A 116,926-nucleotide genomic window follows, 5' to 3' on the forward strand; every position below is an offset into this window, starting at 1 on the left:
CAAACGGAATGAAAACAGGCAAAGAACCAAATGACGCGTGACATTTAAAAGACAGCCACAGGGAACACAAGCAAGCTGGATATATTAAAATTATGGAAAAGAAGACATACACACTGTGCCGTGTACATACAGTCTGAAAAGGGAACATTTGAATGATGTGGATCTATCTACAGCATTCTGACCGAAACACATATATGAGACTTCCCGAGATGTGACTGTTTTTTCAAATGTTTGATTTGTGTCCGTCTTGACAAACAGCATCTTGGTATTTGTTTCCGCATGTGCTCGTCTCTCTCAAAGGACTGAATTAAGTCAAGGCAGAGAGAAAAAAACACATCCATGTTACATCAAAGTAAAATGATTGATTTGGTGTGCACTAACAAAATCAGCAGACAGTGAATAAAGCTTTAGCTCAGCTGATTTAATGTGTGTGCTTTGAATAGGTGTGCATGCAGGTACAATTTGGTAAAAGTTGTAAATAATAATTTTATTGTTTTAGAAGAAGGATCAAAAGGATTGTACAGACCTTTAATTATAATAATAAATATGTCTTTACCCTAGACATTCTGTATCCATTGTATTTTATATTACAATAAATAATAAGAATTGATTAAACAAATATATCTACAAAGCACAAAGGAGGCAACTTTTTACAAATGACAAGAATTGTACCAATTCCAATCATATGATTGTGAAGGTCAGTGGCATATACGTAGGTCCCTACAAGCACTCCACGTTCACACTGAGGATTTGGGATCAGTACGGTGCAAAGTGTCCAATGCGTCTTTTCCTCTGTGTGTGTGTGTGTGCGTGTGCGCGCATGCGTATGTGCGTGTGGATTGTAGAGATATGTGTAGGTACCAAAAAGGTGTTTTTCCAATAAGAAAAATCTACAACTTGTATCACTGTTTGGTTTATACAGGCTTAGCTTTACTTTTCTGACAAATCAAATCATATAGTCATACTAAACATTAGGCCCCCAAGTGACAGTAAGAGCTTGAAATGACTTAAAAGTTGGATTTACTGTCTGTGAGTGGAAGCTTCCTGACAGTAAGTATACACTGTTCTCTAGATAAACCCCTCTCTGGTGCTCGGATCTGCTCATGGATAAAACAAATGCTATTAAGTTGCAAATGAGGCAGCACCTCGAGGGCTGCTGCAGAGAAGACGTCCTTCTCTCCGTCCTGGCCTGACTGATACCAGGGAAGTGGGCGGAGCTGTGTGTATCTGAGGACTTCAGATTGGTTGCCAGTCATAGTGATTGGAGTAAACATGGACTCTGACACCAATATAGGGGCATATGAAGCCTGTGCGCTTTATTTATTCATTCAGTCAGTGTCTGTGTGCAGTCTGCAACCCCACACTCAGGTTATAAACAACAAGCAAGCAATATCGGAATCGGAATGTTTGTGTGTTTCCATCATAGACCATTTGTCTTGGGCCCTGATTTGATAGAGTAAATAACAAAATTCATCACAAGAGCATGTCAGATTTGGCTAGAGTGAAAACGTAATGGCTGCAAGAGAATTGAAAGGCTATCTGCAAAACGATGAAGAAATTCCTCTCACAAGAGAAGAGTTGTTTGTACATCTTTTCAATCTTCAGTAGATTTTCTGTTATTTTTCTACTTTCACACTATTGGTAGGGCTCGATGGATGGCAATTTCAGTCTTTCAGTTGGTTGTTTCACCCCCTTGTCCAGACTGAAAAATGTCAACTATTTGGTGGATAGCAATGCAATTTAGTACAGACCGCCATGGTACCAAGTAAATGAATGCTGACTTACTTTTTCCTCTAGAAACAGCGATAAATTTTGTTGGGGGCTTTTGAGTGGAAAGTCTCAACAGTCATCATTAGATGGATAGCCTTGAAATTTGGAACAAACATTCATGTCTCCCTTAATATGAATTGTGATACATTTTTGTGATCCCATAACATTCTGTTGCAGTGCACTATCATCAGATTTAAGGCCAAATACATGTACTTAAAGCATTCCCATCAGTCTCATCTGTACTTTGTGTTCAGTTCTAAACCTAATGTTAGCATACTAACAGTAAATTAAGACGGGGAAATTGTAAACATATTTTCTTTCTTTGTTTGATTATACTGAACTGTTGGCCTATTGTGTGTTTTGTCAAATAATTTAAATAATTAAAATCAGTTTCCGTTTTGTCTGTTTGTTACATGAAATTATATTTCTGTTATTCATCTTTTTCATGAAAAGCTTTCGGTCCTTTTTTATTTCTTTATTTTTCAGACAGAGAAAATGTTTAGTCAGTTCACTTTGTAAAATTTTGTTTTGTCAGTTTATTCAGTAAAATGTGTTCTGCGCTTCAGCTTCACCCTGTTTACTCGCCTCTAACCTACTGTGGAAGATGCTGAGTAACACCATGACTGGGGCACCTTGGGGCTGCCAGCACCTCACACTATCTGATGCCAACCCAGATGCAGTAATGTGATAGGAAGAACAAAATACCCTTGAGAAGATTAGACACACACACACACACATACATACACACACACACACACACACACACACACACACACACACACACACACACACACACACAGAGAGAGACTCCTACACACATGTAGGCCTATGCCTCTTCCGATTTATAACAGGGCTATGATTATTAGATACATCTTTCAACTATGAGACATTCAACTCCTTGACCCTTTGTATGTGTGTCAGTCCATGCTGCCATTATATTCTCCAGTGCTTGTGAGTGGGAACAATTCAGTGGTGTGTGGTGTACATTACCTTCTGTTGTTAAACTCTGAATCCAGCTCACAATTATGCCCATGCATATTTAATAGACGCTCGATGACAAGAGTGCACGTATCTGTTACTGACCCGGACGCTACAGCTTCACCTGTTCTGACCAGAAGGAGAAAGATTAAGTTGGAGAGTCGACTGGAAGGAGAAGGAGGAAGGTGCTGAAGGGGGGGGGGACACAAAGAAAGGATTATGTGGCATCAGGAGAGGACGTGACAAACAGCAAAAACCAACCTGTGCAGGCTGAAGATGATGGATTCACATGGACGGAGCACATAACTTTGGATTGAAGAGGAAACCAGAGCAAGCAAACATCCCCACAGTCCTGTCCTGTCCACTGATGGTGCAGCACTGATGAGTTTCTCTTCCCCCACTGTGGTGAAAGCTGGTTTAATAGGTGGAGGACACACTCGGATAAATAACCCCACGCATACAAATTAAGTCGACACATGTATATCTGTACGACTGACATTCAGGTGAGAGTGCTTGAGAAAATGCTTAGGTAAATTGGTGATATGAGCCGCTCACAGAGGGCATACGTATATTGGTCAATGACTTGGGTTTAATCACAGATTATATTTCTGGCACAGTTATTTGTAATCAATAGATATTAAGACTTAAACGTGCAGTCAGAGATTCTGGAGAGTTAGTGAAGATCTCTTCATGATCCGCTGGCAGTCTGTATACTGTGTGTGCTGAGTAATACACAGCCTATAGGCTCTGTAAACTGGTATGTAAAAAAAGGGTATGTTAACAAAAGGGGGCCCACCGTCGCTAGCATCATGCCCACATTTATGACAGACATTCTCCAGAATCGCTGACTCCACCTTTAAGTAATATACTGTAACTCTTACTTCTTTCAATTTCTTCAAATGTATTATTCCTTTTGCATAAGGGTATTCTTGTATTTGGATGTTATCCAAGTCCAATTTCTTTTGTGAAAATCAGTTTAATTTAATTTCATAATTTAATCATGCTTATTTACCAGAATCCAATCTGACATTTGTCTTAAACAAAACAATTCACAAAACTCTCGTATAAACAAAATACACTTTAAAAGGCCATAGAAGATGTGTTCTACTACTTGAGAATATCGGCACTCATATCAGTGTTCATCAAAGCTAATGTTTTATTGTTGATGCTGTTTCTTTTGCAGGACTCCGCCGATGATGTGTGTTTTACCGTGTCACTCCTCTCAGCATTTGTGAAATCCAGAAGATCTGATCCAGAACTACATCAATTCTGCAAATCAGAGCGCACTAGCTATAGACTATTACCCCGAAACAACACAAATCCTTTCCTTAACCAAACTTTGCATTTCATGACAGCTCCTACTAGCAACTTTCCAGGTATGGATTTTCAGGTCCAAACAGGTAGCACCAGTACTTCTGATGCACAGCAGCCAGTGGTTGCGTCGATCTATCCGTCGATTGAGCACTGGACATCTACATGTTTTACATGTCCAAACAGTCATGAAGTATTGAGCATATCGTCTATGGTCCCTTCTACAGTCCTCACCCTCTTGCCTCATGGTGAACTTGCAAATAGCAGAAACGTATATCCAGAGCGTCCATCTTTTTCTGAAGTAACAGCAGAGCCAGAACTTCCAGGAACTTCCCCCTTTTATTTCTTGGAGGCCCAAGATCAAAAAAGCCAAGTTGGATTGGGATTGGAAAAACCCCCGACTCCACCACTTCCTACTAATGACAATCTCCAGGTTGAGCAGAGGAAGCCCTCAGATGGAGCCCCGCTGGAGGAGGGATCTGTTGGTCTCATTGTACCCAAAGATCTCCCTAATGAAGAGACAGGTATGGTAATAATTAAGGTTATTGATGCTCAAAAAGTCAAGCCTGACGTAGACAAACCTTTTGACACATTCTTACACACATTTGGTTTAGTTCGAATTAAGGGGAATAATAAAGGAATACTGCAACACGTTTGGAAATTATCCTATTTGTATAGTTAGATGAGAGGATCAGTTCAGTTTTACTGAGATGAGCTTATTGTATTAACATCTAAAGGTTTGTGGAAAGCCATGATAGATATATGATAATCATCACGATAATGTTAAGCTAAGCTAACCACTTGCGAAATGTGAAATTATTATTTATTTTCTCATCTAACTATTGGAACAAGTGTGTTTGCAAACATGTAAAACTGTTCCTTTAAGATTTCCCTAAAGTTATAGGCTGATCCAGATCCAAAATCAAGGCAACATTTAAAGTAAACAGAAAATGGTCTACATACTTTTGGCAATATATAGCATGCTCTAACAGTCAAAATCCCTGCGTCTTTGAGCTTATACAATAAAAACATCAAAAAGTGAAGGATGTGAGTTGAGTATGTCACTGATGTAATGAGCAATCAACACACTTCCAGGTTCTTTGTCTGCCCAGACAGGCCTGTGCGTTCTGCTCAACAAGGTTTTAATAATGTTCAGTCACATCAATAAACCACCCTACAATAAAGTGATTTCCCGCCTTGCCAGGTCACTCTTCTATTAAGATCCTATTGATATAGGGCCACATATACAAGCTTTATGTTGCACAATAGGTGTGTTGGCAGCTTTTATTCTTGTACATAAATCCTTACTACGGCCCCTTTAGGATTGTTTTCTTTGCACAGCCTTTTTTCCAGCCCCTCCCTCGAAAGCAGCCATCCATATGTTCCTGGCACTAACTCCCTCTTCCACCCAAACAGTGTTTTCTTATTTGTATCTGCTATTCGACAAGATAGATACAATAACAGTTGTCAGTTTCTCCAAGCCTCACTGACAACACTATGAGGTTGGATAGTTCTGGTGTGCGATCTAATTTACTGCTGTTGGACCTCAAAGTGGCCTTTGATGCTTTACTGGTCATGATGTATTTTACAGCCCTCATGCTGACAGCGCCACACTAGATTGCATTCCATCACATTCAACCAATAGAAAAATAAAGAAATTATCTATTGGTAAATATATCATATATCATCATTCCCTAGAAGTCTATATTGAACCAATGATGTTTAGCATTGCCCTCAGGTGCATCATTACACATTTTAACAATCTGTCAACTTTTCTGTTATGATAACTAATGATGAAGTCAGATTAGCTTTTGGCAAGGTTGTGGACATATGGCACACTATTTTTCCAGCTAATTTACTAACAATCTCTTAATGATTTGGAAGTAATTATAGTAAATGAAATGCTTTCATTTCATTGTCTTTTATTTGTTTCAGCCAATCCTGTGTCTAAGCTTTAGGCACACAGTGGAGGATAAGGCCAGCTTATCGGCTTATCTTCACTTTACATTTACTGGATAGTATTTTTTCACACCGGATAAGTCACATTAACATTTACCACAACGTGTGCCCCCATGCTAGGGCTTAATGCTGCCGTAGGGCTTTTATCAAAAACAAGTGAGAGGTTCTACGTTACACAAGGCATTGCCCGCGGCTCACGCTGTACCTCGTATTATCAAAGTGCTCTGTCCTCACTCCAGTCTGAACAGGGCCTTTTCAATGATCTAGCTTTTAACAGTGACAGCCAGCGTGCCTCTTAACGTCAGAAGGACTGGTTCAGTCTCTGAAAAAAAATTACATACAACACACCTTTAATGTCATATCCCACAATCTCTTTCTCTGTGTGAATACATTGTGTGGTGTGTATTTACATAGTTGACGTCGCTTGACAGTTTAACTGTGTTGCGCTACACAAATTGTGTTTACTGTCTTTGATTAGAAAAAAAAATATATATTTTCATAGTCTCTTGATTAGCATTCCAAATTGTAAATATTTTAAATTGCTGAATCTGTAGCAGCCGTCCTCTTTGGGCCTTTACAAGTTAAGAATGATGTTGAAGTCAGGCCTTCTACTGCATATGGTTAACATATCTATTTTTTTGTATTTGTAGATTCGGACCCTCAACCCTGTTCATCTCATGAGGTGAAACTGATTGTGAGCCTCACTATCATCATCATCACACTGGCCATCACCTCGGCTCTCTTAGGTAACCCTTTTTACTTGTATATGTCGACCCAGCAACTCTCCTCTCAACACACACACACACACACACACACACACACACACACACACACACACACACACACACACACACACACACACACACACAAACTGCTATAGGGGTAACAATAGCCCTAACTATTTCAGCATGCTTTTCAATAGAAAGAACACAATTACGCAAGCCACCATGGGCGTACCTCTCTCACATGTGAAGCAATTTGAGCTGAGTTTTCTATAGGAAAAGTGCTGTACAAACCAAGATTAAATATATCATAGTCTAATGATGGCTGTGCTAGAGGGAGAAAGTGCTCACACAAAGAAATGCATACTAATTGGATACTGATTTCGCACAAGACTGAAGGAAGGAACAGCAGGGGTCCAAGCTATTCTTACTACATCTACTATATCTATATTATATATATGAGACTGTTTCCACTTACAAATACATTGGTATTATCCCTGATGACAATTGGTCTTTTAAACCCCATATAGAGAAACTAAAAGTGAGACTGGGCTTTTATTTCAGACATAGGCCTACTGTAAATCCTGTTTTTCTTTTGTTTTAAAAAAAGGCTTATTGCGGCTATCTATCTATCTATCTATCTATCTATCTATCTATCTATCTATCTATCTATCTATCTATCTATCTATCTATCTATCTATCTATCTATCTATCTATCTATCTATCTATCTATCTATCTATCTATCTATCTATCTATCTATCTATCTATCTATCTATCTATCTATCTATCTATCTATCTATCTATCTATCTATCTATCTAGTATATGCGCAGCAGTTTCACAAAATAGTTTTTATTTTACAGCTTTTTCAAAGGGTTAAATAATAATGAATGATTTGGCCGCTCCTCCATTAAATGAGTTTGTGTCACTACGCTCAGACAATGGAAGGAGTACTAGAACGTCTAACAGAGGGGACTGTGTAGTACAGCACAGATCCACTGAGTTTGGCACATCCGTTTTTTCAGTTAGAGCCACCAAGTCTTGGAACTTAGTACCAAGCGAGATAAGAGAGTGGAACACCTTTGCTGGTTTTAAATGTAAGATGAAGTCATGGCTGAAATCAACCCAAGCATGTACCCATCATGCATAGATTGTTTTCTTAATGTTGTGATGTCCTGTTTTCTTGGTGTCTTACTGTTGTGATGTTGTTGTTGTTGTGGTGTCCTAAATGTTGTGATTTTAGTGTTCGTATTGCGTTGTTGTGTTTTACTGTTGTGAAATTGTGTGTTATTGTTTTTATACTTCAGTTTCCCATCTTGACAGAGATGTAATACTCTGTTTCCTGCCCAGGGACTACAGATGAAAATTAGCTTATAGCTAAATCTGGTACTGCTTATGTGCTGTACATTGTCCCTGTTCAATAAACAAATAAATAAATAATAATTAAACATTTAAAAAATGTAAATAATAATAATAATAATAATAATAATAATAATAATAATAATAATAATAATAATAATAATAATAATAATAATAATAATAATAATAATAATAATAATAATAATAATAATAATAATTTGGACAGGGAATCTGTTCTCGGGAGTTTATTTGAATACTGTGATGATTCTGTGATTTTAATCCTTTACCGTTCTGGGGCCTCATTTATAAAGGTGTGCGTAGAAACCTGTAACTGGCACACAAACACACACGGGCGCGCTGATCATGTTTGCCACAGTCATTACAGTCTTTGTTAAGCTGTTTTGCCCAACTTTGTACTGTATGAAATATCACGTATTAGCGAACCTGTAGGACTATATGTAGGCCTATATAAAATGTGTTGTGAGAAGTGAAATAATGCATTAGCCTATAGTCTATTCCAAAGCATTGTTTCCCTTCGGTGAGATCCACACATTTCCAACAACGTCAGATTATAGTTTAAACTTCCAGGGTAAGTTGTTATGGGAAAGAGATGCATATAATAATTTGCTAAATTCATAACATGATTTTATCTAACGAAATACGTATATAGTTTTAATTGATATTTTTAGCCTTAACTTTGTACAAAACTACTTTTTACACACAGCCTAAAATATAGACTATTCGCTCTCCCGCATCATAGACAACAGCCTATATTCGCAACAATAGGTACACACATATAATTGATTAAATATATTGGGTGCCATGCATTTCACAAGGATATGTGTGTTTTTCCGATGACAGAGCTTTATTTCGTGGTGTTGCCATTGAGTGTCGCTGATTCCCTGAGTCAGGAAAACCTTGCGGAAGCTCTACGCATGGTCAAAAGTTGGCGTGGGAATACGCACACTTCTCCGCAAAGAATTATTTTATAAATACCACCGTTTTGCCACTGCACATTTGACCTCACATTTCTGCCTGTCTACGTAAGGTTTTTGTGCGCAGCAAGCTTTATAAATGAGGCCCAAGGTCTGTTAACTTTTCTCCTGATTTAAGTCAAGTTCCTGGCATTCCCCTCCGAGTCAGTGGAATCACCTCCTCTTCACTGTGGTGTGAAGGGGAACTGCAGTGTCCCAACCCAGCCACCTTTTCTGCCAAAGAATCCAATGAACCAGTCAGGCGACATCATTGCAGGTTCTAATTCTGTACTTCTATCTTGTACTATTTACTTATCCATCTGCTGTCTGGCTTTCATGGCCATACGTTTAATAGCCTTATACCGTAATGTTACCTAACTTGTTAATGTCATGTTAATCATTTGTCTTTGGCTCTTTTCACTCAGCATACATCCCTTCTTATTCATCTTGTCACACCCAGACTGCCCAGTTCTGGCCAGCGATGGCCGGCGTATTGTTGGGGGGACTTTGGCTGCGAAGGACAAGTGGGGCTGGCAGGTCAGCATGCAATGGAGAGGGACGCACGTCTGTGGAGGTGCCATCATCTCCCCTCACTGGGTCATCACCGCGGCTCACTGCTTTGTTGAGTAAGAGGTGGACATGAGCAATGAAAGCAAGACAGATCAGTTAAAAGAGAACCAAATGTTACATTGAATACGTTGGGGTTCAGCTTCCTTTCTGAATATTAACACTGTTCTCAGTAGCAAGAGCTCCTATCAAGACCAAATTAGTCAAGTGTGTGTTAATTAGATGTTCCGATCTAATCAGGTCAAGAGCAGATTGAATAGAAGACAATTAAGGATATACTGTTGTGGCCCCATCACTGCATTTTGCAGCCAGAGCAGCAGAGCTTCCTGAAAATTGCGGTAATACAGCAATCAACACGCAGACATTTTGAGCAGCACTGCAAACCCTAGCAGCTCTATAAATAGTTTGTAGTTTGTACAGCAATGTTGTAGAAGGCTATACACTAAAGGATTACATTTATAAATATTACTGTTTAAACACTCAGTTTTTGATACTTTGTATCCTATCTAAAGCAGCCAATTAATGCTCAAAATAATGTACCTGAATACAACTTTAAACAAGGCGAAGCATAACAGTGTGTGCCAGACTTGATCAATTGTGCATTTGTTTGGGCTTAACACCTGGAAAAAAAAGATGTGGGTGTGTTTTGTAGACTAATTTAATAGTGTATATTTCCAGTAATTTATGCCAATAACACACAGTAAACAACAACAAGAGTTGATTGTAGGGGCCCACTGCAATTTTCATCCAGCAATCAGCATAATACATGTCAAGGCCAGACATCATTAGTAGACAAACAGCATCAGCACAGTTGCCAATAATCTCTAGTAACAGTTAGATAAAGACATTGATACGTGCAAACTGCGACTATGCGCTCAGACCCCAAGCGCCTGTGTCACACTGCTCTCTGCCTGCAGGAACAACATGCTTGAAGCGGCGGACTGGCTGGTGGTGGTCGACACGGTCAGCATCGCAGACAACATCCAGGGGAAACGCTACCGAGCCCTGCAGGTCCTGTACCACCCGCGCTTCAACAGAATCAACAACGACTATGACGTGGGCCTGCTGCGCACCGTCACTGATATGGACATGACAGGTAAGAGCAGGTGGCTCCATCTATCGACAGAGATGTGCAAAAAACACATTGGTTTCCTTGTTCTTTAATACTGAAGGCTAATAGCCCTTTACATATATTGAAACAGATTCCCTATTAGGCCTTGCTGGTAAGACATGTTTCAGTTTAAATGTATTGGATTGAAAATGTGCTATTTCTTCATTCTTACGTAATGGTGTGATGCCGACTTCCTAAAATGAACTATAGTTACTTGTCAATCTGTCGAGTGTGTTTAATATTCATCCCAGCAAAGTTAATATGAAAACTTTATGGTAAGATTATCTTGTAAAAACTGATTACACATGGCACTCAATGGTAATGTGTAAACCAAATAGGGCTTGACCTACAGTAAAAGTAATTAAAAAAATTCAGTTTTGTCACTGTTTTCACCAACCACTGGGTTTTCCACATTTGTTTCCTCCATGAACTGGAAGAGGCCTTCTTAACCATCATACATGTGATAACCTTTATTAATGGCTTTTCTTATCATTTAAGATTATGTTTCATTCTGATGTTCTGTTTGCAGGAGGGGTGCGACCGGTCTGTTTACCAAGTCCAAGTGAGTCCTTTCCATCTGGAGCAGCCTGTTGGATCACAGGCTGGGGATATATCCGAGAAGGAGGTACAAACCCTCTGATTAAGCTTGGTATACATTAATCACTGAATTCCATCTCCATAGGGCCCCCTTAAGTCCAGTGATCTAAATTATGATAATTAAGTCATATCATCAGATGAATGGCATACAAGTAAGTTTTCAACTGATCATACATCCTTTGGTCCTCACAGATTCACCCAAACCCAGTGAGCAGCCTCCCTGACTATTTCAATTTGAATTATAATCAGCTAAAATTTAGATTATGAATGTGAGAAGTTCTGAAGCAAAACTAAAAAGATGCAACAATTCTTAATCCTTGGGGAGGTAGCTGCTTAGTTTGTAAGAACTATATCAGGCTTGTGGGCTGCCGTCAGTCTGACTGATTTATAATATATATATATAGGCCTACTGTATATATATTTTTTCGTTGTTCCGCTTGAAAAGACACTTCCATCCCTGTTACTGTTAAGTGTTCATAAATCACATATCTTTCTGTTCTTTTTCAGGCGTTGTGTCTAATGAGCTGAGGCAGGCTCAGGTCAAAGTAATAGCTCAATCCGTCTGCTCCCACTTGAGCGTCTATGGCAATCACCTAACTCCTCGAATGGTTTGTGCTGGCATCATGAACGGAGGAGTGGACTCCTGTCAGGTACATGCACACAGTACTATAACATCTCCATTAAAACGTCTCTGATACAGGTGTACAAAGACTAATTCTTAACTTTACGATAGTTATAACCCTGGTTAAAACTTGCATCCGTCTCAATTCACATCACTGTTAAGATCTTGTTTTTTACAATATCTCCACCATGCTAAAAATGTGTTCCTATTTTAAGGGAGACAGTGGTGGACCTTTGGTGTGTGAGACAGCTAGAGGGGACTGGAGGCTGGCAGGGGTGGTGAGCTGGGGACAGGGCTGTGCACGGCGCAATAAGCCAGGCGTCTACAGCAGAGTAACCCAACTGGTCCGCTGGGTTGAACAACATGTAGAGGTCTTGTACAAAGCTAAATGTTAATACATTTTCTCCATGGATATGGATATATGTATGTGTGTATATAAGTGTATGTTATGTTGATCCTTACATTTTCACTTTCTATTTTTGCCACAGGACAAACCAAAGGAATTGGAGGATTCTACAACGGCCATGACTGACACCTCACTAAATCCTGTCACTTAATAATCAAACAATAAGCAGACACCTGTATTTGCTTGTGTGTTATAAAATTAACCAAAACTCATGATAATATAAAATGTTGTATGCTTATAAAAGTTTACCCTTAAATACATATTTATCACAACTTCTTAAATTTAAATGGTATGTGAGGCCTGCATACAAACCAATTGTTCTATCTCAGTGTTGATCAATCCCAGCAAAATCTGAGCATAATTTCCAGTTAGGTCCCATTTTGTAATGAGACTGTACAGAGTTTAGATTCAAGATTCAAGATTCAAGATTTTTATTAGTGTCCCAAGAGGGCAAATTGGTTTACAGCGAGGAGAGGCGACAACACATAACAGTACAAACAGTGACGGACGCAAACATCACAACATGTACGCAGGCCTGGGCACTAAAGTGCAAAGTGCAAGAATCAGGGAAAAACCAACACAACAAAGTCAGTTCCTTTCCCTCCACAACTTAAGACGGGCCACGCTGGGGATAGAGTCTTGCTGTACGGCAAAACTCGCCCAAGATATGACCAGAGGATTCGGGCTCTTAGTAAAGAGTGTTCCCGCTCTGAGAATTCAAGATTCAATCATTTGTTCGCACCAGGAGAAGTGGTTAAACCCACATGACAGAACACAATAGATGGATGTGTTATTCATTAGGTAAAATGCTTAAGTGAACTTTTCACATTCTAGGTGTTGGTCCTTGACCCCTATGAAGTCAGAATGGTTAAAATGACATGGTTTTGTTTGAATACAACCTAAAAGAAGGCACTCAGAGTAAGTAGTAGCCTATGTGTAGTGTTATCATTTCCCATTTTGTTAACTTTATGATGCCAAACACTGATTAAATTTACTTTTATAGTTTATAGACAATTAGCCTACACGTTTTAGGTAGGCCTAATGCATTTATTTTTTTAACCTAGCCTATGTCAGGTGACCGTGACGGTACATTTTATGTGGCTTTGTTTAGTTTGGGTGGTGTGTGAGACTTCCTGATAAAGTATAGTCAGATGTGATGTGAATAGTCACGTAGGCCACAGCAGACTCGTGCCTGTGCATGCTACACGAACGCGCACAGGTGGCGCTCGTGGTCTGACTCATGACTGTGGAGGATGACCCTAAGGACTTATAGCCCAGTGGACAAACCCACATTTTGTTACTAAATAACAAACACCGATAGCCTATTGGCACCATTTGCAGATAGGATAGGCTACAAGTGAATAATTATGTAACATACCCGCATATATCTCCGGGTTCCTCTTCTTCCCAGGTGAGACTAACCGTGAGTTTTACTTTAAGGACATTTGACATTATCTGCTCTAAGCTCGAGGTTAACGCTGCTATATCGTTTTATGCTCACATCTGCAACCGTTCAAATAAGTAGGCTAAGAACAGTTTATTCTTTAGATTATTATCGGAGCAGTCAGGAGATTATCCACGAACAACAATGTGCTCAGTAATGAGGAAGATTAAACCAGTTCAACGGGCTCTCGCGGTTTTCCTTAGAACAAATACCGAGGGTTCTAGTTACGCTGCAGCCGAGAACAGGCGCTCCTGTCCCGGGGTAACTACCGGCATTCACCCACTACGAGCTGCTAGCAGATCATACTCCTCCAGGATGGCGCTGACCGAAGGACTGCTCTTCAGACAAGTAGGTCCATAATGCATGGTTTTGGGCTCCAGTTTATGTAGCTTAGAGTAGCAATTTGTTTGTTGCAATTTGTTAATGTGTGCTGATAGCTAACGTTAGCGATAGTAGCCTATGAAGTGAGCTAGGCAAAGATAGCCATAGCTTAAATGTCCTGTAAGATAAACCCGATAATTTAGTTAGGATCATTCATCATTTGACTTTGAATGCAATTCAAACGTGGATTTTGGTAGAAAGTTCTGCAGCCAAACACACCCTTTATATTGCCTAAGCAATGTTTTTGCAGTACCGCTGCAAACCGGTAGACTAACCTATAGCCTAGGGCCTACAATGTTATGGAAATGTGATGGCTGAAAGTTATGGCATTGCAATTGACATCAAATGATCAGGCTTATGTAGCCTTACAACAGCCTTAGCCATATTTGAGTTGGCAAAACAGTGTCAAATCAAGGTCCACTTACTTCAAAGTTAATTTTATTTGTCAATTTGACAGCATAGGGTGGCACAATCTCACATGTATTCAAAACAAAGTGTTACACGTAGGCTTAACTAGACGCAAACAACAAGTGGGTGTGCTGTGCATCATGACCAACTGTTGTTACCATCTTTGCTTTATTGCTGAGTCACTCCCTAAACTTGTTTTTTCTCTCTGCTCAGCTGTTTGAGTTGGAGAGCAGCACCTACACCTACCTGCTGGCAGACACAGACACCAGAGAAGCGATCCTCATTGATCCTGTGCTGGAGACCATTGACAGGGACCTGAAGCTCATACATGAACTGGGGCTCAATCTAAACGTGGCAGGTATCTTGACTTCCTGTGGCTGGGTTATTCCATTCAGACTGAACATTTCAATAACAGTGTGTCCAATAGTTCTTATCTAACAACACAGACCCCTCTTTACATGGGATACATGTCCACTGCACATTTACTTCTCAGATTCTGTTGAAAAAAGTACAAGGTAACTTTGCCTTGGAGATATATTATGGCTAAGGGCAGAGGGTGTCATACTGTATGGAATATGAAGCCCACTGAGGCAAATGTCTCTTTATGATATTGGGCTATACAAATAAACTGATTTGTTTTCGCCCTTTGTAATAGTCACATCTATATTCTGAGTTATCTTATTAAACCTTAGTTTAGCCAGTTTGGCCAGTCCCTTAGACAATTGTATATAGTTGATTGGACAATGTGGCTAAAATCAGCATCACAGTATTTTGTCAATATATATATGCAGAAGTACATGTAAAATAATCGAATAGGTGTTTAACACAATGACCAATGGACTGTTATCCTTTACAACAGATACAACTCTAAACACACATAAAACAAGACACCTTTACTATTTGTTGCTATTAGAATTAGCTTTGAATTACTGCATTTAATTATTTGTGAACCTAATGTAGAACCAAAAACTGTTCTTATTCTGATAGTAAACACCCACTGCCACGCTGACCATATCACCAGCACTGGGCTGATGAAGAAAAGACTGGTTGGGCTGAAGAGTGCCATCTCCAAACACAGCGGCGCCTCTGCAGATATCTTCCTGTCAGAGGGAGACAAGATCCCCTTCGGAAAACATGTAAGAAGTTCGTTGAGCATAATTTCAATCCATACATCTGTGTTTTTGTGTTTAGTGTGTCAAAATGTATAGATGTAACTGAATAAATAACTCCTACTAAGTTGCTTGATAACATATGTGTTTACATGCTTTGAGTTCACCTTTACGTCTTCTTCCCATTTAGTATCTGACAGTGAGAGAAACACCGGGACACACAGATGGGTGTGTGTCGCTGGTGTCTGCGGATCAGAGCATGGCTTTTACTGGGGACTGTCTGCTCATCAGAGGCTGCGGCAGGACAGACTTCCAGCAGGGTACATATACACTCTAACGTCGTCTTAATAATAATCTTCATTTTTCTGGAACTATCATTGATTTCCATCAGTCTTTATTTCTGTAAAGCTGCTAGGAAAACACAAGAGGGCAGTATTGCATCTGTTTTTCTTTTGGAATAATTCATATAATTTTTTTCTAATTTAGGCTGTGCTAAGAGGCTCTACCAGTCAGTCCATGAGAAGATCTTTTCCCTGCCTGACCAGTGCCTCGTCTTCCCAGCACATGACTACCACGGTTGGCTGAAAACCCACACATCTGAACGTTCATATCATATCTCATGTCTCTGGTGTAAAAATTGGCTACGCACATAGACAGATATTAGGCATCACAATATAGTATAACATTATAAAGCTCTTTTCAGTATTTTCCCACCTGCAGCATACAATACTGATGTGATGTCCATATTGTTACAACACAAAAAATACAAGCGCCATACATGCCTCATTATAGTCATTCATATTTATTCAATTTATTGTTTGCTAATTTGAAACTTTAGTGATAAAAGATCAGAAAAAACTGACAGTCAAGAGAGTCAACAATTATATTTGATACATAGTTATGTCACTAATTACTTACAATGTATCACTTGTCTGCCAGCACCACGTGATTTCTCTGCACTTGTGAAATACTCTATTTCTTTTGAATGATCAGAGAGGTTGGAAAATCTGGAAAACGTTAAGACCGCAGTTTTCATAGGTGACATATCGGACTGTGTCTGTGTGTTTTTCAGGTCAGACCATGTCTACGGTCGGTGAGGAGCGCAAGTTTAACCCACGCTTGACCAAGAGCCGGGACGAGTTTGTGAACATTATGAACAACCTGAATCTCCCAAAGCCCAAGAAAATAGGTACCAAAATACACCCTTGCTGTTAGTAGTTAGTAAACATAACACACATAACATCTACTTCCTAATCTAACACTTAGTTTATTAAAATATCCGGCTCCCATATTTCTATATCTGAAAGAAGTCTGTTTCTCTTTTCTCTTTCTCTCTTGCAGATATTTCAGTGCCTGCTAATCTGGTTTGTGGAGTTCACCAAGTATGAATGTACCGCAAAAGAATGGATTTCGGAAAAAATGGCTATATAAGTGCAGTCCATTTACCATTTTAATACAATCAGTGACATTCAATCAGCTACATCATAGCAAGTGATCAACATTTACATTTTTTCATCTCAGCTTGATTAACCAGTAAAACTGCATACATTAAAACTGAAAGTGCTTTATAATGTGTATTTCTACATCAATGCAAAGATGTATATTTGAATAGCTGTAATTTGCAGCTAGATATGTTACATTGTGATCATGCTTACTAATCAAATGCAATCAGTTTTAACTGTTACAAATGCGTGTTAAAGATAATGTACATTAGGAAAAACCACTAATATAATTTTTGTATTTTAAATAAACTTAAATGTGAGCATGTTTTTAATATTCTGCTTTGTTTTTATGAAATTGGGAGGACATATAGAAGGGGAAAAGTTCAGAAGGCAATGTTCCATTTTAAGTTTGGTTTAGTATTCATGAATGCTTAACTGGGATTGAGTTCTTCCACATGGCCTTTCCACCGATTCCGGACTCCTTTGGCCAAGGCCTCAGAGACACACACACACACACTCACACACAGCCAGCAATGGTCTTTTTGCATAGCAGGAAAATTAAACTATGCTATTTTGCATTCGGAACCTCTGAAGGCCGAGTTTCCATGGACAACATGTCATTGAGGTAGTGATGCTCTCAACTCTCATCTGTTCCCCTTAATGTCTAAGAGACGAGGGTGTCAGCTGATGTCTGCTTATCTTTGTCAGATAAGACGTACAGCATCCTGCACAGTGAAGTCTGCCTCTGGATTTGCAGATATTCAGTACATGCTGCTCTCAGTCTGCATGGAAGAGCTCATCGGCCAGTAAGACGGGTTTGTCTGGGAGTGTCGGCCTCTGACTCAACCTCATGCCTCTGCCTTGGAAACATGTTGCAGAACGCTGTGTGATGATCACAAGCTTTCAAGGGCCAGTTTTCAAAAATGCTTCTTTTGAGCTCTTGGGTATATCTAATGATTCCTCCTCAGATTTGTACTCTTGCCTAAAGGAGCGATCAGGGCAATGATTGTAGAAACTTGAGGGTACTCGCTTTTGGAGAATACCACTTACCATATAAAAGCAATTCTAAAGTCCTCATGACTAAATGAAGATAATCGCAGTAAGCTGGAGGCTACGACTTTGTAACAGAAAGTGCGATTTACAAGCTGGGCGTGTGGAGTTTGCAGGGTGTGGGTGTTCACTAGCTGTGGACACAAGGTTTGAGTTTTTTTTTTCTTTCGTCCAGTTTCGGGTCAGTCTCCACCTTTTTGGAAGTGGAAGATTTTTATTCCTTTAGCATTTAAACAATTACAGAAAACTGAAATGCTCCAAAGCAGTCCATTAAACCATTTGAATGGATTAAGAGTGACTTTGTCTACAATAAAAAACAATGAGAACATTTATTTTGGAAAAATAAAAATTGCATTGTTTAAATTTTTTTGTAGTAACGATTAGCAAAGATCGACCACATGGCGATGAACTTGAATTGTTTAATTATAAACAGCTATGCAGTGATCTGATACGCTAGAATGCACCGATACTGACCTTATGAAGCAGTTCTGGTATTTCCAATGATGTTATTGTTCCATATTAAATAGATACTTTGTCGGTGTCATTATATAAATTCAATGTTTCCTCTATCGGTTACATTAATTCAATCACGGCTGTTGGAGCAGCAAACACCTATCCCCATGTTATCTTACCTAAAATGATTGTATACACATTTTAAATTTAAGAAAACCAGAGCATAGCATATGGTATCTGCAGAAACCCTGAGTTGATGTTTTGGTAAAGGCCCATATTGTCCTGATACACAGCATATGGGTCTTCTGTATTAAAGCTGATCCAATTCCTTTCAGCTGCACTTGTTGTTATTTGGGTGGGTCATTTCATGAATAGCTTTGATACAGCTTTGAAATTTTGGTTGTGAAATGCCTGCAAGGGTTCTAACTCCTCAAAAGAAAAGATGCACAACAGACTCACTCTCTGTGGGTGTTGGCTGGTCACATGCAAGGTAATAATGTTACCACACACACACACACACACACACACACACGTAAACGTACATCAACCAGCTGTCTCTGTCAGCACTTGTGACAAACAGCATAATTAGACAGCCTCTGCCTAGCGTCCTCACAGAGAGACACCTGCATTGTTTTTTTTTAATTCAGAGCAGGAAGTTAGTGTGTTTGTGTTTGTCACAATCGTCCGGAGTCAAGCTTAAACTATGTTGCTTTAGAGTCACAACATATTTGAAGTAATCAGACCCTTTTCTCTGGGTCCCGCTTTGCTGCGAAGGTGCCAGCTGTCCTTTCACCCAGTCTGTGTCACCCATCTGCCAGTCCTCTTTCAGTGTCTCCCTCTCAGTCCACTTAAAACTGTGCCACCGTGAACCTGCCGCCCATTCTCACTCACACCGGCCGCATGTCACTGGAAAGAATCTATTACACTATCAGCCCTTTCAGAAGGAGCTGTAAAGAGGCCAGCCAGGGTGATAAAGCCCTCGGAATGAAGGGCGGGTTTTGCCCAACAGACCCTAAAGAAAATACTCCTACTATATGTTTTGCTTGCTGAAGAAAATACTCCTATGGACCTGAAGTGTATATGTGGTACAAAGCACTGACTTCAGATAGGTCTTACAGTTGTAGAAAAAGTGTTTAATCTCATGTATTGTCAAAAATACATCTAAGAGTGTTTGGCATCACTACCATTTACAATAGGGAATGATCATGGCTGTGGCACTCAATGGTGCGTTTACAGTGACCATCTAATGCTTTATGGTATTTTAATCTCTACTGGGATCAATGTAAGACTGTGTTGTAGGGACTTACACCGTGTTTGTGTTACTCAATAGACAGTGTTGTTGGAGCAGTTTGTTCATGTACATACTCTCAGTCATGGGATTTCTAATAGCGGTAAGTCACGCTGCCTTTGTGGTCATGGAATATCGAGTAGATGAGGTAACGGGTCTCCAATGGCTGCCCTCCAAATGCTGCAGGTATGCTGTAGAAAAAAGGAGACTGTCAAACAACAGCAGGTAGTGGGATGAGATGCTGTGGTGCACTTAATTCTAATAATGTTCACAATTGTTAAAGTGTTGGCAAAGATCGTGCACATTTTCCATTAATATTGAGCCACTAAAAGCCATGTGAAATATGTGTGTATTAGTCTATATTGTTTGTAATGCTGTTGCTACACATGGTAGAACCCCTGATAATTTTTGATTTATGAGTTATTTTGGATCATAAGCAGCACACCAAAATGAACCAAAACTCTTCCTTGGGTCCAAACATTAAAGTACTTCACACAACAGACACGCCTTTGACATTTGATAGGAGGTCATTAGGTCAAACAAACTGGACAGGATAATAAGAAAAACAACAACATTATAATAACATAAAATTACAAAGAAAAAAAGAAAAAGAACACAACAATAGATTAAAAAAAGAATATAGTGTTCAATAAATTCAGTTTCCAGCGATTTATGAGTCAGTCTCATTATGCGTAATCTATAAAATGTGGTGCATCCGATGGGGTTTGCTGGCAGAAATGTATTATGTTCCGATATGCTGTAGCTCCACCGACCTACAACATGAACAAATATCTTATCAGCCTGATCAACCAAAAACAGCTGTGGGGGCGGCTGTGTGTAGAATTTGAAAAGGTCCAACTTTGGTGCCCTCCTTGGGTAGTTTCTAAAACCACAGTGCCACGATCCAAATTCATAAACACGTTAAACAGGTTGTGTTGACTTACCCAAACGGTTATACAAACACAATTTGGCAGAAAGTCTGAGAGAAGCAGGTCCAAAGACACACCATACTGTACAGTGGTGCATAATAGTAACAGTAAAGGCTACTGTTAAGGCCTCATTTGACAGCCAACTTTGATCTTGTCAAAATAGCATAGGCCTATATGCAGGTGTACATGTGTACATTTGTAAGGTTTGACACTTTTTGCCACAATTGATCACCATGCCATGTTATAGTCAACTTGTGAAGTGTTACATTGCAACATACAATTTATAAATAACATTGACTTTACAGTGTATTTGCATGGAGGGAATACTTAAAGGTGCACAATGCAGTTTCAGGGGAGAGGGATTTGTTTACATTTGCAAGGCCTGCAGTTACAAAACATATTTCCTCTTTCTTAGTATTGAATAATTCTACCGTAAATCAAAACAAAGTTATCTCGAGGCACCTGGAACTATATGTAAGACTATACCAAACTGTGGGCCCTGCCGCTGTAAACAACAAGAGTGAAACAGTAACTTTTCAGGTAGCTTTCTAACAGCAGTGTTCCAGGGATCCTACTTTCTTGTGAGTATTTTTTTTTATTCAGTTATGAGAATAAACCTAAGAAAATGTTAATTTCTCTGACACACCCAAAGTTACATAATGCACCTTTAAGTTTGTCATCTGCCGAGGGGTCCAAGATAAAAGTGGGGGCCCAAAGCCAGAAGTAAAATATTAAAAATATTGCAACTGACCCCGACTTCCCTTGCTCTATTTTGACCTTTTTAAGTGCAGTCTCCTCGTGTATCACTATGATATTGAAATATTGTCATGGGAAGTTGTCATGAAAAGTATTTAGCGGGCCTTTAACTCCGCTGCACTGGCAATATGCCTGGATGACTCTTTAGTTGAGCGGCTGCACAATGAGAAAGCCCCGTCAGTTCCCAGAATAGAAATCCCATTTTGGTGCTGGACTTGACGGGACTCTCACGGTTTGTCTGTATGGGCTACAGCACAGAAACACGGCAGTGGAGTGCGCTCTGACTAAAGGGAGAGGCTACGTTTTTTTTTCTTCTAAGTTAAGCCTTGAACACAAAATACTTTCATTTAGTCGGACTCGGCACCCGCCTCCGTTGTCGCCCTCCTACGCACGCTCTCAGATCAACCTCACCTGTTGACGCCGACAGCAGAGCTCGCAGCGTTCTGTCATTGTTTTTTTTCCCCTGGGACTGACTGACAGAATCAATCAAACCAGGTGAAGATAAAAGGAAAGAACAGGAAAGTGGGACATTACGTGTATGTCAACCCCACAGCAAACAGTGTGCGAGCTCGAAAGGACTTTACTCGACCCCTGGCTTATTGGGTGTCAGAAAGTGAACGCGCTACTGAAGTTGGCTGGAGTGACGTTTCGCTACAGTATTTTCGCGTTTCCACTCCACTTTCATTTCACCATAATATGAATGGGAAGAAGGACTAACAGCTCTCGTCTTCTAGGTTGCAGCACGTATTCCAGGTAAGAGCTTGCTTTAATTCACATTTTTTGTGTTTTTTTTGTTGTTGTTGCACCAAGTCAACAGAAAGGGTTTTATAATGTAAAATCTTCCCACGCCAGACAAAAGTGTCAGGGTTATGCTCAAGGGGCAGTCCTGACCTACATTAATAGGTTATGTGTGTGTAACTGGAGTTCTTGTTTTAAACTATATGATATCTACATTTGAATTTATCTGCACACAGCTAAGACGAGTAATGAATTAATTATGCCACCTGATGTTATGATATTTACAAAGTGCCTTCTTGCTTTAAGCTAAGTAATTTATCTGTCCATAATTTTAAAATAGTCCTAGTTGATAGATCATAGGCTACTTCTTAATGTTTTGTACCGCCCTTTGGCCTGAATACAGACCTACATGTTTAAAGATGATTTTTTTCCCTTTAAAAACACACAGTCACTTTCTCTGAGATAAACTGCTGAGTCTCAGTCAAACCTTGTCCTGTGACAACATCCTGAGTTTACATAAATTCCCTCTTTGTTTACAATGACCCTGGGATATCTCGCCTTCTATCCCTCTATCAACACACACGCATACACACACACACACACACACACACACACACACACACACACACACACACACACAGGGTAAACAGATTTGGTGGGTGGGAGAGTGCATTTTGAGGGAGGGTCCCGACAAGAGATTTGCAGTGAGCTGGGAGGGTTTGTTGTCTGGGGAGTTCTGCCTGTCTCTCACTCACTCACTCACTCACACACACGCCTTGTTTTGGACAGATCTGTGTCTGAGCCCTGTCATTAATGGATCACTTTTCTCTTGCATCACATTTCCAAGAGGCAATGGCTCAGGCCAAAGGAATCTCTCTGTCAGTGCAGCGGAACCTTTGCTGATACCAACCAGGGTCTGATGCTGCACACAGTAGCAAGAACTGATGCGTGAGAGCGATTACATTAGATGGAGCCTACTTCCTCTTATTCATTAGGTGAGATTATCTGATACCTAGGTCCAGTTAGAGTCAAGGTAGCTTTCCCTAGACCTTTTCTTAGACTTACATTATTTATTTTACTTAATTTAAAAACATATGTTTTATCCAAAGCTCGTAATTTAATTTTTATTTATTTTGTTATTGGTAATATACTTTGGCTATTAGGGCACTTGTTTGAACTTTTCCACAAATGGCCCTGGCCTTGCTACTGGTTGTGCTGAAATAGGTATATCAGCTTCCTCTGAACTAGATTTAAAAGCATCAATATGGTGAACAGTCTGATGTTGGTTTCTGTGGGACTGGCGCCAGGACCTGACATGCACAACTGATGAGTGAAATTGCTGAACAAGTTTTGTAAGCATAAAGATGGCATTGTAGTCACTAGCCCACTACACAACATTTCAAACTGACATCAGCTCGTCTGCAGGACAGGAATGTAGAAAAATACTCCACAAAACAGCGGAGTCCAGAAATACATTGGCCGAAAATCCACTTGCTTCGTTTAGGATAATTGAAATCTTGTTTCTTTAAGTCAGCTACTTTTTTCAGTTAGTCAATTGCTTAATCCAGAATGAGTCGGCCTACTATGTTGTCTGTAATTGCTTAACTTGTTGCATCAGTGGTTTTTGTCAAATGCGTTGCCAACCAGGTGTCAGTCAGGATTTGTCACATTTTCTCACATTTGAGAGCCCAAACTCCCTCCGCTCACCTGCTTTTCCTGCTCGCACACAAGCACTGTGATGATGAGAGCTTCCTGGGTAGTCCACAGCATTTCATCTATCAAATGACAGCGTGCTCTGTGTCTGTACTGAATGACGAGTCCATTCAAATGTCAGTTAAAAGAAGATGAGTGCAGAGAACATATTAAATGCATATGTAGGTTACACATCCACTCATACATTAAGGGTATAGCCATTGAAACTATTGTCACCCCTTTCATAAATTCTTTCAGAAAGCAACTACCGGTAGTGTACTGTGACACAAAGCGCAAGGTTTTCTAACCAAACTTTATTCTTCTAAAACAATGAAAGACTGTAACCACGTTTTCTTTGGTTAGAGACAAAGCCTAAACAGGGCCAGAGCAAAGTAGTGGCAAAAAAAGGACTTAGCTGTCTCCATTTTGACAATAGAAATGGGAAAAATGACTTGTTCTCCCTGGAAACATTGTGTGCTTAAGATACTAATGTGATGACGTCAGGTCTGCTTTAGAACCCAGTTTTACAGACTGGAGATTTGGTCTGTTTGATTGAAGCCACAGCCCAGCCTGCAACTGTGTCCAATAAAAAGATTGGTCTAATAATTTGGAAGGCTGGTTTTAGCTGGTTTTGGTCTTACAGTAACCAAAGAAGCATTTTGTCATCTGTATTGTAGATGCCCCTATGGTCCGTGTGTCATGCCACTGTGTTTAAAATAATTAGGCATGGGCCACTGTCAACAATCATGGCCAAAATAGTTGCAATTTACAATATTATTATTCTTATATCATCAAAACATAGAAGGTTCTTGCATAATATCATAGCCAGTTGTGTGGGATCAGAAGTTGTGCAAAAGTGCAAATAAATCCTGCACAATTTTTGATCACTTATATTACTTTATTTACAAACTTTCTGCACTTAGACTTGCATTTGCCCATCCACATGTAACAGTGTGAAACATCAATAAGGTGACTGACAATGTGCAGGATTTCATTGGATAGAAAATAGAGCTTGTGGTGAGATCACAGAGCTGACACACGTCACATGTCTACTATTTACATTGCAGTACACAGTAACCCAGAGATTAGTCCCTTTCAAAGCTGGGTCACTTCACTTTCTACTCAAAAAGTTTTCCCTTGCCCACGATCTCAAATAGACCATTTAGAAATGTTAGTGTTGATATGTTTTTCGCATATGACTTTGCTTACGTGAATTTTTGTTATTGTGATTGAACACAATCACAAACAACAATAATTCATTTTTATCTCTACAAAAAGCCCCATCAATATGTAATATTTTACCCTTTATATGGCAGTTTTGCTCACATGCTCAATGTGTGACATGTTTTTCCCTATAGTGGCCTTGCATTGAGTGCGCAGTTGACAGGTTGTAATCAGCATTCACACCCACACAGTGCATGCCACCATCACAGCTCTTTTGTCCAGTGTGTTGCCTGTGGAATATAGCTTTTGTCAGTGTTGAATTTATGGTTTTGTGTACACAATGCTTAGCCCCACTTTTTCTTTTAGCGACCGACAAATGAGGGGTCCTGACAGGGACAAGGTCATTTCAGACTGCTACTGTGTTTTATTGTCATCGTTTTGAAGTATATACTGTGTTCACTTTAGTTCAACTTGAAGTTATTTAGGCCCAGGTATTAGTGACAGAGGGGCACAAACACACTGACAGCAGTGTATAGAACGACACTAGAAAACACTCCAGGGGCAGTCCACCAGTTTAACACAGTTCAGTTTAGTCATCGCAATGATACTCTGGAAATCTGTTGAATAACTTTTTATGTAAGTCTTGTAGAGGCAACTGCTACCATCATAATATCACAACCGAATCTCTGTCAAAACTATCAGCAGTAGGGGGGCGCCCTTTAGCTCAGTTGGTAGTGCGTGCGTGCGTGCGTGCGTGCGTGCGTGCGTGCGTGCGTGTGACGGTGGATAAGCTGTTGCTGCTGATCTGTGGTTGTGGTTGATGATTCGCATCGCAGCCTGAAGTCCTGAAGTCTTCTAGGATCAGTTTGGATGTTGTTTGTTACATAACTCACAGTCACACATAAACACATGCATACTTGATGTTGAACTGTGATTCTGTTCACTCCCACTCTGCTATCATATCCTCCAGAGGCGCTCCCCTCCCCACAATCAAGCCCAATTATTTTGAGCACAGAACTGTTTTGAACTTGCTCTCAGGCCCTCTTTCTTTCTTTTTCTTATTCTACTTATTTTCTTATCATCCGTTGCTGCTCTTTTTACTGTCTCCTACTGCCTCACTCTCTCTTGTTTGGTCAGTGCATTCATTGTGTTTGTTTGTTGCATTTGACAAACCGCTACAGTAACATGAAAGCCCGGACTTCACTCCTGAGTGCCTCTTCTCTCTCTGCCGGCTGTGCAGCATTGATAGTGTATCTGAATGGACTTTAGCTGGATGCCAGACAGCAAACCCTTGAACTCTGGTTTGTTTGGATAATAATGTAGCTCTCTCTGCATTATTTACCCTAGAAGTTGTTAGTTTTTATTGGACTGCAGACAGTAGAAGTTATTAGAAGTGGGACAGCAATTAGTAGTATGTTTCTCTATACTTATCCAGACGAAACAATGAATACACACACACACACACACTGAAATCCTGCATTCTGCCAGTTTAACGTTTTACACATGTTGCTAAGTGTCTGCAACTTTTATTACATATAATAACATATTTATCAAATTTTTTTTTATTTAATTTCTTTTGGCATTTTCAAGCTTTATTAGATACAGAGTTGAAATGGGGAGACACAGAAAGAGAGAGGGGGGATGACCTGCAGTAAAGGTCCAAGGGTCGGATTTGAACCTGCGACCACTGCATCGAAGGCCAGAGCTGATATGGTACGCGCTCTGTCCACTACGCCACCGGAGCACTCCGATATCTCAGTGTTTTTATAACATTTATTGTAAAAATTAGCTTTTTGTTCTGGGGTTTTGTCTTCACTTTTTCTCAATGGAAGTGTTTTCTGGCCTGTGAAATTGCCTGGTGTAAGCTGCAGCAACGTTTGCGGGGGAGACCATGTCAAATGTGTGACTTTTATTCAGTCCACACTTCACTTCTCTTTTATAACCACCTGGGTATTTTTCAGTAATGTGAATATCTGTGAAACTGAAATTGATGAGTCAGCATGGGTTACTTTATGTTCCACACAAGTGACTGTCATCAAGCAGGCCTGAAAGTGACGGTGCCATTTCAATTGAAGTGTTTTCTTGAACACTTGTTATTTTGTTTCCATTGTTTGGTGCGTAAATAATCTTTATGATAGCCTTATTAGGATCAGAAAAGACCAGATATTATATATCAATATCATATCCTTTTAAAGTTAATTTGCGTTTTCTTCACCACATGACTGCATTGTGGTGGAATTGGAATCAGCCATAAGAATATCATGATGGGAAATGTCAATAATTGATTTTCTGTGAACATGAATTTTTATATCAAACAACTATCTACATCAGTATAGAGCTGCATGTTTCACATTCCCTGCAACACTAAAAACAAAAACACTGGCTTTTGACATGTTATACTTCCTGCCATCTTCCTTCTGTCTGTCCATGTCTCCTCTTCTCTCCCCCTCTTCAATCTCTTTCTGGATGTCAGTGGTTATTTGGAAGCCCTCACTCATATCTCAGCTGTATATTTATCTCTGTGCCTGCACTCCCTACAGCCTAATAAGGTCTGGGTACAAGGAGTGAGGGCGGTCACAGAAGGCCAGGGAACATGGTGGGAAAAGGTTAAACAATAGGATTTTCAAAAAGTATTTTCCCACAAATTGGTTTTGGCCCGTGCACGCAAGAGAGACCACACAGTAGAGGACCAAAGGGCAGAATAGAATAAAGACATGGGATGATGATATAGGCCGTTTAGGTGGACATACATTGTATTCCCAAACGTTGGGAAGCTCTTTGATGTAGAACAGTGCAAACAAAGACATTTACTAAGTTAAATGCACATGAAAGTGACAGACGGAACACAAAAGTGCTTCAAAGTCTGTTCTGATGTGCTCCAACTTTTTTCATGGGAAATCTCGTCCTCTTAGTATTTCATTTATTGTTCTAGTTCCATTCATATACCGTCATGCACATCAAAAGCCTCAGAAGGCTGGACAGAAAAGACTATCATTAATCACACTTGTGTCCACACACACCAGAGACCTTCACTATGGAGGTAAACCCTGAAACACAACCACAAACCATCGGCCACATCCTACATTCTCCGCTCTCTTTTGCTATTGCTTCCTCTTTACTGCAAGGTGTTTTTCCCCTCCATCATGGACCTGTTTTCGGAAGCTGTTGGGGAATTCTGTGCTTATGAAGTATTACTCAGCAGTGTTATCCCTTAAGTGAACTGTCACCTGATCCCTCATACGCCTTCAAACCGTTCAGCAGATTAGATTACCACAATAAAGTAAGCCAGCCAGAACCCCCCTTCGTCCCCTCTGCTTTGTCACTCTCATTAACTTTGCCTCCCCTGTCTGTGCCTTTTTAGAAATGCCCCAACATAACATGGAGATGGAACGCTCCAGGGGCCAGTGGCAGCAGGACCTGCGGCCGCCGTGGATCGCCAGGTTGACTGGAGGTGGAAGCCCCGCCTCTTCGGGGGCGGAGTCAGACACAGAGAGCAGCAGCACGGAGAGCGAGAAGGTAAGTGAGAGTGAGATGAAGCTGTTGATGGCGATTGGTGCTTTCATGTCAATGGATTTGAAATCTTGCTGATGCAGTTTAGCCATTGAGTCATCCCACATTTCAGGACTAAACTCTTTGACTGTTTTAAAGCTGGCATGTGGGGGTGATTTTGTCTTTTTCTTTCTGTTAGACCTGCGTTAAGAAGCTGGAGGTGAGCTCACTGAGAGTGCTGCCGTCGCCCTCAGCGCTCCAGCAGCGGATCACAGAGATCGACCAACTCAAGGAGGAACTGAAGATTGAGGTGAGCAAGTCAGTCAATTGGAAAATGGTGTCGGTTGAGAGAAAGTTAATTGGGTCATCATTATCAAAATCCATTTGATCGTCATTTTTTAACGTCGGGCATTTGCAGGTTCCAAAATGACAAACGATAAAATGGAAAACATTTGCAGGTTCCAGATTTATTGACTATCTTTTATATTATAATTTTTTTAATGAAAGAAGGGATTGGAAGAGCTTTTCCTGGACTCATAAATTATTGGATAAATTATAGAAAGTATTGTTTCACTATTTTTAGATATTTTACTTTACTTTATGATTTTAGGATTGATCGGTTAAATTGAGAAATCTTCATAGATCATAATTGTTAGATCTAAATTGAATGAAAGAGATTTCATTCTCACCTTCTGTTGAATAACAGGTGATCGAGGTTTCTCGAAGGGTTCTTTTGAAGGTGATATGACTGCTGCAAATAATTAACAACAAGAACCCTGTGTTCATGGAAACACTCAAACGATTTTCATTTTAGTCTCAGTTGAACTCTGCACATTTCAGTCTCACAGCCCCACCGACACAGTCACGGTAAAGGAATGCATATCTGTGACTTGCTCAACCTCTGGTCAATACGTTTCACCTCAGCGGCCTGTCTCCATGTCCTTTTTAGCTGCAGCTGGAGATTGCCTTGCTGCAGGGCGAGCTGGAGACAGAGAGGAACAGAGTAAACAGACACACGCTGAAACTGCAGGCGCTACAACAGGAGGCAAGAGAGAGACGCAGGGAGAAGCCCAGACACACCAACAGACAAAAGGTATCATAGAATGAAATGATAACCAGGCTTTTGTTTGTCCTTGGCTATTTGTTTTATGTCTGAATTTCTTCTTTGTTGGTGATTATGAAGACAGTTCAATGTATCAGAAAAAGTTGGCTTCAGGAATTTTATACATGCAGAGTTTTAAAAACTAACATTAACACACTATTAGTCAATGTCAATTAAATTCCCATGGTTGTTGTTGACATCCCGAAAAAGACAAAAGGTATTAAGAATAAAATGCTTTTTATCAAAATCAAGATTTTGTTTTTACTTTGCTACATGTTTTATACATGTTTTTGTCATGATTCTTGACCAACTGAATTTTTTCTTTATTGGAGACAATGAAGATGGTTAACATTACAGAAAATGTTTGCTTCAGGAATTTCACATGTAGAGATGTGTGGGCTCAGTTATTATGATCTAGGCCTACTAACATCCACACAATATCAGTCAACGATAAGTGAATTCCCATGCAACGGTTGTTGGAGTAGAGCTGGTTTGAAGTCAGACATGGTGTAAAACTGACTATAACACTGTTTTTGTGTCATATATTTTTTTCTCTTTTGAAATTGTTTTGGTTTTGGTTTTAAATGTCAGGTGATGACTGTGCTCTTGCTTCAATCCCTTCTTGACATGTTTGTCACTGCAGGAGCGAGAGAGTCTGGAGGAGGAAAGACATAGGTTGAAGGAACTGAAGAGGAGCTGCGAGGAGAAGGAGAAACTGATCTCCAGTCAGACCGAGGGCCAGAGAGAACAGCTAACACTGCAGCTACAGCAGGTGAGTGGCTGAGCTTCACACAGCCCACTTCACAATGAAACATTGTAGAAAGAAACATGTTTATTTTTCAAAACGTTCAGCTCTTTCTTGTCTGAGACTGAGCCGACACTTGTCCCTGTCAGACTTGGAGGCCTTTATGTTAATATGCATAGAGAATGACAGAGAACTGGTCGTTTTCTTCTTCCTTCTAAGATCACTGTACACACATAAATCAAAAGATGTTTTGACAGACAGAAACACTCTGAAAGCAAGTTGATTGGGAGATCATTTTAAATGTCAAATGATTCCTTAATATTAGCTTCCAAAACATTAGCAGCTATGCAGCTTAGTGTCATGTCTGAATACATCTATTACATAAAATACTTCTAAAGTTTATCTGAAAAACAAAAAGCCACCTGAACATCAGTTGAACAGATGGATGAGGCCAGCAATGTTATTTATTCGACTCTCTGACGTACAGTACAACTGTAGTCTGACAGAACAGAAATCGAGGTAATCAAACTAGCAAGGTGATGCTATCTAAGTACAGGATCTATTACATTAGAGGTGAATCGATTACCTGTCAGAACCAGCACAATCATGTCCTGTGTGCAGTTAATTAATTTTAAGGTGGTTAAGACTGTGAATTGTATATTTACAAACGCAACAAACTTTCCAGAATAGATTTTTGAAATTAAAATCTCAATACATTTTTGAGAAATATTCAGCATTTGAGTAATAACAGTCTCAATGCCATGAGGAGTCTCTTATCTTTCTGAACTTGTTTCTTAAGGATGATACTGAAAATCAAATATATGACGTTGTTGGCATCTGTCCAATGTAAGACTGAAACGGATGCCTGTTTATACTGTTGGCATCGGTGCTGACGCTGCTCTACAGAGTTTTGCTCATAGGTTTCACAATGTGTGATCGTTCATTACCTGTTCAGCCGGATGTGTCAATGTTTCCAACGTTTACACACGCACACACACACACACACACACACACACACACACACACACACACACACACACACACACACACACACACACACACGCACACACACACACACAGCACATAGGGACGTATTGTTTCCCCGTGAATGTGACAGAACAAGACGAGAGCTGTGAGTTGTTTTTAAAAGCAGTGTTAAATGACAGGTTTGGTGAAGATGTCAAGATTTATATGGAAAGATGTTAAAGAAACTGGTTTGTCACAAGTTGCACCACTGAAAACACACACGCATACAAACAGGGACTTAAGCACACACTGCACAAGAACAATAGAGAAGGTATTTTGTGAGGCGAAAGTGAGGCTGTTTGAGTTTGTTTTGTGTCTGTATGTCTTAACCCTCTTGTCAGGCTCATTTTGGCATTGTAGCATTAAACCCATTGCTTATGCTGACAAAGTCCCAAGAAATAAACGTTTCTTTAAAAAGTAATTTTCTGAATTATAATACTCAAGTCAAATTGTATGTGTTTTGAATCCTATGATTCTGACGTAAGATGGCTGCACACACTATAAACTCATTCAACATGGATTTATGGATTTTATTATTATTATTATGATTATTATTATTAAATTATTTAGTTGTAGCCGATTACAATTGACTCCATTTCCATACGGTAATTGAAGTCTGTCTTTGTGGAAAAAAATCTCTTCACAGATTAGCTTTGAGAAAGGTTGCCCTTAAATAACATGTAACCTGTCAGGTGTTACTTATTTCACTTTTTGAATTCAGTTTATCACATTAGAGTTATGGATCAATACATACTTTATTCATCCCTTGGGGTCACAGCAGCAGTATATGAATGAACCACTCAGAAAAAAATAATAGCGCATAAACAATGTCAAACACAAGTAATAAAAGTAAAAGTATTCTCTTTTAACGCACTTGCACACATACATACACATACAAATGGTTTAATTTAAAAGGTTGCATGCGGTGTGGAAAAACTTTTACAAGGCATGTTAAAAAAACGTCTTTTATTAACGTAATCTTTTTTCTCTTCAACGCAGGAGAAAGAGGCGATGGACGCGGCTGTTCGGGCCTTTGAGGACTGGGAGTTTCGTGTCCTGGAGCAAGAGAGCGGCATTGAGGAGGAGGACGAGAGCTCTGTGGCCAAAGAGAAGGAGGGAGAGAGTGAGGGGGAGATGCAGAAAGACATCTCCTGTCAGCAACATGCCGTCAACACAGCACAGGTAAACAACATGTCTCACACGGAATCTTTTCTGAGAATCTCACAGCTGCTTCTGTCGTGCAGTAGGAGTTTACAGCGTGTCTGCATGTCATGTGCTTCACTTCAGCTTTTACCCACGTGGGGTTAACCTCCACCCGAATTTCCCTGCAATACATATTCGTAATGTCAGTCATGAACATATAACAGGTGGACAAAATAACAGGGACCCAAGTGTAAATCTTAACCTCATCTAAAAAATCTCATGAAAATTGTCTGGGTTTACCTACATCAGCCTCTACTCCTACAATTATGATTGAATTTCTTGCACAGTCGCCCACCTCCTCCCAATCTCTTTGCTATTTTTCTTTCATTTGTGACAGGATAAAAAGCTATTTTTCCTCCTGAACTGTTTTTCACCATCCTCCAGTTTTGAGCTTCAGAAGTTATGTTTTCCTCCCTACAGCGTTAACATAAGGAGAAGGCAGAGCAGCGAGTGATCTTTAAAGCCACACATCTGAGCCCCTCCTACAATAATCACAGAGTTGTTGGCATTGATCAACAAAGCTACAAATCTTGCTCATACTGTATACTATTTTTGTTCAGTTAAAAGTCAGTATTATTGGATTATTTGCCCAAAGGGAGTCACTACCACGTTAGATTGTCTAATTCAGAATTTATACAGTATATGGGAATTACAGTGTACACACACACACACACACACACACACACATATGCACACACTCCTCTCCAGTTACAGTCCATGGTTGTCATTGCAGGTTAAGACCTGTCCGCCCCCACACAACATGAGCATGAACTCTGTACTTTGCTCTCGCCAGCATCACCCTGACACTGTCACATGACTCAGCAGGGCAAAGCTTAATTACATCAGAGGCTACCGTGAGAGAGCGAGAGATCAAAAGAGAAAATCAGAAGGACAGTGTCAACAATGGAGAAGATGGAAAGATAAAACACTAGAGTGGATTTGGAAAGTTTTAGAGCAAGGCTAGATGGTTTGTCACGGCTAAAAAGATCATCAGAATTATTTTGTTCAATATTGAGTTATTTTGAAAGAAAGTTACGTCCATGTCAACTCCCGGGCTCAGTAGCTTTCTCACAGAGAGAGTTAAGAAATGGAACACACTCAGAGAGAGGGAAGCTCTTTGCATTTAGATTCACATGATCAGTTGAAGAGGCCGACTGTCTCAACACTGTATATATTATATTATTTTTTCACCTGAAAAATATATGTATATATTCAGGTAAAAAAAATCAATCTCTAAACAATGTGCAAAGAATGTACACTGTCTCAACAGTGTAGATTTTTTAATTTTTTACCTGAATATATTTTTTGCTTTTATTGTTTGCCTCGCAGAGTATTATTTGATAGTGTTAGGGTTAGGACTAATAAAAAGTGACTAACGAGTACAGCAATGCTAGCAGTTGGCTGTACTGACTGAAACACAGGGGAGCTTTGAGCTAAAAGCAACAACAGAATGCTAACATGCTGATGTCTAGCAGGTGTATAATGTGTACTATGTTCAACAGCTTGACTTTGTTTTAAGGATGTTAACTTCTACTACTTAGCCCAAAGTAAGAGCAACTGTGAAATATTTTACCTTGAGATAATTGTTGTGCCTCCACGCAGGCGTGATAGCCGAAGGTTGTTTGTTTATTTGTACATACGTGCGTGTCATTCTTATGTGCGCAATATCGTATGAACGCAAACTTTACATTTTCTATAAAGTTTGCACAAATGTTGACTAACTCAAATCTGAACTGATCAGATTTTGGAGGTCAAAGGTTACTGCATCTTTACATATTGTGAGGTCACCGTGACCTTGTACCATATTGTCGCTTCCAAGGAGATGTTTGCCTTCTTAATGCATTGCTTATAATCACTGTACTTTCACTGGCATATAACCGCCAAGTGGCATTTTCTAGTTTACATCCTGACACGGAAAGTTCCAAAAGGCAGTTTTTCCATTCACATGTCCAATTCCACAGCAACATATGAACGTAGACAATAAATAGAATGTGAAAATAATATGGCATTGTGCCTCAGTTAGATGGACTATGCAAGGGGAGGAGTGCACTGTGAGAGATACAGAGAGGGATTGTGTGAGAGGAATGGAAGTTGACTCAGCTGCAAATGACAGCTCATCACTATACGCTCTGTCTGTCTGTCTGTCTGTCTGCATCTCACTGTGTCACTTTCTCTGTCCTAAGCGGCTGAATTAATATCAGTCCATCATTAATTTGACTTGCACTCTCAGCCCTGCTGTCACATGTATCTCTCGTGCCTCTCATTAACTTGCAAAGTGGATGTTTGATTTGCATTGTGTCTCGCCCGAGGAGCCAACAGCTTGGCTCTGGGCTCTGGATTTGCCCGCACAACACACACAACGTAACATCAGGGTGATTTAGTCAATATTACATCACGACATAATGAATCCAGATGAATCAATTACAGCGCATGACATTTCTTTTGATGGGAAGGAACCATATGGCAGTCAGCGCTGAAGGGGGTTTTGTTGTGAATTTTCAGGAGAGAGTCCAGCAGTTCGAGAGACAGCTGAAGGAGATGGAGAGGGAGAAGGAGCGGGAGCTGAACGCCTTGAGGAAAGAGAGGAGAGAACTCATCCACACAACTCAAACGGTAACATGGATTTAGATTTTTTAGCATTATCACTTTTGCTACTGCTCCCTTACAAATAACAGGTTCATTCTGGTGGCGCGTTCATTAGTCTGTCTTGGGATATTTGATTTGAAAACCGCATTTTATTTCTTCTCAAAGAAAGGAAGAGCATTAGTATCTGCAATCACACTCTACTTGCTATGTAGTGCACTATTGATTTCAGATGAATGTCTATATTCTAAGTACCCTTGCAAATCTTGAGTGCATTTTCTAGAGCTTTGGTTAGTTTGTGAGATGTCTGTAAGTAGTTTCTATTATATATTGAGAAGCAAATGAGGAAGAGACAGAATGAACTTTGGGGGACACCTTATCATTTTTCACTACTAGATCTTTATATAAGGCGATTGCTTGTTTTAAGGAGTTAACTAATTAGATTACCCCGATCAGCTGTGCTAGGAAGCTAACTTGTAGAAAATGGTACATCTTTATGGCGTTGTTCGTATCAAAGAGGCTGTGTGTGAAATAATTTGTAGGTCTGAACTTTAACACATTTCATTGTTAACCGGATAAGCAAAATCTAATGAAAATTGTGTCATTAACACTCCATCCGGTGCACTTTAAAGTCTTGCCAAACATTCCCTGTAAGATGAATAGCGATTGATTTCAGACTGTCCTAAGCACTTTGTCTTTTACCTCTCCTTTTTCACCGGGTCTCAGTTCAGTTTTATCAAAAATATCCAATAACTATTATTTGGCTAACATTCAGCCATGTGTTATCAGTGTTTATCATGAATACTTCATCTTCCAAGTGTGTGACTTACCGAGTCAATAATTAAACTGGGTTGGCACTTTATCATATAACCAGTGGTTTGCCTTTGATCATACTTAGCCACTTAAAATTAGGAGGAGACGAGATGTGGACGATTAAAAAAGCCAATCAGACTTGGAGAGAGAGAGAGAGAAAGAGAAAGAGAGAGCTTAGCTCAATCTGGAGGGAGGGAAGAGAGGGACAGAGGGAGGAGTAAGCAGTGTGTGGGAGGGTGTTGCGTTTGTGAATGTGTGTGTACATGTGAGTGGATGTGTGAGAGGGAGCGAAGGAAAGCGGGCAGAAGTTTCACATCCTTGCAGCAAGTGGTAAGCTAAAAATAAAAAGGCCTTTTTAAATTAATTTACACATCTGAGGGGCGTTACCATTGTGTTTGTCAGAAAATTGCCTTAATGGTCGGTTCATGGGTTCTGTTGTAAGTGAGAGAATAGGAGCAGCTGGAGGGAGGGCAGAAGGGAGTGGCAGTACAGAGGAGATGACAGGGACAAGACAGTGTCAGACAAGATGATAGTGTGTGTATGACTATGATATGATAAGATGAAAGATATGGTTTACTTCTGACAGATGTGTAGTGAACATTGATGGTGAGATAGGTGTCTCTGAGAGAACATTTGCTTTTACAGTAGGTTGTAAATAAATACATTTGTTAGATTGTGTCAGGTTTAAAGTAACAAGCAATATAAGAAGTTTGTGATAGATTTTAATCTTAGATATTGTATGTACTAAATGTAGAAGAAAACTATACACAAGGATCATTGAGTGTTAAAATCTCTAGTGCCAGTGGGCATGTGCTAGTGTGGTGTAATGAAAGAGTCAGAGAAGGGTTAATCAGTTGACTGCATGTGGCGACTGAATTGCTCATGTGTTTGTGAGTCAAGCAGGGAGGGAGGGTTGGAGGAAAAGATGGTGAGGGAATGATAATTTTTTTTAACTCATTACTATGCCTGTTGGAGTTCTCATTCTCAGCCAGCTGTGATATGTCTTTAAAGCAGTAACTTTCCATCAGTCACTGTTTGTGTCATCTTCCCTGCAGTTTCAATTCATTTGCACTGTTAAACTCTCAGTGCATTCGTTTGGCTGTTTAGACTGTCTCTGTGCCTGCCTGGCAACCAGGCTTTTTAACAGATATTCAAATCAAACGTAATCTTGTCCTGCAGGTTCTCAAAGAGAAGAAGCCCTTCACCGATTGGTCGAACATCACCGGCTCAGCCCCCTGCATGATGTCACTCTCCCCTCTGAACGCTCAGAAGCCGCCTCAGGTACACAACATGTCACCATGGATACAGCATGTGTTATTAGAGCAGCTAAGAATCATTTTATTTTATCAGTTTATTGAAACTATCAATCCTTTTAGTTTGTGAAATGTCAGCGAATGTTGAATAACTCACATTAAGACCTCTTTAAATGTCTTGCTTTTTTCGACCAATTGTCCAAAACTCGAAGATACTCAGTTAAGTGTCATAGAAGGCCAATGAAAACCAGCGATCATTCAAATTTGAGATGCCTGAAGCTGTGAATGTTAAGTAAACAATGCTTAAAAAAAGGGACTTAAATGATGAATCGATTATTAAAATAGCTAGTGGATTAATTGTTTCATCGTCAAATCGCTTCAGTTCGGGTTAACACAATTTGCACTGTCTTTTATTTTGTAGCAACCATGCAAAGAATCGGTCAGTTTGCCCAGAAGACGGAGCTCGCATCGCAGCAGACTGACTGACAGACCGGTCTCAGCACAGGGTGAGCTATAACCAGCCTTCCTCTTTATTATTTTTCTAATGTGCCTCTTGATTGCTTTAGCCGAGAGCACCACCATACAGAACAATACACACTCGAGTTCTCTGTGAACTCATGGCCTCGTTTTGTCCCTACTGTTTGCTCTGTTCCCTCCCTTTTTAGTCAAATCAAAAGGTGTGTCAGTAGGTTGTTATTACGTAGGCAGAAAGCAGGACTAACCTGTACGGACCGGATGAGCCAGAGAGTAGAGCAGAGCATACATGTACTTAAGCCTAAAATCTCCTCAGTACTATCTATTTTTCACACACACACACACACACACACACACACACACACCTATCTGAGAAGCCTGATCCCAAAAAAAAATCATGTCAAGTCTTGTCAGGTGTGTGTCCTTCTCCTTACTTTTTTTTTAAGATTATTTTTTGGCACATTATACTTTATTAGACAGTTTGGAGAGACAGAGTTGACATGGGGCAAAGAGGGGAATGACGTGCAGAGAACGACCCGGGCCGGAATCGAACCCGGGTCTGCTGCAAGGCCTGAACCTCTAGTCTAGGGGGACGCTCTAACCACTACACCAGCGCCCCCCCAGTCCTTCTCCTTACTTTTTATTAGTATGTTCCCTGAATGCTGTAAAGAAAAAACTTCACCAATGTCATTTAATAATGTCCTGAAACACAGCCACCACTTGCACAGATTCTCATATGAAGCAATGTATGTCTTTCTCTATCTCCCACATATCTCAGGATTGGTGAGGACCATTTCAGACAGCCAGAGCCTAAAGGCAAATTTCTCTCACAGGCTGAGCAACGGGCACAGCATCGGGCAGAGTCCTGTCACTAGCAACGGCGGCGGGTTCCTCACTCCGTGCAACAGTGCAACCAGCTCTCGCGCTGCCAGGTCAGTTACTTCACTGCTCGTCTGATGAACACTTTTGTAGAAGGAAGGGGAAGGAAGAAGGGTTTTTAAATGTGTGTTTAGAAGTCTATGTGCTTTTTAGTATTTATATGCAACAGTACGAGCAGAAATACATGTTTAATAGTTCATAACTTGGCTCACAGAATGGAGAAAGCTGGATTGTGAGAAGTTTTTTTTTTAATCAGAATACAACTATGGAGGAGGATGTTTATATTTTTTGTAAGGTGCAGATAACGTAAAAGATCATTCTAGTTCAATAAATCTTGGGTCTTGTTTTCGTGGTTTTGGTGAAGATAACATTGTACAGGATGAAGTATTTTTTTTAGATATGGGAACACGGTGATATCGCCACGATGAAATCTGAGGGGGCAACAAACATGAGCAGTCAGGCGATCAGACAGTTAGTTAAGTAACAACAGAATAGCAAGAATATTTAAGGCGTAACTATGTTCACTCAAGTGTGGCAGGTCAAAGTTGTGTTAGATTAAAGTAGGTCAAACATGGGACGGTTTGGGTACTAGTTTTTCTGTCACTTTCATTTTCCCTTTCAATTAATTTTGGATTTGATCATAAGACTGATCATGCTCCTCGCCCCCTCAGAAGATGGGTAATAAGGAGCATGTCTGTACCTTTGACACATTCTTAGATGTTAACTTGGAGAGTACAATGTCCAATGGTCAGAATTAGACAAACCAGATTTAAAAAAAAAAAAAAGTTATATTACAATTTATGACCGAGGAAAATATAATACCAACAACTCAACAAGGACTTTGGACCATAGACATATATACGTATATGTATATTATATCTATGCTTTGGACATTCACAGTGGAACTCTAGCAACATTGGAAATAGCAGCAGCAGAATCATTTAGGTGCAGTGCATTTTGTTTTAGGAGTGTTATGTGTCATGTCATGTAGTGTTGCATGCACATACAAGTGTCCAGCCCACATGGGCTTTTCCATAAAACACCAGGAATAGATATTGTTGCAGTGGTGACACATTTGTCAGAGATGAACATAACTTCTTGTTACAACTAAAAAACTTCTGTCCCTGGTCCACAAAAAAGACTCCTAAAACACACCAAAGCTCTGCTTTTGTATAAAAATGTATTCAGAGGAAAAGTGTACATTTTACAAAGGCTGCACTATAACATAAGGTAAGGGCTGAGTAAATATCAGTACATAGTTCCAAAGAAAACAAGGGATCGTAAGTAGAGCTGTTGCAGAGTACATTTGAAAATATCCAGGTACATATCTATGAAGGAGAATGTTGGTTAGTTAGTGCTGTATGTATTGTGTACAGTACAGGGTTGTGTCATACTGTGCCAGGATTTAATGATCTTGGACACATGATTTGGCCTCGTTGGAACTAGAGTTCTGATTGACCAGCCTTAACAGCTTACAGATTAGCGTTTGGATGGGGAGTCAACATAGATGGAATATTTAGTCTATTGTGGTATTTTTCTCTACATTATACTATGCCTTAAACGGATCCTTTACACTGAGTGTTAACTGTTATACCAGCTGTATTTGATTAAAGTAAATGTGTGTTACACAGGTGTACTTTTGAACTGGTTCTCTGTGGCATCTTTCTATCTCATGAGCAGGGAAGCCCTCTGATTTACTGAACAAACATTTGAATTGCTGCTGATTTTTCTTTTTCTTTTGGTTATTAAAAACCCTTCTGTTATTACCGGGACTAGTTTGTATCATAACCTTTGCAGTAATGCAGATGAATTGAGTAATACTGCTTTGCTCCTGTGGCAGTCCATGTCTGTTGGATCTGGTGGAGATCGAGAAGAAACTCCGGGAAGCCAAGGCGGAGAGAGAGAGGCTGCTCAGAGAGAGGGTGAGTCACCTGCCGTGGGAAACACTCACCGACACCTCTAATCACCCGCGACACACTGCATTAGACACGGCTGTCTAATCACCGACACCCACTCAGCTCACACATGTTGGTCCAAGAAAACAACCAGCAGATGTGGGGATGTTTGTAATGCATGTTTGCAGCACTGACAAAGGCCGAGACTAAAGAATGTGTAGCCACATGTGAGTTTATGTGGGGTTTAAAACTACAGGGGGAATGTTTGTCTTTTTTCAAATTTGAATCTTAAAGGTGGAATCAGCTATTCTGGAGAACTCTTCTTGTCAAAATCACTTCAAGTCAAAACCTGTGAATATCTCCTCACGACCCCGCTACCTGTCCAAACTGTGTGTTTGCTGCATTTTTGTTTTGTTGTTTAATACACAGCCTAGGCTCTGTAAATGGGTATGTGCACATAGGGTATGTAAACAAAGGTGGCAGACCGTACCTAGCAACATATCTATTGACAAAACCTAGGCTGTGTATTAACACTGGATTTTTTTTAAACATGCAAACATCCATTGTAAATATAACTCTGTTAGATTAAATAAACACTGACATCGTAAATACCTTCAAAAGGGTCATATAAATCTTTTGGAATATTTTCGCTTATCATTTTCAATGATGCACCCAGGAGGAGCAGCGGCGGTTGATGTTTGAAGAAAGAAGGCAGAAAGAGCTCAACTCTCCCAGAACAGAAACACCAGAGCCACCGTCCCCACAAAGGCCAGAGTCAGAAACGAAGGAGCAACCAAAAGCCAGTCCTCCCCCAAAGTCCCCAGAGGTATGTATGAAATGATAACCATAAAGCAGTTCTTACTTGTCTAAATGTGACGCCTTTATTACCCAAAATACACTTCAACCACTGTATTGTTTGGTTAGAAGTTTGGACGTGCTTGGCTACTAGCTGCTAATGAACCCGTAGAGCTGATAGCTACAAACGGATATCAACAGCCAAGATACATAAGGTTTCTTTCTAACTACACACCTCCAGATGTTTTACATTTTGAAACTTGTGGTCTTAAACGCCAACTGATTTACTTAACACTTCTCCCTCTGAACCCAAAAAATAAGCCTTATACAACTTTTCTAAACATATGCAGTACTACTCAAATATACTTGTCTCTTTAAAATTGCTGGAATTCTTTAATATCCACTGCATTCAGATTTAAAAAAATGTAAAATAGCCTTTTAATTAAGCCATACGTTTGTTGTCCGTTAATACACCATGACAACTACAGCAGGTTAAATTTTAGACATAGAAAGATAACTTTAGGAATACCCAAAAGAGAACCTGAGTAATATTCAGGTTGCGTTCCCGAATCGCATACTTTCTACTATATAGTATGTAGAAAAAAGATTTAGGATGTCCCGATTCTTGTGGGCAGATTTAGGATGGTTAGAAGTACCCGGATGTCCTACTTCATGCGGCCAAGATTGTTAGTGTTGAAAACTGCATCCTATTTGGGCGATTCTGACCCACAAACCAGTGCGCACGTGAAGTGACGTCACATCGATGAAGCCTCCATATGAAAACAAACGGGGATGCGACGGATATAAAAGCAAGAGGCAAGATCAAGGCGCAATGTTATGATGAAATAAGAGAGTAAAGTATGTCCCAATAGTATGACTACTGCATCCTAACTAGATTATTTTTATCGTCGGATGTGGTATGTAGAATAGAAAAAAGAAAGAGTTTGTGATTTGGAACAACCATAGTGTTGCAGTTGCAGGAGATAGATACAAATAAAGAATGACCTCCCCCTGCTGGTCACAGTCCAGAAAGAAGCAAAGTAGAGACAGCACAGGCTAAAGTATCTTGACTTTCAGTGCCTAAAAAAAAATGTACCGGTAGTTCAAGATCCCAATCCACTGGATGCTACATCCTCCCTGGCCGGTAAACAGCACATCTTCCTATCACCCTTTTTGTAACGCAGTCTTTCTGTTAAAAGCGTAGTATCAAAAACAAGTCTTTCAACTAATGAATTCCCCTTCGATATGTAAACTGGATGGAGTTCCCCTTTTAGTTACAATATGTTCCTGCTTTTCTGTGCTGAGAGCCTCATCAATAGTCAGTCATAATTCGAGAACATTATCTGAAAATTTGATTACTAATTTTTTTTTAGACCACTAATGATTTTATAAGCAGTGTACTGTATAATATGTAGATCCAGGGAAAAGTCAAGCAAACATACTGCATGTTTACTCTTGTTTGATTATAAAAACACAAATATTTTATACCAAACAGACAAACCTAATATCCTGACCCCATACAATTAGATTTAAAGCCTGATAACAGACTCCCAAAAGCACGTGTCACTATAATATAAGGCATGGAATGTTATTATTAGAATAATGTTATTGCTGGGGCCCTCCGTGGTGTAGCGGTTAGAGAGCGTACCATAGAGGCTCAGTCCTTGCCGAAGCAGACCCTGGTTCATCTCTGTCTCTCCACATTGTCAAATGAAGCATGGAAAAATGCCAATAAATAGTCTTTAAAGTTTTTTAATTTTTTTTATTAACTGTTATTTCTTTAACGTCAATGGAAGTGCCTCATTTCAGTCACATATAAACTGTGTTTGTCTCTTCAGCAGAGGAGCCTGCCCCTCTTCCTCTCTCTAAACTTTGACCTGCGCTCCCACCTGGAGTCTCTGGGTCACGGGGTGTCCGGCTGCACAGACCTGCGGCTCAAGCCTCGACGCTGCGCGGGCTTCCTCACCAAACGAGGGGGGAGGGTGAAGACCTGGAAGAAAAGATGGTTCCTGTTTGACATGGACCACAAACGACTCGCCTACTATACAGGTTAGACTGGCTGGTAGAGGTGCGTGTGTGTGTGTGCGCGTGTGCACGTGCGTTCGCGTGCGTGTGTGTGTGCCTGAATGAAAAGCCTTTTGTGTTGTTATGGCATATTGCATCAGTAACAAGGTTTTCCAGCCTCCCATCCTCCACCTGTTTTGCTTAGTATTTTTTTAACAACTTTTTTTTTTAATGAAGACAGAACAACTTAAAGTACCAAATGTTTTGTTTTTAAAATTGCTTCTCCCTTTGCTGCAGACTGTGATGAGAGGAAGCTAAAGGGAGTCATCTACTTCCAGGCCATAGAAGAAGTTTACTACGACCATCTACGAACAGCCGCTTCTGTGAGTTCTCAGACACTACACCAACTCAACCAGAAAAACTTTAAGTCTGCAGGGGAACAATTTGATGAATGCAATTTAAACTGGACTTCATGCTAAAAGCCCCTTGGCATCATATTATTGGATGTACAAGCCAGTGAAGCCCAGAGGTTTGCTGCCTTTTTGCAAATTGTGATGTATGTCTTGCGTAGCCATCATCAAACATATTGTTAAAGCTATTGTTTTTACTCCAGTCCCTCTTTTTTGAATTAGAGCAATAGTAATATCTGCTTTAGTTTGTTTTTAAAAACAATATTTGGTTCCAGTGAAAACCAAATAATTATTTTAAACAAATACAACAGCCTGTTCTTTTGCTTCTCAGAAAAGTAAAGACGTTACCCAGGAGCAGAAATAAACCTGCTTCAAATGAACTTTTGTAACCAATTTAAAGCTATTTTTGATTTATTTTGAGTTGAGCTAGCAGAATGGAAAACTCTATGGTTAGATAAACAAAACAAATCCATTATGAGTAAAAAAAACCTTGAGTCCTGTCAAAAAACACTGATCACACTGTTTCTGTCTGTCCCTCTGCTTCAGTCTCCACGGCCCAGTCTGACCTTCTGTGTGAAGACGTACGACCGTCTTTTCTTTCTGGTGGCGACCAATGCACAATCCATGCGGATTTGGATGGATGTCATCGTCACGGCAACGGACGAGCACAGCCGCTACTGACCTGTTGCATAATGTGACTGTAAAGCTACTGAACGGACAGTGCATTTATGCATTCAGTCATTTCCTCCTTGTCTGAGGGGCTGGTTTGGTTGGGATCCTCCTCGGGGGGGCTGATCCTGTACCCGGACTCATGGATCTGTGAGAAGCAGAGGTGCAGGGGCTCGAGGTGCTGAACAGATGTGCTTGAATACATCGGACAAAACTGTTACTGAAAGAGCAATGTGTTAGCGGTGACGGAGGTTCTCCACTGACCAAGCTGCAAACCACTAGAAGCTTAACACACCAGCCTGCACAGTGGGTGTCTGTTACTGGGAGGCTTTACTCTTGGAGCCCGACCTCCCCCTGCTGGTCACAGACCCGGTGTACACTACAGTATACAACACACTACCATAGGGTGTGGACACAATAATAGCAACACTTGTGCAATATAATTCAATCCAATACATATCTCTTATCAGACTGTCAGAAAGGTCTGGATTTGTTCTGCGACTTTGTGCTTTGTGCTGTCATTTGTTTTGGATTGCTTTATATTGTCAAATGTTTCCATTTATGGTCATCATCCTGTTTCTTACGGTAGATTTTCAAGAATTAAGTTATTTTTTGGAAATGTATATGGGTTTGTCACGCAAGTCAATGAATGCATACACTGTAATGAATGCACTATTAAATGTTTTTTTTTCATAAAAGAAAAGTTTGCTTTAGTGTGCTCTCTTTATTTTAGCTTAATTTTTGATTGACATTAAATAACTGCAAAAACAATTGTTTGGGAAATGCATCTACATTTTATGTCTTGATGGATTCATATTCAGCTCCATCCAGTTGTCGTTCTTTAGTTTGAATTTTCCCCATTTCTGATTTTTTTTTTAAGTATCTTAACATTATTGACTTTTCACTCATAGCGCAGTGTGCACATTGAAATATTATATAACAGTTATATAGCAGACCACTTGACATGATATACAAATATCTCCCTGTTAAAAAGTTAATGATTGATGGTTCTCTTGAAAGGTCATGTGGCTTCAAAACAGACACGTCAAGCACAGTGTAACGGTGTAAGTTAGAATATTCAATAACAATTATCTACGTGAGTTGTGGTGATTTCCTGCTTTTTGAAGTGCCTAAAAAAGCAGCTAAACGTCTTCCTGTTTTCAGCTTTAACCACAGGTCTCACACACTGCAAAAACATTAATAAATAATTCACACTACAGTTCTAGCACACATCATGTTTCCACACACTGCAACACCTTAACACACAGGCTACTTTCCACTCATGTCAGTACCATTTGGTAATCAGCTTACAGAGTGTTACAAACATTTCCTTCCTCCTCGGTTCAAGTGCTTGTGGTAAACTCCAAGCATAGAAACTTGCACAGCGGTCTAAGAGGAACCATTTCTTATTGCAAGAAACAACCTCATTCACATGTATCTTTCTCACATTGTTCATTTCTACTTACGTTTGTGTCTCGGCTTTCGACACAGCTCATGAATACAGTGGTGGATGAGGGGTCACACGTCACACAGAATGCCCACTGGCAACTATTCTGGTTAAATCAAGTTGATAGTTTTCTGTAGTTCTTTATAAAAATTATTTGAAGTTCCAGCAAAAAAAAACTAATACAACACCCTGTTCTTCTGCTTCTCAGAAAAGTGCAGACGGAGCCACGAGCTGTAATACAACGTCCCTAATGAACATTTGTATCCAAATGTAATGCTATTTTTGATTAATTTTGGGTTCAGCTGGCAGAATTTAAATCTTTATGGCGAGATAAATGAAACCCTGAACATCACCATTATCAACCAGTGGTTGATGATAGTTAAGATAACTTCACACAGAATGCCCACTGGCAACTACATTGGTTAAATCAGATAATTGTTTTCCTTCATGTGTTTTTGATTATTAACACCACTTATAATACAAATATACCCTCAACTTGACCAACTATATAAGTAACATAGTTTTATAATAAGAGTTCCTTCCACATGCAAGAAGTCACATTGTGGTTGTCTTGACTTCAGCTGTATAGCCGGTCATTTGAGTTTTTCTTCTCTTCCTTTTGATTTGAAAATCCAGTGTTCTGATGAAACAGTGAGTACTTCATGCAAATGATTAAGCTCACTGTTGAAATTATAAAACACTGAATGACATTTGTCTGACTCATAAAATCTGCTTATCTTATATTATTAACTAAAATTGTATCTTGTAGCCTATTAATCAATACACTTTCAGTATGCAATTTTAATTAAATTGGCTGGTTTAAATCTATACTGTATGTGTTGTGTGATTCCCTCGGAAATCAACTGAAGACACTTGTATTACTGTGGTGCTGCGGGGAGAGAATGAAGACCCTGTTGTTGTGCTGAGGGCCACTCCCCAGACCAATCTTTCAAGAGCTGAGCGGTTGCATCCAGACACACCACCACTCTGACATAACTCAGTAGCAGGATTATTACCACTGACCCTTGAATGCTGGTAAGACTGTCCTTTTCCTACTTTGTCAATTTCACATCACCGAACCAGATTTCAGTACTGTATATACATTATGACTTCAAAATAAAATCTTAAAATCGCTCTCTTTTTTTCTACAGAAAATAAAGACGCTTTATGCTGAACATCATTGTTGGCTGTAAGGTAAGATTCTGTTTAAAAAAGATTGCAACCTGTAAAGTGTTATCACACTTAGCACCATTTCCATTTTTAATTCATGCAGTAAATCCATACAGAAGTATGAATTTTTTTTAAATCTTTCCCTCAAGCAGTCAACCCAAGCGATTTTAAATTACTGGTTATTTACTTAATTTGCTAGACCATTGTTTATTGTACTCATGGTAATGGATAAGTTTGCTTGTGTCCTAAACCTCTCTGTAGGATCATCAACCTGACAGAAAAGCATGACAGGTGCTGTTAAAGCTTTCTTCCTATGCTGTCTACTTCAAGGTAGGCTATTCCAAATTCAAATGTTCACAATTACTCACAAATATTGTCTTTTGTCTTAATATTAAATGTTTTGGCTACTGTTATTTTGAATGGTTTAGTCTTCCCTTTTAAGATTGACAATTTATATTTTCATATGTTTTTGTTGCAATTTGTGACATTAACTACTTGTTGGACGTATACTTATGTTTGTGTTAACCTTGGGTGATATTTATTCTGTTTCTATTTATCACTTCAGGTAGCTTATGCCAACACTGGGCAGCCGTGTTGCCTCAGGCAGTAGAGGGACTAAGTGGATCCTGTGTGGTCATACCCTGCACTTTCAGCTTGCCCTCAGATTGGGAGCAGCACCTGGATGATTCGTGTAAGGTCATTTGGAAGAGAGGCAGTTGGAGTCGAACGCAGGTTTTTGATTCCAGCCTCACTGGATCAAGCGCCAGCTTAAACACCCTGCAAGGAAACCTGACGGGGATACTGCGCGAGAAGGACTGCACCACTATCTTCAACAACCTGCCACCCAGCCATTATGACAACTACTACTTCAGACTGCAGTGTGACAACGATCTTAAGTTCAACTTTCGAACGAGTGTCCTTATCACCGCTCAAGGTTTGTGTGATGTCCTGTTAATGTTAGGCTACAGAAATACAGGTGTATCTAAAAAAAAAAAAGTATACTGTGGAAAAGTCCATTCAAATAGTGAAACTTTAATATATTCTAGATCCATTACACAAAGTGAATATGACAGGCCTTTTTTTAATTATTTTTTATGATTGAGGCTTACAGCTCAAGGAATGAAAAATCCAGTATCTCAAAAATATATTCACAAAAAAAAATATCTATAATACAGAAATGTTAACCTTCTAAAAAGCACATTTATTTTAGATTTAATTTTACGTTGTGTAATGAATCTAGAATACATGAAAGTTTCACTGTTTGAAAAAATTAACTTTTCACTGATATTCTATTTTTTGAGATGCACCTGTAAACCCTGGACATCTTTTGATATCTCTCTTATTATTCTTACTCGTCAGATTCACTGCCTAAACCAACCATAACTCCATCCAGACTGGAGGTGGAGGAAGGAACTCCAGTTAGGTTGACCTGCTCGGCTGTAGTGTCCTGCCCTGTCCTTCCTCCGGCTCTGACATGGCTCCCCAGCTCAGGTGACATTGAGGAGACCTTGGAAACTAAATTGTTGAGCTCCGTTATGAACTTCACCGCTTCTCACCTCCACAATGGACAGAAGTTCACGTGCTCGGCTCTATACAGCCGACAAGCGGGCACCAATGACCTTTTGTATGAGAAAAGTTTGACCCTCCGTGTTCTTTGTGAGTATGTTTCTGCCATTTTGTATTTTATGTCTTATTGTTGTGTTGAATGCATCACGTCATGCTATCTCACAATAAATAATTCAATGTCATCACATGTGTGTCCTCCTTCAGCATAACTTGCTTTAGCCCTAATCAGGAGAACAGTATGACCAGTATCTCTCCAAATTTATTCATTTACAACTACATACTTGATGACTTATTAGAAAGCGGTAAACATTTAATCCATTATTTAATAACATAACTGTATACTTGCTCACATACTGAACTCCTGAAGTATGTCACACATTTAGATTTTAAATGTTTTTCTTCCAGATCCTCCAAATAACACGTCAGTCACTTACTCTGGTCCAGTAAAAGAGGGCAGCGCGTTGACTCTGACCTGCAACACTAACGCAAACCCACTTGTGGACAGCTACACCTGGTACAAAGTGGAGGGAGATCAGGTGACAGATGTGGGCTCTAAGAAGAGGCTTTCAACTACGGTCTCAGAAGACGACAGTCGGTTTTTCTGTAAAGTCAGCAACAAATATGGAGCCGAGAACTCATCCATCACTCACATCGACGTACAATGTAAGTAAGAGTGAAAGAGAAACGCAGATGACAAATGCTGGACGGCAACATGGACTAGTGTTATTTTCTTTTTCACCCATACTTGTTTGTTTTCCCAGTTACTCCCAAAGAAACCACAGTTATAGTCAACCCTATTGGTCCGATTCTGGAGGGTAGCTCTGTTAGTCTGTTCTGTAATAGCAGAGCCAACCCACCTGTGACCAACTACACCTGGTACAAAGATGATGAGGAGGATATGGAGCCTGGATCGATCTTAGTTATAAACGGTGTCGAACCGATCCATAGTGGGGACTACCACTGTGCTGCAAAAAATGAACTGGGAGAGAACACTTCGGCACAGACTCAGCTGGATGTTCAGTGTAAGTTCATTTGACACAGTAAACACATTGATCTGCACTGATAACAAACAACACAACTGTACGTTTCCAGTGTGTTCATATGCTGAATATGGCGAGTCCACTGTATATCCAGCTGTAGTCACCCAAACATGATCAGGAGCCAAGACTCCGTCACAGGGCGCCACTACAGTGTCTGGACCGTGGACAGTAACACATTGTCGCATTGCGTGACAACCTCAAAATCCTTTCTATGCCCGTGGTCCAACATGACTGAGCTCTGTTGTACGTCAACATGTGTGCCAGTGTGTTAATTTATGTGTAGATGTTTTGTGCGTAAGTTAACATTTCCAACCAGACAAAAGACAAAAGGTCATGTTAGTTTACTGAAAAGATAACTTTAAATTACAATTTATTTCTCATCGACCTTGGAAGTATTTACCAACCTTTGGTTTTCTCTTCTGTACTCTAGCTTCCGTTAATTGAAAATGTATGACATTTAGATCTGGGGTATTACAAAATATTGCAACATGTGTTATTACAAAGTGTGTTCAAAGTGCAAACCTTGGAAACTGCAGTTGAACAAACAGATCCATTTATCTGTGTTGGTGCTTTAAATCATCTCACATGATCTTCATCACTTCGAAGGTTTGTCCCTTTGTCATAGAATTGAGTTTAAAATGTACAAATGGTCACAGTCCAAAGCGTTGAATTAACCTGGACATTAGTTGTTGGGAAAATGTATTCTGCATTTCCAACAAATAGGCAATTACCTTGAAAAACACTTTATTTTTCAGATCCCCCTAAGAACACCTCAGTTTCAGTTGACCCCTCTGGTCCACTGCTGGACGGCAGCTCTGTTACTCTGACCTGCACGAGCATCGCCAATCCAGCAGCGGTTAACTTCACCTGGTTCAGAGTGGCAGGTAGAGAAAAGGAGATGGTGGGCTTCGAGCGAGACTTGATCTTCAATGTGACCAAACTATCAGAGGATCATTATTACTGTGAAGCTCTGAATGTCCACGGATCCGAATACTCACAGCCTGCCAGTATCGATGTCACATGTGAGATTTATTTATCTTTTTTTATCAATTATATTTATCCGTATAAGTTTAACCATTGCATGCTCAAATGACTAATTACATTCTCTATCTCAGTTGCTCCAGAAATCCTGTCTTCTTCGCGCTGCGTCAAGATTTTATCCCAGATCCGATGTTCCTGCGACAGCCAGGGGAACCCCCCTCCCTCCTTGGTTTGGGAATTGGCCGGGGAGCCTGTCAATCACTCTGCTGACATTCCGATCAGGGAAGTTCCCCTAGGGAGCGTGGCCATGAGAAGCATCATCACCTTGTATGGCCTGGACGAAGACATGCCTTCTCTAGTCTGCCTCGGCATCAACTCACTGGGCTCTGATAGTTATGTGTTCAACGTTTCCTCCAGCGAAACACAGTTAGGTAAAGAAAGATGCAAGATGATGCCTTTATATTATGTATGTAGATAATCTGGTACCTCCTGGTTTAACTGATTTAAATGGGTTTTTGGGCACTTTCTAGGCTTCCATGCTTTGTCTCTTGTGGTCGGCTCCGCAGCAGGAGCACTGGGGATGCTACTGGTGTGTGTCCCACTGCTGCTATTCTATTGCAGGTGAGAAACATAAGACATTTTGGAAACTAGACAAACACATTTTGAGGGGTGTGAATTTAATTTTGACCAGGCCATAGGGCAGCCTTGTCTACGCCAGAACATCTTTGAAATATGATTATGAGAGAGATGATGATAAATGACCGTACATATAATGATGAATTTTTGTGTTGGTCGTAGGAAAAGGAAAGGCAGCCTTTCACTTGACAAGGGATTGGTGGACACTTCAGACATTTTAGTTACTAATGGGGTAAGATGTCGTTTCACACATGCACACTCATGTTTATCTACATACACTGCATGTGAATGAACAGAAAGTCTTACAGATGCATTAACAAGGGAACCTTTTCAATCCTATTGCTGCAGCATCCCCTTCTCTGTTCTCCATCTATAAGGTGTTCTGACAATAACAACATAATAGTAGAATATTTTGTTTTAACAGCAAAGCGGATGTCGTCTAACTGGGCCTAATTTGGTGAAGAGAAATACAATCTCCTCTTTCCATTACTGAAACAGATGTTTTGTTTTCCTGTAGATCAACTCTTCACAAGTGGAAGTGATTCATACCAATAAAAAAATTCTGGAAGAGGAAACAGTAGACCCTCTCCACTATGCCAGTGTCGACTTCACTAAACTGGAGGCCAAGTCAGAGAGTAAGCTTGGGGAAGGCGAGATCAGAGGCCTGGCCTCCAAGACAGCTGAGTATGCTGAGCTCAATCTGCAGTCCAGAGGAAGCAACGGAGGAGACACAAAGGAGGAAGAGACAGTAGCAGACACTCATTTGGGACAAGAGAAAGACACTGATGGTCTCATAGGACAGGTCAGTCAATAGTTCATGGGTTGACTTTAGCTACAGTGTTAATGATGTCCCATTTCAGTTTTCCAAAGTCGGTGGAACACCACTAAGCAGAATACATCGTAAAGTCTGCAGCAGTGGAGGCAACATTATATAAAGTGAGTGATGCTACACTCAAGTTTAGTTCAACTTTTGTCACTGTAACTCTTTTCTGTCACTTTTGCTCTGTCTCTTTACTGAAAAATGTATAAAAACAAAAAAAAACATAAAAAGATGTTAAATGCTAACGTAGGTAGTTATCTCATGATGCAGGTCAGTCAAAGTGTATCTTCATGCTGGGAAACTAAACTTCACTACAAAAAAATCATAATAAATGTTCCTTTAAACCCATTACTTTATAATTCTACTGTCCTAAATTAATATTTCAATGCTGAGTTTTTTCACAGTTCTGTTAGTTTGTTATTTAAATGTGTGGAGAGTGGAAGAATCAGGTACACAGAGTAAGCGTTGTCAAACACTTTTTATATTGGTAATTTTGTATCAGTTTTTTTTGCAAAAATACATAAATATGTTTGCTTGTTTATGGAAAAAAAGAAAATGTCTTATGAAATGGAGAATATAGAATAAGGCATATAACAATTGTATTAACATGCATATATACTGTATATAAAAAGCCTCAGTAAAGCAATTGCTGCACAGCCTTGCTTGCAACATTTCAGCCATGTCATCGTGAGCTGAAGCATGTCACTTCATATAAAATAAACATGCCCTTTATACAATTAAAAGAAAGTATTTAACTTCACCATATGTTTCTTAGGTTCCATGGACTTCAGTAAATCTTATAACAGTAATTGGTAAAAATGATATTTAAGGAATGAAAAAACAATACATGAGAGTGATTAAACGATCATTTAAGAAACTAAACTAATTACAGATTCTGAAAATGATTGCATGTAGTTCAGGGGCAAGCTGGCTGTAGCTGTAAGGTAGGATAAGAACATCTAAACTCAGATTTTGACCTGAGAGTACTGGGTCTCTTCCTCATCAGATGTGCTGGAGTCACTGCTTTCTCTTTGATGTCCATGCTTTGCCTTGAAGCTCACCTGTGAATAATTGACCTCTACTTCATCCTCACTGGTGTCCGTGTCATAGTTCAACGGATTTGGAGACTTGGCTGAATTTGCTGTACTGATGTTCTCGTAGTCCGCCATACTCTCTTGTTCATTCTAGGAGGACAATAGTGATGGTCAACAGATAATTTTTTAAATAATTGCACAGCAAAATTATTATGACACATTTGATACTTGTGAGGATTTAAAGATGATATTGTCTTGACTAAATCAAAATGTTTTGTTAACAAACATCTTTGCGTCATAGATAGTACTATACAAGACATACTCCTTATTTCAACATTTAAAAAAAGTATAATAAATGCCATAACCACAAGGAAAATAGAGATCCTACTTTTATTATTCAGACACAAAATTGCCTCCATTGCTTTAATGCAAAAAAAACATGCCAATAGGGGTGTCTGACCTTATTAGGTGGATTTTTCTTGAGAACCGTAGAATACACAACATCTTGTTCCGCTTTTGCCTTTCTGTTCCAAGAAGAAGAAAAAAAACATCATAAAATATGCCATGTCATAAAACCTCTCTTGTTCTGGTGTTATATGGAAAAAATTAATTCTCACTTTTGTTTATTTTCAAAATGTAAAGTTGCGTAGTTGATAGAATCATCCTCTGTGTGTCCACGTTGTTGTCTGATTGGCTTTTGCGCAGAGGGTCCCTGAGCAGATGTAGACAGAAGACATCAGTAAATGTATAGGTGCAGCTGAATAAGTTCTTTTAGGCCGGAAAATGGAAGCTGTGGGTCGTCCGGTGATTAATTGCTCCACAATACTGAATACTGAATGATTGGTGTTTTAAAGAACAGTGGGCAAAACAGCAGTTTAAACACTGAAAGACACATCTGTACGTCTAAAGTGGAGCTAGACAGATACTGATGTTAGAAGACTGAGGCTAATGCAGAATTTTTAATTATATTTTTTAACACTTATATTATTTGTATGTGTTAAAAGTATAATTGTATGGAGCCTCCTTAAGTCCAATAAAATGATTATTTTATTTAATGCACACAAGTTAGTTTATTGTTTTGAGATCTCTGTATCATGTGCACTTAAGATATCACCTTTTAAGACTTTGTACTATTCCTTTTTGAAAACGTTTTTAAAATCGGAAACGATGAAGATTGTAAGATTACATTTTTCTGTTTAAATTTAAACCTTATGAGTCCAACATAGTTATAGGCCTTTGCTCACTAACGTATTTCTGGAAAATGTTATAATTACTTAATGTTTTAATAATGTTTTTGTTGTTGCAGTTTTACAGTTGTAGTGGTTTCATATGTCTGTTTAAAAGAATTTCCATTATTTTGAAGGAGGGCAACTTTGGAGGATTGCATGAAAAAGTGTTTTAAAAAGAGTGGTTGCAGAGGCTTGAATATCATGAGTTGTTGTGCCTAAATTGAGTTAACCTCCATAGACAATGGTTCCGCAAATTTAACATGTCTAGTTTGTTTTCAATCTGAAGTTTCTAAGCTCAAACTGTGCTTACACTGAGGATATCATGTTTTCCCCTCTCAGAGCCACAGAAGACATGTCCCAACTATTTTCACAGGCTAAGTGGAAACTATTATAACTACTGTCTAATTTGTAAAGGCCAACATGTAACTATGTTATACTGCTCTCATTTCTTGTTCTCTTATTAAAGTTGGTTTGAAACTTGCTTTGAACTCCTTGACTCACCTGTTGTTTAACGGGCTGAACAGTGCAGTAAACAGTGTTGATGTTGGAATCAGGCCTGTGGAGGGATAATGACGTAAAGAGTAAATACATGTATACTCAGTGAGTGCCTATAATTATTGACAGGGCAGACTCATTGTGCCACTCGTGTCTGAAGGATTTTAAATGGATGCTTTGAGTCCATGAGCAGCAGCAGCATCCAGCGCCGTGTCCTACAGAGTGGGCCTTGTTCCGGACGGGGACAGTGTGTGTGTGTGGGGGCTGCTATCTTACGTGCTGTCTGGATGGGGCTGGCGTCGATGGGCCTTTGGACGGCACGGCTGGTCTGGCAAGAGGTCATCTCTGCTCCGGAAAGGCTCTGGCATGACGGGCTCGTTCCTAAAATGACTCCTGTCGCAATCCCGCCAACCCTGAATGTGTTTACATACAGACACAAAGACACGTCAATTTTCCTGCTTGGTTTGTACAATAAAGAAGCTGAAACGGTTGTACTAACGAGTCCTCACTAGAAAACCACAACAGGGTGTTGGGTTTGTGGTTCCTTGTCGAATCGATTTGTTTCTCTTGTGTCTGAAAACATAAAAGAGGTATGGCAGTGGTAAAACAGTCAATTACACATGCCAAATCATCTGTAAAATATATTTATTTCAGCATAACATGTAGTTTTCATACATTACCTGTAGACAAAGAAAATAAAGACAATAACGAGCAGGATAATAAGACTAAGGAAGAAGAACTTCAGGACCTTCATAAAGCCTCCTTGGGTAAAAAGAGAACGCATCAGTACATGGACACATTATATAGACACTACGTTGTTCATAGTTTTAAATTGCTTGAATTTTTTTCAAAATAAATGTGTTTTGGCAAGTCCAACATACACATAGCATGGGTCTCATGGCTTTGAATTCACTCACGTTCAACAAACAGCTGGACTGGGTCAGACGATCTCTGATTTATTTCATTTTTTGCGATGCAGTAGTAGACTCCCGGTTGGTGTGAATGCACTGTGTAGTTCTGATGGTCAGACACTTTCTCATCAGAAGACCCTTCCTTTGTCTCCATCTTCATGTGCCATGAATAATGTGTGACCGGGGGATAGCTGTGACTGCTGCAGCTCACCATCACTGATCTCGTCCCGTCAGTCTCCTGCTGCTCTGCTGCACTCAAGATATTTGTATGTTTTGGTGCATCTAAGCAGGGACATTGAAGTGAGAGGGAAGCACTACATCATCATATATTCATTATCTGAGTGTTCAGAGAAAAACACAGCTTTGAAGAGAAACAAGTAGGGCGGTATATTTCAATATTTACAATAATGTATTATATTTCAGTGTACTCACACTTTACTTTAACCTCAGCTCGCGTTGAGTTTCCAGTTCCGATTTCATTACTGGCTGCACAGCTGTACAGTCCGCTGTCAGAAGAACTGACAGACTTCACAGTGAAATAAGGACTGGATTCCTTCTGGATGATTTTAATGTCCCCATCAGTCATCTTCATCCAGGTGACGGAGGTAACTTGTGGGTTGGCCTGGGCACTGCAGTGTAGTTTTAATGTCACGTTTTCTTTCAAGACAAGGTTAGGCTGAGCTTGTACTTTCACATCGGTGGGACGATCTGCATTTATCAAAAATATAGAGGAAAAATGTCTTATCATTGTCTGAATATGCAGTTATAATTGCCTTTATAATCATTGGCGTGATCACAAACAAATATAACATTTACACAGACACTATATTACTGCTGTGAATAACAATTGCAGATTGTGGACTAAAACATACACACAATAACATGCACACTTGTGAAATATACATTCCAATACATAATGGCCCTACAAATTAGAGCGAGGGTGATTCAAATGATGTGGTAATTTTTCAGGCCATAGTTTGTGGTAGTTACAAGGCATCTAAAACATATTTAAGTTTGAAAAAAATCTATTTGAACTATATTTGACTTATTAGTGGAAAAAGGGTTGAGATTAAAGTAAGTTCGATTAAATTAGATTCACTAGTTTACTTAACAGGGCACATATTCAAAATGACTTACTGTACCTTCACATATAAATAACAGATTATGAAGATTTACTTTCAACATATGATAAGTAATTTTTATTTCCATACTGATATCAGGTGACAATACGTTTATGGAAAGTTTTGGTTTTGAAATTATTTGTTTGATTAGCAAAAAGATAAAGCACAGCTAAATCACTCACATTTCACCACCAACTGCCTTTGGTCGCTTTTGTTCGAACCGATGCGGTTTGTAGCAGCGCAGGTGTAAAAGCCTGCGTGGGTTGAAGTTACATTAAATGTGAGTTTGAGAATGTTTTCATCTGATTGAGAGAAAGGCCACAAAGACTGAGAAATTGATGTGGAAGTCAAGGTTAGATGCGACAGCGGGGAGCTTTCAACAGTGCAGCTGATGGTGATGAGATGACCTTCCCTGACCTCAGTGTCCATAGAAAGCGTGGGTTTGGTGGGAGGATCTGGAGAGAGGAAGCAACTCAGATTTAACAACGATTAACTCATTTCATTACCATGTTGCATGATCCTAAAATAGCGGTCAACAAACCGGAATTCAACATCTGTACTTAATCACTTTTTAAAAGTTTGACATTTTAGGAAAATGGATAATTCTATTCCTCAAAATATCAAATAAGTTAAGTTTAAAGTACAACATTAAATAGTCAAAGAAAAACTATCAAAACATATTTTTTGTTGATTGTCAATAGTGTAAATGCATATTTTTTCTACATTTTACTCGATTTCAAATTTTAGAGAAACTTTAATGTCACTACACTATTACTTACAGAGTACTCGTATGCACTTCGGCTCACTGTTTTCTCCAGTATTGATGGTGTTGGTTGCCTTGCAAATGTAACATGCTTCATCCGCTCTTTGTACACCGGACAAAGTAAGACTGTCTCCAGTAGTTGTCTTATACTTCCACTGAGAGGAGTCAGTCTGTTTATCATTGTTGTTACGGTACCACCACGAGTATATATGTGCGGCTGGTTGGGCATCAGTGCTACAGGTGAATGTAAGGTAGTCACCAACTTTTATTTCAGATTTGCTGATGAGAATTGCGGTATACCTCGGTCTGTCTAGAAAAAAAGAATTAACTTTTAGCATGCTTTCTATGGTAATATATAGTCTGCAGATTTATTTAATTTCTCCTTTTAACAATGATCTGACTTACATGTTGTACAAGGAGTTGTGAAACTTACAATTAACAATGATTTGACGTTGTGCTGATGTTCCAGGACCCACAATGTTTGTGGCTCTACATCTGTAGGCACCACTGTCCTCAGGTTGGATACTTTCCACAACATGTGTCTGCTGAAAACCAATCTGTCTCCCATCTTTCAGCCAAGTGTATCCACTAGGTTGTGGATCGCTACTCTTCACATTACATCTTAAAGTAATTCTATCTCCTTGGTTAACTACAGAAGTAGACGGAGTCATCTCTACCTCAACTTGAGGAGAATCTGAAACAGAAGATTTCAATATTCTTTAAAGGCTGATCCACAATGACAACCCACAAATAATATCATAGTATTTTTTTTTCTTCTTTTTTTTTAAATACCATAGCAAAGGTACAAAAAGCACAGCAGTATCAGTTAAAACAACTGAGAAGGAAAAACACAAGCAATTCAATCTATTCAAATAAAAATGTAGAAAGTACTCACATTTAACATCAATACGGATGGGGTTTGATGTCATTGTGCCATGCTTATTTTTAGCTTCACAATGATATTCCCCACTCTGTGACGGCTTAATGTATTGCAACTTCCATTCTGCTCCTGAATGCATTTCATTTGTGTTACTAAACCATCCAAAGGTGGGTTCAGGACGTCCTTTGGATGAGCAAGTGAGAGTGACAGTTTGTCCTTCCTTGATTATGCCACTGTCTTTAGGGCTTATTTCACCCAATGCGTCTTTAGGAGCATCTGTGTCAATAAATTCAGTACAAGTGAGAAGAAATTAGTCTACTTACAGCAAATTATAGGCAGATTGTTGAAATCAAAAAATATTTAGAATTCCCATTAAAGAGTTATCTCAAGTGTTCTAGCAAATAGCACAAGTGCAAGTTTTAACGGAAATCAACAATGCAATTGTCGAACTTTGAAAGTTCAGGTTTTTCTGACAATGTACTAGACAATTTATTTGGAAAGAAATGTAAGCGCATGGAAACTCTTAAAAGTGTTGTCATTCAGTTGCATTACACTGTCCTTTAATGTTGCATTGTGGTGCTACAACAAACTGCTGCCTTAAATGCACTTTGACATTTAGCAATCTATTTTTACTATTTAAAAGAACATGACTGAGTAATTCTGCTAGGTAATTCTGATCTTAAAACAAAAAGCATTTCAAAGTGCTATGGGAACAATGTAGTGCAACAAAATTAAATATTAGTTTTATGTTCAACGTATTCATGTTCCAACTCGTTTGAATGATTGAGGACTTGTTTGCTGTTTTACATTTAAATCTGTGATCTCCTATAATAGAGGTAAATTGTTTGTTATAAACAAATATGTCCTAACGGATACTTCCGAACTGATCAGAATTAAAAATATCTGCACGTCTACTGCTGTGTTTATGAATGTTATTTATTTATAACGGTCTATCACAAAACAAGAATAACTTGGGTTTAACTTTTTCATTCTATTATATAATAAATAATAATGTTAATGAATAATTAAAGAATGAGCACCCCTTTTAAAAAACAATCAAGTGCAAGACTTGTTTTTTTCATTTCATCAGTAATATGACCATTGAAATAGCAGACATGACATAAATTGACCCCCTCTTCATTAACTTACATTCAACAGTTAAAGTGATATTTCTAATCAAAAACACGTCTTTGTTATCCTGTGTTTGGCATGAAATAACCTTCCCATCATCCTGCCTGTCGACGGTAAGCCTGACTGTGGTGCTTTTCTTATCTCCTTGTTGACTAGGTGTTGGGGACCATTGTGTCAAACCAAACATTTCTGGATTTGAATGACATGAACTCAAAGTGGAGCATGTGATGTCTATCATGTCGGATTCCTTTACAACAGATGGTTCCTCAAAAGTGATCAAGCATGGATTTTCTGGAAAATATGAAAATAAGAGATAATCAGAAAGTAAGGGTAAATTAGCCAGTTAATTAAACAATACAGTATCACAATGAATTCATATTTCTCATGGAAACATTTCTGCCATAAACCCTTCAGCTATAGTTACATATAGGGCTATGAAGGTGAATACTGAATCATATCTTGCTAATGCTAGTAAACTATGCAGAGAGGAGCTTTAGTACAACTGCTCTGAAGTAATAGTTTATAATCTAAAATAATAAATCAGATTGATCCACAGAACAGGGAGAGAGCTGGTTGGTGAAACTTTTTTAAATAATGTAATTGTATTCACATCCTATCACAACTTCATTTACTATTCTCAAAATAGGACTTGACTATATATTATTCATTTTAAATTATAACACTGCAAATGTATTCTCATACCCCTCAAATTGTTTTCTCAAGATGTAAGATATATATTTTTAACATTTATATCCATATTAAATCTTAACCAATTAGACTTTTTGCCTTCAGAGCAGCCCATATTATGTTTGCATAGCTCATCTTATTACTCAGTATTTTCTGAAAGTATTTCAAACTTATATACTTTGTACTTACCTTCAACTGTGAGGACTGATGGGTCAGTTTTCCATTTCAATTCCCCTATGAATCTAAAAATATAGTTTCCACTGTCAGTTTTGTTAAGGTCACAGATCAAAATACTGCAATACTTTCCTGAGGGTATGTTCCAACTTGAAGCTGGAGAGCCGATATATGTCACCCTGTTTGCAAAGTCTGGACTGACAGGACGTAATGACTTATTTGAGCTGTAAATGATAGTGGCATTATAACTTTCGCTATCCCTATTCCAAACTGCATTCTTCATCCAAAACCAGTATGCACCAACAGTAGTGATACTATAAGTAGTGACTTTGCATTTGATTTCAATGCAAGACCCCTCTTTAGCTGTCAGTTGCAGGTGACTCTTTTCTATATTGAAGCTGACTTTTTTCTCACAAGATACATCTGTGGTGGAGAAAAGCATAGTGAAAAAAACGTCAGATATTGTTTTTGACTTAAAGCAAATGTTGTAAAAGTAAACACTCTAATCTTTAACGAGTAATACAATTCGTACTTTTAATAAGGGCCAGAAGCACAAACCACCAGATTGTCTGAGCATTCATCTTTGTTCAGCACAAAAGCTTGATATCTGTAAGAATAAAAAAAAAAAAAATAAAAAAAAAAATAAAAAAATAAAAAAAAGGACAGTTGTATTAATTAGAAAAAAGGAAACTTTTTTTTACTGTAAACTAGCTATGTTACCAATAAGCTTTTTTTCAATGCAAATCAGCTACTCTCAAGATTTTTTTTTTCTTCCTCTTTTTATCATTTTCTGACCCGTTAAAAAAAATGTCTCCCTTGTTTCAAGATTGTTATCTTTTCTCATACAACTTGTAAATTTTTCTTAACCCCTTAATACCTAACATTTGACTTGGAAGAATTTTGTTTGTATTACACAGGAGCAAGTTGTTTGGATTAATTTTGTCTGCTTCACCGTCCATGCAAGTAATTGCATACAACATCACACAAAACATATTTAGAGTGCAGAGCAGTGCATTTACTTCATATATTTGGTATTTTAACCTTACATTAAACATTAATACAATGTGTTAAAGGCTCTGTATACAGTGTATTCATCACTTAAAATACCAATGTATACTTGTTGATACAACAAGATTACTTTTTGTTGGAGAAAGTTGAATCTGAATCATTAAAAGTTGAATACAGTTTCCCAGACATTTGAAAGTAGTCAAGCAATGACTTAGATATCAACAACTTTGATAATATAATTGAACCTGTATATGGAATGATGACATGTTCAGTCAAATAAAGGATGTTAGATTGAAAGATGAATAAGTAGCTGGTTCTTACCTCAAAGGATCAGCTTATAGCAGCCTATAGCTGAAGTCACTGTTAGATTTAAAAAGGGAAGTTTTCACAGTTGAACCAAAGTCTTGTGAAATTTGCATGTCCAACCATGCAAACCAGAGAACACAATATTTTATAGTTGAACTGATGAAGTTGATTTTGTATTTTTTCCTTCAACTTGCCTGCCACAGTATGCATGCGGTTGAACTTCCTCTCACTTCCTGTATTTGTTACTTTAGCCAATAGTGAAAGCCACAGAATTAATGCTTTGACAAGGTCCTTTAGTACTTCAGGTTCATTAAAAGAGGGGAAAATGTATCAAAATATGTAGAAAGCATGTACAATTAGTGCATTTCTTATACCTCAAATGTAAACCACACATAAGCAGAACACTATACAAGAGATAAACAATTTGACTTCATTTTCCCTCCTGTAGAGCAGCAGCCACTATCTTCTCAGCATCAGCCGCCATTTCATCGATGGCACCGCTTAAGGCTTGCAGCATGGCAGTGAAGGAGCGGCTGGCAAATCGGGCATGTCTGGGCATCGCCATCTCCACAAACTTTGATGAAACTGTGTCCAAGTCTTTTTCTGCCGCCGCCAGCCGCTTTTTCACTTCCCCTTTGGTGACCTCCACTGACAATGCACAAGTCCGCAGGTCTTTAAGTACTGAAGGTTCTTTTCCTCGCTGTCGCGCCAGTCTCTCAACCGATTCGTTGTCCAAGCACAGAGATAATTGTGCCTTGGTTAGAATCCGCACTGCTACACTTGAGTCCACCATAGAAGCCACAAAGGGAACAGGAATAGCTGACATCCCACCAGAAAGAGAGGCAGCTCCCCACACTAATGCTTTGAATGCCTCTCTTTTCTGAGTGACTAGGGAGGAGGTCAGTGTCGGCAGAGCCAGGAAAAGTGCGTGGGCTCGGATCTCTGGAAGGTCTCTTCCCATGTCCTCCAACAGTCCAGGGAAGTCAAACTTCTCCAGGGTGGAGGGTCTCACCAGGTAGACCTTAGGCTGTGCCACACCCTGTGACCTCAGCACTTCCAGGCTGGCTTTCCTCTTTTCTTCTAGGCTTTTTTCTGCGTCACTTGTTGTAGCTAGGAGAATAAAATACACTGTTTGTTGCTGCAGTGACCGGGCCTCCAGGAACACTGCCACACTGTTAGGGTCAGGTGTTTGTGTGAAAGTCATGAAGACAGCATTGTAGCGAAGGAACTTAACTCTTTCCATGTATTCCTCTGGTTTAAATGGAGAGGTGGAAGGGACGGGTGGCAGATCCCACAGGCGGAAGTCCGGGTGTTTGGGGTTCGGGTAGCTTGCCATTTCTTCCGCAGCAACAGGGGATGGAAATGGAGCCGCTCCTTCGTCGCCAGAACTGAGACCACAGAGGAAGTTTATTAAGGTGGCTTTTTCATTCCCACGGTCCCCTACCACAGCTAAGTTGATCCTGCTGATCAGGAGATCTTCCACTGCATCCTTGACATCTGATAACTTATTGCTTTCTATGGACTCTTTGAGCGTTTCAAGGAGGTTCAGGCCCTTGAAGACATCTGCCATTTCTGTGAAGAGAAAATTAAATATATTGCAACAATTTAAGTCACTTTAAGATCATATTAATACTTATACTTAATACTTAGTTGCAAAAAAAGCATTAAAACACATCTACACTGTCACTGGAAGTCTGCTCAATCAGCACTTGTGTATATCATGTTTATATCTAAACTGTACGTGGTCCATTAATAAAAATAAGAATCACTTTAAATTAAATGTTAAAAACGCAAATCTCTAGTCAGATATCATTGTGAAAGTTTTAGTCTTAAGAGGAATTCAAGATTTTTAAAGCATTACAATATTGACTTTTTGGCACCGCAAGTTTAAATGTAACAATACTGCACACACTTACCTACGGATCTGGAGGAGAAGTAGCGCTGTGGTTGAAATATTTACTCAGTTGTCAAATGTTGCTTCTTCTGCCGCTCTGAAGCACAACAAGCGTCAGGTTGATCTATTTAAGGCATCTGTCCAGCTAGTGGATCATTCTAATCCTGTTAGCTCAGCCTTAATCCAAAATCACTCTAAGTACATTCATGCATAGCCTACTGTTTTTATATCCTAGTCTACAAGAATGCATACAAACATTTAAGAGCATATAAATAAGCATTTAAACACATTTTTAAATTAACCATACTTTGTTACAATAAAATAATTTAAATAACTTACATGATTTATTATTATCTTTTCTACTATGCACAACTGTCATCCACACAAGAGAGGATGACAAAAACCCATCAGTATGTTCATGAAGCAGGATAAAAATTGCAGTAAACCTAGTAACAATATAAATATATAAAAATAGTGTACGCGTCACTGTCCACAAAGTTGAAGATGAGATATGGGGCACTAAATGTTGATGCACGGTTAAGGAGCACACATCATTACTACAATGTCCATGGTTCAATTCCACCATGACATTTATACATGTCAAGCCCCTTCTTTTGTATTCCTTGTTTACTCTCTTTCTCTAAAAAATTAAGTCAAATGCCAAGAAAAAAAAGACAAATTAAGTATTTGACTAAAATCTTTAAGTGTAGACTTATCTAAAACAGGCTCCACTGTATTACATGAAACCAGAAACTATAGGATAGGATAGGATTTACTTTATTGATCCCCAATGGGGAAACTGGTTTGCCACCATGGTCTGTACAACATAGAACATACAAAAAAACAGTCTGGACTGTCTTTTTAAAAATGACACTAGTTTTTCACTTTCTAGTCCAGCGTACTGTCCAGATGCACACCCAGGTATTTGTAAGAGGGGACCACCTCAACCGACTGTACCCTAATAAGGATGGGGGCTGCTTGTGCTTTTTTTTCTAAAATCAATAATGAGCTCCTTCATCTTATCAATATTCAGAGTCAGGTTGGCTTCCTCACACCAACTGACAAAGCTATCAACTTCTGTTTGGTAAGTCACATGGTCATTTTTGGATATACCTGTATAGCCAACTAGGGCAGAGTCATCTGAAAATGTTTGTAAGTGACGGAATTCAATGCTGTGCCTGTGGTCAGAGGTGTACATTGAAAATAAAAATGGAGATAAAACCGTACCTTGTAGGGGCCCCAGTGTTTGTGGTAATAATGCCAGAGCTAGTGCCATGAAGCCGTACAAACTGGGGTCTACTAGTGAAGTAGTCTGTGACCCATGCAACAGTGGAGCTGTTGAGGTTAACATTTAGAAGCTTGCTGGCTATCTATTTTGTAATTAAGGTGCAAGGACTTGTTGGATAACGTCTATACACAGGCCCTGCAAAGATTAGTTTTTGTTTGTATAGCCTTTTTCTAATGAACAAAAGAATAACGGATACCTCCCTGTTGATACACCAGAAAACAAACAACTTTTTTCTTTTCTGTTAAATTAATTGTAATTGTCCCGTGTAGAAATGATGAGGCCATTACCAGTAAAGAGGAAGAAAGTAATGCAAAGTTGTCAGAGGAATGCATACTGTATGTGAGAACCTTGAGTCAAGCTGCAGTCTTGCTTTCTTCTCTTTAAAGAGGAACCCAGTATGCAAAACATCTGACATGTGGTTAGTTTTTCAGATGTTATTTTGGGCTCACGTACTCACCCAGATTTCCTGTTTTACAGCAGAACACATTGTTGTAAAGTTATGTTTTTCAACACCAAGGTCTGCAAGTTAACTTCAAATACTATTGAAATGTGAGTTAATTTCCCAACAACACATGTTGGTACATTTGTTAGTAGATGTGCCTCAGTCTCTCTGCAATGATATTCTGATATAAACACATTTTACTGTACATTTGTGTTTTTTTGTATTAGTTTTAAATTATGAGCTTTATGGGCGGTGGTATGCCTATTTTGAAATTCAGGCTTACGTTTCCCCTGCTTCTTATCTTTAAGGTAAGCTACTGTACCTGTCTGCTAGCTCTATCTCCATTCTGACTGCACAAATGTATGAATGTTATCAAGCTTCTCATATAACCCTCAGGAGAAAGCAATGAGCCCAAAATGTCATACCGTATTTCTTTTAACACATCATGAACATTGCACTAACTTAAATGACACAATGACTATCCTTCTACTCAAAGTGCCTCGATAGCAAAGAAACATCATTTTGATTTTTGCTCTGGTTTCCGGGTTATATCAAATAATGATACTAAAAAAGGAGTGATGTTTCAATTGTACAACAGTTAATGCATCTTAATACAGTGAACCTAATTCCACCTTCAAGTGTGTACATATGTCTTCAAAGTGATTTCCAAAACAGCCTTAAACCTTTTCTTTGCATTTAGGTAGGTTTTGAATGATCACAAAGTTCACGACAGGCTACGATCCAAGTATATTATGTATGATATTTATTACATGTATTATAAACTGTATAGTGGTGAGTGCTGCTACAAAGCTGATTCACCAAATGATTTGTACTACATTTTGACAGTTACACAAATGTCTTGCATCATTATCCATATACCATCAGTTCAGTTTGGCTTCTGAAAAAACCCAGTTACATTGCAGAAACTGCACATAGGACAATAACACATGAAGCAAGCAAAAAGCCATCACATTAGAAAAAACAACAGAACCATACATCATACAGCTAAGCAATACTATCTTCAAATCCCACATCCCTCACATTAGAATACAGCGTCACATCCTCGCCACCTTCCTTCTCATCTGGCACACAATGCATCTCTACATCTATGCACTCTCCATCTTGTCTCTCCTCTCCTTCCTCCCTCTTAATTTCAGCGTACTCTGTCTCTGATGTCTCTTGTGTCGTCCCTGCCCCGGCTGGATTCTCCCTTTTAATCCGTGAGAAATCAAGGTCGGAATACTCCACGTCTGATTCCCCTGCCAACACAGCTTCTCCTCCTTCAGCTGCCTCTTGGTCGACGGCCTGATAATTTTCCACTGCTTGACCAGCATCTATCTGTAATGCAAAACACAGAAGTGGACAGATGATTCTACTGAAAACCTCTGCATTGCTGTTTACGACAGTCTTTTTCAGTACTCACTGAGTGTCAAGGAAATTGGGTCAAAACCTACACATTGGGGATTTATGTAGAATATATAAATTATTACCAGTCGAACCTCGTGACTTGTCACCATCTCCAGAACGTCAGCCATATTTCCATAGGTTCCATGTTTTTTTCTGAGGAGAAATCAGAATCGCTTTATTCGCCCAATGTAAAGTAGCACACAGGAATTTTACCTGGTGGTACAGCACATTAAAAAGAAGGAATTAAGATGATTTGTAAAAAAAAAAAGAAAAATCAGAAAGGGAGACTGTAGTCTAATAATAGGACACCATACTGACAGATAACAAGAACATTCCATTACCATTAACCATTTTCTAAAACAGATATGTCCTTCCTATGTCTTTTATAAATTACAAATTAACAGTATACATAAATTTGGTAAAAATGACGGGACATGAATAAGAACAGTTTACCTGTGACAATTTTTCACCAAACAGCAAATGATTGCAGAGAGAAGAGCGCCAATTAAAAATGCAATGATGACTCCCAACTGAGTCATTATTCTTAATAATTTCATGATTTGGCCTGAAATCAAAAAGGTAAGAAAATTATCAAAATTGAGTCCACTGACAGCCTATTTACTCTTCAATGTTATACTGTACATTAAATTAAAAGGGTGTTCAAATGTAAGAAGATCAGCAGCTAACCTTCTTCCTGTTCAACTTTGTTAATCACGAGGTTCTTTCGTACATCTTCATTTCTGCTGCTGACACACTCAACAGTGTTACTTTGGTCCTTTACAGCCAAGATAACGGTGCTGTTGACTGTGTGATTTGATATAGTGGTAATGACAGAATAGTCAGTGTAGTTCTCCAACAGCGGCCATTTGATGGTGGGTAAGGGAGACCCCTGACTGATACACATACAGGTCAGAACCTCCGACAGATGTATGCATCCAGAACTGTTTAGGATCTTTGGATACACTGCAAAAAAATCACAACATCATATAATGTACACAGTATGCCGATTGTAGAGTAGAATATGACATAATGTTCCATTGTATAGAGAGATGGAATTCAGACTACCACCCTGTTTTATAGTTCACTTTCCTGTGTACTTATCAATGTACAGATGTACTGTCCAAAATATTCTGCTGTCACATTAGGTAGGACAAGTGTGGCTGGGTCAGTTAACTAGGATTTTGTAATAACTGATGAAGACTACTTTGCTGAACCCCTGAAAAGGCAAAACAATGCTTTTTGCAGCATTATCGGGCCAATATGTTCCCTGAAAAAAAGGCTGATACAGTCATGTTCCCATAAGATAAAAGAGAGTAAAATAACCATGCAAAGTCATTGCTTTAAAAGTTTTACACAATGTAATGGATTAATATTGAGTAAATAACTAATTAATTCAAGGTAATTGCTTGTGCAAAACAGTGAAGTCTTTTTCAAGCTACTAAGCTAAATTAAAAGGGGACTTTAACTGAATACCTAAAATGTATCAGCAATTTTGGAGCATGAAAGGTAAACGTTTTAAAAACTGTTAGCAGTGCAACATTTTCAATTTCTTATATTGAAGATGCCTTCGGCAGCTTTAAAAAAGCAATATTGGCATTTAAGTTAGGTTTCGTAACAAAATTGCAAAAAGTTATACTTCAGGCCTACCTGTGTTAGCATTGTTGATTCTCACAGTGAAGAGCAGCGTCGCCCAGATGGGAATAAACATCCTAATTCGATGATTGAGCGAGTAGGTCTGTCCCTACAGAGGTCACAATCTTAATCTCTCAGAAGTACTTTAAATACAAAAGGAAGTTCGGTTGATCAAACTGGACCAGAAGCAGCTCCACAGCTGACAGCACAGATGTTATTACAGGATGTTGCATGTTCACTCACACTGTACTTATGTGAAAACATTTGACTACTACTTTCCCAATGGGGCCCCTGACAACAATGCAACAACTCTCATGCACAATAAACTTGTAGTCTTTTTCTGCCATATCCAGTGCAAGACTTTCTTTCACCATTTCTCAAAAAATATCTACCTTTCCTTATCAGCAACACATTTAGTTTAACTAAACTATACTGTATATTGCAGCTGCACTTATTAAGTATGTACTTCGCATGCAGTACACATACAATTGGGACATACTTTTTTTTCCTCATGCACCTTGAACTTTAACCCCCCTTATATGTTCATCACAATATATTGCGGTCGTTGTTCTCTCTCTGTGGTTAGTTGGTTGTGACATAACTTCCGCTTAACAGCCGCTTGTGGGTCAGATAGCAAAAAAGTATGCTAGAATGGATACTGCAAAATACACCTGGAACATTATGGTATTTTTGGCATACTGCATTGAAATAATGTATTGGGACATCCTTAATCTTTCTGGCATAGTAAATCATATTGAATTATGGATATTGGAACGCACAGTCAATATTTAAAAAAGGTAAGCATTTATTGTTTGTGTCATTTTTACATGGGAAGTTGTGTCAATTGACACAAATTCAGGTCACATCACTATAGTGGTGTGTACAATGACTCATTGAAATGAAAATGACAAGACATAATAATGCTAAAGCTGAGCAGCAGCCATAAGGTCAGATCTTCACTAAGACAAACATAGGGGAAATGGATATCCAGCAAAAACAATTGGCGTCTCATGATGTTGGGGTTGGAACAAGCTGGAAGATAAATTAATTTCGTAGACACTTCCACAAAATAACAGCAAAATTCAGACTAGGCGCACAACACAGCCACCTTTTTCTTTTCTGCCTCCTCTTTGTATTAATGCCCTATCATCACCTCCTCCTCATTATATTTACTTTACTTCCTGTGAAAGGAAATTAGCATCAAGCTTACACACAAACACCTTCTTCAAACTATTTACACATGCATCACATCTGAACAGGAATTTCTTTATCGTATAATTTGAAAGAAATGTATCCCTATACAGTCCTTAAATCTCAGCCATCATTTCCTTCACATTAGAGTAAACTGCAACGTCTGCCTTTTCCTCTTCTTCTGGGACACAATGTTTCATCTCATTATCCTGCCCTATCATCACCTCCTCCTCATTATTACCCTCCAACAGTTCACCTTCCTCTTCACCATGGTCTGTTCCCTTCTCTGTTTTTTCTCCCTTTATTTCAGCATATTCTGTCTCTGTTGTCTCTTTTGAATCCTCTTTAGGACATTTACTCTTCAAAGCTGAGAAGTCAACCTCGGAGTATTCCACCTCCATTGGTTCCACGTTGCCACCAGCACCAGCTGATTGCTCAGCAACCTCAGCTCCTCTTTCAGCTGCATCTTGGTCATGGATAACATCATTTTCCACAGCTTGACCAGCAGCAGTCTGTTGGTTAAATGCAGGAATGATAAAAAAGTTGACCGCTTAAGCAAGTTAAACAACTGCATGTAAACTATGCAACTCGGGATATTGTTTGCGAACCAATAAAAATAATTCCAGCTTTTATTTTGGTTTTAGTAAAGCTTGCTTTTGTGTTATAATAGTCTTAAAATTAGGTTTTACTAACACAACTGCATAACAGTTCTAAAAAATAATAACTAAGTGTTTAAGTCCCTACAAGTACATTTTCATTCTGAAGCAAAAGAAAAACGAGCAAAGTGTATAATCACAAACAAAATGTAAAAGATTTGTTTAAGCGTTTAACAAATATATACATAAAAACCAGCAGTAATATAAATACCAGTGGAACAGTTGTAGTCACCATCTCCAGGGTCTCTTCCACATATCCAGAGATCTTCTGTTTTTTTCTGAAAATGATTTACAACAGGGACACATGTTAATGAATAAATATCAAGGATCAAACAAAGTGAGAATGTCATTGTATAGTGCAACTGCTTGTTTTCTGTACATCTGAAAATAATAAACAAAACCTAAATATACCTCTGGCATTTTCTGGCCAAACAGCAAATGGTTGCTGCAAGAACTATCCCAATAGAAAATGCGATGATGACTTGCGGCTGTTTCACAGTTATTAACACGTTCTTGAGGACATCTGGAATAGAAATGCAACATACAATTATATTTAATCTCATCTATCAATTCATTAAGCATTGTTCTAGAGTGGTAGAGGTATTTCAGTTGTCAGCACTTACCCTCCTGTTTTAACTCAATTACGATAGTGAGATTCTCTTTTGCTTCCCCAATGTTATTGCTGCTTACACAGGAGATAGAGGTGTAGTTGCGATCTTTTACTGCTAAAGTGATGTTGATTTTGACGGTGTGCTTTTCCACAGTGGTAGTCAAAGAATACTCGGTGTGTGTCTCCAACATCGGCCATTTGATAATGGGTAAAGGAACTCCCTCAGTGATACACACACAGGTCAGGACCTCAGACTTCACCACACATGCAGAGCTACTCAAGATTCTAGGAAACACTTCAAACACAAGAGGAATCTCAACATTACACCAAACATACAGTAATCTGATATGAACATAACTTTTCTTCAAAAGGAGACTTTTAAAGTTAACTTACATTTCACAATTACTTCAGCATGTGCCGTCAGACTAGAGATCTGGTGTTTTGCTGTACAGATGTACTGTCCAGAATGGTCTGCTGTCACATTACGAATCACAAGAGTGGCTGTTCCAGTGTCGTTCTGCAGGATGATTGTGGTTTCTTTTTCCAGGTTTGTGTTGAAACCCAGTTTAGTCCATGTGATAACAGATGGGCCGACACCTTCAACACTGCACGTCAGATTTAGATCATCCCCCTCTTTAATAGTCGTCATGCCAGTGATAACAGGGTTCTTTAAATCTTTAACACCAAATTGTAGACAATTATTATAATTTTTCTAAGAAAAAAGTAGCATTCTAAACACATGGCTCCAAGTGGACACTTAAAACACCTAGGAGCCTTCAACACAATCATCAAAAAGCTGATCCATTTAAAACAGTTATCTTCATTTAAATACACTGACAATCAAATTGAGAAAGCATTCTGATGATGAGGTCAAGTTAACTATTTGCTACTCACAGGTGACATTCAGAATCACTGTCTCCTCTGTAGTAATGTTGCCTGTGAAGCTGACCTTACAGGTGACGTTGGTTCCGTGGTGTTTGGCTGAAGAGTTGAAGGTCAAAGTTGAGCTGTGTCTCTGTGTGACAGCAGTCAGGTTCTCAGTCTCGAAGACAGTGATGTTTTCTGTGATGTGAGAGTCCTTCTCTCCTGTTCCTCTCCACATCCAGGTGATTCTAGGTTCAGATCCAGAGCACAGACCAGGAGCAGTGCAGGTCAGTGTGGTCTGCTGTCCGTCTGTCAGAGGAGGAACCATCACCGTGGGCTTCTGGGTCAGATCTAATGAGAGAGCAGGCCATGAGTGGAACCAGGTGAGCAGCCTGAAGGTCATACCCATTCAAATTTGGGATATAATAATCAGATACTATTTAAAATGTTAACTGGGCAACAAGTTATAATATCAGGAACTGCTGCAGTTCCAACTGGTTACCCACAGAGGTCGACAAATGCAGAATTACTTAATGCCCGATAAAGACTATAAATACACCAGACATGTAGTTTAAAAATGTACAACAAAGAACATTGTCTCTCTTAATTTGTTGTATCTCTCCATACCTTTAACAGAGACATTTGCCCTTTGAGGGAATGTATATCCATCTTGCTTTTCATTCCGCAAACCATCAACTCTGAGCTGATATGATCCAGAGTCCGACTCTGTGAGGTCATTGATGATGATGCTGCAGTTCCCCTGACTGACGTCAGGCTCCATCAGTGTCACTCGTCTTTTAAACAGAGACTGAACTTTTTTACTGTTAGTGTTGTTAGTGTGGAATATCACGTCTGAATAACCACATTTCTGTTCAGATGGTTCACATTTGTACCAAGCTATGCGTTTGGCTGTAAATCCAGGACCAGGGGTGAAAGAGCATGGTAACACAACACAGAGTCCAGCCTCTGCTGTTACTTCTGCTATACTTACAGTGATACAGAACCCTTTTTCACTGGATCCGCTTCCTACCACTGATGCACCTGTTCATGCAAAAAGTGAGAGAGAAACCATAACAGAGGATATTTATATTTTTACAATACACCATAAAATGATATGGTACTACGACAGAAGCTTTTTTTTTTTCATTAAACAATTTTTAGTAAACAAAAAAGTCATTATAAATATATGTATCAAACAGTTTTCAAGAAAGTCAATAGATGCTATGAGGAATGCTACTGAGAAGCTGTTAACTTCAGTGCAGAAAAACAAAACACCTAATTTGGAATCATTTAAGGAACACTTGAAATTATTGTGTTCCTACCTTAATGTTATAACAAAAAAGGTTATAATGAAGATGCATACCTCTGTCAGCATTGTGGCCTCTCAAAGAGAAAATTAGAGACACCCAGATGAGAACAAGCATCTTGATGTTTGAGACAGTCAGTCACTCTGTACTGGTCGAGCTGTTCCTTTCAGAGGCACATACAGTGTATGCATTAAATGTTGTAGTACTGGACTAGGAGCACCTCCATTTGACAGCACAGATTCAAATACAGGATGTGCTCTGCTTGGCACCTTAACTGTAGTCCAATTAACATGGCATCTTTAAGGCTGTGAAGCCCTTCAAAAGGTTTATTTTAACGGTGGCGCTTGTGCTGAAGTGGTAGAGCGTAGTGGTAAGAGCGTCCCCCTAGAGAGGCTCAGTCCTCATCGCAACAGAACCGGTTCAAATCTGACCCTTGTTCAGTTCTTTGCATTTTCTCCCCTCTTTGCCCAATTTCAACTCTGTCTCTCCAAATCTATCTAATAAAAGTAAATAATGCCAAAAAATAATATTGAAGTTATTTTCTATATCCAGAAAGGTTCCAGAAAGCGGCTCAATGAACACATTTAAAACTCTAAAAAATATATTGATAATCCCCCACAACCACAACATACTTTCACAAGCCAGAAATTGTTAAAAGCACACAAGTAATTGTTATTCTACCTTGTTCCGTCTCCTGCTGTTCTCTCCTCAGTGATCTTTGCTGAGTATATAATCTGAACAGCCTCTTCCCCTCTTTTTGTACTTCTTCCTGTTTTGCACTAAAACTAGTTCTCTCTCTTAGACTGCTACACTTACGAGTTGATGAAGTGCAACCTTAACCTAATTGTTTCTTTATTATATCTTTTTTTATTGTTACTACTGACAAACTTTGAGAAATGGGGAGTACCATATGCGTGTTTTAAAACACAATCTTGTCATATTAAGAAACCAACTATTTGATCCACTATCTTTCAACATTGTTATGCATAGAACATTTGCAAAGTAGGATGTGCACTATTGTGAATTTCTGCAGTACCAGTTAATAATGGTCAATAGTCAATGATAGTCATTAGTTTATTGATGAATGAATGACTCCCATCACCACTGACAGGGAATGAAATCGACAGTTTCCAAAGAAAGTATTTGTTTAAACCTAAATTTCAACTCCATGTAGAAGGTCAGGTACAACTTCTGTATATTTGTTACAGTACAGTTTGTGACTGTTGTGCAACATCAGGTTGTGTTCTTAAAAAAGGTCCCGGAGATGATTATTCATTTTTTTTAAAGTCACCATAAATGGTATCAAGGTGTTCTCTCTGATAACTTCCTGTTCACACTTTTAGGTGTAAGTGTATGACTTTATTTAGTAAAGAACTTGCAACAGCTTTGTCTTCGTCACTTACTGCATATTAAACACTCACTTCATAACCCTTAAACGTTTTAAATAAGTTAATAAAGGCCTTGTTGTACCCGACAACCCACTCTCATTAGTTTTCTGTTAAAAAATAAATCAAACAACACTGCGTGTTGTAAGTCCAGTTGATTGCTGCAAAACTTTAAAGCAGCTCCGAGTAACATTTAAATATCTTTTAAACAGCCTCATGTTTCCTCTCATAATCATAAATGACCTTTAACAGCAAACGAGACCATCAGTGCAAAGAAAGACGTTTTTATATAGTTTTTATTACTGCATTTGGTCTGGTCGCACACCGAGTCCGATTTTCGGTTCACGCGTGCATGCTCTATGGTCACATATCCGTATTGGTCGCAGATTTCAGTGTGGCGCAGCAACGTGATTTGAGAAGCCTATCCCTCCAGGTGAGGGAAGGGGAGCGGGAGCCTTGTTTGAGACAGTTATTTGTCGTCATATTGACTGGTAACGAGGCTGAACCATCATAGAAAAAAAATTAAATGCAATGAAGAAAAGCTAAAAGGGAGAGGTAGGCGGGCGGGAGGGCGTTGCCAAGCAACGTATACACAATTTCACGACTGCAGTGTTTACACCTAAATGAATGAGCGGTAGCCTACTAAAACAAAGTTTACTTTGCCTCACCAGCATCATCAGATGACCATTATTCATCTGAAATAGTCATTATTTACAACACATTACCTCATCGTGATCCATAACTGCCGTCTCTCGTTCATTCGTTTTCTGTGAGGACACGTAGCCTAATCTTTCAGCTCCGTGAGAGGTGACACTGCATCAACTCACTAACCACTCTCACGGAGCCGAAAAGAGTCCGGTGCCCTCACACTTTCAACACACGGACATGCACCATATTGCTTCCTGATCATTTGAATCTCGCACGCCCGGCACGAGCTAGAAAACAGCTTCACGACTGCTGGCGTCGTAAAAATACTACCGCTTTTGTCCAAAGGGGCCGCCAACGTGCCATGTTACTCGTAGTGGCTTTAAGGAAGTAATGCATTTAGATCAGAAAAACATTAGCAGGGCTATAGGGACATCAGTTCAAACTGTGAGTCTCCAGGTTTTTTTTAAGTCTATCTTGAAACAATTCTCAAGTACCCCTATGTACATCAGAATTGTTTGCCATAGTTGTACCATGTTTCCATACTGGCCAAGAAGAGATGCATGCCTACTGCATATCCACTGTAAAAGAGTGGTGACAAAATATATAGTTATGCTTAATTGTCATACTGTATTAGCTTTCACTTTACTTTAAAAGCATTTTAGCCATGTAAGAAATAATAAATTGAGACAGGATGTGAACATTGTCTTGAATCTCTTTGCTGCTGGTACAAAAGGAAAATAAAACAAAACTACAAACACACTAGTAGCTCTGAGAAACTGCAGCATCATCTAAGTATAATGTATACCATGTTCACCATCTTGGTATTTGATCATGAACCAAAGTACTTGATAAGGTAAAATATTTAACAAGTTATGAGGGTGTTTCGATAAAAAGTTTACCAGGATTACCAAAGTTTTCATTAATCCTGGAGGTAGACATGAAATGTCTTTACAGGATTTTATAGCAAATTATTTAAATTCAGATTTCACTCAAAGACACATCCCAGCCTCAGGGTGGAGCAACAGCAAAAGTCAGATTATGAAGTCAATGGGACATATGGTCAAGGGACCATGAATGGCAAACGTTGATAGGAATCCATCCAAATGTTTTTGGAATATTTCAGTCCGATCCAAAGTGGACAACAAATCTATAACAGTTAGACCAATGCAGACATCCCTAGAGCCAAAAACAAAAAGCGACAACTCCCACCACAGGGTGAATGAGGGTCATTTTACTCCAAAAGCTGAGAAATCGGCACAATTCAGAAAAGCTTTTGGCTTACCAGAAGAACACTTCAATCACATGCTTAAATGAAAAAATAAAAATAAATGTATTAAGCTATCAGAGCAGAAATTACAGGTGTAGCCTCTTTGGCCTCTTTTTGCACGCCATTGCCATAATAGAGGTGTCACCTTTTTAATGGATGTGGATAATCTTATCTGAAAGAGCTATGATAACTTAATCACACAGCACTTGAATATGGAAATTGTATCACAACTTCCAGTCCACCCTTAGTTGAACAATTGTATTTGCACAGCTCCCAACATGTAGACGTGTAAAATCTCTAGGTCATTTGAGGTAACTACAGGCTGAATGAGGCCTCTGAAGAACAAAGTTATGTATACCACTCACAGGACCATCATTGATTTACAGGTACAAAAAAGTCACCATAAGTCCATCACATAAATCCATCACATTAATCCATCCATTACACAGACCTCAAATCTCACTCATGTTATCCTTCACATTGGAGCACACTGCTCCATATTCCCCTTCTTCTTCTTCTTGGCCACATTGCTTTGTCTCCTCATCCTCCCCTATCATCGCCTCCTCTTCTTTGCATTCCAACATTTCACCTTCCTCTTCGCCATTTTCTTCACTTACGTTTTTTACTTCTTTCTTAATTTCAGCATAGTCTGTCTCTGTGGTCTCTTGCTTCTTTGCTGCCTGCTTGGAACATCTTCTTTCCAACACGGAGAAGTCAATGCTTGCATACTCCACTTCTTTTGGTCCATCATGAGGATCAAGAGCTTCTATTTCTGCTGCTGCAACAGCTCCTCCTTCAGCTGCCTCTTGGTAGTAGGTGTCATCTTTCACAGCTTGGACAGCATCGATCTGTGAGTTACATTTTTAATTTAAAATACTAATTTAGCATCTGCTACAACAGCAACATTGTGTACAATAAATACAAAAATCCCCATGTCTTTTTTTACAATACTGCCAACCATGTTCAATTCTTACCATAATCTTTACAAAAAAATAAACTAAATAATGACAATGTTCTGGTTTCAATTCATTTCAGGCATAGCACTGAAAAAGTGATTGTTTGAGTTAACTGGCAATCCTTGCTTAATCCTTGCTTCACCATCCATGGCCCATTCATCAGATGATTAACTACGAGCTGATTATTAAAATCCAATTCCATCAATGCAGTGCAGTAAAATGAAAATTCCACAACGACTCAATATTACTCTGCTGACCACCCCAGCCTCCTCTGTATGTTATGTATTTTGGGTACTTCTGAATCTACTTAAATGTAATGACCATCCATAAATTAGTTAAGGGAGTTTCCTTGTTGCTATTCAGATTATATTTGGAGTTCCTTTAAGTAATTTTTCAGCAGGATCTATCTTGTTAACCACTTGCCAATTACATGACATTCTTTGTATATATAGTGTGTTTGACTGAAATGTTAAACAAAGAAAGCCATATTTACCCATACAATATTGGAGATTATCGTAAGAGAGCTAATGTTTAACTAATAAGTTTTTTTTTTTTAATATAAATTTTATAAATACCAGTGGATCCTCTTGACTGGTCACCAACTCCAGAGTCTCATCCAGATTTCCAGAGCTCTTCCGTTGTGCCCTGGAAAGAAATGTTCAAAAACAACAAATGTCAATGTATGTAGATTATCCAGAAAAAAATCCAGGAACAAATAGTTGAAAAAAATAGTGTACCTGTAGCATTTTGTTACCAAAAAGCAAAGGATTGCTGAAAGAAGTACCCCAATCAAAAAGGCAATAACGACTTCAAGCTGTGAAACAATTTTCATGACTTCTCTGGATTGATCTGCAATTAACAGGAAAAAAAGTCAATATCCATGTTCATCTGAACCATTTTATACACGAAATTGCTTTTTTTCCCCAAAATATTGCAGACAATAGTTGCCCAAATACAAATGGCACAGTAAAATAAATAAATGTTCTACAAATTTCACAAAACAGTGGTCGACAGTAGCAGAAGTTGTTAGAATAGGTACCCTCTTGTTTCGACGTGTTTGTTTGGATGGTGAGTTTTTCTTTTGCTTCCGCATTTTCATTGCTGCTCACACACTCAACAGTGTTGCTGTGGTGGTCCGTTACAGTTAAAGTTACTGTACTGTTGACTGTATTGTTTGACACAGTGTTAATGATGGAATACTCAGTGTGTTTCTTCACCAACGGCCAATTGATGGTGGGTAAAGGAAACCCCTCACTGATACACACACAAGTCAGTACGTTTGACTGAAGCTCACATCCAGAGTTGTTAAGGATCTTTGAAAACCCTGTAAACACACAATCAGAATCACAACATCAATACAAATTGCTGATAGTGTAAGTTCAACTCAAACACCAACTTCCTTTTCAAGAACTTACTGTATGTAGTCTACTTACAAGTCACAGTTATGTCAGCACATGAAGTCACAGTCGTGTTCAAGTGTTTTGCTGTACAGAGGTACTGTCCCGAATGTTCTGCTGTCACATTAGGAATGAAAAGTGTGGCTGATCCAGTGTTATTCTGTGGACCAGTGTTCAGTCCATTTTGCACATTTGTGTTGGAACCAAATTTAGTCCATGTGATATGTGATAGAGGAACACTTTCAACACTACACGTCAGATTCAGAGCATTTCCCTCCTCAACAGTGGTATCTCCAGCGATAACAGGTTTCCTCATATCTGATAAGCAATTTTAAACAAAAAAGAGTTATGATAAGATTAGGAGGTAGGACAATATTTTTTCAAATTAAGTTGTCGGTGTGAGGGTACTTAAATTGTTCTCTACTGGTAAGTTTAAGTAATGACATTTTACACATTACAAAAGTTCACAATGTATAAAAGAAATTGTCAGTTATATATGGTACATCACATGAATGCAAATATAATAGGTCTAGTATTGAAAATCCAGGACTCCTTTAGGTATTACTGACTAAATGTGTCCAACTGAAACAGATAAGTGCAACAATATGTGCAATACTGTAAATATAGTATGTCTTAATAATAAATGATTTGTATAAAACAGAATTAGAAGTACATACATGCGTCATAAACATAGTATATCATTTATGAGATTAATATAATACACACAATATAACATAACGTCACTATATGTAATAGTCTGTGATTACAATCAGGCATTATCTGCCAGTGTTGTTTAAAGGACTACCACTAGAGGGAACCAAATTCTAAACATTTTCAAACTCTACACACAGTGGATATATTAGGCCACACGTTCATATTAATCTAATTGTGGCTCAAATGAGGGTGAGAAACAACTGAAAGCCTTTTGAATGTCTCTATGGAAAGATCTGAGGACTTTTTTTAAATCCAATTTCCATCAGAAAGTAAAGAAAAAACAGTACATTTTCTTATTCAATCAAAAAAGATTGAATATAAATAAAATGCCAATTAAGATGTCCCACATACAGTATATTAAGTGCAAGGCTCTGGAAGTTATTCAGGATAAGTTTAACAGTTTTATGGATGTTCGCTGCTCTGGCTTTACAGTTTCAGTCATGTTGGAAAAACTTGAAATAAAATTGCACAAAATGATACATGTAAATGTAGTTGTGCAATGTACTTACAGATCACTGTTACATCAACCTTTTCCATCAGGGTGTTGTTCAGATGTTTAGCTGTGCAGATGTACCGTCCAGAATATTCTGCTGTCATGTTAGCTATGGAAAAAGTGCCCATTCCAGTGTCGTTCAGTAGGTAGGTTCCAGTGTTGTTCCGGAGGTCATTTAATGTGTTGTTCTGCAGATTGGTTTCTGTTCCATTTTGCATGTTTTTGTCAGAAAACTTAGTCCAAGTGATTATAGATGGAGGGAAACTTTCAACACTGCAGGTCAAGTTCAGAGTCTCACCCTCCTTCACACTTGGATTCCCAGTGACGTTAACTTCTTTTACATCTAAAAGACAAAATTATATTGAGTGCATTATGTTTTACAGCACCAATACATTCCTAACAGTTCTGTTAAAACACATCGTTTGTCAATTTCAACACAGCTCAGAAAACAATCAAGAATGACATGAGAAACATTTCTGAAATTAAAAGGCAAGGTGAGATTAAAGTACAATATTTGCTACTCACAGGTCACATTCAGAGTCACTGTCTCCTCTGTAGTAATGTTGCCTGTGAAGCTGACCTTACAGGTGACGTTGGTTCTGTGGTGTTTGGCTGAAGAGTTGAAGGTCAAAGTTGAGCTGTGTCTCTGTGTGACAGCAGTCAGGTTCTCAGTCTTGAAGGCAGTGATGTTTCCTGTGATGTGAGAGTCCTGCTCTCCTGTTCCTCTCCACATCCAGGTGATTCTAGGTTCAGATCCAGAGCAGAGACCAGGAGCAGTGCAGGTCAGTGTGGTCTGCTGTCCGTCTGTCAGAGGAGGAACCATCACCGTGGGCTTCTGGAACAGATCTAATGAGAGAGACGTTCATGAGTGGAACTAATTGAGCAGCCGCCTGAAGGTCAAAATAATTTCAATTTGGGATAAAATAATCAAATAATATTTATTCATTTCAATTAGGGAGAGTTACATCAGGAGCTGCTCCAGTTCGTACTGGTTGCCCCATTAACTATAAATACACCAAATATGAACCATAGGTACAACAATGAACATATTCACTCTTTATATGTTGTAGCTCTCCATACCTTTAACGGAAACAGTTGCCCTTTGAGGGAATGTATATCCATCTGAACGTCCATACCGTAGTAAACCATTAACTCTGAGCTGATATGATCCAGAGTCCAACGCGGTGAGGTCATTGATGATGATGCTGCAGTCCCCCTGACTGACATCAGGCTCCAACAGTGAAACTCGTCCTTTAAACTCAGACTGAACTTTCTTGTTGTTGTTGTTAGTGTGGAATATCATGTCTGAATCGCTGCATTGTTGTTTAGATGGTTCACATTTGAACCAAACTATGTGTTTAGGTGTAAATCGATAACCAGTGGTGAAAGAGCATGGTATCACAACACAGAGTCCAGCCTCTGCTGTTACTTCTGCTTCACTAACAGTGATACAGAAGTCTTTATCACAGGATGTTGTTCCCCACACTGATGCACCTGTTAAAGCAAATTGTGAAAAAACCGCTAATGGATATAAAAAGTTGGAAAAAATGTATTTAAAGAACATCTATTTATCTATAATATCCTCTTGAACAAGAGTAATTCTTTTATTGATTCTGTGGCTTCAATACATTTTAAACACAGAATTTTAAAGTAAGTTAATAGTTGATGTGAGGAATGTTACTAATGTTATATCAGGAAAGAAGAAATATAATTTGAAAGCATTTCGGAAAAACTTAAAAAAAAACTTAATTTACCATGGCAAATTATTGCTATCTATTCTGTTGATATCTTTAACATTGGTAGCATAACAAGTATATTAAAAAAGATGCATACCTGTGTCAGCATTGTTGTATCTCACAGAGAAAAGCAGAGACGCCAGGATGAGAAACATCCTGATTTGATGATTGCGACTGTCAGTTTTTGCCATCACAGGACAAACTTAAAGCTGAAAGTTCAGCAAACATGAACTTAACCAAAGGAAACTCCACAGCTGACATCACAAATCTTAATACAGGATGTTGCATGGTCAGTTACTCCGCAGTTGCTAGATTAACACACTTAACTCATGGTAGAGTACTTTGTGACATTTGTTCTTGAAAAAGGTCCTATGCAATGGAAATGAGATTAACTGCAATCTGTACAACTCATGCAGCCTTGGGCTCCCCCCAAAACAACTTACTAAATACACTAAGTGTGGCACATAAAGTTGAATAAATCTTTTATCTTCCCATATCCAACTACTTTCTCCAAAAAAGTCAACCCTTACTTTACCAGCAAATCCAAGAATGTTGAGAAAACTTAGTTAGGGAAGAAATATTAAAACAACTTCCATTAACAATCCAAAAACATTAAAAATGTAATGTTTTACCGTTTATTTTCGCTCTTGCCGTCTTCTCTCCAGTGTTTCTGCTCTGATGTGACCCTTCTTCCCCTCACTTTAAGATGTATTCCCTCTTTGTGCAACGACCAAGATTTGAGGAAGTTTACTCAAGACACAGCTGAATTCCATTCCTTCTCTTTCTGAGACTGACAGGCTTTCACACTTTTAATTTTATAATATGAAATTATATGCCATATGTGTAATTTTAAATGTGCAGCTTTTAAGATAGAATTATGTGAAAACTGCTTGTTGTTGATCCTCTACACAACTGAAGTAGTACTGCAACACCTTGTGAAAAGGGAAGTACAGATTATGCGGTTAAAAAAAACAGCAGTACAAGCACTGAACAGCTTTTTTTAATGTAGGTCATTTACAAGTTATATGCAGCTTCTTATAAGCCCTTCAACAATCATGTCACATACGACACATACTGTGCATTGCTGTAAATGGTCTATTAATAGCTAATATCGGCAGAGAGAGTTTAGTGCTGATGTTCCAATAAACAGTTTGTATTAAAAAAAATCACTTCTGACAGATAAAGCACAAGAGGTACCAAAATATTTAAATAGAAAGTATCTAGTTTCAGCATTTGCCCTATTGAGATTGCATGCACATATGTGCGTTTTTATGGTTTATATTGTGCAATATCTGTAGATACTGTTCACAGCATAGTCCCTCTATCAAATAAATTATTGGCTTATTTGGCACGAGACTTGATGAGAAATTGACAATACCTTAAATCTGAGCATATGGAGCGTTTCACTGCACAACAGCAAACAAGTATATGGCCTGGACCAACAAAGCAACAGGTCACAACAGATGTTGACATTATAAATACTACATGGTCTGTGGCAGGGGGCTCAATTTCCTGATTATATATATTACAAATATATGCTTTTAAATGGGCTTTTTTAACACAACTAATTAGTCAGCAGTATACCCCTCACATTTATGGTATGCAGACAGACCAGACACATAAACCCAAGTTATTTGCTTAGTATCCAGCACAAAATGAGATAATTGCAAATGAGGGTTACCCCTCAATTGACCTCTCGAGTATAAGTAAAGGTTAAATAAAAATAAATAAAATAAAGCAGGGGTGGAAGAAATGCCAACATGTACCAACTAACTGGTTATATACTACAAACTATCAGAAATAACCCACAACTAAAGATATGACTTGTCACTTGTTTAATGAAAAGTGAGATGTAACTGAACATTCTATTCTAGTATACTGTATTAAACAGAAACACAAACCGAAGAATATACATGTTATGCCTGTCTACACTTGTTATACACTTGATGTACTTTCACTCCACTACATTTATCTGTAGGCTACGGAGCCCCTAAAGGGACATGGAGGAAAAAAAATGTTTTGGTAAAAAAAAAAAATCAAAAAAAAAATCAAACTCGAGATCTCGAGTTCAAACTCGAGATCTCGAGTTTGAACTCGAGATCTCGAGTTTGAAGTCAAGATCTCGAGTTTAAAGTCAAGATCTCGAGTTCAAAGTCGAGATCTCGACTTTGCCTTCAAACCTCTCTCACCGTCACCAATGGTCCATGCATCAAAGGCATATCAATTAATTTATGGGAAACCACACAATAGTGTCATGGAGGAGTACTTGGAGCATTCTTTTCTCACACTAACACCAAACTACAACCTATTTGGCCTAAATCTAACGTTTATTATGCACATTGGAGAGAAAAGTGACAATGATTCACTTCATTTTGGCGCACCATGGACCGAGAGCGGAGGTCTAATTGTCAACACACACACACACACACACACACACACACACACACACACACACACACACACACACACACACACACACACACACACACACACACACACACACACACACACACACACACACACACACACACACACACACACACACACACACACACACACACACACACACACACACACACACACACACACACACACTATGTAGACGGTATACATTTGACTATATCAAAACGTGAACGTTTCCAAGACACAATGCTGCCTACACTTGAGGAGAACTCTGTTTGGCTGTATTGGCTGGTCTGATGAAGGCTATTATGAGTCGCAAAGAGTAATTTGCACCGGATTAGACTATGTCCGCGTTCTCCAGTGACTCCATATGATCGGATCTTGAAGCACTCACAATAGTGCAGGCAAAATATGAAATTCAATTGGATTATGCGAACTTTCTATTATTCTTCACTTGGAGAGAGAAAAAGCGCTGTTCCCGTGCGCTCTGGCAGCACTACACCTGTGCCCGGCGTGAGCCTCAAACTGCGTCTTAATAGAAAAGATAACTGCAGGTCATATGACAAAACTAGCGATCGGACTAGGTTAGTAAAGCCTAATTAAGCCTTTCCCAGGAAGGGATCGTGTGTGAATAAAACACAGAGTCTGGACTGGCGTATTTTTAATAGCCTATAGCAGAACTTCCTTTGCTGTGCGCTGGGGAGAAACAGACACGCTGGTAACTATTCTGCTCCAGATCTGCACATTGGACAGCGCCACGCGATCCTCACAGTTTTGCTGCTGTTTAGTTAAAATTTGTGATTTTTTGGGTGCAATAGATGAATAACATGTGCCGTCGGGTGAAGCCTCTTATCTCTCTCGACCGTGTGCGAGGCAAAACAAATCAGGCGCTGTTTCTCCCCAGCGCACAGCAGAGGAATTTCTGCTATAATTAGAAATCACCAGTGCAGACTCTCCTCAAACTATTAGTTTAATTTAGTTTTTATAATCAGCGATCGATTGTTTCATTTGTACACAGAGACAAACATGTAGGCATGTAGCGGTGTGGTAGCCTGGTGCTACCAGACCATCGTACTTCATTTCATTTGTACAGAAGGGAAAATGAAATTTGGCCGGAAGTAGGAGGGCGGGCGGAGCCAGGCTAGCGGTGTGGCACATTTACGCACGAAAGCTTCCCTCAGAACGGAAGAGAAAAAAATTAGCTTTTTTATTTAATTATTTTTATTGTAGTCCAGACTGTGTTTTATTCACACACGATCCCTTCCTGGGAAAGGCTGAAAGTGTGAATGAGGCTTTACTAACTTAGTCCAATCGCTAGTTTTGTCATATGACCTGCAGTTATCTTTTCTATTAAGACACAGTTTGAGGCTCAAGGCGGGCACAGCTGGTGTAGTGCCAGAGCGCACAGGAACAGCGCTTTTTCTCTCTCCAAGTGAGGAAAAATAGAAAGTTCGCATAATCCGGTTGAATTTCATATTTTGCCTGCACTATTGTGAGTGCTTCAAGATCCGATCATATGGAGTCACTGGAGAACGCGGACATAGTCTAATCCGGTGCAAATTACTCTTTGCGACTCATAATAGCCTTCATCAGACCAGCCAATACAGCCAAACAGAGTTCTCCTCAAGTGTAGGCAGCATTGTGTCTTGGAAACGTTCACGTTTTGATATAGTCAAATGTATACCGTCTACATAGTGTGTGTGTGTGTGTGTGTGTGTGTGTGTGTGTGTGTGTGTGTGTGTGTGTGTGTGTGTGTGTGTGTGTGTGTGTGTGTGTGTGTGTGTTGACAATTAGACCTCCGCTCTCGGTCCATGGTGCGCCAAAATGAAGTGAATCATTGTCACTTTTCTCTCCAATGTGCATAATAAACGTTAGATTTAGGCCAAATAGGTTGTAGTTTGGTGTTAGTGTGAGAAAAGAATGCTCCAAGTACTCCTCCATGACACTATTGTGTGGTTTCCCATAAATTAATTGATATGCCTTTGATGCATGGACCATTGGTGACGGTGAGAGAGGTTTGAAGGCAAAGTCGAGATCTCGACTTTGAACTCGAGATCTTGACTTTAAACTCGAGATCTTGACTTTAAACTCGAGATCTTGACTTCAAACTCGAGATCTCGAGTTCGAACTCGATATCTCGAGTTTGAACTCGAGATCTCGAGTTTGATTTTTTATTTTTTTTTTTTTTTTTTTTTACCAAAATTTTTTTTTTCCTCCATGTCCCTTTAGGGGCTCCGTAGTAGGCTACTTCTTAGTTACTATGATGATTAAACATTTTAAACTAAACCTAAACATATGAATTGTTACAGATTCAAATATCTATCTAGCTATAACAAAGTACAGCACATAAGCTCCACCTCTGCATGCCGCAAAACAAATGTTCGAAATTTAACATACATTAACATGTACATGTGGAAACTTAACTTGTTTTTAAGTATTGTTATAGTTTTGTTGCTTCTCTTACTAAAATAGTCTTCATACTTCTTACACTACAGCATCAACAACATAGGCTATGTTCCCCATTAGGAGAACATCAGGGCAGGAAGGGAGGGGAGTGGAGTGGATCAGGGCCGGCGCTAGCCAGGGGCCAGGGTGGGCCGTGCCCCCCCAGATGTGGGCTGTGCCCACCCAATCATAAAAAAAAAAAATGTTTTTTTTTTTGTTTTTTTTTTGTTTTTTTAGGTGGAAGTCCAGGCCCACTATCGGACGGACCTGTTCATTCGCTGTCCAAGAAAATGTCAAATAAAATTCAGACAATTAATTAAAGAATATACCATTGCCATGCATTGCTTCTAATTGTATTATTGGGTGGGCACTGGGCAGGTCAGCCTGCCTCCAAGTTACCCACCCGCTTATAGTGGTCACTGGTCAGCAGAGCCGGCCCGAGGCATAAGCGAATGAGCGGTTGCTTAGGGTCCCGACTGCCAGGGGGGCCCCCCTCAATTTTTTTTTTTAAGTTTGTGTGTTTGATATCAACATCATATTATGTAAATGTAAATTATCATACAATAAAAGTAATACAATGTTTTGGTAGATAGTTAATAGCTTAATAATTGAATCAGTTCATCTGGGAGGTAATCCGAGGTTAACTGATCACGTCACGTTCAAGTCCATGGCATGCACAGTGTGTATTGAGTTTATTTAAAAATATTTGAAAATGGGGCTGCCCTCAGTTGCCCATGCACTGTGTATACTATAGTCTATAGCCTATTTCAGCCTCGTCTGTGGAAAAAAAGATAACTGGACAACAGAGTTCTTCTGCTTCGTTCCTCTCACTGCATTTAAATTGATTCATTATATTACAGAAAAATATGTCCCGTAAAAGAAAAAGTGCACCAAGCCCATCCCAGAGGACCCTGCATTAAATTTAATTCAAATTTATATTTCTATGGAAAATCCATGTGTCTTTCTTCAATAGCTTCTAATTCATCCGACCCAGTGTCTCCAAATTATTTGTTCACACAAAATTCCTCAGATTTAGCCTCTTAATGTTCCTCTCAAAGTGCACCAGATTCATGCATTTCACTTTAAAAAGGCAAAAGAAAATCTCCCCGGGGGTCATACCCCCGGACCCCCCTAGCAGGGTCGTGACCTCGGCTGGCTACTATTTTCACCCAGCTGGACATCGGAGGCAATAGTGGAAAGACTATACATCTATATAGTGTGTATAGTATATAGCTCTGGACTACCACCATCCAGGTTGCCCAGTCCCAAAGCTTTCTCTTCAATCAGCTCAGGCTGCCTACAGTTAATACTGCGATTAAAAAAAAAGATACATTATGTAGTATATAATGTATATTATATGTTATTCATAAACATTTTGGAAAAAAAACATCCAAGAATCAAATTTCCCACACAGCAACGCTCAAAGTTTATTTGCATATTGTGTTCTACACAATTCACAGTAAAGGTGCCAAAAAGCAGACGCAGATATCTTACAAGGGCAAAAAATTCCGGCTCGCGCGCTCTGCGCGCGCTCGCATCTTCGGTCTCCCTGCCCAGTGTGCCCCCCCAAAATTTCTACAGGCCCACCCAAGTCTGACTTTCTAGAACCGGGCCTGGAGTGGATGTGTTTTACTGTTTGTTGTACCTACCTGGGTTTGAAGAAATGTGACTTGCCTAAGTTGCCTTTCATGTTGGCAAAATTATCATGAATCCTGTTTAAAAAATTAGCTCCACTTGAAGTCTTTCAACAAAGATGCGCCAGTGATATTTTGGCTCACTTGTCCAAACTTTTTCTTTGTGCTTCACTTTGGCTGGATTCATGTGATGACGGAAAGTCGGCAAAACCTTATTGGTACAGTTTTTATACACATAAACATTGCAGACAAGAGTCAATGTTTGTGTGATAGTTGAGAGTAATTCAGATTACACATAGGCCTACTACAGTTTTAAAATGTCGCTCCTTGGCCTAATTACTGTATGTTTAGGTTCTGTTAGCCGTTCATTAAGAATCACAGATTATTTATTATTTATAAGCAGTCACTGATAATAAGTCAGATAAAAACAAAATAAGTCAGATGAACTACTTCAAGAATCGGAAACTCGAATCATCCGAGGTGCACGTGAAAGCAGCATTAAACCCAAGTCCAGGTTAGCTTCAAAGGCTATCGCTGTAAGCTAACTTGAAATCATTAGCCTACTAGTCATGACAAACATAGGCTTACCTGATGGCTTTAGTGAAAAGGAAACATGTTACCTATATCCAAACGTTTTAAAGTGAAGGATTATGCTATCTTTCATAGTTTTTGACAAAAGCTTCCCTTCAAAGTTTTCTCCAGATCCTGGACACCCACAGCTGCGCATAGAGTCACAAATCAACGTGACCAGCTTCACCTGCTCGTCAATTGGATGGACCATCTGATTGCTGTTTCACATATATTGCAGAAACTTGATGTAAACCAGGGGACTTGACAATAACTGTAATACCACTCTTTAAAAATACTCTTCCACAAGTAAAGGTCCTGATAAAAAACGTAATCATTATTTCTGTTGTAGAACTGTTTCTAAAGTATAAAATGGTAAAACAATATATTTCCATTATATAAAAAAAACTGTATCTTTGTGAAAGATTATAAACTATGTAATTATTTACATGTGTGTCAACTAGTTCAATATCTGAGAATTCAAATCTTTGTTAACCAAATAAATAAAGTCATTTGAGTCCTGTGGTCAAATCAAATGTAAAAGGGCCAGGTACAACAATGTGATGGCCCCTTATATATTTGAAAGTTAATCAGATTTTCAAATACCTAATGAAAGCAGAACAGCAACTACTACAACAACCCTATTCTGTTCAGTTGATGAAAGAAAGGAAGCTCCACAGTTGACATCACAGATCTCAAAACAGGATGTTGCACATTCACATATTCCATAGTTGCTTCATTAAATCTGGCTTTCTCTGTAGGGTGCAGCTACTTTCAAATACTGATACTGTAAAGGAGTTTGGTAATTCAGCTCTAGAAAAAGGTGCTAAACAAACAAGAGCTCAACAATAGTCCTGTTACAATATACCATATCTAGAATCTCTGCAATATTAACAAGGCCCCCCTAGCCCAGCTCTGGAAAGCTGTTTATGTTATTTATATATTATCTTCATGATTGTAACATAAAGTGAAACTTCTTGAAAAAGGGAAGTGTGCATGTTTAAACCTGTCGTTTGGACAAACCAACAAACCAGCAGATGCTCTGAAACCCTTCCCTAAGCTGTTTTTTTCATGTGACTGTGTTAATCTTGTAATAGTAATAGTTGGTCATTTAGATACTTTTATTATATTGCACACAATGAGACTAGTAGTCCTTTCATAATTCCTTTCTCATCGTGGATATTTCATGGATACCTTTATCTCATAAAGAAACTGCATCAAATACAAATCACAAACAATTACAAATATAATTCTGAAAATATTTATTTTTTAGGCAGACAGTTTATATTTATTTTACAAGCATTTAAAATGTCACTTATTTTAACTTAAAAAAATACTTCTTGAGATGCAAATCACTTGAGACCCAGCTAGCTTAAGATTCAAGATACAAGAATGGAATGTAAAATAAAATTGGTGTGAAGGTGTGGCGGTGTGAAGACATAATATGGACTTCCCCTGGGTTCAATAAAGGTTGATGAAATCTGAGCAAAAACAAAAAAGTATCATACAAAAATTGTACGGCTCAAATACCCATTCAAATTACATATTCATAAAATTATACAAATGTATAATTTAACAGATAAATCAGAATAAGGAAGTACCAAGTTATAAGCCGACAAGTTAGTTCAGTGATTGGCCAATGACATCATACTCTGGTGATTGATCTGTTTTCTTCAGTGACATGTAAGTTCTTTCCTCTTGGTTTTGGTTCACCTGTTTTCTTGTATTCCTTTGGAGAGAAGAAGAGAGAGTGAGACTTGATGAGTTGTTGAAAACCCTCCACTGCATTGACTCAGCCTTTAAAGCATACAGTGATTCTGTAGTAACATACCAAAGGAACATCACAGAGATTATACAGATGACATTCACAATGAAGGATACGGCAGCGATAGTCCAGGGAAGCACTGCACAGGGCCCATGTTGATCTGCTGTTAGAAATTACATAATGTAGTCTGTATAACAGTTGAAGTGTTACATGCTGTACACTTTGATTTAAGCAGTGTTAAATGAAACCAAAAAATGACTATGTGAATTAAAGAAATTATGTCAATGATTCAAATGACAGCTGATAGCAGGGTTTGTATTAAAAGTGTGGTTTTACAGAACAAGCACATCCAACTGCCTGCTTTTGCCAGGCAATGATGGACACACCCATGGCACCCTGGAAACTGTTACCAAATAAGGACCAGGGCAGAATTACATAAATACATCGAAAGAAACATCTTTACAAAGAGTTGATCATTTCCTGTTTTATTTTATTTTGATAAAGGAGAAAGGTTGAAAGAAAGTATACTGTTGTTATAAATATAGGCTATTATTTGGATGTCAATTTTAGTCATAATTGGACAAGAGTGAGACTCTCTTTCTCTTTATCTTACCCTTAATAGTGGCGGCTGAATGCATTATGCTATCTTCTTGGTGGGGTTATAGAAATGAATAGAAATACATTATTATCTATAAGGTATTAATTCAGATTGGTATGTGTGTGTGTACCCTACCCAACCATGGATAAGCTGTTGACAATCAGTGATGTGTGTGTGTGTGTACCTTCAAATATGTCATGAAGCAGCATTATTTAGTTGAGAACACATACCCTCTTGTTTTGACGTTTTTATCCAGATGTTTAGGTTTTCTTTTGTTTCCGCATTTTCATTGCTGCTCACACACTCTACAACAGTGTTGCTGTGGTCTGTTACAGTTAAGGTCACGGTACTGACGACTGTATTGTTTGACACAGTGTTAGTGACTGAGTACTCCGTGTGTTTCTTCACCAATGGCCAATTAATGGTGGGTAAAGGAAACCCCTCACTGATACACACACAAGTCAATACGTTTGACTGAACCTCACACCCAGAGTTATTTAGGATCTTTGAAAACCCTGTGAACACACAAGCAGAATCACAACATCAAGTCAAATTGCTGATAGTGTGAATTGTGAACATCAACTTTATTTAACCTCTCACTAAATGCTCGGATGTTTGTGGACACACAGGCAGGGTGTAAGAGATTGTTTCCAAAAAAACATTAGTTAATTTAAGCCTGTCTTAACATTTGAATAACACAGAATTCTGATTTAAACCTCAACAACTGGTCTTTAAGTCATACAAGAAAAAACAACACATTGTAGAAAGTCTAAATTGTCTTGAATTCAATTATGTTGAAGTTTAAAGAATTCCCAAACTCTCTTCCACCTCAACGTTGAAGCTGCAAAACTTTTCTCAGAACAGAATTATAAGGGGATAGACTACAGTTAGACTGTACTCACAGGTCACATTGAGAGTCACTGTCTCCTCTGTAATGTTGCCTGTGAAGCTGACCTTACAGGTGACGTTGGTTCCGTGGTGTTTGGCTGAAGAGTTGAAGGTCAAAGTTGAGCTGTGTCTCTGTGTGACAGCAGTCAGGTTCTCAGTCTTGAAGGCAGTGATGTTTCCTGTGATGTGAGTGTCCTTCTCTCCTGTTCCTCTCCACATCCAGGTGATTCTAGGTTCAGATCCAGAGCAGAGACCAGGAGCAGTGCAGGTCAGTGTGGTCTGCTGTCTGTCTGTCAGAGGAGGAACCATCACTGTGGGCTTCTGGGTCAGATCTAATGATAAAGCAGCCCATGAGTGGAACCAAGTGAACAGCCTTAAGGTCAAAATAATTTGCTTTTTGGATAAGAGTCATATTATTAAGACATTTGATTTCAATATGGCAAAAGGTAGGAATTATATCGGGAACTGCTGCAGTTCGTACTGGTTGCCCACAGAGGTCGACACGTTCCTAATAATGTCATGCCCTATACTTGACTAAGTATGAACCATAGGCACAACAATGAACATTTCACTCTTTATTTGAATAATTTGTTTATTTTATCTATTCATACCTTTAACATAAATAGTTGCCCTTTGAGGGAATGTATATCCAGCTTGCCTTCTATTCAGTAAACCATTAACTCTGAGCTGATATGATCCAGAGTCCGACTCGGTGAGGTCATTGATGATGATGCCGCAGTTCTTCTGACGGACTTCAGGCTCCAAGGGTGACACTCGTCCTTTAAACTCAGACTGAACTTTTTTATTGTTGTTCGTGTGGAATATCATGTCTGAATCACCACATTGTTGTTTAGATGTTTCACATTTGTACCAACCATGTTGGAGTGTAGATACAAAAAAACTGGTGAAAGAGCATGGTATCACAACACAGAGTCCAGCCTGTGCTGTTATTTCTGCTTCACTAACAGTGATACAGAAGTAGTCTCTGCAGGATCTAGTTCCACCCACTGATGCACCTGTTAACAAAGCAAACAAAAAATTGGACATAAACACAGAAATATCACAGATGTTTAGATTTTGACATACCCTAAAAAATCTCATCACTGATGCAGATGCCTCCTGACAGGAATTTGCTACTGTTTCTCTTTAACATTTCAGCAGTGTTGACCAGACAACATAAATTAATTTCAGTATGTTTCTTTACCATTTCTATCTTTGGTAAAACAAAATGTATTAGATTAATATCTACCCCTGTTTCAAATTCATTAGTTGTTTTGAGCAATGTATGTTTGTGCTGATACATTCAAGGTGGAAAACGATTCAGTTCAAAGAAATAAAAACTGAGATATAATGTTTGAACCATACCTGTGTCAGCTCTCATAAAGAAAAGCAGAGTCGCCCACATGAGGAGAAACATCCTGATTGAGACAGTAAGTCTCTCTCCACGGGACAAATTCCTCTGAGATAGAAAAAGGTTAAAATAAAAATGGGAATTTCAAGTGATGACACTGGCTGACAGGTTTTAAAATGTCTGTGATTAAATATTCTAAATAATTAAGTTAAAAAGAAAGAGGAATGTTCCCTTACAAGCTTTTCTCAGAGCTTTCGGGTGTACCTTTCTGTTTTAGAAATGTGGGTATGAATAAAACTTACTACAATATGGCTGATACATCTATAATATAATGCAGCGAGGAATAATACAAAAATATCAGAAAATTATATACAGTATCCATCTATATTTTATATCTTTATCTTATAAAGATATAAGGTGATTATACTTTACCTTTTCGACCTTGTTCTTCTTTCTCTCTTCCTTCTCCTTTTCTGCTAACTTTCTGCTGTTATGTACTATATGTATAGAAAGAAATGGGAAGTAGCAGATGTGTGAGAAATATGTGAGAAACTAACTTGGTGATGAGTTGAGCAATTTTTTGATGGAGTTTGCATGGCTTCTACAGGACTGAATCACTTTTGTTCCAAATATAGTTTATTTTTATTTCTAATATACAGTATGTTGCAATCGGATAATACACATTCTGTAGTGTGGTGTTCAGGACCGTACTTGTTGTGTATTATTGGCTTATATCCACAGAAGCTGTTGACTAAAGAAGCTCAAATTGTATTTTAGTTACTGGAGTATATAAAATATATTTACTTAAAGAAATAAGTGAAACCAAAAAGTGAAATCAGCATTGGACAGAGTTTCATCATTGTGATGTTACTTTTCAGTACAAGCAAAAGAGACAGAACAAGAATCAAGACAGTCCAGAGTTTGTTTTCTTCAATAATCAACAGTTTCCATTTTGTGTTGTTTTCATTTTATTTTTGTTTGCGCAGAACTGAAGACAGATGAATTTGCTTGAGGCATGAAAGACTTGTTTAAAATAAAACTGCAAGCAAACCACATAATAGCAGAAATCCTACTTTCATTAAGTAACAGTGCTAATTTGCAGAGTGTTTGCAAAACCCTGATCTGAATTATTGTGTCAATCATGTATGTAGGGAGGAAAAATTCCATAATGAAAATTATAACCACCACAAGGTATAGGACATACAAATTTGCTTTACAACACACAAAATATTAGGTAAGACATATTTGATATTTCCACTTTTTCCAAAAAATTAAATATAAAACAAAACCCCCCATGAGGCGCTCAAAGACAGGAACTGGTTATTGCCTTTGTGCATACAGACAATTTAAGAATGCTAGCCAGCATACCCATCATTAAGTCAACAGAACAATGTCTTAATAAAAGCTGATGTCAGTCAGGATAGCTGGTTGACACTGGCTTTGTTTAAATGCAGAGAATTACATTTTTAACCTGTTTCAACTTTGAGTTTGAAAATAACGCTCAACATCCTGGTACCTAGCTTTGGTGTTAAGTTCCAATACTACACCTTCTTTAAATATATACAACAGTATTAAACTGTATGTTCATAGTGTTAATTGTTGCTATCAACAGTTTACCCATATGGAGTTATCATGACATAAAGCCTTTGTCTTATAAAATGTGTTTCAAAAGTAGTTTCAATCTTTAAGAAGAGACCAGTGCTAGATGTTCCACTTTTCACTTGAGTCTTATATCAACATCGGTGCATAGAGTGTAACAATATCTGTTTAAGAAGGAAAAACAGTAAAAAGGTTGCAAAATGATTTGATATTAAACTAGAAAATAATTGTTACAAAGCAGAGTTAAAAACTAGGTGCACAGAGTTTGAAAAACATGGATGTTTACCCAGCAGCGATGGCCTAACAAAAAAGGTGTTGTTGGTTTGCATTGGTTGACCATAATATGGAGTTAATGTCAGGACATTTCTGCTTCTGCTGTTTTAATTTTGATGTTCTGTCTCTCATCAGTCACCCGATTTAATGCAAGTACAATACAAGATTTCCTCGGGTTCTCTTTAAATGGTTGCAACAGGTATTCAATTCCCTGCATGTAAACACAGCCTCTGATTTTGACTGTAGTACACACTAGTCCGATGTTGGCTCTATTTAAACTTATATTAGGTATTAAGACATTGTTTAGTCAAAAGCATTTGAATGGTGTGTGAGCAAGACTGTTTTACTTCTTTATCTCATCTTCGTTCTTGCTGGCAAAACAGTCATGCAGGGTATTTTACTGTACATACTGGCATCTCTTTCCCTATCGATATACTTCTCATTAATATATATTATTGACAACAACATTATAAAGTTAGACTATTAGTGCTCTATGATATTACATCACAGGTTCATCAAATGTCTTTGAATAGCACAACCAACTGGCTAGTCAGCATCACTTCTTGTCATTCAAACATCTGATGCAACTTCCCAAGGACCCCAGTGATCAGTGATCTTTCAGCACGATTTGAACACGCACACGCATACACACACACGCATTGTCTTAAAGAGAAAACAATTTGGCCGCTCACGCGAAAAATATGTTGTGCTTTAGGACTGTATTTACCAAATCAATCAGGGAGCTAGAACCAATGCTTTAGGGAGAAGGAGTAAAAAATAAGACAGACATTTTGCATTGGCCACAGTGCAGAAAATTCGCCCCAAAATATCAAAACACATTCTCAAGTTAACTAGAAAGAAGCTGTAACAGTTTTGAAGTGACAAAAACCTCTTCAACTATTACAAAAAGTGATGGTGACAATTTTTGTTTGATTTAATTATGAGAGGCTATCGATTCACAGCACACATTTTGAAAAAAATTATGTGGAAACAAGGTGCTGAGAGGCGTTTTCTGTCTCTCGACTCGGTTTGTTATCTTCTTGGGATGTAGCCTATTTATCCAAAGAAAAGAGAGGGCAGGTTTGCTCTCCGCTGATGGACACATACATATAACAGAACAAAAAGCACAGTTACTCCTTGCCCTGATGCTTCGACTGGCAGCAGACACAGTGACAGTTACAAGAGACAGATGAAGAGCAAAGATGTCAGACGTCTGTCGTTCGACAATAACATCAACTATCGCAACGAAGAACATGGAGAAAGCAACAGAAACATGGTTGCTGGTTAACACTGAATGCTTTATAGCCCATGTACTACAACTGAGGCTGGACATTTAAATCATGTATTTTACATTGTCCAGGGGGTCAGGCTTTGACCCCAAAAAAGTACCAGTTTTCCCAAATGATGGCGTGTGAAGGGGCGTCCCGTGGAGGAGGGGCAGCATGAGGGAGGGGGGAAGTACTGGCATCGAGTGGTACGTTAAAACTGAGGAAATGAGAAAGAGGGAGTCATCTTATGCAGGGGAAATCCGGTAGATGAAAGGGAGTTATCGCACTGTTTATGGGGCGGAGGGTGTGTCGGGGCTGCCACTGCGTCTCGCATAGCCGAGGGATCAGGGAAGGATCGCGATTCATTTGGCTTTGATTTCCGTGTAGTTGCTGCCGTCATCCCCCCTCCCCGAAGCCCCCTCCCTGGGCCTGGCCCCGATAAACTCCAAGGCAGCGTAATTCAGCTCTTGCCTCTCCAGTCCTGCCATAGAGCCCACAGGTGGATAATCCCCGTCTTCTCCCTGCGGACAGAATGACCGATCAGCGGCACACATCACATCACATCACTAGGCAAGGTGCCGGTGACATCTCACATGACAGTAGAGCGTGACAGACACCGTAAAGAATAGATGTTAAAGGTTACTGGGCGACAACTGACAAGGAGATTGAGATGTTTCCTTGTTAGTCTGGCAGGTTGTGTTAGCAATGAGGCAGCCATCCAGAACAAAAGGAAAGCTTCAGGAAAACAAACGGCAGAGTACAGAACACAGAAGCTGATATGCGAGGAGATGCATCTGTCACTGAGGCTTGTGTGTTTTTTAATGGGGATTTGTTTAGGAACCTTACCGTAGTCTCCTCTAGAATGGAGTTAAACTTTGAGCCCAGTAGCTCTGTCTTAAGCTGTGCAGGAGTTAGGGGAGAGAAAAACAGACAGAACAAATGCAGAGAAGCGATGAAAGCAAGAGAAAAACAGTGTTTGGTAAGGTCAAGGTTGGAGGTACTGGACTGCCAGTGGGGAGAGATTCCTTCTATCACCTCATTTTCAGAGGTCAAAATGGGGTCTCATATTTTACAACGTGTTGCATTACACAGAACTATAACCCCAAACAATTTGAGATTGGTCATCCAACCCATCCTCCATCATAATCATAATCATTGACATTGGCATGTCTCACCACTTTCTTCCTCAGATTTTGTTTGTCCTTCTTGACTGCGCTGTAGTACAAAGCGGGGTTCTCCAGGACCACGTCCTGTATAGGGTTGCCATTGCCATTCTCTCTGGGGGACGGAGTCACATAATCAGACTCGGTCTCGACTGCCACTAACGCAGGGTGACACGCCAAGCCTGGGCATCCATTTTAAAACAACAAGCTCTGTAAGGTTATGCTGGAGGACAACTGTGGCTGTGAGTGACGTGGTTATTGTATGGGTTTAGTCGCTGAGCTCACACCCACTTCAGGGGTGATTTGCCAGAAAAAGCTTGCAAATTTAGGGGTCCAAATATGCCTTGAGGCAAAAATAAAGCACCTTGGTTAAGAGGGCTACCTGGGTTGTATTTAGCGTAGCAGGTCAAGGATACAAAAGCAGTGTCAGAGCAGGGAATTGTGCCTGCAAAATATAAGGTTAGTCCAGCTTGCTAACCCAATGTGGATCTCCAACGATTTCAACAGGGACTTGTCCTGGCAAATAAACTGAAATTGCTCTGGAGAAATGGTTCTCACGTCCACATCAAACCCACATTCACTCATATACAATGTGCATCAATGTGTTTTAGAATGGATGACAAGGCTTAAGTGTTTCCTTGGATTTTCAGAAAATGCTCAGTGAGGAAAATTACTTATTCTGCCTCGCATCGCCCTCTCCATTAGTTTGTCATTTATACTCACTTCTTGTTGTTGTGGCCAACGTATCTCACTGCTGCGATGATGAAAGCTATGACCGCCACTCCGCCAATTGTGCCAACTATTACTGCCATCATGTACTTTTCTGTAAAAAGAATAGAAAAGTGATCACTAATAAAAATGAGGACATATGACTTAACTTATAGGTAAACATATTGAAATACACATAGAAAAAAAGTTGCACCAAGCCAACAAGAAGACAAGTGGCATAGGGAAGAGGAAACATAATCTTAAACCTCTATATTGTAGACTACCGAAAATAAAGGGATAGTTTGAAAAAAAACCCACTACTATTATAATCCCACTGGAGATTGGTCTGAAAAGTTTGCACGAAGTAGGGGCAAAGTGAAAAGCTAACAAGGATGCTACATTGTAAGGAAGTCTGAATATTAAAACCTGGTATTCCAGTACTCTGATATGTTTTCTTATACAGTAGGGGAGAACGGGGTAAGTAGGCACACTTTTTACTCTAGTGAGAATTGCTCATCACCAAAACATCTGTCAATAGCCATTCCTACATTAAATTGAAGCTTAAGGTGTTGGCTAGAAATGTGTGTCTCTCTTTTTTTCCAACTTATTGTAATGAAGAAGTAATTTACCATCAAAGACACTCTGACACATTGTGACAACCAACCCCATCAAGGGGTCGGTTGTCACACACTATGGGGTTGTTTGTCACAATGTTATCTTAATGGGAAAAATCTTTAAAAGAAGGCAAGGAGGCAGAACCAAATTTGAATGTTTAATTGCATTGTCAAGTTGACAAATAGGCCTACATAACGTTCTGTAGCCTTGGCAGCTGGTCTAGTTTGGGATGCACTGGAATGTTTTGATTTTGTTGCTCTTTTTTCTTTTGCTTGCTAGCTGCCTTTTCCTGCTCTATTCTTTCCTTCTCTGGGGTGTCAGTGAGGATACAGCTTGACAATTTCTTTCGTTATTGGGTTCCTTTTCTGGCTGCAGCCTTGAGATAACATGTGACAACCAACCCCCCAAAAAATTTGACGACCAACCCCGACTTGAATTTCTTGCTAGCATCAAGGCCAACAACCATCTGACAACTAATTAGCTTGCTAACCACAATCTAAACTATAGTTTACCCTTCACACTGTCTGAGGGTAACAAGTGTTTTGTTATAAACCCATTGTGTAAAAGCCTAAAAGAAAAATACTGAGAAGCAAAATATTTTGAATTTGACATGAAAAACACAAAACATCCTCTCACCTGAAATGCAGCTGTCTTCCTCCAAGGAAGTCTATGTATGTGACCTCTGATCCCAATTCTGGGCCTTTTTTATATCAACATTTCAGAGCTAGCGCGCTCTGGTGGCGAGATATAACGAATGTGACATCCAACCCATGTGACAAATTACCCCGTTCTCCCCTATGTTTTTTTTTTCACTTACGTTAAATAGGGATGGACCGTACCATTAGAAACAGGACAAATAAGAGACAGAGGGAGAAAATGACCACAAGAATTTAAAGTAAAGAATCAGTCAGTACTCACTCTCCTGCTGTAGCTCCAGGTGTATGCTCTCTCTTCCGTACATGTTGGAGATGCTGCAGTGGACGTTGACGGCAGGGCCGCCGTTGTCAACCCGATCGCCTTTCTCCCGCAGCTTGATCATCCCCGTGGAGGTGTGTCCGTCTGTGTGAGTGTAGAAGTTGTAGCGTCCGTCTGTTTCGTTGATGGTGATGTTCTGGTCCGGCAGGTAGAACTCGATGATGGGTTCAGGGTTTCCTGTGGCCATGCAGACACACTGGACGCCCTCCCTCACCACCGTGCACTTTGACTCCTCCAAGAGGACCGGTGCATCTATCAATGGAAGGCAGCAGAGTAAAGAGCTACAATAAAGGCATCATGCTTCATATTGGTGTATGTTAAAGGTGCACTATGTAACTATGGGTGTGTCAGAGGAGTAAACATTTTAAGGTATATTCTCATATAATGAATAAACAAACTTTCCTCACAGGAGAATTGGATACATATTCTAGTCTTAGTTCTGTCTTTTTTTACAATTAAATAATTATTTAATATTAAAAATTAAATGTAAAGGAAATATGTTTTGTAAACTAACTTTTTTTTTGGAGGGATTCTGGAAGTGTATCATATTGCTTGATTTAAAATAGTAATAGTAACGGCAACTTTAAAAATGCTTACTATCCAATGATATACACTACTGTTGGGTGAAATGCAGGACAGTGAAGTACTCACACTCAACAGTGATATTGAGGGAGCTGCTGGCTCTGCCGTGCTCGTTCTCAGCCAGGCAGCGGTACTGTCCGTCTCCATGCGGTGTGATCTCTATGATCTCCAGCACTGACAGCTCATCGGCTGTGATGGTGCCCACCAGCTCTCCATCCTTCAGCCAGGTGAGGGTAGGAGCCGGGCTGCCCAGGGTGCTACAGTGCAGGGCAATGGAGGCTCCCTCTTGTACCGTCAGAGACTCGTTTACCATGGGCTCCCGGGGAGGGTCTGCAATAAAATATAAGATATTTTTTTTTTTTCAAATTTCTTTCCTATCCAGATTTGGAGAATGAATGGAAAATATCATGCACACAAAGATTGATACACAATGTTAAATCTGCAATAATTATTTTGGCCAGTAAGGGGCAGCGTAAACAGCTTGTGAACACAACACTGACATATTATCAGCTTTTGAGGTGATATGCATCACTTGTAGTTGAGCAACATTAACATACATTTGAGGACAGGCAGGTAATGTATCAAGGGTTTTCAGACATTTTGGACAAAAAAGACTCTATGAAGGCAGTGAAAGTCAACCAACCAAATCAGTAAAGTTGAGGGCCATAAAGCATAAATACAAATGTTTTGTCAGATTTCTGGCATTCAAAACACACAACTCCTCAAACCTACTCACGTTACTAACTGCTTAAAAGAAAGTTCAAAGCATCCATGAGAAGCTGTTAAACTCGAATACATATTGTGTTCACACAAGGAAAACGTAAAGATGTCAGTGTGCATAGTGCATACTAAGTCCACGTCATGTTGATCAGGGAGAACTGTTTCTGTGTTTTTTTGTAGTACACCTTTAGATTCTTGCTTTAGTTCTTGTAGTGAAATTGAATTGGCAGTGGCATTCTAAGGTCACAGTGGTATTATTTCTTGTGCCACTCGGTGCATGCACAACACAGAAAAAGTGCATTGATTTATGATGCTATTAGTTTGTTGTATGGATTTGGGACACAGCTCTGGTTCTTCCACAACATTGCCCAATACAGTCCTTTATTGTTCCACAATTGCCTCCTTGCGGCTCTGAAGCTCAGCAGTACATATTGATTTATTGGTGAAGCAAAGATAGCTTAGGAAATACTGAGCACAGGTATCAACAACAGCTAGAGGGGTCATTTTGAGAGGTTTCTATGAATGTATTGATAGAGTTTCTTTTCTTTTGTTCTTTGCAAGCTTCAAACTTTTGAAAAGCCACATTGTAATCCTACAGGGGGTGAGTATTTGATATTTATTTATTATTACAACCCTTATCTAACCAGGAGAACCCATTGAGATTTATAATATCTTTATATATTATATTTTAATGTAATATCTTTCTAACTGTATAAAGTATGCACAGTTGCATCTTTGAACCGGAACACAACTGCTGTCTGTCTCAGAGACTTACACTTGACAGCCAAGTACAGCGAAGTGTTCATGGTGCCGTAGCCATTGTCCCCCACGCAGGTGTAGATTCCCTCTTGGGCAGGCGTCAAATCGTCCAGGGAGAGGGAGACGTTGGACGCCGTGTCCCACAGTAGCTCCTGGTCTCCAAACATCCAGGAGATCTTGGAATAAGGGTTACTGTCCACCTCGCAGTGCAGCATCACAGAGCTGCCCTCCATCACCTCCGAGGACACGTTGACCCACACAGACCGTGGAGCATCTGGGAGGGAAAGTAAGAGGGAAAATGTAATGTCCGAGAAATGCATCTTTAAAAAAAAAGAAAGAAGGGTTGATCTTTCCAGCTGAAACAGATTTAGCAACATATGATTCAGTCTGTAAAATGTAGGATGCAAAATTATGCACGCATGGTTTTAACACGTAAGAGGATACGCTGAAGAGTGGGCAACCTTTGAGTCATTGTCAGTGACTCACAAAAGAAATGTGCTTGATATATTTATGTCAAAGACAAGTGAGAGAAACATAGGAAGGTTTTTTTTTCAACATGCACTTCAAGAAAAGACGAAATTTCTTGAATAACGTAGAAATGTCAAGATGAAGGTTGAAAAACAATGAGCAAAACGTGACTAATACACAGAGATTGCAGTTGTTCGAAATCTCTCAATATCTCGCTGACTTTATACCGCAGTCTTTAACAGTCTAATTCATTCTCAACAGTGTTTTTAAAATGTTATCTTGACGGTCCTACTTTATTCCTGTCATTTGGTCAATTCTCTCAAAGTGCATAAGAATAATTTTACATCTCTCCTCTGGCCTTAATACTCTTCTGTACCCTTTAAGACTATGGATAAGGAGTTGAAGAAGCCTTCTCATTACATGTTGGTGCGTTTTACACTTACACTTGATGTCCAGTGAGATGAGCCTCTCATAGACCTGTGTGGTATTGGGGTAGTAGACCCTGCAGCCCAGCAGCTGGCCGTTGTGCATGGGTCTGGGTGTGAAGGTGAGGGTGCTGGAGAGGACTGCTGTGTTGCTCTCCTCCAGGTAGTCGGAGCTGAACTCTGGGTCGGGCAGGTAGTCGGTGTACATCCACTGGATCTCTGGAGTCATGTCGGGGCAGTTGTCCGGAGCGTAGCACGTCAGCTCCAGACTCTCATCACTGACAATCTCCTCTGGGACGTCAATGTTGGGTTGATCTGATGGACAGGAATACAAAGACATTAGTGGGTTATTTTTATATTATTATTATGATTATTTATTTATTTATTAATATTATGTAAGAGAAATTGTATTGAATGAAAACTGCATGAAAACTGAGTTTTTTTTATAGCGAGATCCTGCTCAAGGTTAAGCAGGAAACTAAAATATTACTCAGCTTAGACATTTAAAACAATAACATTAAATAAATAAAAAAGATAATGGAAATAAGAAAGAAAAGCAGAAAAGCTGTGAAGGCAAGGTTATCCCAAATTATAAATGCTATGGTCTGCTAGTAAACAACACACTACACAATTTGAATTTCAATTCATTTTTCTACTTTCTTGTTCTGTCTTCTCATGAGAATAGGAACTGAGCTATCTAACTTCAAAGGAAAGATTAACAGATTTGCTCATTCATGTTAGACAATTGTTATCACTAAACAATTCATTAAAACATGATGATTGTTCTTTACTTGGTCTAATGAATTCACCCTTTGTGTCGAAGTGTTTAAAGGAAGGAAAATGACTGCATCTATTATTCTACTACTAGCTATGAACTGATTTCATATATGTTTTGCTTCTCGGTTTTTCTGTGTACATTCTGTGTCTATTCCATTCTGTTCAGTGAATTACCCAGAACTTTGAGCTCAGCGTAGTCCGGGAACGTATACATGTTGGCTCCACCGAGGTCGGCGCGGAAGTAGTATCTCCCCGAATGCTCTGAGGCGATGTTGTTGATGAGCAAAGTGCAGTTCCTCTGGTGCAGGTCTCCCAGCAGCTTGGTGCGGCCCTTGTAACTCTCGTGAACGACGTCCGTGCGGGTCTTGAACACAACAGGAGGGAAGAGTTGAGGGTACGGTTGGCCGAAGTACCAGATACCGTGAACGCCACGGTACGGCCGGATGCCGGACGGATACATGAAGGTGCACGGAATGACCACGCAGGAGTTTGTCATGGCCGAGATGTCCCGAGGTACCCAAACGTTCCACTGGCTACTGGCATCTGAGGGAAGATCAAACACAGACGTTGGGTGAAATCGGATTACAGAAAGGTTCCCTGTAGGTGTATCAGATCACTGCCTACGTAGAAATTATTACAAGGTATGACGGAGGATTATGCATGCTACTATTAAAGGAAAAGGTACAGGAATGTATTACCATTGATGATCATCAGCAGTGGTAGGAGCAGCTGCAAACACCACATCATTTTGGCTCAACGCTGGACCATATACCTCTGGAACAAATAATATTGTTTTAGTTGTAGCACATGCATCATCAAGAAGGAAAAAAAGAAAAAAAAAACATTAAATGTTTTGTTTACACCGTGGGTGCTGCTGTGTGACTCATACACTGAATCCACCCCTAAGAATCACACAGATACGCTAAAATGCTTCTGAGATTTAACAGTATGGTATCTAAGTGTTGAGTATAGCATGGTGCCCAAATTACTAACAAAAAAACATACAAAAAACAACAAAGTTTGAACTTTTACAGCTAGACATTTTTGAGTTTAAAATTGTTTCACAATTTCCAAAGGCAGTCTCCTGCCAGAAAATAAAGTCCTTTTTTTTCATGAAGCTTTGGTTACCGAAGTTGGAGTTAGGCAATGTTAACATTACAACAGAGATATCTCTTTCTTCCTCTGAGTTCATTTGCAAATGGAAACAGTTTCAGCAGCAATTCCAATTTCATAGGTTTTAAACAAACATCCTTGTATCAGTATTCGTCATTTCATGCTCTAGATGAAAGAAAATGGATATAACACTGCTGCCATGACTTGATGACGTAAAATCTAAGAAAACAGCTTTATGCAACAGTTTCCCCCCTGGCAATAACTTAACATCAACAGGCAGAATAGCATTATCTCAGCCTTTGATGGTTTGAATCTGTTTTTCTTGACTATAGTATTAACAGAATAAGTAAGGATTAAAAATAGAGTTGTATCTGTTTACACATAATACTCTTTTATAAAAAAGAAATGCACATTGTTTGTACTAGATAAATGGACCATATGACAGACATATTGCAAGTTGCACTGTTAAATAAACAAAATAAAATAAAATATGTCAAATTAGTGTTATGAATGGTGAAGAAAGTGAAATTCATTGTGCTCTTTAATGAGATGGGAATCAGATATGATAGTTAATATTAAAGCTAAAATGAACAATTTGTACCCATCCCCATTTGAATTTCGGGGGCAGCAGTAGCTTTGTTTCTAGGAACTTATTTTGGGAACCAGAGAGGTACCAATTTAATTAGGGCCTATGTATGTAATGAAAAGCAGTTTATGTTTGTGCCTAGGCAATAAAAACAAGTTAATGGAGTTGTACTAAGTTAAGGTTATTGTGTTGAGTCTTTCTTACACAAATAAAAACCAAATTGATTTGATCAAGGCTTGTTACTATCCAAAAGAAAAACTATGACTAGGGATTCACCTTGAAACTGTGATGGTTAGAAACAGACAGAAGCTCTGCAGGACAGCTGGTCAGCAGCTCCACTAGAGGGTGTTCACTCACACCCAGACAGCTTGACAGCCTTCTTCTCTGTGAGAAAAAAAAAGAAAAAAAAAAGTTAGCTAGTGACATCAGCATCATCAGGCGATGACATCACTCCAAGTCTCCTCACTCGCACACACAGAGGCGCAGTGAAATCACACTAACTCAGCGTCAGTCAGCACCTGTTTGCTGCCCCTCAGTAGAGTCACTCACTACGGTCGCTGTACGTAAGACCCCTCCAGTGAATGACACTCACTGTTCGCTGAGCTTTGACACAATGCCAGACTCCAGTCACCACCATAGATAGTATATAAACACATCATGTCATCAGTTCAGAAGCTTACTGATACTATCTGTGTGCAGTGCTACAAATACATCTGGAGGTAAGGAGGGACCAAGAACAATACTCAGCCATGGCAACATATGTAGAGAAATGCCACTGCATTTATTAAGAATGTCTGCAAACCTGCACAAGAAAAGGCACATAAATCATTGAGTATCACAACAGCATTACATATGTTTTTGCTTCCTTGATATCTGCATTAAACTACAAAGTGTGGCTTCCTGTGTCGTGGTCTTTATCTGTTCATAGTCTGGAATATCTATTCTCACTATCAATATAATATTTAAGTCTTAGCCGTTGTCAATTAAGTGAGTATTTTAATCAACTTTCAATTGCTGTTAAACAGTGACCACATAAATCACTATCAGCCAGGATTCAACAATATTTTAATGTGGCAATGTCAATAATATTGGTAATTTTATGTAATCTTCTCAAAGCTAAGTGAAGTAGAAGGTAAGGTTGATCTTGAATCTTTTCACCAAATGTTGAATGCATAATATAATACATAGCCATTTATAATTGTACTTTCAGATTAAATTCAACTAGTAATGCCAGTAAACTAATGAGACACATTTGGAACAATTGAATATGATAACTAATCTGTTTACACATATGACTAATATACCGCCACACATTACACTGTATTCCGAGAACTCAATACCTAATAATGTCACGAATCTCTCCAACAAATGTTTCGTTATTAGTTGTAGTCTTCCACTTACCGGTAGCTTTAACTGCTTACTGTGATACGTTTAAGGTTGTTCATTAACACACGTTTGAATGCTCTACACATTTCAAACAATGATTTTTGCTCTGTTGTAGAATCAAATGTACGCAGGCTGATGACTGAATTCTAATCCATTGGGGCTGTTAATAACAGCTGCATAAAATAAAAACTGTAATAATCAATGTAATGTAATGTCATTGCTTTATACACTATTTATGAGTGCTTGGTTTATATTCACATTTTTAACATACTAACTGGCTTTTGCCTTTTTCATTTCCTTGTTTTGAAGGGAATTTATGACTGCCGTATGAATCAAATGTACACTATAATCATGAAGACTGTTACTTGTGAAGTGGATGCAGAATGAATGCATGCAGAAGTGGGAGCAGAGGATTTAGCCTCATGCTGAAGCAGCCGGTGTGTGCAGATGGCGGGCCTCGGAGTGGATTGTGTTGTAGAGCTTCGTGATCAACACATCTCAACATTCCCCAGATAATCCATGAACAAAATTAGCCTTGTTGACAGAGAGGAGTGAAAAGTAATATTTGATCAACATTGCAAGATAAGCCATGCTGCTCATCAGTCATCATGCAGTGCCACGGCCAAACAGTCACAAACTCATAGATATTGGAACACCAAAAGGAAGTTTACTTGGCTACCTTTTACTTTCTAATTTGCCACTCTTCTTTAAACCGACAATCACTATTTATTTTTTTATTCGGCCACTTGGGGGCAGCGGACACAACTTGTCAAATCAACATTAACATATCATCACCTTTAAAGTGGATATAGCAAACTTATTAGCAAAAAGTTGTCTCGTAGGTACAGAGCAACAATATAATTCAATTGGAGTCGTGTTTCTGGCCACCTGGCTTAGTCATTCTCTACAAACTCCCAAGGGAAATATCCGGCTCTTTAGCTACTTAATGTCTCCTCTAGGTTGACCAGCTAGTCTTTTATGGTGCCTGTCTGCTGTGTGTTGCGGAGCAGCTGAGCTTAGCTCCAGAAAACAACTGCCTGCTGCAGCCAAAAACTATGTAAGGAGAGCGGTGAGAGGGGAACTGATACAGTGAAGATATGGGCCAGAAAGCTACACAATGAGCTGAAATTGAATATCAAGCTCCACAAAGCCAAAAAGAGCTGCAAGTTCAGGTGATAATGTCCTCTATGAGTGCAAACCCTTAAGTTTTCATTTGATATATTGCTATTATAAAAAAAAATGTATTGCTTGGTTTCTCACAATAAATCACGATACATTGCCGATTATGATATAGATATCAGCCTATTATAGCCTATACTCTTAATAGAAATGTGAAAATATCTGATCAATCTCCTTAGTGTGTGTGAATAAATCATCATGGCAGCAATACAATACATTCTTATGCCAAGTCAAGAAGACAAATTGGTTGTCTTGTTTGGAAAAAAATTAAAGCCTATGTCTCAAAACCAAATATGGATCAATAAGCAGAAAAAAAAACATGATTCAACTTTTAGTCGACTATTAGGCAACATTCGACCAATCAGATTCGACTATGTAAATTCTTTGTCGGGGACAGCCCTACATTCCAGATTGAAAGGAGTCGCATTTCAAGACGTCTTGGCCCATAATGCCACACTGTTGGCTGTGACAATCTTAACTTTTTCTCCAATGTTGCGTCAAGCTCCACCATCTGCACTACAACAAAAGGCCAAGAGCCGGGCGAGAGTGTCCAGGCAGAGAGGCTGTGCAGCAGTGGCAGGAGAGAATAGAGCCGGACGGCCAGGCAGGGCCACTGACACCACCACCAACCCCAACAACAACGAGCTCATTGACGGAGCAGACAAACGGCTGGCACAGAGCACACAGCATACGTGTGCACACTTACACACACGCGACACGCACACAAAACACTTGCCTCATACCAGCCTCAGCGCCAGGCTCCTGCTCCCTCTCAGTCCTGGCTGTCTCTTGTACGTCTTCTACGTCTTCCCGTTGTTCTTGCTCTCCCTGAGCTGGTCACCTTGCTCTGAATCCGAGAAGTCTTATTCTATGGGAAAGGAGAGGAAGAGGGAGATGTGAGAGAGAGACAAGGGGAAGAGAAGGAGTCTGTGTGTGAGCTGTACTGGTTTACATGTGTCGTGGGCAGCTATGAATATGCGTTCAGACATTTTTGGAGCTGTTCTTTGGCCCACTCGGCATTCCTTTTCAGCTGTTCCCATTTCCCTAAGCTGCCCCCTTGTGTTTCAATGCCTTGAACTCTGGACATTGATCATACTTCCCTCTGAGGTCAAAGCATAAACCATGTTGACATTGGCTGAACCTCCTAATGCTAGTGCTTTCCAAGACACTTGGAAAAATGTTGCCTGGTGAAGGAATGATGACTCAATATCACGTTGAGTAAAGCTGCATTAGAGCGTAAGGTGAGTAGGAGGAATATAGAACTTGTGAGATGAAAGTGGTTATGCAAATTGCAGGTTTGCATTAGTTTGATACAGAGTGTGATCTTTGAAAGGTTTATCTGTTTAAAATCACCACCTAAAAGTGTCTCAATCCCACAATGAGACTCAAGAAAGTGTTTGAATCTGAAGTCCTATCCGGATGAATTTGAATTACATTCATGCAAAATAAAGGCTTCGGGGCATGGAGAATTGATCTTTCCAGCCGTATGCAGATATAATATTTTCCCCGCTGAAGAATGTTTGTAGGCGGCGAGCACAAGCATGGATCCACTCATAGGTCCACCTAGTTTACATAGAAAAGTAACAAAGGCAACTTGTCTTTCCAAGTGACACTCTTTCCCCCCCACCCCCACTCTCATTGTTACATGTAGGGTGAGTCACTGTGTCTAAAAGGCTTCAGGCCACCAGCCAAATGATGGCATCAACCGAGCCATGGATAACCCTCAAGGGAATCCCTCCGTAAACAGTCTGGAGAAGAGCTGAAATGGGGAATGATGCATTGACGCGCTGGAACCGTGTTCAAACGAATGCGTGGCATGCCATACCCCCCCTACACACACACACACACACACACACACACACACACACACATGCAGCATAAGGCATGCCAACACACTCCTCAGTGTGGGGGGTGAAGCTATGTGACCTTCCTCTGCAACTCTTTTGTAAGCTCTGCCTACTTCATTGTCCTGCTGGGACTGTGGTCTCTGTATATTTCATTTTTCATTTAACTTTTATTTATCCTCGAGAGACCAATTGAGGGGTGACCCTAATTTACAATGATGTCGAGTTCAAAGCAAATTCAAAGGAAAAACAACAATACATAAACAATATTCAATGCAAAAACATCAAATACACAACAACAGGTGAAGTATACAGTATGTGTACAATAAATGTGTGAGGACAAATCTTGAATGAGTCCATTTAAACAGAAATCTTGACAGGTTTGTTTCTGTGGTCTTTTATCAACAAAGAAAGAATCAAAAAGGAAAGAAGAAAGGGCAAAGAATATCATGTTGAAAATTGGAATAAGCCAAAACACAGAGTCTAGCGGAATTAAGGCTTGAAGATATGTAATCTAAAAGTACATCAGTCCATGTTTGTCTTTATCTGATCTTTTTGCTGGCTGGTGCTGAACCCCCACTCTGACTATCCGAGGCAATCAAATCTAAACATGATTACTTATTCCACATCACGCTCCAGGGATACAGATGCTATCTGAACAATCATCTCTGCTAAATCAGGCCGCGACACCTTTTATGAGTAATTTTACATTATTGCAATTGCTCACACAAACCAAAAGGCTCTCACAAACAATCGACTGTGCCAAGAAGAACATTTTCATTGTGAATATCGTCTGTGGCCCGTGTACAAGAGCTTCACCGTGGCTCTTGGACACAGAGGAAAAAGAATGGGAACCTTGTATGTAGAACACTGCCCATTGTGCCAGGGAGAAACTGGAGGAATTTTTCCGGAACAGGCCTGCTCACAGCTTGCGCTTTGCTGTTTGCCTGTGACGTGCGTTGGTCCAGCACAAGCTAAGGCCCCCACTAAAATACTCAGAGGAGCAGATGGTCTTAAAACATGACTGCTCCCCCTCCCACACATGGTGCGCTGAGCTGCGATGAGCACACACACACACACACACACACACACACACACACACACACACACACTCATACAAGATAAAACATAAACACGGAAACATGCCAATAACCAGTCACACATTCTGTCCTATAGGTTCTGCAGAGTGCTGGAATAAAAAAAGATTCAGACCGGACTCAAATAAAATAAAATTAAATTAAAAGCACTGCTTGCCTCTTACAGAAGGTGCTTTGAAGTGTATATAAGGTGCATAAATCACATATAGTTGTATTTTTTCACGTCATAATATCTGTAGTATTTTCTAATTGTTTTTATTTATACTTTGCATCTGTTTTACTTACTTCTACTGCTGTCAGAATGAAGTTTCCCCTCTGTTATTATCTGAGGTATATCTAGGAAACTATGAGCTACGGATGTCAAGAGTGTATTTTGGTATTTGTAATGTTCTGTGTCTCACTCCATGCCTACAAGTTTGTATTAAAGGTAGTACCTTTAGGGTAGATATGTATATTTGTGCATTTTCCATTTTACACTCTGCCAAGATAACTGAAGTGACCATGCTAATATATAGTAAGCTTCAGTTGGCAGGTCCATCTTTTCTACCTGGCAAAGCCGGTGACTCTGGCAATCCCCAGCCTAGTGGGCAGATGGTGAGCCCCACGCCTCCTCTCTCATTAGAGCCTTCTCACTTCCGCTTTGAACAAAAGGGGGCGACAAACCGAGCCGTCACCTGTTCAGCTACACACACAAATAAAGTTTGGCTCGCTTGACTCGCTGTCCCAGGCCGGCCGAGTGAATATAAATTTGCAAGTATCTGTCCTACCATCCCCACCAGTCTTATTTGGCAAAATTTTGAAGAATAGCAAATAGTTGCACTTTTACATTACAAAAACTCAACACATTATGATTGAAAGCTTAAAAAATCCCCTTAAATCTCACACTGAAAGTCTAACTAGATGTAGAAAACGGCTACACACGTCCACCAATTCTGGCAAACCATTGATGTGATTTAACCTTAACTTAAAGGATTATGCTTTTTGCACTTTAAGTGCATTTAGTTAAAAATGTACCAATACGGCCAATATTGAGAAATAAAATGATAGATCCATCATCACTATTCTGGTGTTTATCCTTTTTTTTGTCTTTGTAGAGCTGCAAGACTGTAAAGTTGAATTGAAGAAAACATATTTTCACTTGTTTGAATAATGCAGACCACTGTTAAATTCAGTGTAAAACCGCCTTTGTTGGCTGTGTAATCAGAGGCCAGCATCAGATGTCGGTTTAGATGTGGTAATACGCTTAATTGGAGGAGAAGTTCAGCGTTAATGGTACAGGAGGCGAAATCTATCCAGTAATAATTAACTGGGCTTTTTAGCGTCCCCCGCCAACACTGCACAGAAAACACACTGGCTCAATCATGTGTGCATGTGTTTCACGTTCACTCATGCACACATTCATTACCTAACTCAGTCTAACTTGTGACTCATCCAACTCTCAATCATTTCCCTCCATCACTCATCACCACAGCTTTGAACGCTCACGCAAACGAGCACATTCTCATCCTGAATATATGCTGTTAGATAGATAGATAGATAGATAGATAGATAGATAGATAGATAGATAGATAGATAGATAGATAGATAGATAGATAGATAGATAGATAGATAGATAGATAGATAGATAGATAGATAGATAGATAGATAGATAGATAGATAGATAGATAGATAGATAGATATGTTATACATATCTATGTGTCCTCACCTATCAACTCTAATTTACATCCCCTCTTGTTAAAAAGTATCCAATTCAAAAAGCGCCCAATGACATACAAAAGTTAACAGTGCTGCTGCTCACCTTTCCTTAGGTGACCGTGACCTGCCTCCAAGCGTTCAGCAGCTCCTGTATGAGCAGTCCCAGCAGCTTTCCCTCTGACACTCGCATGCAAAGCGTTGTTGCCAGCTAGACCTCTCGCCACTCTCTGTACCAAGCCCCAACGGTGGGGAATAAACTGCCCTCCCCATCGTCACCACCGCCACCATCATCACCATCACCATCACCATCCAGCGCCCCTCCCGTATGAAAATCACTCCTTCAGTGTAGCAGCATTGTTCTAAAGGCTTCGCCCCGAGTATCAGCCATTCATAAATTCACACGGGGGCCACAAAGGGCCACACTGTTCCCCCTTGGTCCCAACACTAATGGGTGAGGCTTTGAGCTCCAAGCCTTTCTTATTCCAACACAGCCATTTTAGTTTGGAAGGAACTGGGCATATTTGAATTTGTTTTAAATGTGATGTGATGGATGTGTTATGTGTAGGGAAAGTGGTCATGAAGTCTAAATGCCTGTGTATGTCTTGTGGTCATACCTGTCACAGAGTGTAAATGGCTAAGACAATGCTTCAGAGGCTAGAGGAAAAAACTACCGCAACGGTGTTTTTTCATGAATCACCACAGTGACCACAAATCTGCTTTTCAGACCATGACGTTGAGATGTGGTTTCCCAGCCGCCAGCCATCTGACAGGGCCTTTTTCCAATCATATCACTACCAAACATAAATCAACTCGCACAATATTGTTGTTGTTATTTATTGTTGAAAAAAGTCCCCAGATGAATTGACGTGTGGCACCACTAGAAGTTACATTTCATAACAACAATTAAAGTTTGACAAGAAAATAACTAATATGATGGATTTGCAAGCTGATTGATGGAAACACATGGGAACAGGTGTACGTCTGGGGGCAAGAATAAACAACTTGAGCACTTTCTAAAAATATTATTCTTAAGTCACACCTTTGGCTCCACCACCAAGCTGCTGAGTTCAATGTCACACCTCATTATAGCAATACCATCACTCCTATTTAATTAACGAGCCTTGTCCAATTATATACCAGATACATGTTGTATAGCAGACTGCAAAACATCACCAACTAAAACAGCATCACCTGCTCTTATACTGTGTCATATGGGATGGAAGGTAGAGGTGAGGATCAAAAACACTATTTGTTGATAATACAGCACAATATCAATTGCATTTGGGTTTAACTACCTTGATTGACAGACCTTAAGCTAAATGAGGCGTCCATGTTTGTTTGACACTTCCATATTCTCAGTTATATCAGCGGTGTCAGAGAAAAATGACAGTTCCCCAGTCGTACTGTGTCTACGACTTTGATGTTGATGTTTGGATCTCGTAATTACAATATCTCTGTTGAGACATGTACTTGAAATTAGTGCTATTGATATATAATCTATGATGATTTCATTATGGAACACACATGTTGTTATTAGCCGGATAAAAGTGTTTGGTTATAGAATGCTGCCATTTTTGATGGTGCAAACATCTGTGTTTCATACAAATTCAGTGGTTAACTTCATGAAACACTTCTGTCAAACGTGACTGACTCGTTTCAAAAAGAATCTGTCATTGTATTTTTTGTTCCCATAGCTTCAAAAGTCAAGATATCCTACACTTAAATAATGTTTTAGGTTTATACTCTTGACCTTAGAACCTATAATACTGGACTACTGGGCTTCACATCACCTTACTGTAAAGCAGTGGCAGGAACACAAACACTGTGTTCGAGAAACATCTCCACAGTGCCCCTCTGATCTAAGATGCTACAGACTCCTCCTTGATGTCCTTGAACTACACAGTGAACTGAGGTCACTCTGAAGCTGCCGCTAAAAACATCTATTCTGTTTTCATCTAGACAGTCTGTAGAACCGGTTGATTTTGAGTCTCCTTGGCCCCACCTCACATTAAACACATATTCACCAAGCAACAGAAATCTGAAGTTAATCTGTGTTACTAAATTGAAGTTACGTTATTGGGATTTTTCTAATAATGTCGGTCGCCAAAAGCATGTAAGGTGAGACAACTTGACCACATTGTCGTTTGGGTGTGGTAAACCTATTGTACATCAAACTAATAAGTCTGCCTCTATCAACAATCCAAACCATCCTTCCTACTACAGCCATTACTAAGAACACAACACATGATTAAGCCTAAATGTGGCGTTACAGAGTATTCTCACTAGTTGCATGGTGCTGTGTGACAGTGTCATGAAACCCCAAGACTTGTTAACGCATGCCCCTCCTCACTCCTGACACAGTAGCCATTGTCTCTCCCGAGGCCTTCTGGGACAGAACAGCTCAGCTCGAGCCTGACACCGCACAACACTGGGAAGTCGATGTGCACAGATAATTGTCTTTTAATCACAACAATCCCCTTTTCTCTGCCCCTCTCGCTCGATTGTTTCTGTCTCTTGTTTGACCTTTTTTTACTCGGCTGTAACTCTTGTGGCTTTTAGCAAGTTGGACCAGTCCGATCGAGTTTTGTGAGCCAAGACATTCGCGATGAAAGGGCGGGCTGAAACTAAGAATGATGGATCCCATATAAGAGCAGACCTTAGGAGAAGACTGCTGTTATTAAAAATCTATTACATTTTATTTTTTCACTAATCAATAATCAAGCCTGCCCCTGACTGAATATACTTGATACATATTTGGTTTTTGATAGCAATATTTGATTACTGCGCCGTCTTACTTGGTCTCAACACAACACTTCTATCATAAAGACTCTGCCATGATTAATAAACCTTTGCGATTTACTATTGAGCAATCTGGTCAAGTACCGTTTAAAAAGTAATTTTACTTTTCAATGTAAGCTATTCAATTTTAACTCCCACGTAACGTTGGGATTGGACATTTGTACGGAGGTGAGAAATGGGGTTTGAACTTCATTCTACCTCTATTCTTTTTTCCTTTTAGGGATTATTTTAAGGACCTTGAGTGTGAACCAAGGAGTTCACCACCACACATGCCTTCAAGGAAAGACAGGCAAAACAAACACATGCTGTTATCCCCATTTGAACAATTATCTCCCATCAAGTCCCTTTGCCTTGTGGTTGTGGGGAGCCGCCGTACCCACTTTTGCTTGAAGACATGGTCGGAAAACATGTCACAAACAAATTCATTTCAAGCACGCACTTAATCTTTATAGTCCTGAAAACAACGTGGGTCGTTGGTTATACAAAGCGCCTGACTTTACCAGAGATGTGGTCAAGAGAAAGTTGTTATTGTCTTGTGTTCCACTGATTTGGTTTTAACCATATTACACACAACTGTGTTGTTTAATCAATAGAGAAAATAACCCTACTATTAAAGCTGATACAACCTTTAAAAGGCCCCAGGCAGCTATGATAAACCCACACAATTTGAATTGTTTTGGCTGATTAGACAAACAAATTGGGTTTTATTGGCAGGTCCATCAGTCTGCTGTAGGATTTGTTGCACCTGTTTGGCCTGATCCAATGACACCTTTTATCATTCTCATTAGTGCACAGAGTACTGTGGTACCACGCAATACTAGCATAACTCTGCCTTACATGTGTGGATGGTAAAATATATTAAAAATGCATTATCAATCAGCACAGGCACAGGGCTGTTAAGTTTAGTTCATGAGTTTGAGACACATGGTTTATTTTAGCTTGCTATCTTGACCAAATCCTGTTTCAAACATAAAGCATCTGGATAACACGCTAAAAATATGTTCAACTGAGAAATGTGTCACTGTTTGGGGACGCTGGGTATAAAGTGATGCTATCCAACTTTCAAATCTACAGACATATGAAATGTATTTTCTGTTGCAACAGGTGGACACAATGCTTGTTGCTGCACTAACAGTGAACACACACACCAGTCAACATATTGTAAACACATACAAGCATGCTTTTACAGTATTGTGGTACAGACAAGGAGAGTGTGGTGTGGGGCAGAAAGGCTATGTGGGTGGGTGACGGTGTTGTAGGGATTGTGCTGGACAGAGATGGGTGACAGAACAACACACTGAGAATGGATCCATTGTCCCTCTGTCCACTCTCCTGGACAGATCAGTGGACGACAGCCATTTGCAAAGCAGCTAGAAACTATTGCATTTT

The 116,926-nt window shown here is 39.3% G+C and overlaps 8 protein-coding genes across 10 annotated transcripts; 3 read left to right on the top strand and 5 right to left on the bottom strand.

Annotated features, from left to right (window-relative positions):
- Positions 1-13,593: 13,593 nt before the first annotated feature.
- Positions 13,594-17,510, top strand: ethe1 (ETHE1 persulfide dioxygenase). 2 transcript variants are annotated; one of them, XM_080039316.1, is made up of 8 exons: positions 13,594-13,786; positions 14,023-14,167; positions 14,822-14,966; positions 15,596-15,744; positions 15,908-16,037; positions 16,204-16,293; positions 16,790-16,906; positions 17,059-17,510. In XM_080039316.1, exons 2-8 carry the CDS (start codon positions 14,135-14,137, stop codon positions 17,103-17,105), a joined length of 711 nt encoding a protein of 236 aa, XP_079895442.1. In that variant the 5' UTR covers positions 13,594-13,786; positions 14,023-14,134; the 3' UTR covers positions 17,106-17,510. The 2 variants fall into 2 exon arrangements, with proteins under 2 accessions (XP_079895442.1, XP_079895441.1); XM_080039315.1 differs by having other exon boundaries at positions 13,594-14,167.
- Positions 17,511-21,918: 4,408 nt separating this feature from the next.
- On the top strand, positions 21,919-45,266 carry phldb3 (pleckstrin homology-like domain, family B, member 3). Of its 2 annotated transcripts, none has more exons than XM_080038894.1 (15): positions 21,919-22,388; positions 28,591-28,745; positions 28,918-29,028; positions 29,668-29,811; positions 30,464-30,592; positions 32,591-32,773; positions 35,297-35,407; positions 37,370-37,471; positions 37,865-37,949; positions 38,696-38,849; positions 40,637-40,718; positions 41,368-41,517; positions 43,328-43,535; positions 43,788-43,873; positions 44,447-45,266. In XM_080038894.1, the coding sequence occupies exons 2-15, from the start codon at positions 28,593-28,595 to the stop codon at positions 44,579-44,581; spliced, it is 1,833 nt and encodes a 610-aa protein (XP_079895020.1). In that variant the 5' UTR covers positions 21,919-22,388; positions 28,591-28,592; the 3' UTR covers positions 44,582-45,266. The 2 variants fall into 2 exon arrangements, with proteins under 2 accessions (XP_079895020.1, XP_079895019.1); XM_080038893.1 differs by having other exon boundaries at positions 21,922-22,388; positions 43,325-43,535.
- A 2,204-nt stretch (positions 45,267-47,470) lies between these two features.
- LOC307259686 (B-cell receptor CD22-like) lies at positions 47,471-52,223 on the top strand (the record flags this gene model as incomplete). Its single annotated transcript, XM_080039630.1, has 10 exons — positions 47,471-47,516; positions 47,752-48,120; positions 48,546-48,842; positions 49,158-49,415; positions 49,514-49,774; positions 50,548-50,814; positions 50,908-51,204; positions 51,304-51,394; positions 51,572-51,641; positions 51,927-52,223. 10 exons carry the CDS (start codon positions 47,471-47,473, stop codon positions 52,221-52,223), a joined length of 2,253 nt encoding a protein of 750 aa, XP_079895756.1.
- A 590-nt stretch (positions 52,224-52,813) lies between these two features.
- LOC307259687 (B-cell receptor CD22) lies at positions 52,814-60,937 on the bottom strand (the record flags this gene model as incomplete). Its single annotated transcript, XM_080039631.1, has 14 exons — positions 52,814-53,413; positions 53,724-53,787; positions 53,881-53,975; positions 54,994-55,048; positions 55,264-55,400; positions 55,497-55,560; positions 55,668-55,749; positions 55,905-56,180; positions 56,331-56,606; positions 57,202-57,474; positions 57,799-58,016; positions 58,821-58,938; positions 59,812-60,084; positions 60,670-60,937. 14 exons carry the CDS (start codon positions 60,935-60,937, stop codon positions 53,195-53,197), a joined length of 2,418 nt encoding a protein of 805 aa, XP_079895757.1. The 3' UTR covers positions 52,814-53,194.
- Positions 60,938-62,398: 1,461 nt separating this feature from the next.
- Positions 62,399-63,538, bottom strand: irgq2 (immunity-related GTPase family, q2; the record flags this gene model as incomplete). The annotated part of the gene is made up of 1 exon (XM_080039513.1): positions 62,399-63,538. One exon carries the CDS (start codon positions 63,536-63,538, stop codon positions 62,399-62,401), a length of 1,140 nt encoding a protein of 379 aa, XP_079895639.1.
- A 12,357-nt stretch (positions 63,539-75,895) lies between these two features.
- On the bottom strand, positions 75,896-82,520 carry LOC307259688 (sialic acid-binding Ig-like lectin 10). Its single transcript, XM_080039632.1, has 10 exons — positions 82,488-82,520; positions 81,953-82,064; positions 81,200-81,613; positions 80,645-80,965; positions 80,136-80,462; positions 78,949-79,230; positions 78,555-78,839; positions 78,253-78,364; positions 78,091-78,160; positions 75,896-77,407 (listed from the first exon to the last, which is right to left on the bottom strand). The coding sequence occupies exons 2-10, from the start codon at positions 82,044-82,046 to the stop codon at positions 77,012-77,014; spliced, it is 2,301 nt and encodes a 766-aa protein (XP_079895758.1). The 5' UTR covers positions 82,047-82,064; positions 82,488-82,520; the 3' UTR covers positions 75,896-77,011.
- Positions 82,521-90,365: 7,845 nt separating this feature from the next.
- On the bottom strand, positions 90,366-93,572 carry LOC307259689 (sialic acid-binding Ig-like lectin 14; the record flags this gene model as incomplete). Its single annotated transcript, XM_080039633.1, has 4 exons — positions 90,366-90,385; positions 92,170-92,487; positions 92,767-93,171; positions 93,521-93,572. 4 exons carry the CDS (start codon positions 93,570-93,572, stop codon positions 90,366-90,368), a joined length of 795 nt encoding a protein of 264 aa, XP_079895759.1.
- A 3,415-nt stretch (positions 93,573-96,987) lies between these two features.
- mag (myelin associated glycoprotein) lies at positions 96,988-105,908 on the bottom strand. Its single transcript, XM_080038895.1, has 11 exons — positions 105,814-105,908; positions 104,537-104,612; positions 104,013-104,381; positions 103,080-103,376; positions 102,185-102,442; positions 100,759-101,019; positions 100,051-100,359; positions 98,533-98,632; positions 97,822-97,924; positions 97,493-97,546; positions 96,988-97,167 (listed from the first exon to the last, which is right to left on the bottom strand). Exons 2-11 carry the CDS (start codon positions 104,583-104,585, stop codon positions 97,009-97,011), a joined length of 1,959 nt encoding a protein of 652 aa, XP_079895021.1. The 5' UTR covers positions 104,586-104,612; positions 105,814-105,908; the 3' UTR covers positions 96,988-97,008.
- Between the last annotated feature and the right edge of the window lie 11,018 nt (positions 105,909-116,926).

The sequence above is a fragment of the Ammodytes marinus genome (genome assembly GCF_949987685.1).
Source record: "Ammodytes marinus genome assembly, chromosome: 13".
In the NCBI taxonomy this organism is placed as follows: Eukaryota; Metazoa; Chordata; class Actinopteri; order Uranoscopiformes; family Ammodytidae; genus Ammodytes; species Ammodytes marinus.

Excerpts from the sequence above, each read along its gene's own strand:
- phldb3 (XM_080038893.1), top strand. The coding sequence starts at position 28,593 with ATGCCCCAACATAACATGGAGATGGAACGCTCCAGGGGCCAGTGGCAG. Across the intron at positions 38,850-40,636 it reads ACCAGCTCTCGCGCTGCCAG|TCCATGTCTGTTGGATCTGG; the intron begins GTCAGTTACTTC and ends CTCCTGTGGCAG. Across the intron at positions 41,518-43,324 it reads CTCCCCCAAAGTCCCCAGAG|CAGAGGAGCCTGCCCCTCTT; the intron begins GTATGTATGAAA and ends TTGTCTCTTCAG.
- mag (XM_080038895.1), bottom strand. The coding sequence starts at position 104,585 with ATGATGTGGTGTTTGCAGCTGCTCCTACCACTGCTGATGATCATCAAT. Across the intron at positions 103,377-104,012 it reads CGCTGAGCTCAAAGTTCTGG|ATCAACCCAACATTGACGTC; the intron begins GTAATTCACTGA and ends CCTGTCCATCAG. Across the intron at positions 100,360-100,758 it reads CCTCAATATCACTGTTGAGT|ATGCACCGGTCCTCTTGGAG; the intron begins GTGAGTACTTCA and ends TTCCATTGATAG.
- LOC307259688 (XM_080039632.1), bottom strand. The coding sequence starts at position 82,046 with ATGGCAAAAACTGACAGTCGCAATCATCAAATCAGGATGTTTCTCATC. Across the intron at positions 80,966-81,199 it reads GGCAACTGTTTCCGTTAAAG|ATCTGTTCCAGAAGCCCACG; the intron begins GTATGGAGAGCT and ends CTCTCTCATTAG. Across the intron at positions 77,408-78,090 it reads CCAGTCAAGAGGATCCACTG|ATCGATGCTGTCCAAGCTGT; the intron begins GTATTTATAAAA and ends TGTAACTCACAG.
- ethe1 (XM_080039315.1), top strand. The coding sequence starts at position 13,964 with ATGTGCTCAGTAATGAGGAAGATTAAACCAGTTCAACGGGCTCTCGCG. Across the intron at positions 16,038-16,203 it reads CAGGACAGACTTCCAGCAGG|GCTGTGCTAAGAGGCTCTAC; the intron begins GTACATATACAC and ends TTTCTAATTTAG. Across the intron at positions 16,294-16,789 it reads CCCAGCACATGACTACCACG|GTCAGACCATGTCTACGGTC; the intron begins GTTGGCTGAAAA and ends TGTGTTTTTCAG.